The sequence below is a fragment of the Pagrus major genome, chromosome 11, assembly GCF_040436345.1.
Source record: "Pagrus major chromosome 11, Pma_NU_1.0".
NCBI classification, from domain to species: domain Eukaryota; kingdom Metazoa; phylum Chordata; class Actinopteri; order Spariformes; family Sparidae; genus Pagrus; species Pagrus major.
The window spans coordinates 24,641,941-24,770,571 of record NC_133225.1 but is presented as its reverse complement, the minus strand read 5'-3'; the positions used below and the strand labels follow the sequence as shown (position 1 = coordinate 24,770,571).

Genomic DNA, 128,631 nt, shown 5'->3' with positions numbered 1-128,631 from the left:
AATCCACCATATACAGAATTTACTGTGTTTTAAAGAACATTTAGTCTCATTGAATCTGATATTTTAACATGAAACCAAATATATTGACATTAAAAAAGGAATTTTGATTTAAATGGAACATTTTACAGGTGAGAAATAAACGTGTCAACACTTTCTTTCCCACAATTCCGTGTATTTGACTCATATTTGCTGATTTTTTTAGATGTTATGAACTATAGTGACACTCCAAAGACACAAAAAACCCACCAGCATGGCCTCAGTTAGCCATTTTGTTTATTTTCTTAATACCATTTTATAGTCTTCATTATATATTCAAATAGCTCAAATCTGGTAATAATATCTGCCATGATCATGTGTTAAAGATCAGGCTCTAATACACACGAGGGCTGTCACGATATCAGATGTTTGCAACATGATTATCGTGGCTCCAACTTTGTTTTCTGTGTGTTTTTTCTCATTGTTGGCAAATAAATTCCCCTCAGAATACAATTGTAGGGAGGTGGAGAGACAGTCTGTAGTCATAACTGTAAAAAGAAGTGCACAAAAAGAACAATTACTATCAACTACTCAATTATTAGTGAAAAAGCCACCAGATGAACAAATAAACAAATGATGCACGAGGCCTAACATCCGCGCTGAATCATTCAGATGATATCATCATATGTGTCAGCGTGACGTCAATATTCCAGTTTTTAATCTACGTGTGTATTTCCATTTTCTGCTACTTTATACTTCCACTCCTCTACATTCTGGAGGCAAATATTGTACTTTTATTATTACATTTATCTGATAACTTTAGTTACTGTGCCGTTTGCATGCTGACCATTTGTAAATTGATTTATTTTATCTGTCATCAGATAAAAAAAAAAACATACACTTGACTCCAACAAAAAAGTGCTGAGTGTTGGTTTCAATAATCGGCCAGGCTGAAGTGTGACTTTTGGGTACTTCTTACAACTCGGGCTGGTGAATCTTCGCCTTCTTCTAAAATGTAACTCAACTCAATTTATCAATTTTATCGATAAAATGTTTAAAATTATCACCTGTTTCCCCAGAAAAATCCTGTTTTATCCGAGCAGCAGTTAAACTTTAAAGATATTCTGATATGTACTAACAGATGTGACACAAAAGCAAATCCTCACATTTGAGTGGCTGAAAGCAGCAGATGTTTGTATTTGTTGCTTTGAAAATTACAAATTGACTAATTGATTCATTAACTTCTCGCCGTCTTAGCTGTGAGATCTGTTTTTGCCTCTTCATATTTTTCTGTATGAGAGTGTTGACTTATCCTAAAATATGAGTCATGTGCTCCTGATTCAGACCTGAGAGCCGCCAGCTGCTGTAGTTTCCCACCTGACTGCAGCCTGGTGTTGCATCATCCATCCATGTAATGATTAATGGGTCCTTGCCAGGTGGCAACTTATTCCTACGTGTTCAGATAACACACACACTGTTATCTACAGCCATAAATTGCTTTCCTTCTTTATGCAGAGAGCTCAACATTAAACACTTATTAACGATGTTGTGTATTATGCATTTATGCATATTGTAAGTCGTATTGTTGTTACGATACTGGAATTTTCAACTTTGATACAAAACCCTTGAAAGATATCAATGTTTGATATCGTTTGGACACAACATTGAGGGCATAACACGTCTTATTTTTATCAATACATAAATATAACAAGGGAATAACACTTTTTTAGAAACATTTGTGTTTTTCTATTCAGATTAAGCCTTTAAAAATAATGTGTATGAGTAAGACAGAGAGCGGGAAGTGGCACAGTGTATCGATACTGCAGAAAATGAGTATTGAAACCGTTTCAAATATTCAAAATCAATCAATATTTCTATATATTTTGACGACATCATTCAGTAGTCTAATTCTCACTTTATTGGTGTTTCATAAAACAAGTAAAAATAAGATTTTTGTCCGTTAACTGGCTCAGTCTTCTCAGATTTACATTCATATTAGGAGGCAATGTTTCCCTTAAATAAACATGCTGTCTTACAATTTCATGGTTTTAGTCTACTTATTTAAATCTTTTTATTTGATCAGAACATTTTATTCAATTTTATCAACATTTAACTGTTTTTAGTAACATAATTATTAGTAGTAATAGAAGTAGTAGTATATCATTTTATTGTTATTTTTATTGCTTGTTTTATCTTTTATTATTTTAACTACCCATATTTCATTGCTGTCATGGAGTGCATTAGTCTCTAAATCATTTTCTGTTTTCTTAATATATCACAGTATTTATTTTAAATCACTTGTGCAGCCCTTTGAATTGCATTTTAATTTGCTTCAAAGGTGCTGTAAAGTTTGACTGATTGATTGCTTAATTTAAAAACTGCACACTGAGTTTAGAAAGGCACACTCCTGACATGCATGCTGCTGAGTGATTTTCCATTAATTCCCACAGGAGAAACATGAGCCTGCAGTGTTTAAGAGTGGAGAAGATATCTGAATCTTAGACTAAACTTTCTGAAGTTCCTGACAAACTAAGCATTTCAACATGTAGTGATACATCTACTCAGCTTGGTCTAAAATTGGGATATGCGTGCAGAGAAAGACACAGGATGATTTAAGGAGTGAAACAGGTGAGACTCAGTGGGGTGTGAATGCATTTGTCGTAGTTTCATGTGGTTTCTCTCTGCTGCTGTCTCGCATATTTGCTGCTGTGTTGAGTAAAATGTATCAGTGGACTGAGATAGAGCAGCTACAACCATACTGGACACCAAAACTTCAACTCCAGAAGTTTGTCTGTAAATAGCCTGGAAATTTGACATTTAAACGACACTAGAAAAGAACATAAGCTAAAATAAATGTATTATGATGAATTATTTCTTAACAATGAAAAAGTTGATATTTATATATGTTTAGAGAATCAGAGTTTACTTAGTATAAAGAGCAACTGACTGGTGATACATGGACTAAACCAAAACTGTGTACATTTAGACGACTGATTATTTTATTTTATTATTGTGCACAATGTACCAACCAGAGAAACCAGAACAGCAACATATAAACTACAAATAACACTAAACAAATAAACCATCCTCACGTTTTTAACTATAGAAACAAAGTCGGCCGACTTATAAGCATCAAAATTAAACAACCATTCTGTTCTGTCATCATCCGTTCACAAGAACATTTCTGGATTTTGAACAGACATTTCATTCAATAGAGGAATTCTTAACTCATCATAATAAGGACAATACAGAAGACAATGTGATTCATTCTCAACTTCTTTTAATTTGCATAATTCAGACAACCTGTCCTCCTGGATATTTTCAAATCTGCCAACTTCAAGGGCCAGAGGAAGGATTCCTGTTCTCAGCTGTGCAACCAAAGACCTCCGATTGTTTTATAAGTTTGCTGTAATATACGCTTCAGCACCATACTTCACTACATTTGGCCATTTTTCTTAAAATCTAGCAAGTACCTTTCCTCTAATTGTGCTCATGCTAAAAATAACAGCGTGAGTCTCTGTAACACATGGAGAGTTGTGCAATTTACCCCAATGAAAAAACTTTCTTATTGAGCCCGTTTTCTGACAAATTAAGCAAACTATTCCACAGTCTCATCATTTCACATTTTTTGGCCCATTAAACCAGGAATCAAAATCAGCCAAACTTCTGACTTATGAACAGCTAAAAGCTCTTCTGTTTAGAATTATAAAACTTGAATTTGTATAGAATTTATCTAATAGCAAAGATCTTTATGTGGCCAGATGAGACCTGGTATATTGCTTCTTGGTTGAAACTGGACGATACGTCAGTTGTTCAACATGTTGTCCGTCAGATATAGAAGATGAGTTTCATTTTGTTTTCTTCTGCCTTTTTTATGGGGAACTACGCAGAACTTTTAGAAATATAAAACGAATGTTGATTTTGTACATATGGATGATGCACATTGAGTTGGCTATTCTCATATGAAACATTCATACTAGCTAGTTACATTGAAAGAGCAGGGAAGATGAGAAACAGCTCTTTATCAAGATGAACTGTAGATTTATAAAAGTTTTTTCACTGGACAGTTCATTTGAAATGTGATTTCAAATATCCTGCAAAGTTAAGTCATACTGTGGTAATCAAATGGATTTATGTATTCTTTTGCTGCTATATGTATCATCAAAAGCTGATAACTGTGTAATAAATGCAAGAGCCTTGTAACTTTGGATGCATTTATTGAATCATGGCTGACAGTGTTATAAACAGAATGATGAGGTCACATGGGTCATTTTAGAAGGCACGTCATGGTAGAACCAAAAAAAAAAAGGCTGTCTTCGGTCTTTACTCCTTGATGATGGTGGGAGTGATCATCTTATTGAAGGAATAGTATTTGCATTCGCTGGGCGGTGCAATGTCCATGGTGGTGGTGCTAATGTTCTCCTTCTTGAAGCCGGCTTGGAGCAGATGAGGCACCTGTGTTTCCTGAAAATCATTAACAGACGGAGGTCGGTGTGAGGTTATCAGGTTCCTACAAGCCTGTTCATCATTAACCTTGAAATTATCGCGGCATACCAATTCAGGTTGAACTCAAATGTGGCCTGTTCGAGGTGTCAGCTCGGTGCTTTGCTGCATGGATAAACACTAAAGTCTAAACTGTCCTGTTGAAACACATGTTGATCGGTCACAGGTACAATACCACACATCAGTGACTGAATGATTTTACTGTTATGTGGTAGGATAATGCATTAACTGTACTCTAACTGTACTGTCACTGTTATTGTACTATGACACAGGTCAATAAAACGCTCCAATGAAATCAAACAGACAGCCTTAACTTATGTCCTCCAGCTGATGAAAGTCTTTAAAACATGTACATCCTGATCATGATCTCGACAAAGAATAGTGGTTGAAATTACTTTCAGCTTACTTATTAATGACAATAGCTGCATCCTCTAACTTCACTACAATACCTTGAATAATATCGATATTCGATAACATGGGGAAAATACTGACACAATATTGAGGGCATAACATTTTAGATTTTTTATTAACAGATAAATATAACAACGCTTGTGTACTGTGTGTCAACAACAACGGCATCTAAGTTCATTTACTTCTGGAGGAGGTGGAGCTGTGTGGGCACTGCAGCGGTGCATGTGTGTTGTGTGCTCTCTTTATTGACCAACAAAATTGTCCCATAATGCACTGCACAAAAGAAATAAGGCTGCGTTCCAAATCAAAAACTTTTTTTTTTACTTTAAAGGTGCTATATACGCTATCAGTGACATCGTAACTCACGTGCACAACATGCACATAATGAAAACCCGACTACCAAACAAAGAGCAGAGAAGCTTGGATCACAACGCACTCATTGGAAGAGAGACTATCTCTAGTCAGGATGTCATTATTCCACTACATCTATTCATAGCAGGTAGTTGTTTGCTGCTAAACTGATGTTCAAAATCTCATATGTAGAAGCTTCAAGTGTGTTGCTGTCCTTACAAAGTACGTACTGTTGCATGCATACAATTGGGACATACTACTTCATCATAACATTGCATCTTGAAGTCTTTAGCAAGAAATTTTAAGTTGAAAGAAAAAGTGTGTGATTTGGAATGCAGCCATTGAGCTGTCATCTGTCTGTGCCGTCTTGGGGACTAGGTCAATGTGACTTATCTTCCGCTGTGCTGAGAATTGTGGGTCAGAATAGCCAGAAAAGCATGCTGGCTTGCAAATGATGTTTGCTTTGTATGAAGTACATACTGTATGCAATACCTACATATATACATAGATATAATTTGTATGTATTGTGGAATTGGGACACATAAAATGTTTTGGACTGTTTGAACCATCATATATGTTACACCACCTCTCCTTTCAGCAGAGCATGGATGATAACTAAGACATACCTCAAACATCTTCTCAATGTTGTTGTATTTGGTCTTGAGCAGCTCGCCCCAAGAGGTCAGGTTGCAGTAGGTGAGGACGCCGCCGGTTTTCAGCATCCTGTGAGCGTGACCCTGCAGACAGACAGAGACGCAGCTCTAAGTCAAGCTCCTGTCAGATCATAACCTAAAGAAAACAGACTGTACGACTGATGACAATTTATTTCCATTATGATGCTATTTTTCAGTATCTTTAATCCACTTTTCATGCAAACAATTCCGAGTATTCATGGATTATCCTTCTGCAGAATTTTAATCCTCTCAGGAGTTTGTGTGGTTTTTCACTACATACCTTAATGAAGTCAAACTGGTGAGTGTGCCATGTGTCCTCTGACAGAGGGTATGTGTCATACAGGATACCTGGGAGAGGAGAGACACAATAAGTCAATCATTCAGTTTTCTGCATGCGTTGTGAAATTTGATCTGAATAGATTATCCATCCTCACACTGATTTTCAGAAAGTGTGGCCAAACCAGGGGGCAGTAATGTTTTTTTTACCCTGATGACCCTTATGATGATTTGTACCAACTGTGTGCTCTGATTTTCTTTAAAACACATCAAACTGTAACCTCAAGCAAAACTGAACATCTCCACATGTAACCAACATCTGGTTTGACTTCTTACCATCAAAGTGGTTGTCTGGCAGAGTGGGGACGACGTTCTCCCAAAGGCCCTTCAGAGGGACGACCTGCAGCGACATAAACACCAACTTCACTCATCTGCATCTATGACAGTAAACTAGAGGTTCCAAGCAAACATATCTCTGATAAACTTATACAGGCAGATAATACTGGGTCGGGTCTACTGACCTTATGTGGCTGAGACTTGGCCCAGTTCTCCAGTCTGGCGAAGACGCCGTCGTTGCACTCGATGATCCAGTGCTCCTCGATGGGGAAAGACTCCATCTTAGTGGCGGCGATGGCCATACCAAAACCGATCTCCAGAACACGACCACCTACCAGACAAAACAAGAGACATGCATTTCAACAATGTTTAATAACTAATAAAATACCAAAAAGCTCATTAAAATTTGGGTTCCACTTGTAAAACCCCAACTCTGATGAAGCAAGCTGTTGGGGCTCAGTAACATAGTGATAATATAGGACTAGCATGGCCATAGATTCTCTGATTTTAACAGTTTAAGGTTAAAGTTTTGCCCCTCTTTTAAGGTGTGGCGGGAAAGCCAGTTGGCTGGAACATGTGGTGGCCCGAAAGGCCAAAGGGTTTCATTTACTTGCAGAGAAGTATATAAATAGATGAGGGGTGAAGGCTATTTATTGTTGCTTGCAGCACAGGGTAATATTCACATTTTAGTTTCATTCATTTTTTTGTATCCACAATGCAAAATGCACGGAGCTGAAATCAGTTCAGGTGAGACACAAACAGTCAACAGAGAAAAAAAGTCATGTTTCCCTCGGGAAATGTCTGATTTTAAAATATTCAGTTAGAATGTGAAAAATGACAACCATCCAAAAACCATGTGTCTTTTCATGAGTGGGGTTTGCATATTGGTTTTGTCTCAATCAATTTCAACTTGTAATTTAGGAATTAATCTAAATAAACTGTACCAGTATGTATCTTGGATATACCTGCAGAAATAATGCATCGACATCATGGCAAGAAAACACACTTTCTCCGTTTCCCAATGAAACTACAAGTGCAATAGAAATGTGTATTTGTACAGTGTTGTGTAGACACTTCCTGTGCACATTCTTGTGGATCAGTCTATTTTCACATAAAGCTAAGAGCAGATGAGCTGAGTCCCCCTGCAGACTTGTTGGCCGGCTCCCGTGAGTAGAGTAACAGCTGCCGTAGTATTCACAAAGCACCGAGCAACATGCTGCTCACACTCTCACACGTGTCCTCAAGATCATTAACCAAAAAGGCTAACGTGTCTGAAAACTCCTTATCCAACATTTTAAAATAGTTTTTAAAAAATAAATTAAAAACAGCACAAACTTTCATAAACACATTTTTAAAAAATACACATATTTTGTGATTCTTTTCAGCTTCCCTAAAAAATAGTTGGACTATTTTGTTGTGTGTTTGTGTTTGTTGTCAAAAAGTCTTACAGGATTTTCAACTTTCAATCTTTTATGAATACTATAAGAAAAAATGTTCTGGTTCCAATAAAATCCTTTAGGATTCCCATACATTTCTATAGGAATTCTTCATGACGGGGTTTAGGTTCTTAGGATTTCCACAGTCCTATTGGAAATCAGTCTTTTACTATCTGTGACAATAAAATCCCGTAGGATTCCTATGAATGTTTTTTTTAAAATCCTATAAGACTTTATATCCACTTGGTACTTGTTCTTCTTGGAAGAACTTCTTGGAAGACTTTGATTTATTTTTACAAGAATCAGAGGACTCTTATTTTTAACTCTAAATCTTAATTGACTGTGGTGGATTCTTGGAGAATCATGTTAAGGCAGGTTACTACAAATAGCTTGTTGAAAATGCCCTATAAAACATTATGCATGGTTCAGTGTCATATTCTGCGTGTGTCATTGAATGGTTTCTGTTAATCAATCAGAAATCTATTCATATTCATTGTAGTTATAGTAGTTGTTTGTAGTTGTTTTTTTACTAATAAAGTTGTATGAATACAAACGTAAGATTAAAATGTGTTTTTATTGCCCTCTCACCATTTTTAAACAACATCTTTACAAGTTTTAACACATCACTCACTATTTTAGGGCAAACTGTGTACTGAAGCAAATATTTAGCTTACTGGTAACATCTGCTAATGTTTGTGTTGACCTGACAGCAAGCTACGTTTTGAATCATATGAAGGGCATGTAACTGTTTACAAAACTCATATCAATAATTCATGAAACTCGGTGGCATTAACTTGTTCTTATACTTTTAAATCACCCAAACAAAACTGCTATTATGGGCTAGGGAATATGCTACTTCAGGAGTCCATTGTCGGACACATCATTCAACAGAGCGCTGCGTCCGATAATGGATGTCTCTCATCGGACATTTACTCGAACGACCAGTTTTACCTTTTGAGGCTGCAACGGTCGACAGAGAGTGCATGTACGGGGTCTCCCAGCGCTCCATCACGGGCTTGCCCATGATCTCCAGGTGTGTGTCGGTCTCATTGTAGCCGGCGCTAGCGTCGTGCCAGGACGACTTGCAGTCCTCTCCCTTTGAGAAGATGGGCTGAGCGGCGGAGGTCATGCTGTTGTGGTGCTGGGGAGGCAGTGGTTCTGGTGAACGGTTTGGCTGACTGTGTCTCTACACAGAAGAGGGTGAGAGGCGGCCAGCTGCGGCTTATATCGGCCTCAGAAGTGCTGACACGGCGGGAGTGTCATTCCGGGTCACTACAAGGTAACAGTCCCAGAGGAGCCGTCCGAGATCCTCTGGAGAGAAGAGGATTCACTCCACGTCAAATAACTGGCTCACTTTCCTCCCTGTGGTTGGTATGTTTTAAAGGAACATGGGTCAATCCTGTGAATCCAGATGATGTAGTCCTTATGTAGTGAATATATTCAGTTCCTCTGTGCTTCATTGTCATTGTCAACATTTTACAAGTCTTATGCCCAGTGAAGCCTGACATGAAGATTTTCAATGATCAAAACATGCAGTTTCACTGTTGTTGCTGTTATGTAGGACTATTTTTTAATACTTTTTGGACAACTGAAGTTTTAGTGGAGTAACCAATATGGGACAGGACAGGAGTCTCTTTAAAATGCTGTTTTTAAGACAAGTAAGCGCTTTATGATTAAATTGTGGGAAATTTAAAGATGTCTTATGTCGTAGAACAAATAATGTAAATTAAGCTTGTGGTAACCACAGACCTTATTTCAGACATTTAACCAAAAACCAAGTAAAAAAACTCGAAGGGACCAATGTGCAAAAAATGCTCACTGATTTCCCAGTTTAGGACTACAAACTACACCACTCTATATGGGGCATGAGGACTTATACAATAGCCAATATATCCTATATGGAATGATTATTAACACATAGATTTTTATTAGAAATAGATACTAAATGCAAAGATGCCACCTACTCAGTCCAATCAGAATTGCTCACCTGGCAAATATCCCAAAACAACCTCTAGCTTCTGGGTTAACTTCCTGGTTATGTTGCCCACTGAATATGCGCAGTAGACTTTCTTATTGTGATGATGTCACAGAATTTTAAATTGCTTTTCTGGCCTTGAGGAACGTGTTACAAATTTAAAACCTCCACGGATCAAAAATTCATAATGGAAAGAGTCATGATTGACCTTGTATGTAGTTCGAGGTGTCCCGTTTAATTACATCTCCCTGTTATAGTGCTTTATGGGGAAAATGCTTTTTGGGCCATGGGAAATGCTTTGCTTGCAATACCGTGAGGGGCAAGTGGGCAAAATTGGAAGCAAGGCTGCGTGTGCCGCCCGATTCAGGTCTAGATAGTAGATTCATGAATTGATTTCATCCAACAGCAAGTCGGCCATTTTTGGAGGATACCAAATGTAAATGTTTAGAAAATTAAGACTATAGCATGTTATATATTACACAGTGAGAGGCTACATAGTCTGATTGTTAGGCTACTCAGGATCTTTGCATAAGCTAATGGTACAAGGGTAAGAGTGCCATCCACTGGCTGTTGTGTCAAAAATCACTACTGTTTATGCTAAGCTAAAGCTCCTTTTAAAGCTCTGGAAGTTTGGATCATCTTTTCAAGGCATGTTTTCTGTTTTGAGTAAAAGTCCTGTGTGGATAACTTGTGTGGTACCGAGAATGAGCAGCAGAGTGAGTGCTCTTCTTTGTTTCTTCTCTCTGAGCCTTGGAAGATACAGCTGAAGTTAACCATTGCACCAGATCTCATTCACGTTTGCTCCTATTGCATAACATTATTAAAGCAGCTTGTGTGATTTAAGAAGAGCCTTTATTAGACAGTATGTTTTGTATTACTGCTCTAAATGTTTCTGACATGCTGTTCATAATTAACACTTCACATCTAAACTGTCTTGTAAATGCACCTGTTGAGTTCACAGCTGTTTTGACTGACATTATTTTTGCTACTGTTTTTTTTTAAAAACACGACTGGTGAAGGTGTTTTTTCTTAAAAAAAATGTAAACTACATACACTGCAGATGAATATTGCATTGGTCGAATCTTGCCACCAGTTTCTGTTTTTTGACCAACGGCGATCTTTTATGTGTAGTTGCGCCAAAAATTATAATAAAAAAAACCACTGTCCTTTTTTCAATCACCAGCAGACTAATTTGCCAAATCTTTGTGGGTGTTTAGACAGCTGTTTAAATGCAGATAATGATGGGTTGAAGGCTGAAGCTATGTTCAGCCTGCCAGCCCAAATTAGTTTTATTGTATATCCAGATTGATTTTAGGACGGCTTGAGAGCAAAAAAAACGGCATGAATTGGATTATAGTACAGACAGTCTCAGTCTGAATGCTCTGGCTGCTCTTATCGGATTTCAAAGTGTTTTTTGTGTCACTCTCAGCACAACACACAACGATGACATAGAGTCCAGGAAGTGGATCAGAGCGACTGAGGAGAACCATGCTGCTACTAGCAGAGTAGTATGGAGGACAACACATCTGCCAGAAGCTGAAATATACTGTCTGCTCTGTGACTTGACAGCTAATTGTTTTGAGAGGGAGATGATGGCTCTTCAATTATCATCCTTCTATGTTGGAGAGCTGCGTTTCAGCGTACGTAGTGACTAACGCCTATTTCGTAACTACAGCCACTCATGCACTAAAATTTGATCTGATCACTTACAAATAATGTTGCAAATACTCCGTTCGTCAGATGTGTTTTGAGAAACAAATCTGATTTTCCTGCAGTGTGAACATAGCCTTAGTTCCTTGAAAATTTGCTCCTGAGACTAAAAGTTTGAGGTACTTTGAACGGAAACTGAAGCTTTAGGATCATATTTCATTTAGCTTTTTATATAGGATGTCAAACATCTTGCTTAGGGATCTGAAAACAAGGCCCACTCTGCCCTCAAACCCCCAATGAACCATAAATTCTCTATTTTTCAATGTCATTTAGTCTTTTCCTTTCTGTTTTATGACTCACTGCACAATGAGACAGAACGACAGTCAAAAAGGGATCATCTGATCATCTTCACAGCCCCTCTGCCCTGGTTACCCATCATCCACTTCAGTCCCATTAGATGAAGCTGAGTGGGACCGGCTCCTCAGTGAGGGTCCTCGTCAAATCGCAGGTTTTCATCCACCTACCACCCTTATATGAGGCTCTTCACTCGCACTGCCTTTGAGTAATAATGATTTCCACAGACGCTCACATTCGTGCGGCAACCACAGCACTCTGACATGGGAAACAATAAACCATTACTCTTTTTTTCTGCAGTTCTCAAACGTTGTCATGTCACAGACCCCAAAAAAGCCCATCAGGAACCTTTTGATGAGATTTAGCTCTGGGAAATGTCCCACTTCTGTAATTGTTGGTATTGAATTGCAGAACTACTTGGGCAGATGAGAGTGAAAACTGGGATCATTTCCAGTGATTTCAATTACAGGACTGTCAAGGATGTCAGTTCAATGCATGATAGGACTTGCAAAACATTATGCAGTTGCTCACCCTTCACACCACTGTAAAGACACTCTGGTTCTCAAACAAGGTTAACTGGTCCAAGGTGAACATGCCTTTGCTGTGGTTTCCTTCTCTATTTGGGTTAACATTTTCCAAAGTGACATGATGGTTAAATCACTGCAGAATATTCACACAACATATTAAGACCCATATTTTCATTGTTGTACATCAATTAATGGTGTCCTGTTCTTTATTCATTGGTAAAACCATGGAAGTTGTTTTATGTTTTGGTGATTATCAGAACATACAACCCATAAACCATTGATATAAACAGCTTTGTCTAAACAGTTTGTTCATCTTGAAAAAAAACCCAATAAAAAGCAGTTTACAAACAGCATCGTAAAAAGAAAGGATTAGAATTAAAATATTCTCGACGTTTAAAGATTTACTAGCTTATATATATATATTTACTGGTTTATTTACTCCTTAACTCCTGCAAAAACTAGAAGACATCATTGAAAACACCTTCAAAGACCACTCAGAACTTCCAAACCTTACGTGCTGTAAATCTCTTCTGGTATCTCATTATTAATTTCAATGTAATAGCATTGTGATATTTCAGTAGCATTTACAGTTTCCTCCTATTATATATCGTACGAACAGTTTTTTCTGTTTGTTTGTTTTTTTAACTTTATAGATTTGACATGCAATACAAAGTTGTGCACAGGAACTTTGTATCAACCGTGCTGCTTCAGACGACAAGACCGAGAAAAAAGAAAGATGTACACTACACAGTTTATAATAACCGTCTCTAATAAAAAGTAGTGCACCTTTTAAGCAATTGTAAAGGTTTATAAACATTAATTGCAACTTTATAATGGCCATCCAAATAATCGGATGTAGATTAACTACACAGTATTTATAAACCATTTAATTTTAACTATTGTTAAAAATCAGGTACAACTTCACAAAAAACAATTGCTTATAAACCATTCCAGTGTTTTTAAACAGTGCAATAATTATTAACTAAAGTTTAACTATAAATGTACCATTTATTAGTGGTGGTTATTATAAAGTGTTATCCAGCGTACCTTTTCAGAGAGTAGCACAAATCATTATAATCACAATCGAAGTAAAGAAGATAAATAAAGTTAAGAGCAGACATTTGACATTGGAGAAAAAAATTAATGAATACCAAAAAGAAGTAAATTATAAAAAAAATCCATCCAAATGATAAAGGCTTAATGAAGCTTGTACACCAACATGAGGCCTACTGCATCTGGACCCTTAGCTATGAGGAAAGAGCGCCATTTTAGTCTGTCTAGATATGATAATAATGGTTGCCATAAGTTGTAGAACCTGTCAGTGGAGCCTCATAGAGTATGTGGAGAAACTACATAAGATCTCCTGTTAGAGGGCAGGGTTCAAATGGTATTCAGATAACTCTGTATGTCTCAAAACCAGGGGTTCAATATGTGGACAGTCTGGGACAAGTCCAGAAAGTGTGAGTAAGAGAGACTTTGTGCGATTCACATCTGTTAGAATCATGGTGTAAATCAGGAAAAATCTTGGAAAGCTTTTCATTTGAGAAGTGAAGGCGATGTGCCACTTTAAACTGCGTGAGCATGTGTCAAGAGCAAACACAGGACATAAGGACTCGCTTTAAAATAGACTCCCAGTCATCCTTCAAGTATTCAACTTCTAAGTCATTTTCTCAGTGACTGGTTTCTGTTTTTAAAATGTCCCACCAATATCACAGATCTTCAGTGCACTTTATCACACTACCGTCTTGTCTCACACATTTATCTTGTTGTTAGACTAGTTAACCTAGTTGACCTGTTTCATCACAGTTTATAATGTCTCCCCCTCCCACAGAACATGCTGCTGTCTTCAATATTCCTCCGACCATCCGACCGCTCACAGGAAAGGTAGTGTCCAGCAATCAGAGTCAAAGGGCAGAGCAAATCTTCTGCAAATCAGCCAGATAATTTTCATTATCAGACAGTTCAGAGTTCCCTCGTGTTTTCCAGTTCACATTCCAACAGATTTTAACTACAGAAATAACACAAAGAAGCAAAATCATTTCTACCAGAATATGACTTTGGGCCCAAAATGAGATGTTATCATTTAAAAATAAATCCTTTGAAGGAAAAGCTGTAAAGTTACAGAGAATTGGGGTGAAAGGTTGGGTTGTGTAAGTCTTTGATAGAGAAAAATAACTTTATTTTTGCTGAAGGAGATCACATGGACACAGTTGTACAGTTAAATATGACAGTATGTCATCATGTTATTTATGAGATTAATTTTACATCAGGTTCATGACGGTGTTTTTGGCTTTAAAAATAAATGTATGTTATATTTTACAAAAACAGACTTTTCACACATGATTAGGAACCCTGGACGGAGCCCCCTAGTGGTAGTTACTAGAAGACATGTGTGATGGTTTTCATGTTTCTCACATGGCAACTCAAATAATGAAAATGTGTCAAAGAAATGCTTTGATGGTTGCAGCAAATCCACCAAACAAAAGAATGAAAATGATCTGTTTTACAAAGTACAGAGATGGACATAAGTGTAGGTAAGTGTAATCAGTTTAAACCCTCTAGCAATTTGAGGGGATTACAGGATTTTATAATATGTATTGTTGTAATTAATATTTTAAACCAGTAGTGGTTCATAACTTAATATAGACTGAGACTGCTTGCAGAACATGTAGGTCATGTTTGTTACGATCATGTGAACTGTGAATGTTCAGATTTTAACTACATATAATGTTGAGAAGATTATAGCTGTGTTTTTCTTCTCATTATAAGGCCCACCTGCAGCAGCTACGTTGTTTTGGGCACCACTTGAGCGAAATAAATGTGGTGGGCATCAAAACTGCACCTTTTCCCAGATGTAATGATTGTAGTTGGGACCCCTCTGACTTCTTTAGAGTGTTGTTTATTTGTATCTGGTCTAGATTTTCCAATTTCTTGTACACAGATATTGAATTAACAATCGCCAAAAATGCTGTGAAATTTGTACTACTACTTACCTGTTACTAAAAGTTAAAGTGTGTGTTTGGGTAAATGGACCCTCTTTTGTGGTGGTATGGTTAGGGGTAAGGGTTAGTGACTATAGTGTTGTGACTTCACACTTGCTGTAGTAACCCATGTTCATGCTGTCAAAGACAAGTAGATATGCAGCACCCTTGCAGACCAGGTTGGTGAGCTCAGTTTGACCTATGCTGATGATGGCAAATATACATTTTACTAATTCTTATTTTGTCATCGTCCCCCAGGGGATATGGTAATGTAAACTCAGATTTGAGGGGAAATGGAGTGCTGGATAACTCCATATGGATTGCCGTGCAGCACACAACAGGAAGAGGGTGCTGTTTTTTCAAATCCTTATGCTTGAGAGATAATTTATGGCAATGTGGCTTTTTGGTTTTATGGCGGGTGTCTCAGATGATGATATGAGATTACATGTTATTACTGTCTTTCCATACAGACTGTAGTGTTGCCTGTAGGTTGAATAGGATCTGAATTGAACTGTATTATCTATCTACAGCCGAATGTAATTTTACAATATGACTCCGTGATTAGAAAACTCTGTATCTTTGTCACATGTGAGGGAAAATATCTGGCTACCTCTTCACAAAGAGTTGCAGAGTGGCTTTAAAGCCAGATTGATAATTCAAGTACACAACAACAGGAACTATGCACACAAGTGTAAAAAAAACAACAACTTCAGCATGGATATGAAGAGGAAGAGCGAAACTGTGGGTTGAACTCTACCAATATTGCAGTATCAACTATAAATTAACAGTTTGATGCTGGGTTGTGAGTTTTGCCTACTTTACACTCTTTGGATGGACAAATGTGTATTGTCTCCCATTCTGACACAATGATTGTGTCTGCAATACTTATATATTCACAGTATTGTGTTGAAAAAATTGTCAACAGTCAAAATTGCAACCTATTGTGGAACACAAAAATCCCTAGATTTTATAAAAGGAGAAGGGAAACAATTTCTATACAATTTCATACATTTGAATATACAACACGGCCTCATGAAGCCAAGTCATACTGTATTTAAACAGTATTTTGACGGAAGTGTTTTATGTTTATCACACCAGTGTTTAAATTGATGCTCTGTAAGAGATGTTCACATGATAGCTGTGTATTTTCGGTCTGGTGGAAAAAATCAGGTTTGACAAGAAGGGAACATGGTTTTTAGTGCAGTGTTTAGTGTTCGATTCTTGACAAAATTATGAACAGTTTTGTGTTGAGATTTCATAGATATTGAGCTGTAGTTTTAGGAAACAGGCTTAAACAATTGGAATAAAACTTGAAGATGCAGATAAAGATTGGCATTAAGCTAACGATACAATATATGAAATGATAACATGACATTTATGCTGAGTATTGTACATGATCTCTAACAATGCAACTGTGTGTGAATGTAGCTAAACTGCTTATAAATTGATTATAACCCAACAGCCATTCTAACATTACCAGAGTTTAAAACCCACTCACACGGGGACATGTTCCTGACAGTCCAGAGGACACGAGGTACTCACACCATCAGTACATTACCATCCTTCTCCTGCTCCTTTTTGACATATAGCGACCAGTTCAGGCGAGCCAGTTTCCTCTGAGAAACACGAACAAGACGTTTTTCCCGACATACATTGTAATTTGATGGACTCCAGTCCCAGTGGAGAGACTGTTATAAATCTTGACGTGCTGATGTGTGACCTCATTTTGTCCTCCAAAAATGACATTAAACAGATAAAGAGAAACAAGAGCATCCTTCAGACACAAACATTACACTGAATGACAGGGTGAGTCTCTTTTCTGACATTTATAGTCCCCACTGGGAGCTCTGTATAAGCTTGGGGAAAACTCCAGATGGATAGCTGTGTACTTCTATTTTTATTGTTAATTAGCTGCATTTGCATTGCATGTATTTCACTTTGCATATGCCTTAAATGAGACACTACATACACAGAGACAGAGAGATAACGTGTATGAATGTGATGTTCTAGTTTACTCAATTAAGTTATATTTCTGTGACCAGGTATCTTCTCAGAGATCTTGTAAGTAAAGCCGACTGTGTATGCCATATTGGATAAAATAGTGTGAGGAATACTCACCTACTTCTTGGTACCAGTAGAGGCTGATGTAAATGGTTTTTCCCATCTGGCAGAACATTTTTTCACTTAATGTGACATGACTTGAATGCAGGTATTGTTGAGGCTTCAGGAAGTGTTGAGGCGTTGATTCAATAAAACTTCTATGATAGGATGTTAAACTATTCAAAACCTGAAAAAATGTGCTCTCAGACTGCTCTCCCCTCAGTCTGTTCTTCTCACACAATAAGAGTTTTCTACTCTGCATCTGAAAGTGTTCCTGTTTATGTCTACATTTAAATAGTGTTTTCAGTAAAGTTTTTAAAGACAAGGCTTATTTTTGTTTGTGATCAAACTTAACTAAACTATAACTGAAAAGAAAATAAGAATATTAATAGGAGAAAGGATTAGGATAATTTGCAACAAAAATATACTCTATTTTCCAGTGGTGGAAAATGTATTTAGGAAATTTACCAAAGTAAAAGTAGAAATACCTCATCGAAATACTCCATTAGCACCATTAATGCTACAGAATATGTAGAATAAAAAGTAGAATTTTAAATCTTCTGAAATGAAAATGGAGAAACTCAAGTAAAGTACAACTACCTCAACATTTAACTTAAGTACAGTACTGGAGTAAATAAATTTAGTTACTGTTCCATTATTGGTATTTACCTCATTTCTTTTACGGTACTAAATGTGACAGGATGTGATTTTCTTCTTAATGTTCAATTTACACATAGTCACTGTCTTTGTATGTACTGTTATTCTTCAGATCTGTTATCTACATCAGGATTCTGCATCTATGGTTTGTTAACATGAGCACAGTTTAAACACTTTGTATTGTGCAGAAGACTCAAACTTCAGTTGCTCATGTTGTCACAGGCTATTTTTAAAGGTAAATGAATAGGTATTGTGCCTGAAAGGTGCTATTAATCACACTACATTATGTGTCACCTGTGTTGCTTGAATTTGCATTTCATGATTTAAATGTCACTGTTAAATGCTTGTCACTTCATTTGTGTGGTGAGTTATTAACTCAGCCAAAGGGTGGATGCTGTGTGATTATTTCAATCCTGCTTTCAGCAACAGAGAAGTAATGGCTGATTTGCATGAAATCTGTTGTGCACATGCATGAATATATAGGAGACAGTGTGATATTATTAAAACACTGATTTGGATAATCAGTAAAATGGTGAATATCTGATCTGATAATCAGTTGACTCATTGTATAGAGTGTATACATATCTGTAAATATGCATATTTATAATTTTTACACAAGTATGATTTTTGGGTACTTACAACACCACATAACATAACACAACATAACACAAAATAACAAACTTAACAAAACAACAGACATACATAACATAATAATCATAACAGAAAAACAAAGAACAACAAAGTAAGAACAACAAAAATAACAAACATCACTAAAAAACATAACAAACAGCATCACAAAAAACATAACAAACAGCATCACAAAAAACATAACAAACAACAAAACAACAGACTTAATATAACATAACAAACATAACATAATACAACAAACATAACAACAAAATAACATAATAAACACAACAAAACAAAACAAAACAACAGACATAACATCTTCTGATCTAGACTGAATGCTTCCAACAGGAAGAAAACTATTGATTTTGGTCAACACATTATCGTTCCTCTGATCCCACAGTGAGTCTAATAATCAGACCATCTCTTAGAAGGCCGTCTGCTTTTCATTGTTTTGCTGTTTTAATTGGCATTTATTTATTGTTGTGAGTGATGTTTCCTTGTAAAAGCAATTTCCTGAGCGGAACGCTTAATGAGCTAAGTTGGAAATAAAAAGACCTCCGGGTGTAAAGCATTTATCTGGCCCTGTGGGACAGATAAAAATAGTGTAGAGAGTGAGTGCGGACTAGTTGGGTGTAATGTTCCTTTAAAGGCCGCTGCCCCCTGCAGCGTCGTCATTGCGCAGAACAGTTTGAACCAAAAAGCGGAGTGACCTTCCTCCGCTCTCAGTCTGAGAGGGGCAGCACTGAAGCAATAAGCCGGTCACAGCTCCTATAGTCCCCCGCCTTAGCCTCAGAAATGAACAACAACTTAGTCGGAGATGAAGTCGGGTAAGATCCATTTAATAAAGCCTTCTACTGCAGACGCATTAAACTGTTCACTGCGTTATTACTTATAGTTAGCGTGCTGTCTTGTCAAGCTGTCATTTGACAGCTAACATTAGCTAGCAAGCTAAGCTAGCCGGAGTAACTTAGCGAGATCGCTAGCCTGAGGAAAGACGGCCAAAAAGTGAAAGTAGTCTTCAAAGTAGCCGAGTTGTCTCTGTTATCGCTTACGGGCAAACGGGCCGTGTTTGTCTGGAGGGCTGTCATTTAGCTTGTCATGGGAATGCGTGAAAGTGTAGTTACTTATTTCAGTGCTGTTTCCAGTTAGCTCGAAGCAACTGAGCTAGCTTAGCTAACGCTTGCCAGCGAAGCGAAAGTCTCCTCTTCTTGACTTCGCCGATGCGAGGACATTTAGCGGGCACTGCTGGAGGATGGAGCATCCTCGTCTCGTCTGCACTAACTAATCCTCCACTTCTGCCACAGCCGCTACATACATTCAGCCAGACAAATGTTATCTCTCAAGCTAGTTTGATATCAGTGCCGCTTGAACTGCCGTTAAACTTCCAGTTTTGTATCCAGCATCCGAGTTCACCGGTCCGCATGCAGGCAGCCGAGCAGCCGCTCTCCTGTCTTCTCCTCCGCTCCGCTCTGGCTGTAAAATACTCGGGGCTTCAGTTATGTGGGCTGGATGTGGTGGTAGACAGTGGCTGCTGCAGCATCTGGACTCAGTTTTGTCAGCTGGGTGTTTGGTTAGCTTGCTAAACGCTATGGCTCTGTCCAGGGGTAACTTACGTGGCAGGAGGTTCATAAAAAGACCATTATTGTCGAGGCCATTGCATTCAGTGTTAGAGGACCAAAGTGACATCCATGGCCAGGACTGAGCCTGAGCATGAACATGAGTCACACAAAACACAGGCATTTTTAGCTGGAGCTGTGAGTATATATCCCTAAGCTGCAGGAGCTTTGGTAGCAGCATTGCCTCATGTTGTGTAATATCTGTGTACTTGGCTGTTTAGTCAGCTGTAGCGTTGTAATGCCTCTGAAACCGTGCCTTCAATCTTCTTCACCAAGTCGGCTGTTGAGGTCTTCTAGGTCCTCCTGACAGGCAAACTATTTCCTTGGTTGTTACCATGTCTTTTGTATTTGATGCTTGTATAACAGTGTATCATTTACTATGACTCAAAGTGAATGCCAATGACTGACTTGATGGTAATTTATCTACTCTTCTCAGGAAACTTTTTGTGGGTGGATTGGACTGGAGCACCACACAAGGTAGGTCACACCGGTTAACCTGTGAAGGCTCAGTCACTTTATGCACTAAGTGGTTTTAATGAACAGTAATTTGTCTTGGTGACACTGATGTAGCTGCGTGGATTTGTTGTGGTAGCTTGTGGGGAGTCTTGTTTGGAGTTTGAATCAAAGATGAACAAACTCTATTAGGTTTGCAGTGGTATGAGTTTTTCATGGTACCATAAGCATCTCCAGAAAAATAACGGTTTCATGGTATCATGGTACACAGTATTACACAATTATTTTAATTACTATCATCAGGTACAATGACCCTTAAAGGGATGGAAATAGAGGTCTTTATTATAAGCGCTTTTATTATAATTTCACAAATTATTTCCTGACAGACATGAAACCTCATATAAACTTAAAATATTACTTTTTTCATTGCATGAGCGCATTAGAACTCAATTCCTTAGATAAGCACATGTAGAGGGTATGATAATTATCAATTTTCTTGCTATGGTATACCTTGAAAACAGCATACCACTGCAACGCTATTGTTTATAGATGATCATGTCATTTAACTATCTAATACAGAGTGGAGCTGTTCAATATTAAACTATATATCTAGAATCTGTATTTTACGGCTGCCTTGATATTGATATCACTATATGATTTTTTGCATATGATAATTGCCGTTGTCATATATTAATTAAAATTAGGGTGAGTTATATGTTCTCTGACAATTCAAATTATAACATCGTTATGATGATCCTGCAAATAGAGATGGTCTTGTTTATTTATTTATTCTTTTATCAGATGTTGCCTGATTTAAATTATTGTTTTGTTCATATAATGTGGTGTCTCATTAAGTCAAAGTGCTGTGTTAAGACTCAGTTAGACACTGATGCATATCAAGAAGCTGTGTTGATTTGTAGAATGAAAACTTTGTGGATTAACGTGTTCGTATTCACTGAAGTATTGAAAGTTTTAGTATGGGCCTGAAAACGTAGGTATTGTATAAGTAAAACTTTAATTAGTATGTTGCCCTAATGTCAAGCTGTTTTAATAGCTTTTGTGTGATATTTCTGTACTGATATGACATGGAGTGGACACTTTAACACCACTGTTACAGATAAATGTTTATAAAATATCCGCTAATAGTACTGATACAACATGGATATCTTGATTTGACATTAATGGCCCTTGTGGAACTACTGTGTTGTGCTGGAAACTGGTAAATGGTTTATGTTAACAGGCTCCATTTCTAAACTAATGCTAGCTACTGTGGCTCTTTGTTAGCTGAGCGGAGAGAGGCGCTGAGATGAGGCCCTGGAGAACGTGCATAAAGCAACGTCTTTTGGACTGTCCCCGAAAATCCAACCCGAGTCCTTTAGAAAGAAATCAACAGTCAAGCAACATTAAACAACTTAAACAAATCGTCCACAGGCTCGTACAAGCAATGCACTCACATATGGCCAATAAAAAAGTGATTAATAACAAAGTGATTAATACACGTAATTGCTACAAATTGTTACTCAGAGCCCCTTTAAGTGGACCAAATCAGAGAAATATGTTATAGTGCAGAAAACACTGAACTCAGCCGTACTGCACATTACTACTTTCTCCTTTCTCACACGTCATAATTACTGATGATCACCTGCACACTGTAAACACTGGTGGCAGAGTACATTATACACTCTACATCCACTGTGCGTACACATGGTCCTCTCACTCAGAATTGCCCAGAGATGGTCTAGTTTGTTTGAAGCACTTTACTGGCTCATGCTCGGTTGGCCATTGTGTAACTTTGCACAAGGGCTCGCCTGTATTAACAGCACTGTTAACATTAATATCTGAACCACAGCGCTTCGTAAAACTCAGCCTGTTTCCCTGGCGATGCCTCAGGGCTTCTCAGAAATTAGAAAAGCAATTACGATAACTCTCCTCATTTGTTCAAACTTGCACGCCTTGCTCCTGTGGGCGTGTGCGGGCGTTACAGTAGTTGGGTGTACATTTAATGCTGTGTAACATGGCAGTTGGTCAGTGCTTTGTTTGCTCTTTTGGAGTGTGTGACTTGAATGTGACTGCAATGTGTTTTTATTTTTCTGTGTAAAACATACACAAGTACAAATTTCAGCATTCTGCCATAAGACAAAATCAAGGTCACTGAATGACTTGTAGTGTTCCCTGTGTGATTTCATGGAGTGGTGCTTGTGTGTGTTTTTTTTTCTCCACACCTGTTTTGGTCCCAGTTACAGTTTTAGTGCAGGTTGAAGTGCTGAAGATATTTTCTTAGCATCATTTATCACCATAAAGGCGTGAGCTCTATAAATCACTTCTTTGTGTTCAGGAGGCAAACTTGGCTGAGTTTTATCTCAATTATAATTTCACATTCATAATATTGCTGTATGTTTCTGTGCTTATTGTTATGAAGCAGTGCTGTTATGTAATTTCTTTCTCTTCTCAGAGACACTGAGAAACTACTTCTCACAGTACGGGGAAGTAGTAGATTGTGTCATCATGAAGGACAAAACTACAAATCAGTCGCGAGGCTTCGGCTTTGTCAAATTCAAAGACCCCAATTGTGTACGGACAGTGCTGGAGACAAAGCCGCATAATCTTGATGGAAGAAATGTGAGTATATGAATCAAAGGAGCAGATAGTGAAATCATCTGGAGTAATCAGTCTGCGCTTTGTGTGAGCAATGTGAAAGCCTCATCCTGTATTTCATCATCTAAAGTAGTTAGAAGTTATTCAAGGAGAAGTACAGTTTTGCTTTAGGATTGTTCCTGCCTGCAGACATTAGTACAGATGATGCATTTTGCAAGACTGGCATTTGTTTGCCGAACAAGACTTACCTGTTTAAAGTCAAATAAGCCTAAGTGGCAGTTAAACTTGGATTTCTCTGAGATGGCTGAAAAGAAACTGCTGCTAATCTAATCCATGCAGTCAGCTCTCCATAAATGACATATTGCCTCCTTTGTTCTGTTGACAGAGGCGGAGAAGGGCATAACATTTTATTGGCCATATATTTAAATTAACGTGTGTCAGTAGCACATATGTTGCACTGTTGTACAAGGCGAGCCAATATACTGTAATGGATTCAGTGAAGAAGAACATTTCAAGGTGCCTTTATTTGGGGCTAATGTCAAACGTTTTCTCTCTCTCTGCTGTCAGATTGACCCGAAGCCATGCACTCCCAGAGGAATGCAACCTGAAAAGTCTCGAACCAAGGAGGGCTGGGTAAGAGGAATCTGATTTCTGCTGGGGAGGCTAGGCTAGGTGTTTCTGCTGGAATAAGACTGGACTCTAGCTTTTCAAGGGCCATAAGGGGACCTTGAGCCTCATGTATAAAAACTCTGACTTTGACCTAAATTTTATTTTCTGATTTATTCACCACCCCCCCCCCCCCCCTTCAAAATTGATCAGTATACAGTATCATACCTTCGACAATGCTAGAAATTGGTTTGGGGTTTTTCCTTAATTACAGGAGCATTAAAGAATCCATGACTTGCATCGACCTCTATTTGTGATCATCAGTATCAGCAAATATCTGGTACAGCTTACACTTGTCTGGGATTGGCACACAACAAGGTCACATTTACCCAGATGTATAAAAAATAATATACTAAGACGTCATCGGCCTAAATATTGGAATTATATTCAAAATTATTGCATGACCTTGTTTGAATGTAGAACTGTAGAAAAATTTTCATGCCATCTCAGCTGAAAGACGTTGTTCTTATAACGTCCTCCCTCATTGACTAAATCTGAGAAAATACTAGTAGACTTAGAGAGGAGAAGGCTGGTGTGGGGCAGAAAATTGCTTTCAGCAGTGATTTTCTTTTTGAAAGGCAGAAATCTCTGCACCAGCTTCGGTAATTTGTGGGTCGATCAACAATGCTATCACGCTGCTGTAGATCTATTATAGTCATTTTGTCCCTTTGGGCAGCAAAGATGTTAGCTATTGCACCTTTGCTGTCAATAAAACATTTTTATAAGTCACATATTTGGCTGCAAGCATAGATGGTAAGTCAGAAGCTTTTATAAATGAGGTTCCTTTTTCCTTCTACTGGTACTCCTTTTACGCAATGTTTTACTAACAAAGCAGAAGATGTAATTGTTAAATATCATTGTTGTCGTAAGCAGCCTCTAGCCTTTTCAGCATGAGTGCAGTGCACAGCAATGGTTGAAATGCTTAGTGGTGGAGAGTAAAGTGGAGGAAGCCGTGCTCTCTGATCTGTGGAGACTAGTGTTTGCATTGACATGACATGTTAAGAATTATACCCCAGGGCAAGAGGAGAACCTAATTTCTTCTGCACTGTCTGAATAGATGATGGCTAACTGGCCCCTTCCCAGAGTGATCCTTTAACAGACATTGAAATCCATATACACTCCCTGTTTTCTTTCAGAAGGGCAGCAAAGCTGATAGCAATAAATCAAAGAAGATATTTGTAGGTGGAATCCCCCATAACTGCGGCGAGCCTGAACTCAGGGACTATTTCAATAGATTCGGAGTGGTGAGTATTGCCATGTGCATAATGCAAGTCAGTACATGTCGTCATTAAGACTGCTTGAATGGATGTGACATTGAGCAGGGTCAATATTACAATATAAAAAAAATGAAATATAGTGGGATGGGATTGGATAATTAATTATTTGTCCAAATTGAGGCAGAATATTTAATTGGACTAAGAAGGGACCCTGTCTGGTTTTCTAAATGGAGCCACTGTTTCCCTTTGTCCCATTCAAGGTCACAGAGGTGGTAATGATCTATGATGCGGAGAAGCAGAGGCCCCGAGGTAAAAGCTGATCCCGTTTTTTCTCTCCCCTCTCCATACCTTACCATCTTAAATCTCATGACAAACTATTATGGCCCAAAGAGAAAAAACCCATTCAATCCCAGAAATTCAATTAAATTTAAACACTTGTCTCCTATGACATGAATTTTATGTGTGGTAAATTCACACAATAAAACACATAAGCATTTTGAATAAAACCTCATACCAAGTCACTGGAGCGTACATAAAATGGAAGATACTTGACATTTCTAGAGGTGGAATGAAAAGCTCAGTGTGACGTGAAATACACTTCTTTCCTGTTAAATACATTAAATACTTAAACAGACATTGAGGCGGTGCCTTCACTTTACCTGATGGTTATAAATGTGTCCTATGCTGCACATAATCCACATAATACAGCCGTAGATGGCACCTTAAAATCATGTCTGAGCCTTTGTCACAGCCTCAAAGGGTTTCAGAAATCACAGGTTCTGGTTTGGACTGATGCAGTGTCCTTCATGACATGACCTTGTGTGAAAACGTGAGTCTGTTCCACGGACAAATTTCTACTCAGCCAAAATATTGTTTTCAGAAGATAAGTGTTGTTCAGGCAGAGCGAGGAGAGAAGCTATCTTGAAAGCTTTTAGTCGAGAATATTGGTTTAAACACCGACTGGTTTTCGACCTCACAAGGTCGTCTTTGGTGTGTAAATAGTGAAAATGGTCATCCACAAGACTTGAGACTTACTACATGAGTAGTGTTCTTGTTGGGGTGATAATGTTTACTACATCAAAATTAATTAGCATAGCTAATGGCACACGGAGGGCCCTCATAAATGTTCTGAACCTCTGAGGAAGATGTGTCTGATTCAAGCGGCTCAGTGAAGCATTCAGATTTGTTTCTAGGATCTATGAAGAATTTTCCACGAGCATCTGATGTGCTAAAGGAGAAGTTCACTGTTTTTTAAGTCTTGTCTAAAAAAGCAATAGTTAGAGGTTTTTTAAAGAGTTTCTTCTGAGTATAATTATTCCTCCAGTTCATACTGGCTGTTAAGGGATCCATTTTTAACATGTTTCCAGGGTATGAGATAAGGGACAAAATCCACATTCCTCTCTCTAAGCAAAAATGTATCTGTGTTTATTTGAAGCTCATGTGAGGCTTCAACATTCTATATAAGACAAATATAATTGGGATCTTTCAAAGTAAAGGACTTGTTAGACTCTAATTAACTGATCTCTTCTAGAATAGAAATATCACACCACAGAGAGATTATTAAAGGATATTAATAGAGAAGACAATAAGAAATAAGAGTAAGTAAAAAAATATATATATACAAGTAATAGAATATGACATAACTGTAAAAAAAAAAAGAAAAAAGAAAATGTGTGCATTAAAGTATAATATGTGACAACTATAAAAAATGTATATTTACATTTAGAAATTGAATTGCTTCTTGGAACTTAATAAATGCAAGAAGTTAATGAAAATCTAATTGGCAGGTTGTTAGAAGGTGTTGTTAAAGGCGAAAGAAATCACTTACTGAAGGAGAGAAGGCAGGTTTCAGGAAAGTAGGTGCTCCAAAAAACACAGTACTTTATCACCACATGCAACTGGCACATTGAGCACAGTTTGAGTATCTAAGGGGGGATTTGTCCTTCAAAGAGGCTGGTTTCAGCCCAAAGGCTGAAGTTGAAAATTACATTGTTATCACTCGAACAATAGAAGCTTTTTACTTTGCTATTTCAGAAGTCTCTCTAACCTATATATAGGAAGAAATGACAGACCCAGAAATCTTTGGAAAGTTTTTCCATTTAATCATAAATGTATCATGAGTTTATGACATGTGCCGACACTTTTAGCACGGGTGGCCTCACTGGGAATCAGACTCCATGCCACCGGCAGTGTTGGTGTCAGACTCTGCCCGCTGAGTTACAGTCACAGCTGTTTCATCTGCATTTGTCCTACATAGTAAAGATGCAGCGGCCACTGACCCACAACATGTATTACTGCACTCCCTTCAAAACCCCCATTCATTCTCTATTGGGAGAAACCCAGAATAGTTTGTCATTGGAATTTAACATGATCTTATATACCAGTAACAACCATTACATAATTTTTGATGGTGTAAACAGTTTCTTTTACTAAAACCATTAGACTTTCAACATTGGAATAAGTTTTCTTTACCTTGATTTAGACGTAACTGATACATGTATCTTAAATGGCATAGTTTGTGTTTTCCCATATGTAGAAAGTTAAGTATTTTTGTAAGTAAGCCCTTTCTATTTTTCTTTCTTCTGTCCCCCTTCTCCTTGTGAATGGTTTGAATGTGATTAACGGTGTCTCTTAAGATTTGTCTTTTCTCCTTTAGGTTACTGTGCATTGACTGGTAGCACAGAGGTACAGGCCAAATGTAAAAGAACCCAAATTTTTAACTTGGTCAGAATGGGGTGTATACAAAGTTACATCAAACTGTGATATTTCTCTAATTAGAGAATTTTCCTCAAGGTTATTTGAGCGATTGTTAAGCAACAATTGACGTTTTATTCCTAAATCCTCTGAATGGTTATTATTATTTAAATGTATGAGGTTTAGTTAAAGGGATATAATGTCATATCATGGTAAATATCACATCAATATCTCAAAATTAGGCATGTCACAAAATCACATACCATTAAATCAAATGCTCGTTTAGTGTCTTAAAAGAAATAAATACTGTTATCAGAGAAATTTCAGATAACATAATTATATAGACAGTAAATGATTAGGCCGGAAACTAAGGAACATTTTCATCATTGATTGAGCTACAAATTCTTTCCACGCTTAATGGATAACATTTTTGGTGTAAAAAATATTAGCAAATCCGGAAAAATACTCAATGTTAATTTCTAAAAGCCCATGGTGATGTTTTCTTTTTCCAAAATGTTTTTATTGAGCATCAACATCGGAAATTGTACATTCACAAAAAAAAAAAAAAAATACAAAAAAGCAGACGTACAGTGCTCACTTTTTTTGTCAGAACCCCAACCCCCGGCTCATGTCAGCCTCAGGCAACAAACAAAACAGAGCAAAGAAAAAAAGATATAAAAAAGCTGCATAATAGGGGAAATATGGAGTTAAACAACTGAAGAAAATGTGTCTTTTTTAAAAAATAGAAAAAATAAAAATAAGAAAAAAATGATTGAAAATAAAACAAAATGTAAAAGAGGCAATAAAATAATAGAGTTCAAACAGACTCAGTCATCTGACTTATTAGACATGAGATCTCTAGTGACTTCTTTATAAGAGATAAAAACTTGATATTTTGTCAAAATTTACTCAATTATCAGAATTGTTGTCGATGAATTTTCTGTCTATTAACTAATCAATTATCAAATAGTTGTTACAGGTCTGTAAGTGATCCCAGTCTTATGTCTATCAGTCTAAGATAAAGGAAGTCCACACTAGGTTTTATTGTCATCTAACATTTAAAAATTGGTTCAATCAGTAGTTGCTATCTGATTTGGGGTAACACGTCTTGTTACCCCAAATCCGTGAAACCATGATATGTCAAACTCTTTAATGTGTCAGCTTAGTTTTAAAATTAGATTAAGGACGGGTCATTGACAGATGTTATTAATAGCAATAGATCATGAGTCCTGGGAATGGTTGGCATGATACTAGAGGTCTCTAAAATCTCAGTTGTCTCGCAGGACGTTTAATTGGATTCAGGTTAGGTCCCCAAGTAGAGTTGTGCACACAACCCAATTCTGCCACAGCGGAAAGTTAATCAAATTGAAAGTAGATCACGGCAGCGCGCTGCAGCCTGCTAACGCTCTGAAAAGTTCTGTTCCAGATAGTCAGATGAAAACGTAACTGCGCGTCCAAAACGTTGGACCAAAAAGTTGCATTCCTGTTGATGAACTTTGTTTATCTCCCATTAAAACTCTTGATCAAATCAGCAACCTGCCACTTTGGGAAACCAATTTTGGCCTATATCTTTGTGTTACCATTGTGAGCAATATTTTAATTGTCCATTTTAGGCTTATCCTGGCTGACTCAAAAGTAAAATACTGAATTTGGGAAAGCTCGGAGAAAGCTTTAGGCATTCTACAGTTTGTGTTTCTCCATATTTTTGTGATGCATTAACAATGGCTGCTGCGAGTGTGTGCTCCACAGCAATATACCAAGGGACAGATCAAGGTGGGGTTTGGATGAAACGGCATGAAGTAACAAAATGTAGTATTGGTTCAATTGGCATTTATCAGTGTTGGAAGGTGGACTTAATTGACCTTTTTCATGTGACAGTTCACATTAAATCAAATGCTTCACTCATCAGTCTTTATGTTTAGCGGTTAAGCAGTCTTTTGTTGTTATCTTCACAACATTTTTCACTGCACAGTAAAGAGAAAAGTTCCCTTCGATCCCCCAGGCTTTAGTCTTGGATTTGTGTTGTTCTGCAAGTCTGCGACATCATCCGAACCCCAGGAGCCTCTTGCTCAGTCTTGACGGATCCTCACTCTGCTGAAGCCCAATACTGTTCTTCATCTTGTGTTGTCACAACCCCCCCTGCTACCTTGATTCACTCTTGGTCGTTGGCTAGGTTTTGGATTTATTACTTTCGAGGCCGAACAATCAGTGGACCAGGCTGTCAACATGCATTTTCACGACATCATGGGCAAAAAAGTGTGTAGTTGTAGTTTTATTTTACCCTTAAGATCAAACAGAGGCTTGGGCGACAGAGTCAGAATTATAATATGATGCTGTTTTATACTTACGACTCATTTTACATTGGTTTGCCATTAGTGACTTTAGCATCATATAGCACAAAGTTAGCTTTTAACATCATAAAATGATCAGGCCACTAAATTAATTTACTCATCTTTATTATTTGCTCTAAACACGTACTATCCTTACACTTGCTTTGGCTGATCCTTCACAAATGCTGTTATATTTACATTTTATTGTCGCCCAAGGCTTTGTTTAAACTGACCACTCCTTTAGGATGTATTAGATTGCACCTAAAATATTAAAGTTACATTATTTTCTGATTTTTGAGAAGCAAAAGAAAAGATGAAGTTAAGACTTCAAAGCTCAAAGAATTCACTGAATATAAAGCACCTAAAGGACTGGTCCAATCAGTTCTGTTTCTTTTGTTTTCTGATATTTTGTTGGCAGGTCACTTACACGTCAACATGTTTTCTTTTTTCTTTTTGAAAAGTTAAAGAAAAAGCTCAACTCAGTGACCTCAGTTGATGAATCTCCATACTGTGTCTGTCAGTTCTCTAAATGACAAATGGCAGCTCTCTCAAAAATGCTGCTCAGGATAAGACATGAGTCTAACAATAATACTTGCATGTCACTTCTTAGTGTTTGTTTTATCTCAGTGTGTGTACCAGATGGATGGGGTTTACTGCACAAAGACAATTCAGATAGTGTCAGGTAAGCTGTCCATCCGGGAGAAAACAATAAATTCACTGTGGTGTTATATTTTCAAGCGCACCTCCTAACCTTCTGGCATTCCTTCTATTGTTTTGTTGCATGTGGCAAACACCACCCACCTGGCATCTCAGCTGAGTAAAACAAACCATTAAAACATTTTTAGTAAAATAAAGTACCACTTGGTACATATCTGGCGAGGTTTGCTCCTGACTCTTGGGCTTTAAATGCACTTTTAAAGCTCTCATTCATTAAACAACCCCCCTTTTCCCCAGTAGACATTTTGTAATTAGCAGCTTTTAAACCACTCTATAGAGATACCAGAAGAGAGAAGGTCTCCTTTCTGCCCCTTCGTGCTGACACTAATGATTTGTGGGCATAAGAGAATGATCAAAGTCAGACACTCGGTCATATCATATCATCACATGTATCTTGTTACTAGCCTTGATTTTTACATGGCTGCTGAAGTGTTTTAAATATTTGAACATCAGTCTGAGACACTTGACACTAAGAAGACCTTTTGTGTGTATTGTGACTTTGATTAAGCGTCCAGTTTTGCTGAAAAGTGGTAGTTGTTGTGGTGATTCTTGTTGTTCAGTCAAGAATGTTTTAAGGCAATTTTGTGCTTTAAAAACACATTACGCATTATGGCTTGTGTTCAGCACCTTAAACCGCCCAAGTCCCAGGGAGCCTCTCATTTGTTTATTCTAATCAAACCATTAATTAAAACATGTTATTTTCTTGTGTGCCAATAAATATTTTCCCTGAAGAGAACTTTGGGTAAAAACCTTTCATGACCCAGATTTAAGCTGATCATGCAAATCAATAATATAGAGTACCAACACAAGACGTTTCTATTAAAATCTCACTGATTATTAAATTAAAAAGATTATCTGAATCCCATTTCCTTGGTAAATGATTCAGCCCTACCTGTGTACTCTCCAGAGGTGCGCACCCCCCTTGACTTTGCCCTGGTTTCCAGCAGGAATCAAGGCTCGACTTAATCCATTGTTCTTGACTTGACATTACCTTACCGTGGGACTTGAGGGAGGCTGGGAGATATGAGTTACAAAATTAGAAATTGGAGCACATCAAACTGTGGAACAAATCCCAGTTCTGCTGTTGGGGACTGTACAGAAGTCATGGTATCCATCACTCGTAGCTGTGATGCCCACGGGAGAAAGTGCTCAGGTAGCTGCCGCCGGCGGCGGGGCCACTGCCGGAAACATGTGCATGTAATTAGGTCGACAGAGAAGGAAGAGGGGAGGCTGGGGAAGGTGGCAACACCTTAAGGCTGGGAGGAATTTGTGATTCGTTTTCCTCCTGCAAGGTGACCCCAATAACTCAACCCCTCAGTCTATTTCTGGTTGGCTCCCCCTTAGTCTCAGCCTGTTTCTTTGCTCTGGTTAACTGCTGGTAGCTTTGCCCAGTTACAGGAAGGAAAGTTCTGTTATTGGGGCAATTTGGCCCAAGGCATTGAGCTATTACTGGGCTGGATGTTAACTATATATGAAAGTCAAATTTAAGCACTGTAATGGATGGATAGAGTCCATTTCTGAGTGGTTAAAAATCGTCAGTGTAAGGCAGAAATTCATTCAATTAGTGTACTTCATTATTATAATTTAATTATCAAAAAGAAACTCGAGGTCAGCATTTTTAGATATGAGGTTTTGTTGTAGAAAGACGATGTCCTCCAGCAGCGACTTGACATTATCGTGGGGTCAAAGTGTATCAGCCACTTGTACTCCATAGAAATATTTTGTTTCACCTTTGACACAGTATGAAGATTCAATTATAGATTGACTGAAAAAGACTGTTTATTTGTATTATCTGCATGTTTACCTTTTATATATTCTGTTAGAACTCAGATACAAATTTCTCTCTATATCCGTTTACCCCCTAAAACTTATTCCAAATACAATATAAATGAGATTCTTTATAAGCGTTAGCTGGAGAAAGGTAAGTCATGACCTTCCATTAGATGTCTCTATCATACATTATATAGGGCAGTTCATTCGAGGAAAGAAAGAAATCTATGTCTCTCAGGTACATTTGAAGAGGCTGTTATCTGGAGATGGTTTCAGAAGCTTTTCTACCATTTACATTCCACTGTGAAATTCCCGCTTGATGATTAGTACCTGAGACACATAGCTGTACAGCTCTCCTGGCTACACAGTAATATTAATTTACATAGTCGCCCCTTATTATTCTAATAAACATAAAGTGAAAGACTCCAAACTGGCCCAATCAGTACATACATAATCAGTGGTAGGACAGGTCTGTCTAGGTGAGGGACTTCATGGACCTTATACTGGTGTTGCCAAATCTGCCCTCCTTGTCCCTTTGTCCAGGTGGAAGTGAAGAAGGCTGAACCTCGTGACAGCAAAGCTCCTGGTCAGCTTGGCCCTGGCCAGTGGGCACCCAGGGGCATCTTGAGTGCAGCTAATGGTTGGACAACACAGCCTGCCCAGGGCTGGCAACAGCCTTACGGGCCACAGGGTGAGTGGGAACAAGTCCCAGAGCTCAGCGAGGGAGGCTCACTGTTCAGAGGAAAACGTAGTAGTAACTGTTTAAATGTGTTAAACCCTCTGCTTTGACATTAACCTTTTGCATGTTGGTCACTGCTTGTGCTGCCGTTGAATGTTACACTGGATTCTGTGAACATATAACATTTTTAGGCAACAGTCTAAAGTTTTTTTTTTCTCTTCCTGAAGGAGTGTGGGTGTCGACTACCGGCCAACCCATAGGTAGGTGTTCGACCTCCACTTGACAACACACAGAAAAGATCCTGTCTTTCCATTTTAGTGAATTAGTTTTTTTTTGTATGTTGTTGCATAACTGTGAGTTGATCAAATTGCAGATAGATTTTGTGTCTTTGCCATGTGATCATGTGCTTATCTTGAAGTGCTTGTGTCACAGAAATGGGCTTGCAGTCTGTGTGGCCAATAAGCTGATGACAGTTAACAGCACGTGTTATCACTGATTCATAATGGCTGAGGCTGCTGATAATTTGCTGCTTGAGACAGATGGCAGCCTTGAATAGATTCCAGCCTCCCTCTGCTATTGGTCAGGCTCGGTTTCATAGCACCACCTCCGGGTCGACCTGCAACTCTCACTGCAGTGTCGGCTATGTGCTGCTCACTCAGTTTCATTCAGCTTCAGATTGTGTTCTGCAAAATCTGTTTTCTACCTTATGTCAGATGTTTAGCTGTTCAATAAGACAATGACATTCAAATAATGCAGATCAGATGTTTTCATCATTATTATTATTTATTATAATAATTATTACTATTGGTAACACTTTATGTTAGGGCACACATATTAACCATTAACTATTTGCTCAAAAGCATGCATATTGGTTGCAATAGGCTATTTATTAGTAATTACTGTGGTACTACCACATAAGGCTAACTCAGCAAATCATATTGAGATCATAATTCATGTACAAAAACCTGACTTACTATCAATAAGCAGTGATTAGGAGGTTATGGGGGAAAATTCTTATGCCCCTTTTATTTCACACTCAATAAAAAACCCACTAACACTCGCTAACATCTGGCTTTTGTAACATGACGTGTGTTGGAGTCATGGTTGAAGTTAAGGCCGCTGGCTTGTTAATCTTAAATACGTCTCTGTTGCACTACAGTACTTCATTATAAAGCTGTTCTGTCACACATTTGACCTTTTTATTAAAAGATTGCAGCTTCACTTAGCCATACTGCGATTTCAATTATATTTTGATTAATTTTACAGCCGTAGTTCTCTTATATAAAGTGTTATTATTATGGGTATTATTTCAGAAAATACGTGCAGATATTTATGTCACAACATTTCTATAAAATAGATCTGTTCTGTGTTGGAGCAGGCGGGTATGGGCCTCCGTTGTCAGCAGGTCGTGGAACCCCCACACAACCTCCATCACCTTTCAACGCATTCCTGGTCACGACCCCGGCAGGCGGCTTCGCTGCACCTCAGGGCTACCCTCAGCAGGGCTACAGCACAGCACCTCAATTTGGTCAGTAATACTGATACGCTCACTCATTATGAGACTGGAGTTGTTATGACATCACTACAATGTGCTTACAGGTAATGTAGCATAATATGTAAAGGATTACACTCTGAATTAGGTGAAGATGAGGAGTTTCTGAAAACTGATATTGATCTTTGACAAATGTCACAAATAATCTGCTGTGTTGAAATTATATTTTTTTGCCAAAAAGTGTTTTTATCCCTAGAAGGTTCCTTTAGTAGTTTATTAAATCAATATTTCTTTTAAGCTCCTAACTCCTGAAGGAAGCATTTTTTAAACTAAAATGTGTTTGTAATTGAATCTATGTCAGGTTTTCCAGGCAGCTTTGCTGTGGTCAGGGAGGAACCTCCACCTTATCAGAGATGGACAGCGTGACTCAGAGACAGCCAGCATTTCATGAAATGTTGCTTAAAAGAGCCTGCGAGGAGATTATTAGCCTCCAGCTATTAAACCTGTCAACTGATAGAAAAATACTAGAAAAACCACTGGAATGAAGCCCAAAATCATCTGTGACAAGTGTGTTGGCAGAGTGGTCCCAATCTGATCTGGCAGCTGATATTTCAAAGACATGTGGATGTACAGCTTGTAGTCTTATGGCCCAAAATGAGGAGAAGAAATAGATTAATACCTTGACTAGTAGTGTTTTTTTATGAAATGGTACTGTATTAAAATACGACTGAAGACTGAAGTCAAAGACTTTTGTGTTTTACTCAGGGACTGGTGTAAGGCGTTTGTACTCATGCATAGTAAACCATATGTGATACTGCTCCACTAGCAAATGATCTTTGGGGAAAATCCTATAAATTACTGTATTACTTTCCAACAGGTTACAGTTTCGGCACACCCCAAGCAGACCAGTATGCTCCACAGGTTCCTCCTCCGCCCACCACTCCAGGAACTGCACCTCTGGGCTTTGCCCCCGCCACCACACCAACTCAGGACTTGAGCAAAGCTCCCACTGGGCAGCCTGACTTCCCTTATAGCCAGTATGGTAAGAAAAGCATTGTGCATTAAGCAGTTTGCTGCCCTTTTCTCTCCCATTTACTATTTTATTCACCCCTCAGCCCTGACCATCTCCCTGGATATTTTATTGGATGCAACTACACCTATATAAGTGCATATCTACAACCCTTAGACAAGCAGGAGCTTGCTCTTGGTACCATTTAGCTTGAACAGCTCCACATGCATACATGCTTCTTGCATACATGAACCCCTCTGGCTCTGCCGTGAAGATGCTGCTGAAGTTTCACCATATCCAGGAGTCTTCAGCAGTCATTTCTGACAAGTTTTTCCAGCTGGGCTGTGGATTGGGAAAAAGATTGGTAGGTCTTGGTAGGTTTGAATTAGATCATCCTGCCTTGCAATGTTTTTTTTTCTTGTTTTGCATTTTTATTTTATTTTGATTTTCAAGGGAGTGCAACCTTCACCTGACGGACTGTACTAGACATTTGGTTCAGATATTCCTACCTTTTGATTGCTCCCTCCTCCTCTTCCTCCCTGTTGATGACTGTGCTGGCTTCTTTTCCTGGTCTTGGCACGATCGCAGTAGAAGAGCACCAGCATGACAGTATTATGCCCATGAAACCCTATTTCTGGAATTAGGCATGTTCAACCTGCCAAGCTACCTATCAAAAAGTATTCGACATGTCCATCAATTTATTACTCCGGAGCTTTGCATGCTTGTCTGCAAAATGTGAACTTTGCCCCTCTGCCTTGTAAAAACATGCAGGTATAAGTGAGAGTTTTTGGATAATGTGTCTGTAGGTTTTTCTTTCTGGTGGGTGTTTTTGTGGTCTTTGAGCTGGACTGTTGGTCTAGTTTAACATTATCTTTGGACTTTGCTCAACTAGATTTTTGTTAAAATGTACGGATTTTTAAAAAAATAAGACATTTCATTAAGCCGCTCTAGTGTCAGTTTAGAAAATGATGTCTCTCATAAGGTTCTGTGATTTAAAACATTTAGGATGTAGATTCTATGTGACATACTGTATACTCCTGCAGGATTAAGGCTTCAGCTCTGAACCAAAATGAAGACGGATACTGTGAAAACTAACCAGCATCCATGAAAAAGGAACAAGCTCAGTCTTTATTCAACACTCTGCCTTTCAGTCACATAAGCACACTATCAGATAAGAGTCAGATGTTCATTTAGAAGCTACATTCAGTTTTGTTGGCTGGCTGGTTATTTTTCTTCTGACTTGGCTTACAACTGCATCACACTGCTGGATCCACATTTAAATTCAGTCCTGTGATCGCTGTCAGTCAAGACAGGTGCTCATCTTGTTCAGTGTTTCCTGCTTGTGCTTATCTTCCATCCAGCTTTTGCATTTAGTGTCCGCTGCCTGTTCAGGCACTGAGTCCAGTAGTCCAAGTCAGTAGTAACGACACAGTCTTGGAATGTTTTTGTGAAATGAGCAGAAGATCAGAAATGCTGATGATGTGGACACAAATCACACACCTCTACTGTGACAGTAGCAGGAACTAGACATTTTAAACCGTGTAAGGTTAGTAAATGGTTGAGGTTAGACAAAGCAAATTTAGTGTCAGTTAAAGTTTAGCTGGGCTTATGTGGAGTTTGAAAATAGTTTTGCTTAAGGTCAAACCAGTGGTCTACATGTTTAATTCAATGCCAAACATTTTGACACTGAGACATCTGAAATGTGAGAATTAAATTAAAGAGCAACATATTTTCATGAACGAAACTGAGTTTTGCCCATGTTGGATTTTTGGATTTGATTTCTTTTAAACAATATAGCTCATAGGAGCTTTTTGGCAACTTATGGATGTTTTAAACATCTTTGAATGACCCAGCAAGCAAAGTCCCCTTAGCACTCGTTCTGATATCAAGTTACTCTGACCTGCAGTTACTCAAGTAAGTTTTTAAAAAAAATACATAATCAATGCATACATTGCATTGTATAACTAGAGTACACAAAACAATAATGTATTATGACATAAAGATGAAACGAGTTTCAAGTTAATTACAAGTTAATTTCAAGTTGATTGTCACATTAAGCTAAAAGTAATGGAGCCCAGTGGCGGCTTGGAAGATGGGAAATCAGTCCAGAAATGTATAGCCATTTTTGGAAAATGATTGGCAACAATGTACCAGATATAAGTCGTATTTTACAACCTGTGCAAAGCCACTGGTCAGGGCTCGATGAAAAGGATTGCCCGCCTGACCGGGGCAAGCAAAATGCAGCATTATGCTAGTATATCTAGCATCTCACTTGCCCAAACTAGCAAGAGGGAATAAAGAATTGAACACACTGGGTTTTTTTTTTTCTAGTGCTGGTGATAGAAGTAGCAAAAGAGTGAGCCATCTTGCTTCCTTCTCACCTCTGTTGAGAGTTGCACATGTACAAAATCGATCAGGCACCCGCAAGTAAAAGTGTTTATGAGCTGAAGCGCACACAAACATATGAGTTATCCTGAAAAAAGGAGTTTAGTTGGGTGGCGTTAAAGGATTTTTAAGAAAGGACTATTGAGAGCGAGGCAGATAAAATTAACTTAAGTCTTTGTTGTTGTTTTTACGGCTAATAAATAAAACAATTTGTTTAGGCTCAGGTAAAAATTGACTTCAGGCAGGTAGATTTCCAACCCAATAAAAACCTGCTGTATGGTTGTTCTAGTTCCTGTTTCTAGTTGCTTCGTTCTGCTAATATTTTCTTGGCTGGAAAACATAATTCCTTCATCTTAGCAGATCATGCACATTTCACAAAATTTCATGAGACCAGGCTGGCATGATTTAAAAGTCAGGCGTGCTAGCAGATAGCTCACACTCTCACACTCCATTTTGTTTTGACTTCCAGATGAAGCTGAGCAGTGTCGCCTCTCCAAGCATAGTGCAGACACAGTAAATGAGTGTAAATGTACAGCTCTGTTAGCTCAGTAAGGGGGGAAGTATGTAAAGTAGTTGGCCAGCAGTATCTGGGTTCAGTCAACCTGGTCTCCTCATCTCCCTGATAGGCTTGGGTAACTACCCTCAGGACCCCTCTGCCTACGGACCAACGCGTCCTTCTCACAGTTATGGTCAGGATGAGCAGGGAGGATATAGTGCAGGTAGGTGCCAGCATTGTCTTCTCCAACCACAAAAAGTAGCATTTGTTCAGTACTGTAGTGTTTATAGAGCTGCAACCTGGTTCTTTTCCTCTTTTTGCTTTTCGTTTTGTATTTTGCATGTACATTCTGCATGTACATACAAACTACTGTGTGTACTCTTGTATAGTAAAAGACAGCCGCCAACTATCTCACAGCTGAGTGGATTTGAAAGACATTAAAATTGCATTACATTAAAATGTGACATTCAGAGCTCAAAGCATGTCCTCTCCCTCCGCGGCTGTAGCTTTACTATACCAAGACCAACCATGTCCTCCTTTTTTGTCCACTCTCTCTGTCTGCATTGCTTTGCTGATAATAAAAGGATGATCTAATTGTCAGAAAATGTGTTCATGGTTCAGTTGTCTCTATGCATCAGCAGTCCATTCACCCGTTGTTTTTTTCCCCATGTACCGTCTCCACATTATAGCTAAAGGGGTGAGAAAGGAAAGAAGATTTAAAGGAGGACACGATGCCAGTACATGTCCAATTCCTCTCTGGTTCTTCTGTCTGGTGGTCCTGTTGGGACCGCTCCCTGTTATTGCACTTTGAGCACCCCAAAAGAAATGTGTATTTTCTAACTTTTCCCCCTATTTTCTTTCTTTCTGTCTATCTATTGTATTTCCATTCCAGTTATTTATCACGTTCCCCACTCCAGTACTTACTGGAGACATTTCGAAATCGAACTGGATGTTACCAAGGCAGGAAAATAACCATTAACCAGCAGAATGCTGGAAAGATTTGGCTGCAACTGGTTTTTGTATTCTACCAGCCATTTGGTAGCAAACCACTCATTTGTTTTTCAAGCTTAAAAGCCCTTTGGCTTTGACAGTGACTGCTAAATTTTGGGCTGCAGCAGCCATTTTTTCAGGCAGATTAGCTTCCTCCCCTGGCTGTCACTTTGGTTCCCTTGTCTGTTAGCAGGGAGATGGTGCCATCCAGTGTCTGTATAGAAGAACATTGTGCGTGTTGCACTGGTCATCAAGAGAATCTGGAGATTGTTTTCCTTAATGAAGCCCATTTAAAAATGATTATTACATTCACCTTTAATTGAACATTTTCTCTCTAAATTTTTTGACAATAAAGGGCTCATTGAAGGAAAATAGTATTTAAATCTTGAGTAAAAATCCACCATGAAACCTTTTAAACTCTTAAGAAATGCACAATGCATGTCTTAGTCCATTTAGTTTAGTGTGTCACAGTTCTTTTATATCTTAAGCTCCTATCATAAACACACCTCAGAGCCCTTCATAGACAGACAATTAATACAAATACATAAATATTTGTAATCGTTCTAGATCCCAATGTATCTGAAAACATCAATTCAAGGTTTAATAACAAAGTTAAATTAAAGCTGCAAGCAGCGATGAACGGGCCCTCGCAGGCCACGCGGGTCGGGCCGTGCTGCTGTCGGGGCGTGCTCCTTACCCGGACCCATTGCCCCGTTATTGTGCGCGCATGTCTTAACTGATAGCCAAAAAGCAGTTTTGTGTTGATAATAGCGCCACCTGCTGGTGATTTTTGGTGTGTGAGTTACAGATGCCAGTCTATACCGGCCCAATCAGTTTCATATCCATAAGTGTTATGGTGTGGGCACAGTGGCAATTATAAAATGAAACTGCCACCAGAGCGCCACCTAGTGTGAGATCGGTAACACCTTCGTCAGCTGTCCTCAGGAGGCCATTGGCAATCAGTGTACCAAGTTTCGTGTTAATCCGACCAACTGACGTCGAGATATAAAATACTTCAATTTAAATAGCGCCACCTAGTGGTCATGGGCCAAGATTTTGCACAGAGCCTTAGGGGCTCATGGGGAAGTAGTGTCCTCAGTTTCACGTCATTTGGACACACCAATGTGGAGATATGCAACACTTCCTGTTTTGACCCGAATCCACAGGAAGTTGTTATTTAATAACTTGAGTATTCTTTGGCCTATCAAAATTCTTTTAATAACTTTTTGTCAGAAGGCTCCACTGATGCTGTGTGCAAAGTTTGGTGAAAATCGGTGAAATTGCCTGGGAGGAGTTCGAAAAAGTAGGTTTGCGACATTTCGCGAGCTAGAGAAAAACAACGCTAGGCGCAAATGGGCGTGGCCTATATCAGGAGATTCAGCAAGATTCACTGAACGCGTGGATATAAGGTTTTTGAATGTGCGACAAAGTATGTGGGAGTTATTAGGCAAAAACGGTTTGTGTTGATGATAGCGCCACCTGCTGGTCATTTTTGGTGTGTGAGTTACAGGGGCCAGTCTATACCGCCCCTATGAATTTCATATCCATAAGTGTTATGGTGTGGGCACAGTGCCAAATATAAAATGAAACTGCCACCAGAACGCCACCTAGTGTCAGATCACTAACCCCTTTGTCAGCTGTCATCAGGAGGGCATTGGCAATGAGTGTAACAAGTTTTGTGTTCATCCGACCAACCAATGTCGAGATATAAAATACTTCAATTTAAATAGCGCCACCTAGTTGTCATCGGCCACAATTTCGCACAGAGCCTTTGGGCCTCATGAGCAAGTAGTATCCTGAGTTTCACGTCATTTGGACAAACCAATGTGGAGATATGCAACACTTCCTGGTTGGAACGAAATCTGCAGGAAGTTGTTATTTAATAACTTGAGTATTTTTTGGAATATAAAAATTCTTTTGATAACTTTTTGTCAGGAGGGTCCACAGATGCTGTGTGCAAAGTTTGGTGCAAATTGGTGAAATTGCCTGGGAGGAGTTCGAAAAAGTAGGTTTGCGACATTGCGCGAGCTAGTGAAAAAAACGCAAAGCAGAAATGGGCGTGGCCTATATCAAGAGATTCAGCACAATTCACTGAATGCGTGGATATAAGGTTTTCGAAGGTGCGACAAAGTATGTGGGAGTTATTAGCCAAAACGCACTTTCCTTGATAATAGCGCCACCTACTGGTGCACATTCACTACAACAACAGATTATAAAATTTTTCGCCAAGCCTAATGACTTTGCCAAATAAAATCGACTTTTCATTCACATTCAGGCAGTGAAAAATGCGATCATTTTGGACGAAGGAATAAAATAATAATAATAATAATAATAATAATAATAATAATAATAATAATCATTCGAAAAACAATAGGGACCTCGCAGGTTCCCTGCTCGGGCCCTAAATAAGCAGCTGACAAGACAAAACATCAGTTCATTCATTCATTCATGAGTCTGGTTGTAAAGTTGATGCTGGGACAAGAGTCAAATGATGACCATTTTGATGTGATTTAACAATACTTACAGCTACAGTAGTTTGACAGCACAGTTGTTGACCAAATCAACCAAAAATAACAATTAGGATACTGAAAAGGGTAAGGGTGGATTTTTCCTTAACATTAAAATTATGAAAATGGTAAACGATTTAAAGCAGTAAGGCATCCCCCTGAACACAATGTGATGAGTCGACATTAAAATCCTTGTGTCTCTCTCCTGCTCTCTCCCCTCTGTCCTCCTCAGGGTACGGGCAGGACCTGGCAGCCTTCGGTCACAGCTTCGCAGACCCCAGCCAGCCAACGGCCTCGTACGGGGCCCCGACAGCACAGCCCACCGCTGCCCCCCAACCAGCCGCCAGTGCGTTCGGCAGAGGGCAGAACCACAACGTACAGGGCTTCCACCCGTATCGACGCTGAGCGCCACGTCTGGGCAGGGCTGCTGTGTAAAGTTCAAAAACAAAAAAAGAAGTCAGGGAAATGTGTGATTTCGCTAAAAAGCAAAACTGGAGTTCTGGATTGTTTGTTCTAAAGGGAATGTTGAATGCACACAGTTTGTGAAACAGAAACCTCTGTGAAAGCAGGTATTCCAGTAAATTCGAATGGGGTGTAAAGAAACCCAGGGTTTTTCTTTTGCATTACTTAATAAGGAACGTTCAGCAGAAAGAAGCTTTTATCCCCGACCCCCCCACCCCATGTTTTATAGTAGAACTTAACTACTTTGCAATAATTTTGATTGTCTGGTCAAACACTAGCACAGAGACTATATGTAAAGAGACTTGCATATAAATATGTATATTTATGGTGGACACAAATGAAAACAGGGTCTCAAGTTTCCTCAGCTTTAAATTCTAGGAAAAAAATGTTTTTATTTTTCATTTGGTGACTTTTGTTTACTTTCTGAGCCTTTAAAGTTTGTTTAAAATGGAGATTATGAATATATATATTATACACAAACTGTGCAATTTTTTAAAAAGAGAATTTTGTACTATAAATGTACACTTTGCTTGTTTTTTTATTTAAAGATGTAGACTTCCCTCAGGTGGCTCTTTTGGGTGCATTTTTTGCACTTACGCAAAAAGAAAAAAAGGACAAATTATTACAAAAATAAATGTTTTAAGGATACAGTGCTTGTCCCAGTTGTTTGTATTTGGTTGTGGGTGAGTTTGTTTTTCTTGTTTGGTGGAAGACTGACATCATTTAGCTGAAACAAATAGTCAATTAATACATAGATAGAAAAACTGATTGATTAAATCAGACACATTTGTTGTTCTAGCATCTGCAAGGTGAAATATGCTGCTTTTCTCTGTTTATTGCTTTTGTAAATTGAATATCGTTGAGTTCTGGACTGTGGATTAGATAAAATAAGACATGTTTAGATCTCAGTGGATTTTCAAACACAGTGATAGACAATTTCAACACAGAATGTTTTATTAATAGAGAAAATAATCAAAAGATTGACCGATATTGAAATTTAAAGCAAAGAAGAGGGATCATTGGTACCTTTTCTGAGATTAAACTAACTGAATTCCCATCTGTATTCAGGGCATTTTAAGACATTTAAAGAGAAGACCAGGAATTCCCCAGTTTCTATTATCATGGTTTTATACAGCCACAAAATAGCAGGAGGAATACTTCCGCTGTAAACAAAAACGTGCCAAACTCCGTTAAGAAATGAAAGCTGTTGATGCCATGGATGTATTGATGCCTGCTGAAGTTCACAGCTGATAGATCACATCCGGGTTAAAGGTTGTAATCTTGGAACGTTTGATTCCTCAAGCTATTTCCGCGTTGTTAGCATATTAGCATCAAGCTACCTGCTCTCTGGAAAGTAGTTGACTTCTGCATTTTATTCCGATCCTGACCGTCGTTTTCAACACAGGCGTTTCTTCGCCAACAGGAGAAAAGCTTTCGAGGTCTCCTGGGCAGAAAGTGTAAGCTAAAAATTAACGAGTGTTCACTGTTGATGTGTTTCTATGGAGAAGTAACGTACAGTTTTGGTACGTTAGCTAACGAGTCGCTAGTTCCTGCCTAATAGGCGGCTAACCAGCTAGCTCCAGGTAAAGTGCAGTATACACAGAGGGATTTCACTGTTATTTAATAAGGGCTGGTCAGGTTTGGAGAGGAGAGTCTTAGCCAGATGTTGTCTGTCTGGTGTGAAGCTGTCGGTCCATTTGTGGACTTCTGAGCTCGATGAGCTGATGAGTCAAAAAGGAAACTGAAACTATTTGCTGTCAGAGCATTATGACAGAGATGTGTGTTAAAATAGTGTCGAAAATACCACAACGAGGTATTCTCAGCTTCTTATTTAAATGTGGTCACTTATTTTATATGTTCATGATATAATATGACAAATTAAGGCTTCAGGAGAAGTTATTGAAGTCACACAACAGTAGACCAACTTTCACTTCGTGTACAGTGAGTCTGTAAATGAGAACAGACAGTAAACAGCACCACAGACGCAAATAAGGGACTTTTCAATAGTTAATCTGCTTGTATCCAGTTTAACTATTTGTTTCTTACAATAAATCACTTTGTTCACTTCAAAAATCTTCACAGTAGTGCAAATAAAATATTTGAGAATGATTATTGCTGTATCACACAAGTTATTCTCAGATAATATCCTTATAGTATGAGTAGAGTATAGAGTATATTGAATCATAATTTAGTCCCACAAATGGTAACAGTTATGCTTTGATCAAAAATAATATCTCAATATTTTTAGGCTTCATCACGATACACAACATATATCTTGGTATTTGGAAATCACCTCAAAAGCAGACTGGGCACCTAATTAATTATCACAATATTTATTACCAAATACTAATACTAATACTAATAGTTGATGATTGGTAGTTTCTGTTTTTAATGCCTCATATAAACTACTCGATATAAGCCTAAATTTAAAAAAAATCCCTCCGGATCAATAAAGTATCTATCTATCTGTCTGTCTGTCTGTCTATGACAAGAAATTTTTCAATACTGGTTCAGCCTGTATCTAGTCTATTTCGCTGAGAAACATCTCCACAGTATTGTAAACAAAAAGAAATCCAAATTTTTCATTAATAAAATATTTGAGAACAATTATTTCTGCATCACACTAGTTATTCTCATAGTATATTGTGTACTGAATCATCATTTAGTCCATGAAATGTCAAAAATAATAACTTAATATAACTATAACTATAAATAATAACTATTTATCTTAATTTGACCAACATCTACACGGTACAAAGTAGGGCTCTGTGATATGGCCTTAAAATACCATGTCAGTAGTTTTAAGGCAATATCATGAAACACAGTTTATATCTCAATATTTTGAAATCTTCAACCTTAATGTTTACGACAACATTGTAGGGATGACTCATTTGTACTTTTTCTCAAAGTATTAACACGGTAAGATTTTCATCATTAACATGGACGTAATGACTAAGTGGATAGAGGGGTATTATAACAGTCTGATAAGTTCAGAAAATTCCATCACTTTACTGTGATGCAGCCTTTAAAATGAGGAAAGGACAACACTAATTCCATGTCATGATGTAATGATATTCAAAATCCAGGACTACATGTAGTCTTGTTTTATGATAATCATATAATATCAATATATTGCCAGCCCTAGTACAAAGGTCAACCTAAGGATACAAGGTGAATTTTAAGAAATCATGTTTGCACACATGTGTGTTGCACTTAGCATAATGTTAGTCCAAAGTCCTTTTGTTACAGCTTTTAGACCAGGGCTGGTCAAAGCTGCCGCACAGTTGGGTATGATTTGGCCCAGTAGAAAAATGGTGATATAGATCATTTTGGGGTTTTTTGTAAGGTAAAGTTCTTCTTTAAATACATGTTGGATCCTTAATTATTGACTATTTTTCATGACCCTGTGCAGGAACTCAGTCAGCTAAAGGAACTCACGATCCTTGTGCCATTTTACATCTTAACAATACAACAGATTTTCCCCTCCAAGGGGGAGAAAATGGCTACCCCTATTTCAGAAGCATCAAAACATAATTTATAAGATTGTATATATCTGAAAGAAAGTAAATATGACGGCAGCGAAGTACAATTAAATAAAGGGCATCAGTCAGACGAAGGAATAGTGACGTTTCAATGCAGTGACAATGAAGTGATAGAGTTCTGTTAATTAAAAATCTGAGGCAAACAGATCCTTCAGTTGATTGGTGAAATAAAAAAGAAAACTCAAGGTCCACTCATCAGATATTTTAGGAGACTTTTTAAACATCATCTCATAGCGTTCATTAGCAGATGGAGCTCACGTGACCTGGAACTTCAGTCTCAAATGAATGAATGAATTTAAAAAGAAATACTTTCGGACTCAGTTTTAGTCATGTTGGCCTGTATCATCATTCACTCTCATGAAGTCAAATCTCCAAGTATGAGATTTGTTCCTCAGTGAAGGGAGCTGCTGTACTGTTTTCTGGGAATGAACTTCTGTAGAAATTGCTCTTCATTTCGGCCCCAGGCAACAGAACAGCCTACACTAAAATGTGGAGTAACTGTGTAACATTTGCCACAGTTACGACACAGACGTTGAAGCTTCATGCAGCTGAGTCACACTCAGTGAGACTCCATATCAGGAACAGGCAGCTGGAAGGAGTGTGGCGGTGTGGCAGCAGCTCCTCGATGAAGCAGCACCGAGATGTCTGCCCTGAACGGGGCCGTCACCTCAGTAACAATTTTACTGTTGATAGCATGTGAGCTTAGCATAGGGCTGGTCTAGGTTTTTATGTATCTGTTAAAATTATTTGATTGTTAGTTAGACCAGGTGCTGCCATGTTAACCATGTTAAACCTCTCCAGTGCTCATGTGTTTACCTGGTTTCCCACAGGGTGTCAGGTCTGGTGCAGGGTTGTTGAACGGTTAATGCACAGAGTAAAGAGGCTGAAAATTGAAGACAAATCAGAAGACGTCAAGGAAAGGTATGGGTGTGCTGACTGAATCTGTGACTTCAGAATCAGCATTCAGAATTCAGTGCACACCAGGATGGTATCCTGGTGTGCGCTGGAATATTGATTTTTTTTTTATTCATCCGTACTGTATTTGTCAGTTTGTTAGTGTTACTTTCATTGTGATGCATCGCAGCTGATCAGTCTGTTTGTCCACAGCGTCACAGAGACACTGGCAGGCATGACGGGGGTGGACGAGCTCTCGGACAGCACAGAGGTGGTGGAGATGGAGGACGTGAATCCCACTCAGTTCCAGGTGGAGAAGCATACATGGGACGGCCTGCGGAAGATCATCCACAACAGCCGCAAGCACACAGGCGTAGTCATCAACAAGGCGCCACACGACTTCCATTTCATCCAGAAGGATGAGACCAGTCCGCACTCCCACCGCATCTACTACCTTGGTGAGCTCGGGATCTGACAGCTGGGAATTTTCAGGGTCAAAATTAAAACAAGCTGAGTGACAAATAATGTCATTTTCTACAATAAATGTAGAAAAATGAATAAAACCCGAGTCAGATGAGGTGCTTTTAGCAGGCGCTATCTCGTTGGCCTGCACATTCAGTTGCTCCCTTTCAGTCACTTTGAGCAGCAGCGTGCTTCTGTGAATAATCTGTGGATACAGCTGGTGAGTCAGAGTTGCCAGCCTGCAACTGTTTTTAAGCTCATTTGATATCCAAAGAGCTGCAGTGGATTTAGTCAGTGTGTGCTGGAGAAAACATGAAATTAAACCAGGAACACCATTTTGTTCTGTTGCCATCTTTCTGTAGTGCAGAGAATTTATGCTAAATGGTTGCTGTTCTTCATAGCCGTGTCTCAACCAGCTTGTTCTGGTGTGTGATATCATTTCCAGAGCTGTGCTAAGTGATGTAATGTGCACTAGTCTGTAAGATCTGTGCCCATGGTAGCTCAGATGTTGACTATACAAACAGTCATGTCAGGACGGCAACAATTGTTGCTGGCTCCACAGTGCAAGTCTCAAAATCTTCCCAAGTATATTATTATAATTTCTACTTATAATATCTCATTACATTAATTTACGACACAATCACTAGAGCCCAACTGAAACTAGAGTTGTGTGACCAGTACTGATATTAGGAGCCAAAACTTCCAATATTGATATATCAGCTTTTTTCAGTGATAATGTTTTCAAACATTATGACAAAGATATATAACGGAAGCAGGATATTTTACAGTTTAACAATAAAATAATAGAAAACTTCACAAAGGATTTAATAATTATAAATTACCTATTTTTTTTTCTTTATTCCAATCTTAAATAGTCATTATATTGGACAACACATTCGCTGATACCAGTTTATCTGTGAGAGACCAATATCATCCAGCTGATCTATCAGTCAGGCTCTAATCGGTCTCAAAGAAAGCAGCATTTCAGGGACTTGTTTTTGGACAGTTTCACTGGTTTCACTGGTGGGTTTTTATTCTTTACTTATAAACAAGAAACACCTTGTAGTATTATTCTTATTTTTATCCAGTGTAGATGTTCCTCTAACGTTTAGACCTTTGAACAGTTGTTGCCTGCAGCAGTATCTGGCATTACAGCATTGATTTCATACTGTGTAGCTTTTGAAGAAGAAATAACACAATCTTTACAAACGCAAGGTTGAATTCATGAGCAATGAAACACACTCTGGGATTTTACTGTTCCAGCCTCGCTTGGTTTAGAATAACCGGTAGCACGTTAGCTAATGTTAGCTAACTTTGGATAGATATCGCTTTAAAAATGACATTACTAAATCAGTTCACTGACTTTATGCCTGCTGTTTTTATGCTACGTCAAAGAATTTACCATGATCCCATAATCACAGCCAGTGGTGAAATGTAACATATATGTATATATGTATATATATATATATGTATATTTAATCAAGTACTCTTCTGAATTGCAGTGGAGCTATGCTGCCACATAGTATTTCATTTTTAAATTAATTGGTATACAGTATTTACATACATGTAAATATTTGTATAATAAACTTGTACTTGTACTTTTGATATGTAAGTACATTTATTGCCAGACTTTTCCATAAGTGCTATTCGAGTATAACTTTTAGGTATTTTATACAACACTGATCGCAGTTCAGTGAAATTTATATAGTCTTGCTTTAAAGCTTTTCCCCCCAAATACTGTGATTGTATAGATTTGTTGTTGATTTATTGAATCTCATGATAACTACCCCAGTTTAAGTCATCCAGCTTAAACCACCTTAACACTTTTAAACTGGCTATTTACTGGAGTGTTAAGTGGTTTTGGTGTCAGTGGTGCCGGAAACAAACAAAAAAACCTTTTTTTTTTCTGAACCTGCCATTTTGCACCAGCGTTCAACCATCAAACAGGAAGTGGAAGAAGCAAAACCAGTTTTTTTTAATAAGAACTGTAGCACATGACGGAGCAGGTTGAGCATGTTGTTACTCATGGTACATGCAGCTGAACAATAATCAGGAAACTCATGAAAACATGACAGGTTAGCTTGACTTGTCCTGTGCTCGCTTTTCTTACAGGAATGCCTTACGCCAGCAGGGAAAATGCTTTACTCTACTCAGACATTCCCAAGAAGATCCGCAAAGATGCTCTGCTGGTTTTGTCGTGGAAACAGCTGCTGGATCACTTCCAGGTGAGGAGAGTTTTTAGTCCTCTTCCTTCTGTCTCTGACAATTTGATGAGATTGATCCTGGTGAAGCGTTCCTTTCATAAAACTACTCAAGTCTAATTAGGCCACAAGAAAATATTAAAGCAGAAGATGGGATTGATGTTCACTGCTGTCTAACTGTTAGACTGAACTGCGTTGATTTCATAAACACAGAATTTGTTCCTGCTGGAGACACAGAAGAAAAAAGGTTGTGTTCATTGGTAAATGGCGGTTCTCTCTTTAGTTTACATGTTTTCTTACCGTTTGTTTGTTTTACATGCCCTGAACAAACTCTCTTTGACTTTGACCTCGCTCGGCCAGCATTGTCACCTTGCGTGTCTTCCTGTCACCCCTGACCTCAGGCCAGCCCACACCATGGGGGCCTCTCCCGGGAGGAGGAGCTGCTGAGAGAGAGGAAACGTTTGGGGGTGTCTGGCATCACCTCCTACGACTACCACCGACCCAGCGGCCTCTTCCTGTTCCAGGCCAACAGCAGTCTGTACTTCTGCCGTGATGGTGGAAACAACAGCTTCATTGTGAGTTTAAGGACGGTTAAGTAAGACTTTCGTTGCAGATGACTGTTGCACACCTGCAGGTATTGATAAGGTTGAGATTTTTGGCTTTTTTAAGTCACTTTTGTGCCTCCATTGAGTTTCCCAGTGAGAATATGAATAGTTACGTTTTAACTTAAAAATTGGCTGCACTCTGCTTCTCAGCCAGCATATCCCAAACATATCCATAACTTGCTTATTCCAAGACACAGGAAGTGGGCTTGTTTCTTGAGGAGTTCTAGCATTTATTCACCGACAGTTAGCCTAAGCTGTACACACACTGTGCTGCAACGTTCACAGTGATCACTGCTAACTTTATGCTGAGTATTGCACACTCGCTAAAGTATCGAATACAACCTACACACTGAATTATTCTTTAAAGGAGTGTGCTGCCTGTATGACACATAGTTGAGTTTAAAAAACACCTCAAATACATTCTGAAACATTTCCCTGATGCTTGGGTCAGGCCGGCTGCTGGATTGTAATACACTGGCTGAAACCCTGGAATTGATATTCATGTATTTAATGTCTTCACTTATTGTTAAAGTGTGAGGCTGCAGCTGTGACCCAACATGTCCTCCATCCTCTCTGTGTTTGTGCAGACTTCTCCTATGGAGCCTTTCGAGATTAAGAGCCAGAGTTCAGGCACACGCATGGACCCAAAAATATGCCCCGGAGACCCCAACTTTATCGGCTTCATCAACAACAACGACATTTGGGTGACCAGCATTCAGACGAATGAAGAGAGGAGGCTCACTTTCTGCCATAAAGGTCAGAGTCGAGATGGTCACATCTGTTCTTACTGGTACCTTGGAATGGTGTTTTATCTTTCTCTTTATCAATCTCAGGTATTGATAACCCAAAGGAGGACACCAAATCTGCCGGTGTAGCTACTTTTGTCACACAGGAGGAGTTTGACCGCTTCACAGGATACTGGTGGTCACCTGCTGCTCGTGACGGTGAGTCAGTTAGAGACATAAATTGTTGTCAAAGTTGTCTAAGCAAGGCTTGTCAATAATTATCATAATATTAGAAGTTTTCAAATGAAGATTGATTATTATCATTCCCTTAAATAACAAGAATCTATTCATGTAAGACTTTTTAAAAAGTGGTTTAAAGCAAATACAAAATGGATCAGTCATAATAATAGCAATGAGGTTACCTGTGTGGTTTGTTGCTACCTACTTGTGGTGTTCTCCTTCTCTGACTGGTTTTACTGGTCTCTCTTTCTGGTTCAGAATCGGATGGCGGAAAGACTCTGCAGATTCTGTACGAGGAGGTGGACGAGTCCGAGGTGGAGATCATTCATGTTCCATCTCCAGCTTTGGAAGAGCGCAAGACCGACATCTACAGATACCCACGCGCAGGTACAAAGAAACACAGAAAACAAGTTGGAACTGAATAAACTTTATCGTCCAGCCAATGTAGGGAAATTATCTTTGGTCTCACCAGGAAAATAAAAACACAAACATATCCATAAGATACAAAAAAAGTTTATCATTTATATAATGAATGATGTGATGTCTACTGGTTTTGATGTGCTTTTGTAATTAAAGCAACACTTCACATGCAGGCTGTTTTCTTGTAATCAAGCAAAGGTTTTATTAACATTCTGTGTTGCTGACAAAAATGCTGATGAAAATGAATTCATTTCCTTCCTCTTAATAAAAAAAATGAACATTTTGAAACCTATATTGTTGCAACCAAACAAAATTAGGACCCACTTTTGCACCCACAAAAAAATAACCTGCTCCTGAGTGCTCCAAGGGAAACTCTTTACATATTTCTTGTGAAGCTCAGTCAGATATTTGTAATGGCTCACAGTGTTTATGCAGACCTCTGTTAATATCATAAAGGTTTCATGTGTTGTTTATATTTTTGTATGTAACTCAGTTTTGTTTGTGTCCAGGCAGCAAGAATCCTGATATCACTCTCAAAATAGCAGAAATAAGGACAGACAATCTCGGCAAAGTGAGTGCTTGTTCAGTGCCACAAAACTTTTTATTTTACCATAAAGTTCCTCAGAGAGATGTTCAAATGTCAACCTGGTTTTTCTCCATCAGATTGTCAGCACACAGGACAAGGAGTTGCCTTTTCCTTTCAGCAGCCTGTTCCCTGAAGCCGAATATATCACCAGAGCCGGTTGGACAAAAGACGGCAAATAGTAAGTATTTTCTGTCAAATGTAGAAAAGTCCTGTGATTTTAAAATAGCCTTTAAATTTTTGAAAAACTCCAGATGCTTCAAAACCCAAAACACATTCAGCTCTTGCTCTCTGTTTGTGTCAGTGCATGGGCGGTCATGATGGACAGACGGCAGCAGCACCTCCAGTTGGTCCTGCTGCCTCCAGAGCTCTTCATTCCGGTACCTAAGGACAAGGCCAGCAGGCAGGAGAGCCTGGAGGCCCTCGGAGACACCGTCCAGCCCTTCATCATCTACCAGGAAACCAGCGACATCTGGATCAATGTAAGGCCAAACACCACAGCTCTCTGTTCTGTTGTTATTCATGCTGATAAGACCCGTCGTGATCGTCTCTTTGTCTCTCAGGTCCACGACATCTTCCATCCATTCATCCAAACCACAGATGATGAGATCACCTTCATCACAGTGAATGAATCAAAAACAGGTTTCTGTCACCTGTATAAGATCACCTCGGTGTTACAGCGGGGCAGCTACAACTGGGCCAAAGGATACAATCACTCTAATGGTAACAAGCTCAGCCGTCGTAGCTAGTGTGTACCAATTTAAAAAAGAAACATGGAAAGAAAATAAAAAAATGTTAAATGAAAAAAATAAGAGTATGTAAAAATATCTGCATAGTATGACAATATGTAACTACATGTAGATTATTTCGAAATAAAAAATAATGTAGAATATAAATGCAGTATTAACGCCAGAGTATACAGAGTATTGCACAGTTGAATAATTACACAAAACTATTGTGCTGATCGTTTTTCAATTAATCCACTCACCTTGTCTCCTCTCTCAGATGATTTCAAGTGTCCAGTCAAAGAGGAGGTGACAGTAACCAGTGGGGATTGGGAGGTGCTGGCCAATCATGGAGCAAAGGTAAAGCCCAGAGCAGCACTAATAAACCACCACAACCACTCATCAGTGCTACCTCGTGTTACTCTGAGTTGTGCTGCATGCTGGCCACATACAGAACATGTGTATTATCAAGGATTCGTCAAAATAATGTAAAAAAAATTGTAGGTTCTTAATTATAAATATAAAAACAAAAACAACGAGATATTGATTCTTTATCTCTTGCATGTGTCTTTACAAGTCTTTTTTTTTTTTTTTCTTGCTTTGTGGTGTTCAGCGTTCATCCAGTCCTCAGATTTGGGTGGACGAGGCGACAAAGCAGGTTTACTTCCAGGGAACCAAAGACTCTCCTCTGGAGCATCACCTCTATGTAGTAAGCTACGACTCGCCGGGTGAAATCGTTCGACTCACCAAACCCGGCTTCTCCCACAGCTGCTCTGTGAGCCAGGTAAAGCAACGCACACACACACACACACACACACACACACATACATGAAGCTGTTTTTTTGTGCAGTTCCTCCACAGCTATCAGCAGAAATATAAATAGTTGTAAATGTTGTTTAACCCTGTCATGTTTTTTTTTGTTTTCTTCCACGCAGACCTTTGACATGTTCGTCAGCCATTACAGCAGTTTGACCACAGCTCCCTGTGTTCACATCTACAAGCTGAACAGCTCGGAAGATGACCCGCTGCACAAAGAGCCTCAGTTCTGGGCGAGCATGATGGAGTCTTCTGGTACCAAGAACAAACTGATTTAACTGTTTATCACAGATGAAATGTGAACTTTCCTTTCTTCTGCTTTGCTTTATCACCTGTTTAAGATGACACTTATATCCATGATTGACCCTTCGTGGATTTTGAACAGATCACATGAAGTTAGCATAAACAAATCAACCAACTGATTGCTGAATGTCATACAGCTCTATACTTGACAGCTCTTTATTTATTTGATTTCTATATTAAGCTAACATTGTTTGCATGCTAGCTGTGTAACATATAGAGTGCATGCATAATTTACTGGTTCATAGTCTCAGACAAAATACAGCACCTCCACAATGCTGGATAAACACCTGGCAGGTCAACCTCCTCTGTCATTTGTCCCCATTCATTATTGTTCCTGTCTTTTTTTCAATGATGCTGCATAAACATGTTAAAGCAGAGAAAAATTAGCTTCTCTCATGTTAGCGATGGCATAAATAAATGTATTTTCTTGCATAGAAAAATAGAGGCATACGACCTAAAACAAACCTGTGTGGGAAGAAGGCATTAAACTGAATCTAATTACTTGAGACTTGTGTCTCTAAAAGTATATTCTTACTATATTATTACATCAGTATATTTTTCCCCCAGGTTTTCCCTTTGACTCCAGTCCTCCAGAGATCTTTAGCTTCACAGGGAAGTCGGGTTTCGATCTGTATGGCATGTTGTACAAACCACAGCACCTCGTCCCCGGCAGGAAGCATCCCACCGTCGTCTTTGTCTATGGTGGTCCGCAGGTTTGTTCTTCCCCACGCTGTTACACTAGATGCATCTAAAACAGTGTAGGATTTGTCTTTTTGTCTTTTTTTTTTTTTTGTCAACTGAATGCATCTGAGCAGAATGTGATAAGCAGAAAATATGGATTTTGCTTGTCTGCATTACAGTTCTTCTAAATCTTAATGAACCACCCTGTGCTCTAGCTGCTGATTTTTCGCTATCTTGCTTAGTGGAGGCAAAAAGATAATGACTTTCTTTTAATTACTCATTTTTCTTTTTTGTAAGCAACTCCTGTTTTTATAAAACCAAAAATGTTCTGCTTTACATCTATAATAATAATACATCAGCTTAGATTTAAGGCAGATTTTAGAGCAATTAGCTGATCATGAAGAAAAGCGGCAGTCAGGGTTTTGTTTTATTTGACTAAAGGACATTTCTGTTAACACATTTTCTTTCCGTCCAGGTCCAGTTAGTGAATAACTCTTATAAAGGAGTGAAGTACCTACGGCTGAGCACACTGGCGTCCCTGGGCTACGTTGTGCTGGTCATCGATGGGCGGGGCTCCTGTCAGCGAGGTCTCAAGTTTGAAGGAGCTGTGAAGGACAAAATGGTAAATTAAAACATAAATTATGTTACATAATTTGTTAGTGAAAGTGTGCCCATGCCAGGTGAGTTCACCTCTCTGTTCTCCTCCAATCAGGGTCAGGTGGAGATTGACGACCAGGTGGAGGGTTTGCACTACGTAGCTGACAAGTACAAGTTCGTGGACCTGAGTCGTGTTGCAATCCATGGCTGGTCGTACGGAGGCTTCCTGTCTCTTATGGGCCTCATCCACAAACCCGACATCTTCAAGGTCAGAACCATGAACGTTTACTCTTATAATGCTTTAGTCAACACTTCAACTACATTATAAATGAAGGGAGCTCTGGTGTTTTTGTACCGTGTTGTTATCTATTACAGTTAATTTTGTGCAGCTCTTTCTTACTGTTACAGTCTCAATTGGTGTGACTACCTGCTACCTTTTTAAAACAAAGCCCATTTGAGCTTGAGCAAAGATAATTGAAGTCATTAATTGCAGCAGGCATTTTGCATCCGTATAACTTGTGCTATGACGTCCCAAGAAATCTAGCTCCAAACAATAGATTTAATCCTGCATAATCTTAAATAACACATTTTATGCATTTCTAAGTGGTGCAAATGAATCTATATGATTACCAGATCATGTACATACTTTGTTTGACTGGACTAACCTTTAAAGGAACATGCTTACACCAAGGCTAACAAAATAGCCTAACTTAAAATGTAATCATGACGCACATGTTTCTGTTCGTTTCAACTCCCAGTTGATTCAGCCCAGCTTCTGTTTGACTTCCTGTTGTTTTTATTTGTTTGTGTTTTCAGGTTGCTATCGCAGGAGCTCCGGTGACGTTGTGGATGGCCTACGACACAGGCTACACAGAGCGATACTTAGACACGCCTGAGAAAAACCAGAAGGGATACGAGGCTTGTTCTGTCGCGCTGCATGTCGACAAACTCCCCAACGAGTGAGTCCTTTGTTGCCATGTCCACCAGTCGCCCGCTATGTAATGCAACATTATACTGTACCTTTTGTCATCTACCTCTTTTCATCTAACAACAAGGCTGGTTTCTAGAGTTAATTTCACAAAATTACACAGATTGTAGGTAATTTGTAGGTACAGATTAGAAGGAGGTAGAAAAAGATGTCAGCTGTAGTATCAGTTGCATTTGTTTCTGTGTGTTTGTATGTGAACATGAGTAGAGAAACTAAGAGCTCTATCCTTTTGTTAAATGCAGGCCCAACAGGTTGCTCATCCTGCACGGGTTTCTAGATGAGAATGTGCACTTTTTCCACACCAACTTCCTCGTGTCTCAACTCATCCGGGCAGGGAAGCCGTACAGCCTGCAGGTAAGAGGATTCACCCGTCTATAATCACTTTAGTGTAGACTGTCATAAAGATGTAAAACGGTGTCCGGATGTTTATCTTTTTCATACTAAAGCAAGTCTGAAGAGGTCTAAGCTCCAGCAGCATTTTCATTATAAAGAACGACTTTATCCAGAGACCATCAGTGTTATCATACAGCACATTAAAAAGCACATTTTAATATTGGTATGAAACAAAAATGACCTGTTATGTTACAGTATTTCAATCCAAGACAGGGTTTCTGAGTCCTTTGAAAAAGTTTCAAGTTGAAAGTCTAAAATGAATTTGAATATCTTAAATACAATTTTGACAGGTCTTAAAAATATACTGGATTATAAAGTTAACGTTGCTTTAACTTCAGTCTTGCTTTTAATTTTTGAGAAATATTTGTATTGATCACGCTGTAACTAAATTACAAAAGGAAACAAACATGGAACCAATAAAATGTGATCCAGCTAATGTGGCTTCTCTACTACTACTTCTATAAATATGGACTTCTATTTATGTAAATGTTACTTTCATCTAATATGTGTAAGTTCAACAAGATCTGGCTCGGGCACAGCGCATTTGGTGTTTGACTGAAGCCTGTTAAAAGTAACTTATAATAATAACACATTTGAAGACAGCTGCACCTTGTGCAAAAAATGTTTAAATTAGGAACCTTGGAGGGCCTGTCATCACGTAGTATGAGTCTGTATTCACATTGCGAGCATCAGCAAAGTCTCTAATGTTAATTCCTGCAGCTCTGATAAGAAACCTCCAGACAGTGGGTTAGGTATGTACGTGAAAAAGCTCTTGAATGGTATTAAAAAATGATCTTAAAAGTCTTAGATTTTACTCTTTAAAACCTGCAGAAACTCTGCTAGACAGTCTTTGGAAGAGTTTATAAATTTTATTTGATAATTTCCCACCAATCAAGTGAAGTAAATGTACAAACTATAAGATAATTGCCCGTGAAAACAATCCTCCTCACCAGCCGTACATCATGCATCATATTGTTTGATCAAAAGATAAATGTAAATGATTGGAATTAAAAAATGAGGGAGGGCAGAGTAGAATCCAGCTAATTCTGCCATGATTGAACGTGTTTCTTTGGCTTTTCTGTTTTTCAAGGTTTATCCCAACGAGCGACACAGCATCCGGTGTCCCGAGTCCGGAGAGCATTACGAGATTACGCTGCTGCACTTCCTCCAGCAGAACCTCTGATAAGCCTTTCTACACACTGACCTTCCCTTTCCTCGCTTCCTTCCCTCGTCTCCCTGCCTCATCCATTTATTTAAACCTGCAACTCTTTCTCTTTCACTTGATTTTATAATGTGTGAAACTCAAGCTATGCCAAACCTTATCACACCTCAAGAGTTGTTGTCAGTTTTAAAGGTGCGAAAGCATTTTGGCATCAATAAATCGTCACAAGATTCAGACTTAAGTAGAATCACTGAATTAGACCATCAATGAACAAAGTCTGTGTTCTGCAGTGGAGGGAAATCTGCTGATTTCTTTATGCCTGTAACAGCAGAGATCGTGAGATTGTGATGATGGTAGACAAAATCATGATTTGACGATGGTGATGTTTAAAAGCTGCTCGTTGCACCGTTAACACAGGTCAGCAATGCAAAAAATACCCAAGTGGACCTGCTGCGCCCAGGAGATTTCTCTTTTTGTTGTTGTGCCATTTCCTGTTTTTATTGAACTCTCACTTTGTTGTTCTGGGACCCGACTGATAAAGTTTTGTTTCTGTTTCTGTGTCTGTGAATAAACACTGGAGTGAACTCAGTGAAGCTCTATGAGAGCAGACGAGAAAGCTCTTAACCCCCTTTGTTGTACACTTGTGCTCTCGTGCTGTCATAGATAACTTTATGTGGTGTGTCACACTTCTATCTACAAGAAAAAAAAAAGTCACATACCACATTTTATGTGTATTGAAAAAAAATATTTTTATGATTCTTATGCATTCATAAATGGTGGAAATATGTAGCGACCTGTTGCTGTTTCACTCGCTTGCTTTAATTTTCTGGGGAGCTTCTTTTTCTTCTGCTGCTGAGGACTTTTGCACATATTACATGTTTGCCTTGGTGCCAACAAACTGACCAATAAGATGATGTTTGACACAACTGTTGGCGGTCTGAGGTGCCTTGTAAGAGTTTAAGAGTGCCTGCTCATATAGTGAATATCAGGGAATCTGTCTGAGGACCTACAACAGTAAAATGCCTTGTTACATGTTTGTCTGATGACCATCTGTATCATGACCTGTACATGGTGAAATGTATTCTCAGATATTGAAGAAATAAACGGAAGTGAACAATCTTTTTCAAAGTCTTGTTACCAAATGAATTATTTTTAAAAAGCAGTTTAGATGTAATTTTTTAAATAAACTAACCAGCCCAGTCGCCAGAAAAAAATGTTGGCGTTTCTGCGACCCACTGATCCATCACATTTGTATGTGTCATAGAATATGTACCATATTGATATTTGTGAAAGCAGATGGAGACTGCTTTCAACATTTCAAAGGAGGCTTCTGCACATCTCCAGCCATGTTTGTTGCGACAAAAACTGGTATTTTAAGCCAAAATACGTTCTTTTTCTAACCCTGACCAAGTTGTTTTTTGTGGTTAAATCTAATCTGAGGATGAGCACAGCGTTAACATAAAATAGAAAATTGAAGCTAAAGAAATGTAAAGTTTCAGCATATCTGTAGTCTGGAGTAGGCCTGCTTTGCCAACATTTATTCTGGTGATTGGGCCTTTTTTTTTTTATAAAGTTAGGTTATGAGCCGATTTAAGCAACCTCAATGAAAACGACATATTCTACGGATGCCCTGAAAGGCACGTGAGAGGATTTTTTCCTGTGATCCATTTTTATTTTTGGAAGATTTATTTTTTCATCTGTTTAGTATGGGGTCCTTTAGGGGACATAGGAGACGAAAAAACATGGTAGGATGCAGTCTCTCGCAAAACTTTGTTTTCTGTATTTGCTTGTTTTCTCACTGATGCAGCCCAGAGCTCTTATTTACACCAATTACCCTTATTTATGAGAAAACAACAAATACAGAAAACAAAGTTTTGCAAGAAAATGCTAACATTTTGAGAGAGAGAAGACAAAAGTTTGTATTTCCCTCCCATACTTTTTTTTCTCCTCCCCCATGTCCCTTATGGGACTCCATAGTTTCACACAAAACTGTTAAACAGCTATTTTTGCTGTGCTTGCTCACAAGGGAAATGTTGGGTCTCTGTAAATGAATTAATCAAGGAGTATGGTCCCGACCTGCTCAATTTGGATAGTTTCATGAGATGACCGTAGTTGTGAATCGGCGCTATACAAATAAAGATTGATCGATTGAACTGTCACAAATTAAAAAAAGAAAATAAAACCAAGAAAAATAATACTGGAAAAATCTGGAGAAAAAAAATCCCACCTGTTGTCACAAATAGAATAAATTTGAAAATGGATTCCTCACTTTCCTCTCAGGGTTTCCATAAGATTGAGAAACAAAATGCAGATGTTTTGTCAGGAGGAGTGAGACGAGCTTCAGGGGGCTCACGAGGACAGCTTCTCTCAACATAGACATAACAAAAGTCAAGTTAGTTTTATTCACCCAAAAATATACATTTACCTTAAAGAGCTTTAAAATCTGAACTGCAGAAGATTCACAACAAACAAAAAATGATGAATTCTCTAAATACAGCTGTTATTCATGTGGTGTAAAGTTACAGGTGGAAGCAAGTTAGCAAGAATGAGCAGTGAGAATGTTTTAAGTTGTGAATGTAAGACTTAAGAGTTTTATCCCCTTCATATATTTCTTGTGACGTTTTAATCCAGAAAAAAGCAGACACATCTGTATTTTTAATACCACTTTCTCCAGCAGGGAGCAGTAGCTCCAAACAAACCGTGGTCAACCCTTCAAAAACTCAGGATGTGTTAAAACAAAATTAAAGCACGTGAGGAGAACATGTTGGAAGCCGCTGAGGGGCATTCGTTGAAAATCTGATTGATTATAAAGTTTCCCATAGCAACCCTATACCTTCATAAATATGTAGCCAGTCAGCTCAGGGGCAGCAATCACTGATAACACAAATTACTTTTCAAATAACTTTTCTATTTATTGACTCAACAGCAGTGATGTAGGATGTGAGATGTTAGTTCACATTGCCAGATGTTTTAGGAGAGATTTTTTTATCGTAGTATTTTGGGACAAATGATTCTCCAGTCAGAGAAAATTAGCTTGAAAGATAAAGTATTACATAAAGTAAACAATTTGTGATTTATTTTGAGACTCATAATCATTTAACATTTGTGAAAGGAGTCCTCTTTTCAGGCCCCCTTCAGGCCTAAAACAGTTATTTTCTGATCTTGTCTTTTTAAACAATGTGGCTATTAAGTTGTCAACATTTTATAGAATATTAATAATAATTATTATTATTTACGCACTTATTCATATCCAGGATAATGATATAAACATGATATATACAGATACTGTACATGTTGATGAAAACAAACTTTAAAATTACTACAAATAATAATTAAATAGATTTTATTTTCTTAAAGTAGAAAAATCTGTTTCTTTATGGTTTTTGTTGTATGTGTTGTGTTTGTGCACTGTTGCACCTTCGAGCATGAACAAAGAGCCAGGATTCATTCAACCTTTTAAAAACTTTATTTCCATCTACTTCATAAAAAATGAAATAAAAAGTGTTTAAATGTTGACAATAAAACACAACATTATCAAAGTATTTAAAACACATACGGCCTGTATTACAAAATAAGGTTAAGAAGTGAAACCCTTATAAAGGGAATAAACTTACAGCGATCAATATGACTGAAACATGAGTTATCATATAGCATAGCATAGAAATATGGTGACTGATCAGGAGATCATTAATGTGCAGATTGGAATGAAATCAGTCTTTTGTCGACATTTAAGCGCATAATGTCGTCTTTGGTCCCGTTTGAGACTGATCTGCTTATTGTTTTATTGTGGCGGGTTTGATCTTCAGCAGAGTTGTCTTCAAAGAGACGTTTTGTCCTTTTGAGGACGTCCAAAACATCCCTCGTCTTCTGGACTGCTGCGGTCTGAGCACGCTCGGCCTTCTGGGATATCTGCCGTTGAGGTTCAAGTCACCACAGCTGCTGAACCACCAACCACCTGCAACAGAAGAGGGGATTTTCATAAAACAATGCACTGACCTTTACTTTTCACATGTTTGTTTGCTGGTGTTGAGGTTTAAGGTTTTGTTTTTTTGTTGTTTTGAGGATTTTTTTTCTTTATTTCTTTATAAGAATCTACAAACGACCAGGGACAGTGAAGCTGTCTCACCTGAGAGCAGCTCAGCACAGTTGACGTCTGCAGCGAGGTCGTTGTCTCTGTCAGCCGTGGAAAAAGGAAGACCAGACGCTGCGGTCGACATTATTTCCTCCTGACTGCCAGATGAAGCCTCCTCCTCCAGGTGGAGACTGAACTTCTTCTGCTCTCCCTCAAGCTGGAAGTGATAACGAGCTGCCTGCTGCTGCTGTCCCGCCCAATCAGAGAGCTCCACCTGCAGGACGTACTGGCCTTGTTGCGAGAGGGAGTGGATGTTCTCCAAGCCCAACCAGAACTCACCTGAAGGACGAGAACAATCATTAATTTTGAGGTCTAGTGATGCAGATTTTTAAAGAACTTTTTCAGCTTTTTGCTCGTTCTCACCGTTCAGGCTGCCGAAGCCTCTTTTGTAGCTCTCCCACAGCTGGTTGAAGTTCTGGGATCCATCGAGACGTTTCTGGATGACGGTCCAGCCACCTTCTGCAGAGAGAGCAGAGGGAAACAGTTGAGCTAAAGAGGCTTAAAACACCTCACAAGTTTTCTTTTATTGATGCTATATTGGAAAACTTTCTCTTTGTCTACTGAAATGGAAAAATGTGAGATTCTTGGATTTTTTAGGGCAGAGCTGATATCCTTTAAGTAAACTTTAAGTGCTATCCTTTAAATGTTCTCCTCTTAGCTAGAGCTGCAACGATTAATTGCTCCCTCGAAAAATAATCGCCAACTATTTTGATACTTTCAGTCAAGTTTCTGGATTCTGGACTGTTGGTTGGTTAAAGAAACAAACTAAAGACTCTGGAAGACTGTGATGAGCCCTTTCCACAATATTTTTGACATTTTGTCGACTAAACAATCGATTAATCATGAAAATAATCAGCGGATTAATTGGTAACGAGAATAAACTTTAATTGTAGCCCTGTGTGTTTTTACTGACGCCACACAAGGGTGGATACTGAACACCAGAGTGGAGACTTTGCTCTGAGATCGGTGATGTAAGCCTGTTCGACTCACCTGAAGTCATTTCACAGAGGACGTTGAAGGGCTGCGAGCCCTCTGGTTGGATCGTGTAGACGCCGCTGGCTCGCTGCCCTTGTTCAAACAGATCGTGACAGTCTCGGGCCAAACCTGAGGAGAAACCAGAACACAGAAAATTCAGTAACAGGGTCACTGAGTATTCTTTATTCATTTTTTTTGTTCAGACTGAAACAGCAGAGCCGAACAGTCGGTTTCAAGTATGATTCATTACCTTACTTGTGATCAAAGAGCAAAGCTTAGTGTGTCATACAAACGTACAGTTCAGTACAGAACAGTAGGTGTGTTTTAACAGCTGATCTTTGGACTGTGTGAGCTGCTCTGCCAGCGAGTCAAGTATTATAAATTCAGGTGCAAAGGTGAACTCGTTTTCACAACTTTCTTATTTAATCATGTCTGTCGACGTGCACGCTGTCAGGGAATCATTTTCCACCTCAAAATACGTTAAAAAAATGATTAGAGGAGATGTTTTTCTTTACTTATGATCATAAAAAGAGGAAGTTTACTTGCTCCTGAGATAAGGTTCAACAGTTGAGGTCAAATCTCTCTCTTTTTTGTGCAATGTCCATCTTCCATCACTTTTAAACATATTTTTTCAAACACTTTGTTTTCTCACCTGTTATGCTGTGCTCCGCCTCTCCTCTCAGCACCGTCTCTTCGTCTCTCCGTCTGTGTGATTTGACTCTCTTGTGTCCAACCTGGTGGGTCAAGAAAATAAGATTATCACTTTTGTCACCTAACAGAAAATGTATCCTGTTAAAGCTGCAAAAACTCAAAATCTTTGCCGGTGTATTTGTCTAATTTCTAGTCAAAATATCACACTACAGTTAGAATAAGACACGATATCCTAGAAAGGATATTGTGTCTTATATTTGAAGATTTTTTTTCTCATGATGGCAGTAATTTGGTTGACTGTAGCTCTCAGATTTTCTCTCTTTCACCTCCAGCTGGTTCTTCTACTGGTAAACGTGGGCTGAGTCGTGTGAGGTGTCCTGTGACTAATATTAAATGCGGCGTGGCTCACCTTGCTCTGCAGTGTTTGCAGGTGCAGACTCTGCTTTTCCAGTTTGTCTTGTTGCTGCTTGATTTTCTCCACCAGCTGATCGATGCGTCTGTTCTGTGTCAGCAGCAGTCTCTGGAAACAGAAAGAAAACAATATTACTTTCGGGAAAATAGTTGTTTTTTGTCATATTTGGTTTTAGAAAACTGCAATTTTCTAGTTTTGATTTATTTTTTTTGCCTCCAGATCATCTTTCTAAAAGTTTAAATAATCTCTGATGGACGTGGACACTTTTTTATATCATTTACTGATCTGTGTGTTTGAAATTATTAATTATCTCATTGTTTAATCTTAACATGATGACAGAGAACTAATATTTAAGTGAAAAGACAACATAAAAGAGGTATTTTTCTCTCACCTGGATAAAAGAGACTCCTGAGTGATCACTTATGTTGCTGTCCACAACTGGCACCTCATCCACCTTCTCCTCCAGCCTCTTCACCCTGGTCTGGACGTCCTCGCTCTGCCTCTTCACCTCCTCCGCCTTCACCCTCACCTCCTCCGCCAGCTCTGCCACCAGCCTCTCCCTCTCCTCCACCTCTTTGCTCCTCGTCTTCAGAGCCTCGTCTTGCTCCTGCTGCCTCCTCTCCAGGTCGGCCACCGTGCCGTTGAAGGCTTTCAGTTTGGTGTTGATGTCTCTCATCTGGGCTTTGGTCCTGTCCACGTGCTCCTTCAGACCCTGGCCCAGCTGCAGAAGGCCGTGAGCCACCACGTTCACGTCGTCCCAGGAGGCGTGCTTGTCCCGGCCCGGCAGAGCTCTCCTGTCTGTGGGGAAACCGGCTGCTGCGTGCACCAGGATGGTCAGCAGGAGGATGATGAGTTGTGGCATCTTCATCTTGAGTGTGTTTCAGTTTGAAAGCTGGATCTGATGTCTCTCTCTGTCTCTGTTGTCTGCAGCTGAATGGCATTGTGAGGGTTTTTATAGCTCAGTGCTGCAGCAGAGGGCGGCTCTGATTGGCTGTCAGAGCTTGGAGGTGGAGATGAAGAGAGGTCGGGGGTGTGGAAAGTCTTTCATAGAGATCTCCCTCCTGAGGACTTGTACCATGATGCAATCAATGCTCTGAATTACTGATTAAACACTCGCTGCAACAAGTACTGTGCTCTTGTTTTACAACTGATTCACATGTTTCTGACAGTGATTGTGTCTTTTATGCCTCAGTTAGTCTGGATTTTCTTGAATTGAGTAAAATCAATAAGATAGGGTGAAGCCAGATATCATTTTTTTCATTAAAGTTTCAAGTTACAGCATAAGCATGTTCCACTAGTATTAAGTAATTTTCCAACTAAATTTGTGATATCTTCTTGTTCCTTGGCCTTTATTTTAAGAACTATTTGCTGATATTCAGTGTGTTTCATTTATTACTGTGCAATAGCAAGTCTGAACTCAAGTAATTTAATCTAAAAAACAGAATTTTCCAGTTATTTTAACACTTATCACAGCCTACTTGTGTTGGAAACCAGTCGTTACTTTGTGTGAGCAGACTCCATTTCTAAACTAATGTTAGCTACTGTTGCTCTCTGCTAAAATCATCCACAGGCTTGTATAGGCAACCGAGAGAGACGGGGAAGGTCTCATTTTTCACATCATGTTACAATCTGCTCACATAAAAAAGTGATTAATGCATGTAAAATGTATAAATAGTTACAAAGTATGAGGGGCGAAGTTACAAAAATGAAATGTTAAAAATAGAGGGCCAAAAAGAAATGTGAAATGAAAAATTAAGTGATTTGATTAATTTAAAGCCGATTTGATGCAATGTTTTATCATTTAAAGAATGTGTTCCTCAAGGGTGAAAGTAACAAAAAATAACTGACAAAAATGGAAATGATGAAAACGCTTACGAATTAATAATGTGAATGGAAAAGTAGAGTGATAAACTGTCAATTGATGTAATAAACCTGATTGACTTTCTGTTTCTGTTTTGCAGTGCGCTGATGCAGGGATGTGAAATGGTTTCTGTTTTATTTTTTGTCACTTGAAGAACTTTACAAGTCTGTGTCAGAAATTTGTCCAGTGACAGTTTGTAGTTTTTTGTTGGTGAAAAAATTTAAACATCCATCTTTTATCAAGCTCTGCTCCATATATTTGCTATGTAGAATTGAAAAACTAAGCGTATTTTCATTATCAATTAACCTGCTGATTAGTTTCTTTAATTATACATTTAGAATTAAGTCTTCTTTTTTCTTTCCAACAGTCCAAAACCCTCAAGATTTAGAGTTTACTACAAATTAAGACCTAGAAAATCTGTGAATTTTCACATTAGTGAACCTGGAACCAGTAAATGTTTGAGAATTTTGCTTGAAAGATTAGTAAAACAAATCTGTGTTTTGTGCGTATTTAGCATGGTACACCTTCAAATAATGGCCCCGGTTGTCAGATTTAGTATCTTTGTCCTCCACAAATAAAACCCAGACAGCTGAATTGTGTTGTTCATCTCAGTGGGTGAAGCCTCCACTTGCTGTGTGTCTTCAGCATGAATCAGGAATGCTGGAAAAAAATTCAAAGATGGAGGAGTCAGTGTGAGAAGTAGGGGAAAGTTCACCCCTCAGGCCTTTTACACACTCATTCCTGACAACAAAATCCAACAATCACACACGCATGCACACACCCAGACACAAGGCACGTGGTGTACTGATGAGGTGCAGATGCCAAACAGTCAGACACACACATGCAGGACATTGTGGCAAAGCACTTTACTCAGAAAAGGGAAACACATGACTAGGATAAGGATACTTTTCAGCAAAGAAAGCCCCAAATTACTCATTTCTAGTTTCTAAATTGTGAGAATTTACTGCTTTTCTTTGTCTAGTGATAGTTGACTGAATATTTTGGGGTTTTGGATAAAAACAAGCAATTTATAGATGTAATATATAAGAATTCTGCATTAACATGACTAAAACGACCTCAAAGACCTTTTGTTACCTTGTTGTTGTCCTAAATGTTTCCAACAATGTTCAAACCTTGAGAAATCCACAAGTTTACTGAAGGTAACTGTGCGTTTCATTTGGTCCCCTTTCACTAATTCCTCGACAGGACACTTGGTGAATGAGACTAAACTTGCAGATGTGCAGCCAGGTTGATAAACAGGAGTGTAGCTAAATCAACTCTTTAATCCCTAAAGTTAAAAAGTAACGTCTGAGCTCTGGATCAGAGCAGAATCTGATGTGACTCTGGTTGTTTATTCCTCCAGTACTTGATAGATTTAGTTGATAGTAACAATAATTGTAAGTTGCAACCCCAATCTTGTGTATAAAAAATCTTGTGCTTAGGCACAGCTGTGCTATAAGATGAATGCTTAAGTCAACATGCTAACATGCTAATATTAAGATATAACGTTCACCATGTTCACTATCTTAGTTTAGTGTGTTATCATGTCAACATTTGCTCATCTCGGCCTCGTGGTTGGTGCTAGTTGAAAAATCAGCGGATCACCAACAACCCAGTCACCAGAATAAATGTTGGCAATCTATGTTTCAGCATTTGTTGCAACTTTACGTTTCTTTGCGTTCAGTTTTCTATTTCATGTTGTGACAGTGCTGTGCTTATGCTCTGGTTAGGTTTGGGCACAAAAACTACTTGGTTAAGTTGAGGAAAAGATCATGTTTTGGCCTAAAATACTTGTTTTGGTCGCTACAAACACAGCTGGAAATTGTCCCCAGGTGTCCTTAAAAATACCCAGTAATGTCAAACTGCGGTCACTGGCTTGGCAGCCTTCTCACCTGTAACTCACTCCCCCACCATCCGCTCCACCTCCCGAAATCAAGTCAGTTTATAAACAAGTAATGTGAACGTGATAAGGTACTCATTGTAGAAATGTCAATATAGTAAGTATGACAGGTACAAATGTGAATGTCAAATGTTAGTAGTATTTGTCCTCTGTGAACCATGAATGGTTGTACCAAATTTCACAGCAATCCATCCGATATTTATTGGGATATTTCAGCCTGGACCAAAGTCGAGGACAGAGCCACGAGGCCAGCAGAGCTAAGAAACAATAAAATGTCAACAAAAGGTAAAATGTCAGAGTGGTTAAAGTTTGACTGTAGTCACTGAGTATCACACTGCTGTAAGACCAAACAACAATGGCTCCATTTAAAAACTAAAACTGAAAGAAACATATAATCCCTCTGCAGTCATTAATTTTCTGCACTCTCACTCAGCACACAGACTAAAAAAGCGAGAAATTCGAGAGTTGATGGCTTGGAGGCGTTTTAAAACAACCAAATTTGTTTAATTTGTAAAAAAGATAAAACATAGTGGCTCAAAATGAAACCAGTCAAAGAGAAACTATATCGTATATTTGCATGACATTTTGCACAGTTACAAAGTGCATTGAGATAAAACTAAGACAAACATTGACAAATATGAACCAGGATACCTTATTTGTGTTCTAAATATAGCTTCAGGACATGTAGCTACTGTTACGACATTATTTTCTGTCAAAGTTCAGACAGCCCTGAAACATGACGTTTAAAATACAATGACACTCTACTGCACATGATGGATCCTGATCCCTCGTGATTCAGTGCACGTTTCTGCAGGCTGCTGTTCTGCACGTATCCTCGATCCTCCTGCTCCCAGCTGACGTGAGGCCGAGCATTGTGAGTAATGCTGCTGTCTCCAGAATCAGCTGGACGGGGCATTTTCCACGTTACTCAGCTGCATCGGGACAAAGTGTTCGACTTGTAGACGAGGTTGTGTTTGGACTTGGCAGCTCCTATGTTCACGCCTCGGCCGGGTTACAATAACAGCTGCTTTCCTGCAAGTTAGAATAAACATTCAGGGGTTCAGAAACCGGAAGATCGGAGTGTTTGTGTTAAAATCTCTCATTTATATTTGTGGTGGTCATCACAAAATCTTGTAACTAAATCTTCAGAGTCAGGATGTTCTGAAACCAGTTCAGAAAATGAGGGCGCTTTGATTCAAGAGTTTATTGACAGCTGCCAGCAAATTATGAGCCCAAACCAAAACAAAACTTCCACATCCTTATTTTCTTTGATTTATGTGACTCTTTTAAGTGATAATCAGTCGTTGCGTTGATGTTTTACTTTTGTTAATGCTGCAAAAATACTGTCAAGTCTCCAAATAAAGACTGCAGCTCATAAGCAATACCTTTCAGCTAAAAAGAGCCAAGAGCTACAATTGCATTGCACATCATCATCTCCTCTCATGCTGGTTTCACTCTAATTTCAGTTCAGAAACATTTTTACACTGAAGGATCATAATTAAGTGGTATTTGCTCAGATCATTTATAGGTGGCAGATTTGGCTTAGCAACACAGTCACCAGAATAAATGTTGGCAATGTGCGTTTCTGCAAACCATCGATATGTTGAAACTTTACATTTCTTTATGTTGCAGCTTTTCTTTAGGTTCAATTTTTCTATTTTATGTTTTGACAACACTGTCCTGTTCTGCTCTGGTTAGATTCAGACACAAAACTTGTTTAAGGTTAGGAAAAGATCATGTTTTGGCTCATGTTACCTGTTTTGGTTGCTATAAAAATGGCTGAAGATGTTCTGACCTTGAGTCAAAAACATCTGTTTTTGTCGACACAATTGCGGCTGGAAATTTTCCCGAGGTCTCCTTAAAAACTTGCCAGTGGTGTCACCCTTACTAATATTGAAACACAGTCTGGAACTGTGGTCACTGGCTTGGCAGCTTTCTCACCTGAAACTTCCCCACCATCCCCTCCACCTCTCGCTATGACATGCACAAATCTGAACATATCACTTGTTTGCAGAAACTTTAACTACCAACATTTTATCATGGCGACTTTTTAACAATCATGGCTGTCACCAGCGTTACCGACCGAGAAACATCAAGAGAATAAGTTCCAAATTACATTTCTACAAACAAGGCTTGATATTTCCTACACTAACCAAACTTTTACTGTCCACATCCAGTGGACATAGTAAATCCCATGTAATGGTACGTTCAGGTGAGGTCATGTTCAGTGTTCATCGAAGAAATCCATTCACTGAAACACTGATGTTGATGATTTTTGGTTTCTTAAAGCTCCAACTACACAAACTGTGATGTATGTTGATGTGTTGATGCTGTCAGACCCACAACTTAATATTTTACTCTTAAAGCTCTCACAGTGTTTTCGGCCACCGTAGGCAGCTGCTTTCAGAGAAAAAGCTCAGAAAACCGACTCTATCAATCTGAATTAGCTACTAGCTGGTGAACAGAACAGAACATTTAGCAGCTGAAGAGCCTTATTTTTTTCCTCAGGAGTTTGTGGAGATCAAAAAGAGATCTTTAAGAGAGTAAATATTGGACTTGCATTCACCAGGTAGCCAGAAACACAACTCCAAATTCAAGATAATGTTGCGCTTTAACTGTTTTATGTTTAAATAAGTAACTGTTTGCTAACAAGTTAACCATATCCACTTTATAAGGTGATTGATTATATGTCAGTGTGTTCACAGCTCGTTATACTTCACATAAGTCGCCCAAAAAAATCACTTAACACAGGTTTAAAGTGATGCTCCACCATAAAAAATCTTTTTGGTATGAAATATTTGCCATCGCTAGACTTAAAAGTTTGTAGCTGCATTCACTTGATCAATTAAAACATTTGAAAATCAAACTTAAACACTGGACCATCCTTTTTAATAGACAGGAAATTAAGGAATGGAAGGATTTTTATGCTGTTGAGGTCGGTCACACTTGGGCTAAATATGAGATGAAAGCCTTAAAGAAAGCAATGCTGCTGTTTATGGACCTTTAAACTTCCCTTCGCATACTAAAACTTTGACCTAATACACTCCAGTTCAAATTAGCCTTAATTTTAACATGTCAGTGTGGCAAAGTTCAGTTGTAGATGCTGAGTGCCGTCATCTCCCTGCATGTTTTTTAGGATAAGTTTTACCCATCCATCTCTGTATCTGTGATTTGAGAGTGGTGGATGACACTGACAGGCAGATAAATGATAAAATGAGAGCACTGTCCCTAAACTTCAGATTAAGTTTTCATCTTCTACGCATCCTCAAACATTTCCCTGATTTGTTTGTGGAGCTCGAGGGTAGATAACAGCAAAACATGATGTCCATCAGGTCTGCACATGTACAGTACATGAGCTTCCACAGAAGGGCGGGGAGTTGCTGGTGGGGGGAGACTGTGTTTTCAGGCATCAGTGGGTTAGTGTGTGAAAGGTGAGGGTGTTGTCACGTGTCTGGTATGTTGCATCAGCCTCTCGGGCAGAAAATACCTCTGGACTCTGTTTAGGATCAGACATGCACAGCTGGAGGGCAACTCGCTGGGAGACTGAACCCCAAGTGACAAAAACATCCAGAAGTGCTGCATTTGGAGTCAGAAATTATTTTAAGATTTAGTTGGGATTTTTGTATCAGTTACTTCAAATGACACAGTCTGTTCACTTAAACACAATAAAGCCATTAACAGAAAACCTCAAGGTAGTGAAACAGAGACTTTAGCCAACATCAAGCTTATTGACTGATGTTGTAAGGCGATAAATACACCGAGTAGAATTCTTTCTACGCTTCCACATTACCTCAGCGTTGGCATTAACAATTAATGTGGATTAAAGAAATAGTTTGATATTTTTGGAATTTCACTTATTTGTGTTCTTGCCAAGAGTTTGGAAAACGATCATACGAAGACACGTCGCCATGCCCCCAGGAAGAGCGCCATGCATTGACAGTTGAGCATCACAACCCCCGCGAAATGAGTACCCAAAAGTCAGTCAATCTTCAGTGCAAGTCATGAAGTTGTACTTACTTTTCCTTATATTACATTTGATTGCTCCGTTGTACACGCAACACCGCTCGACAGACGCAACACGCTGTTTCACCCAATGCGCTTTTCTAAAGCAGCCTCACCTGAAGCAACAGGTCCAGCTTGATCGGGGCCTTCGGTAAGAAGATTAAACTCCATGCCCGTTTTTTTTATCTCACTGATTTACATGTTATGTCTCATTTATTAAGGTTGTACAAAAAACAGAACAGTTTTTGGTTTTCAGGGGAGTTACTTGCCAAACTATTTCTTGGCAGTACCAGTAACTTACCAGAACCTAGCTGAGCAAAGGTCCAGAACAACGCCTCATTATTATGCTAAATTGTTAGTTAGTGAACTTTAGAAGTGCTGGTAGGTGGATTTTGTTAACTTCTTTAACAGAGCAAGGCTAGCTGTTTACCTCTGTTTCCAGTCATTATGCTAAGCTAAGCTAACCAGCTGCGAGTTTCATATTTGTTGGACGTGTATGAGGGAGGTATCAATTCTCTTATCTGACTCTCAATTAGAGAGTAAACAAGCGTATTTTCCAAAATGTCAAACTATTTCTTAAACCAAATTTTGCTTTGCAGTTTTTCATAATTTAAACAGCAAGTTATATCTATTTCCAGTCTGCTTTTAAATTATCTAATTACAAACAAATAGACACAAATCACCAGATATTCTGTTAAAAATACCATCATTTTACCTGAATGTTTTATTCTTCTTTTTGTTCATGAACTTGTTTCCGAGAGTAAATCAAAGTTTTGCAAAGCAGTCTTCAGTTCTGTCTTCTGTTTTCTAGCAGCACCTTCAGCACATTTGGAACAAAAGAAAAGTGTGTGAAAGGTAGCGCTCGTATACAGTTTCATATGTTGATGTCATGGGGGACTCCTTAAAAGCAGCTGTTATTTACAATTCAAAGGTTGATTCTCTGTTCATTCACTTGCATCACACTGACCTTTTACCCAGATTCCACGCCCACACATCATCTGTATCCCTGTGTTCCCGCACGCTTTGGGACCTGCTGCCTTTTTTTTCTTTTTTTGCAATGTGATTCTCCAGCTCGAACTTTAACCTAGAAAGCAGCATCGTTTCCATCAAGGCATCGTCTCCCTGATCAAAGAGTGTAACAGAGGCAGAGGCTGTGGCCGCAACTTTACTTTTCCTGTTTTCATCAGGGTGTTAATGAGGCCACATGGCAACAACTGTTAAACACTGTCTCTGTAGTTTTAGGCTATTAAATTAGCACCTAAAGCAGAAAGTTCATTGTCCTTGAAGTGTTAGTGTGTTTAGTTTTTTCTGCTATGCTTTCAAAAGTCTGCTTATCATTATTATCAAGCAGAATCATCAAGTCAAACTAATTTATTCAATACTTCTAACCACTCAATTTTTTTCTTTTACTTACGTTTACTTTGTTTTTGACTTCTATGGATCAAAAACAAACTTTCAGTCTCAACTTGTAACCATCCTTACAGTGAACTAAAGTGGCTGTAGACTGGCGTGCTTCAAATAAACTCTTTCGCACAGCATTTTGGCATTTTGACATCTTGTTGTTGTGGACAACCACAGTTGAAGACGGGGTAAACAGCTGGCCATACCTGGAAGATACAGTAGCTGTAAGCCTCAAAATTAGCAGTATACAAAATACAGTCACTGATTTCCTGTTAAAAAATACACTCAGTTACCTAACCCAAGTAAAATATTACAGTAATGTAACCTGATTACTTTATGTTACATTTGGATTACCTCAATATCAAACATATGCAAATAAGGACATGAGAAAAGAAATGTCAATTCTATTTTATCTTCACTCGGGTAATGTTGTGTGAGACTCGTAAAGTGTTGTCACTTATGTATAATTCTTTATTATAAAATTGTAGTCCTGTTTGTAATGCGCTTTTTTACTTAATGTATCTGTAATCTAATGTATCCTTAATAGCATACAATTACCAGTATTAGTAGTAACCACATGATTAATACTTCGACCAATAGTAGTTACTGGATGTAACTCCAGTTCTGTGATACATGTGGCTGTTGCAGTTATTGTCAGTTCAGTAACCTATTCTATTGTTTTGGTGTGAGGATGTTCTGAAAATTGCTGCTTTCAGACTGAGAGAAAGTGCACGAGACAGATCGCACTATGTGAACTGTCTCCCCTCTGCACAGTTGGCTAATCAGGATGTAAACTTGTGTGATGTCCAATCTTCAGTTTTGAAAAGTTACAGAAATTGACAGATGCTGAGCCTCCAGTTTGGACATTGTAAAAGTATTTGTATGGCTTCTGCTGAAGCACGTTGAGTCTTGTTCAGACTAACTTGAGGAGGCTTTGTTGGTGCTCAATAGGCAGCTGGATTTTGTGCTTTTCTTCAAGTATGAAATGAACTAATGGCTGTTTTGGCCCAGAGGTTGTGTTTGCATCAAGAAAATCAATTAATCTTTTACGTGAGAGCTCACTGTTTACTGTCTTTCTCTTAAATCCTTTAAGTCTCTACAGGAAGTACATTAATGGTTATAGGCCCATGTTGCTGTGAAGAGACTCACCTAAACTCAACTAAAACTTTATGTGACTTTCGACTCCGACCTTTGTCCACCACATCAATAAATCAAACGAGTTTCATCACTGAAATGGCATGTCCACTGTTTAAAAGAATGAAACTGGCTCCTAGTTTCATCTTAACAAAAATGAATAACATCACATATCATCTTTAAACTCGCTATTTCTCAGTCTTCTTACATAAAAAATAAATAACTCATCGACCTCTGCTCCATTTTTGAAAATAAAACCCCAGCTGACCTCTCTTTGTCAGGGTTTTAACCTCTGTCTCAGTCCAGATATTTACTCTAATGGGGCGGCATCACTGGTTCACAGCACCCTCCCATCACGCTTAAAGCTCTGCTTGGCCGTGAACTCGCTGTGATACAGGTCAAATCGCTCTCTTACAGAGTTCACCTTTCACCCAGAAAGCAGGAGGAAAGCCTGACGAGTGTGAGAGGGAAGGGAAAGCGTTAACATGTCCAGCCCAGATGACTGCGTTTCTAACCAAATGTGTGGTGTTTATAGTTTTTAGGATGTTTTGAGATTAATATAAAAATCCAAAGAAAATAATCAAAACTCTTGTTACCACGTCTGTTGTTTTATTCACATGGACCAAACCTTTTTTCATACAGTAGTGCAAGTCGTAATCAGAAGATTAGAAATGTCATCAAGAGACAAATTCATTTTAAATACTGCCTTTTTTTAACTGAAGTTGCTGCTACTTTGTCCTGATATTCAATATAATGTGTAGGAGGAATATTTAGATGATAACAGGACCCTAAAATTCATTATTCATTATATGAACATAAATTTTTATTCAACGTTCCAACATTAACTTCAGCCCATTACAGTTATATCAAAGGGGAAAAGAGTTAAGCTGGATATTGTTAAATTATGCATATTAACAGGGATTTGTAGATCTTGTTTAAGAAATTAATTGACATTTGTTTCTGACCCGTCTTACAGTCCTGTTGATGAATTCTTTTGTAGCTTTATTCCAATGTCGCCATTTGAGTCTTGCATAATGTACATTTTTTCCTTTTTTTCATCCAGTTGAGCTCCTTTAGTCTCAAGATATGGGTCAGTTTTTCCATTAAGAAGATTTCGTCAATGATTATTAGCCGCTGGTTCTTTGTCAGCGGAGCCACCTTTCCAGTTTCTTGTAATAGCTTTTTTACTTGCTACTTACACTAATTTAATCAAATATGTGTCACTTCCCCTGAGAGAAATGTCACAAATAAAGTACCAAAAGAGTGGGCCGAGTAGTTTTAGCTGTTTGAGTTTGACGTGTGCCATCACATCCTCCAGTCAGCGTCTTCTGCACCTCCAGCTGCAGGCCAACAAATGTGACTGTGTGTGGATGCCTTAATCTACTCTTGAATGTTTTTTCAGATGGAGCTCTTTCAACTGTAGTTTTCTGTTGTACCTGATGCTCATTGATGAGTAATTAACCGGATCATAGATAACTGCCAGGACATTTCTGATATATGTAAATGAACAGTAGTTTTAACACAATTTGCACTGTCAGGTTGATAAACAGGAGTGAAGATAAATCCACTTTTTAATCCCAAAAATATAGAAGTAGCCTCTGAGCTCTCCTCCCGTCAGTAAATGGCTCCGGATCAGAGCAGAATTTAATGTGACTCCTGGATGTTTATTCCTCCATAAAGTCTGGCTCACTCTCCTCATTTGATTGAGTTTATCTAATGAGGAACTTGAAGTTTACATATGAATTTAAAACTAATAACTTTGTGTTGTGGAACAAAAACAATTACAATTCAAAGCGTCACCTTGCGATACTTATAAACACTACAGTAAATGATTAGTAGGTTCATAAAAACATCAATCGTTAATGAAAGTCGTCATTAGATGCATTTAATGACTACTTAAACTTGTTTTTCTGAAGCCACACCAGGAGCATGTTTCCCTCCTCATAGACCTTGAAACTGATTCAAATGTGTTTATGACTTCTTCCTGTTTGGTCAAGCCTGCACTCTCCTTGAGGCCCAGTGAAAAGAAAACATGTTTTGCTGCCAGCACCTCTGGACTTTGATTCATACTCACTCAGAGCTGTCGGACAGGTATCCTCCTATCTCCATCCTGTCAGTACCACTCGCTGCTCAGTGGGGAAATTACTTTATGGGTTTTTGTTATGATAAAGAGCTGCTGGCCTCTAAATCTGTTTGTCCGTGCTCGGTCATTCACAGTGTACAAAGGTTTATATAAGGTTACAATGAAGAGCGGTTCAGCTAATGTTCACAGTGAAAACAACAGTAGAAGTGACCTGACGTGAACTTGAGATCACGGCTGAGGTTAAAAGTAAAAAGTAACCTGTGAGCAGATAGAACTGTAAATATTAGAGGGGCACGGACCGTGTTCTTTCCAAAACAACAACAAAGAACTGTTTGTCTTGGTTTAGTCTAAAGATCAGGGTGCGTTACTTTCACCTGTGTTGTATGAGTAATATAAAAACTAACACCCAAAATGATCAAACCATGGAGGAATCACTACTTTATGAGTTTTTTTGACTGCAGAAGTAATAAAACATGATTTGATAAAATACAAGATGGAGTAGATAGATACAGGAATTGTTATGCTCTTGAGGACAGAATGATCCAACCTGCCATTATTTGTGATTGTACGATGTAAGTATGCTTGATTTCTTGGTAACTTGATATAATATAATATAAACTGTAGCAACAACAGCTAAAAAAAGAAGTAGTATAAGCTATTAAGTTCTCTTGCTGCAGAGGAAGCTGCATGTAATCTAATGAATTGCCTCCAGCGATGTCACTCAGTGGCTAAGTTGCATTGTGGGTAATGTAAGCACCAGATTGTGAGCAGTCCACTGGTCTAAAAACACTTTTCGACTCATTGTGCCTACATTACCCACAATGCAACCAAGCTACTGAGTGACATAACTGGAGGCAATTCATCAGATTACATGCAGCTTCCTCTGGAGCCTACACTACTTTTTCCACTATGCAGCTGTGAAAAGCTGTGAACGTACTACAAATGTAGTGGGGGGAAAAAGTACAAAGTATGTTATGTATAACACGGTAAGACTCAAATTGAGTACAAGTACCTAAAATGACTGAAATATACTTGAGTAAATGTACTTTTTTACATTCCACCACTACTTACATACATGTGGAGTGAGCACGAATGATTATTTCCTGGCTTTGTCAGTGTTTCACTCATGAATAAAAACCATCTTGCTCATGGAAATAATGACTCAGTCTGAGCGATACATTCTCCAACATGGCACCCTATTTTCTTTGGGTGTTCGGGTTCGCTCTCTCGGTGCATTCAGAGGAGAAATGATGATGTTTATTGCCACCAACGTTTATAATGTGATAAGAGGAGTCAGTACACGGTGTCGGTCTTATAGGACTGACAACAGCTGATTAATGTTTGTGTCTGAGCTGTGATGCAACAGTGAAGAACAATAACTTTAGGTCAGGGTCAGGGTCATGTCAAAAGGACTTTGAGTGAGATACATTTTCTTTCCTAAATGATAAGTAGAAAAGATAAAAATTCATTATGCAATACAAGATTTGCACGACAAAGGCAGTTGTTGCCCCCTAATTCTTCACAAAAATAGGTGAAACTACTAAATGAAGGGACACTTTACCTTTATATCACCTAAGTTCTTCTGAACTTTGTTCAGTAAATTATTCTTGATTAATAAAAACCTATATTTGTTCTTAGAGAATAATTAAAAAAAATAAAAATCAGTTGCAGTGGAGTTTAGCTGACAGCAGTCAAACAGGGTTGGGAGGATGAGGGTGTGTTCATGTCTCTTGGGTCTGATCTACTTCACTGAGTGAGTGTGACACAGTGGACGAGAGGTCAGACCGACCTGGAGGAAAGAGAAGCTATAAAATGTCTCAACGCATCCGTCTTCCTCCATCTGTACGCTCCATCAGGAAACTGTCCGTATATAAACTGACTGCTCCACCTACATCAGGGTCAGGCTATTTTTAGTGGGAGGGAAACAGCTATTCATGGGTTGATCATTAAAATTCAGTTATATAATATACATTATGCATAATGAGAACTTTTAGTTTTTATACTAGGTACTTTTTCTCCCAGTTATAAAGTGGAAGTAGTAGCATAAAATGGAAATACTCAAGTAATGCTAATGTAAAGTACTAATACTACAAAATGTCTTCTTTGAGTAAAAAGATGACACTACATCTTGATTAAAAGTAAAGATATTGTGTCACCCGTATGAATTGTACTTCAGTTAAACTCTTAAAGCATCTGATGTTAAATGCAGTGATTTAATGTAACTAAGTATATTTACTCAAGTACTGTGCTTAAGTAGAATTTTGAGGTACATGTACTTTGCTTGAGTATTTTCATTGTCTTCTACTTTATACTTCCATCGCACTACATTTTGGAGGCAAATATTGTACTTTTTACTCCATTACATTTATTTGATTACTTTGTTACCTTGCAGATTACATGCTGCATCAGAGCCAAAGTAGTTGTTTTTTAAATATATTTGTTTCTTTGTCAATCGCATAAAATGAAAAATAAAACACTGACTGCAATAATTAGAAAAATTATGAATGTTGACCCAAAGTTTACAGTATAAACATACGTGTAAATATATGTATGATTTACTCAAACTTGCCATTTTGATACTTAAGTTCTGTAATATGAGATACTTTAAAACTTTTCCCTGAGGTACTGGGTGACTTTCACTTTTACCAAAGTAATATTTTAACACGATATCTTTACTTTTGCTCAAGTATGACTTTTGGATACTTTTCACAACACTGGTTAAATGTATTTAAGTATCAAAAGTACAAGTAATAGTAAATTACACATATATTTACATATATAGTCTTTACTACAGGTCGACTGTTTATGCTATAATTATATATAATATTATATATCAGAGTCAATATTGTGCATTTTTCTGATTATTATATTTGTGTTTTCTTAATCTGATTGTCGATTAAATAAATAAATAAATATAATTATCACATAGATGTACTGGTGTAAATATACAATATTTTCCTCCAAAATGTAGTGGGATGAAAGTAGCAGACAATGGAAATACTCAAGTAAAGTACCTCAAAATTGTACATAAGGACAGTACTTGAGTAAATGTACTTAGTTACATTCCACCCTTTGAAAGGAATTGCTAAGGGAGTCAATTTTAAGGTCTTTCCAAACGACCACAGAGGTCACATATTTGGTATTGATAAGTATCTGTTTCTCCAGGGTGACCCCAGAGAGGTTTAAACTGTTGACCTCATCCTCTTCTGGCCTGTGCTGCGGTCCGTTCGCAGTGTTTTGACAGTGTCATGTTGACCATTTTAATCCATTTCTAAGGTGTTCTTGTTGTTTCTGTCGGTCACGGCGACCTGCCAATCCCTGCATTGTTCCCTCTGGTCACCAGAGAGCCGAGCTTTCCTTCCTGACAGAGTAAAACGCCTGCACACTTGAGTATCACATTTCTTTCTTTGTAGCAGCAAGATAGAAATAAAGTTGTTGTAAGTTGTAAGCACTGCTGCTGTTTTCATTAGTTAGATTCACATTGTTTCCTTCAGGTGCTGCAAGGATTTCATTTCATGTTTTTATTTACTTTTTTTTAAACTTAAATCTGTAAAAATCCACAGAAATCCAGCTCATGAGTTTAAGAAATTTTACTTTTGTGGCAGTGAAAACAAACTTTAACCAGGGGAAGAACAGAGACACGGTTGAAACAAGATCCATCTTTGTTCAACAAAAAACCTTAACTCGAGGTTCACTTACTGGCTTTTTCTGAAGCTTTCAATCTTAAAACAGCATACAGTTTGCTTCAGTCATATGATAACAGGTGGTGATATAACACCTTTATACCTGTTTGAGGGGAAGAAACTGTAACTCAAGGTCTGCTTACTAGCTTTTTTGCCAGCTTTCAACCACATCTCATGGGGTTCCTTACTAGATGGAGTTTCAGTTGATGGAGTTCGCTCTAGTCATGTGGTATAATCCCTTAGTAAGTTAGTTTGTTTGACACCCACATACAAAAACAAATCTCAAGGGTGACTTACTAGCTAGAGTTTAATTTTGCCATATGATAACAGGTCAAAATGCTCAAAACACGCCAAGCAGAGGTATACATGTTAAAAATAGGCTATAAAAATATTAACAACATTCTTCAAAAAGAAAAAAATAAGATATATTTTTTTCTTTCTTGAAAATCATGTTCTCCCAACCCCATCTTATAGAAAACACAAGACAAATACAGACCAAATAAATCCTGCATGTGAGTCTTCAGCTGGAGGAAATGGAAACTAATACTACATAAAATAAAAATGTCCCTGTTTCTCTGATAGTTTATGTTGTTTCCCCGAGCAACAGATACAAACCAGATGATCAGCACCGCGGCCGTGACACAGTTAGTGTTTAGTCATTGTTTTGAGATCAGACTACGCATACAACATCTGAAAAGAAAGTGAGGGAAGACAGAAAGACCAACTGAATGACCAGAAAGTGATAATGTGATTTATAATTGGTTGAATGACACTGTGACTGTTGAGTTGGAGTAATGAACATCTGTCCACACCTGTGAGGAGATCTCTTTATCATATTTTTCATCAACATTTTCTTTGTTTTGGTTTAAAATGTTGCATTCCTTTCTATGTCGGGGATGTTTCTTTACAAATACTACTACTTAGAAGAAGAGGAAGAAGAAGAAGAAAGAGAGGAAGGAGAAGAAGAAGAAAGAGAGGAAGAAGAAGGAGGAGGAGAAGAAGAAGAAGAAGGAGAGGAAGAAGGAGAAGAAGAAAGAGAGGAAGAAGAAGGAGGGGGAGAAGAAGAAGAAGAAGAAGAAGAAGAAGAAGAAGGAGAGGAAGAAGGAGAAGAAGAAGAAGGAAGGGGAGAAGAAGAAGAAGAAGAAGGAGAGGAAGAAGAAGAAGAAGGAGAGGAAGAAGGAGAAGAAGAAAGAGAGGAAGAAGAAGGAGGGGGAGAAGAAGAAGAAGAAGGAGAGGAAGAAGGAGAAGAAGAAGAAGGAAGGGGAGAAGAAGAAGAAGAAGAAAGAGAGGAAGAAGAAGGAGGGGGAGAAGAAGAAGAAGAAGAAGAAGGAGAGGAAGAAGAAGGAAGGGGAGAAGAAGAAGAAGAAGAAGGAGAGGAAGAAGAAGAAGAAGAAGAAGAAGAAGAAGAAGAAGGAGAGGAAGAAGGAGAAGAAGAAAGAGAGGAAGAAGAAGGAGGAGGAGGAGAAGGAGAAGGAGGAAGAGGGGGACGTCTTCCACAACCTGAAATAAACTCATGTCACGGTCTTCAACCTGAAAGACAACAGCGTCCTCAGCTGCTGGGTGGCTGGTAATGCAGTTTATGAGGCTCTCTCAAGGCGTTCATCTCCATATTAACACGTATATGTTTTGTCTTCAGGTGGGAGCGACCTGCCATTAAATATAAAACACAGCCAAAGGTTTCTTCTCGTTGCTGTGCTTTGACAACAGGCTGGTGTTCAGACTCTGAACTACGAGCTGAAACGGAAGAGAACATGGCCTCTGCTTCAGGCAGATAGATGTGCTGAAGAGTCAGTGAGTTATTCTGACATTACTTGCGGACAAACGCTGTAATGTTTGGTGGGTCCTGAACATAACGACGCCTCTTGTTGCCACTTTGGCGCCACTTGAGCAAACTGACAAACAAACCACGCCCCTCTGTCGTCACTGCCCAGAGGCTTGGGATCTCGCTCCTCATTGGAGGATCCAGCTGTCTGTCATTGATTCCTTCTAGCAGCGATCGACGCAAGCTGCGTCAAAAACACAGGAAGTGACAGGAAGAGACATTGTTATGCCTTCAAAATAAAAGTACACAATGGCTTTGCTGAAAGATCAGCCTTGAGGAAGAACTCATATTTTTTACTGAAAGGTCATATTGAAAACATTTTTATGTAGACAAATAATAATTAAAATACATCAACAGAGCTTGCAGAATAAAATTGGCTCTTTTCCTTTAAAACCTTAGCATGATTGTAAATCAATAATTTTGAGTAAAAGTAGCAATACCACAGTGTAGCGAAAAACATGCATTTAAATGTAATATTACTTTAAAGTAACTAAAAGTACATTTTTAACAACGTAAAGCACCAAAAGTAAAAGTATTCATTAAGAGCAATGGCACATTTCAGATTAATGATTTAATTATTAAAAATGTGATGATTACCACGCTCATTAGGATGCTTTCATGTGTACATTGTACTTTAATGTTGTGAATGGTATAGGTGGCGCTAATTTGAACTACTTTATGTACTGAAAATGTACTTCAAATTATGTACATCCTAATTCATTTTGTGATTAGGCTTTATTTTCTATTAGTCAACAAGTTTAATATATGTAAAAGGTGTGCACCAGAATAATATAATATGATTAAGTAATGATGTTTAGTGTGTATGTGTGTATTTATATATAGATAAATATAATAGAAATATAATATAATAGATAGTATATAATAGAAACATATTAACATACATAATTTAGCATGTGACATAAAATACGACACACAGTAAAATGTTGTACTGCTTTATCCATAGCATAGTATGAGTATTGGACAATATATAATAAACATAGTATAACATATGACAAAATATATTGGTCCAAGAAATGCTAAAACGCAGCCTGTTATGATGTTTTTTTTTTAACATATATTTCTTTATTCAGATTTATTTATATTTTTATATTTTATTATTTTATTTACCTCTATTTTTGCATTACTTTTCATCTCTTTTTCTTTATCTGTGATTTTGCCTGTTTTATGGCTTTTATTCCTTTTACTTGTAATGACTCATATTGTCTGTTTGTGTTGTTACATTTTCTGTTCTGTCTTCTTGTTTTAATTCACCTTAGACGAGGCTTCCTTGTGTCTGGCTTGACTGCAGAGTGTTTATTCTGTAATATTGTCTTCCAGAGTTTCCTGCTTTTGCTTGTTTGTCAAAGCACTTTGTAAATTCTGTTTTTAAAGGTTATAAAATAAATTTATTATTATTATTATTATTATTATTATTATTATTATTATTATTACTATTATATTTATTTAAATACATGCATGCATTACACAAGAAATTTGAAAGAATATTTAAAAGAATAATGGAAGAAACAAACAAACACAAAATGAAACAAAAAACATCGCTACCTGTCCTGACCTTTTGTTTTGAAATCCAAAACCGGAAACCTTCCATTAAACGGTATGTAACTTGACAGCCGTCAGAGGATAGGAGGTTTTTTTTTTTCTTCTCCTCCCAAACTTTTCCTACCTTCTCCGAAAGTCATGACAAGTCCCAGTGTGACTGGACGGACAGAAGCCAGAAGGTAAGAAACAGCATGAGGGATCGATTAACACACATGATGCTGATATTGATGAGCTGATTAATGCCTGACTTTTCGACTCTGTGAACAAACGACAAAACGATTCACACTGCATGTGCTTCAGCTGTGTCAAGGTGTTGTGGTGAATTATTGATCACAACTGATGTTATTGTCTCTGCAAAAAACACATTTACTTTTCAATTATTGTGTTTTTGATGCAGAGGTGAACAGATTTTGTAATATTTGCAGGACTGTTTGTGTCTTACACTGTGTTGTCCGGTGCTTTATAGTGTTTTAAACTTTGATGAATGTTGCAAAAATCTATTAACACCTCAATTAAGACTTAAAATGTCTATTTTTAAAATAAATCAGGATGTAAACCTCGTCTATTAAGGCTTTTTATAGACCTATAAAGTGACTCCAAGACTTTGTCACTTCTATAACTGATAATGCAACCTCTTTTTGATCACGTGTCACATTACAGTTTCTATTTTTGAGACTTTAATTCACTCAAAGATATTACATATAATATTTTCACTATTCTTTTCACACTCACCTAACTAAAGATTATTTTATACTTTTTAAAATCGAACTTAAAACTGGTGTTTTGGTCGTGATTGTCTGATCAGAAACATCTTTTGTGATCTATAATCTCAGATATTGATCTTTCCAGCAGATGTGTTGTGTTTCTGTGATTGTGCTTGTTGCTCCTCAACATTGAAAAAGCCTCAGAATCAATGAAGATTTTTTAAAAGTCACTTTGTTTCTTGGCTTTCTCGTGTACTCATTTTGTCTTTTGGGTTCCTTCCTTTCTTTTTCCAATAAAGCACCTTTTTGTTTTGAAAATTGCTCCATTAATACAGTTTATTTACTTAAAGAATAGAGATCTAGAGCAGATCCAGAAGAAAACTCTTTTTTCCCTCTGACAGTTTTGTGGGTGAGGCTGTTACATGGGATGGAAATCCCCCCACTCTACGACCTCCTCTATTGTCAGAAGTGTTGAACCCCTCCCCTGGCTGGTCTCTTGTCTGTTATTACTGTGCATCATCTCACAGTTTTAATCTGTGGTATTGGTTGTTCGGATGTTGAGTCAGTCACAGTGAGGCTGAACTCGGCAGACGTGTCTCTGCAGCTGATCGTGTTTCATTCCTGCAGAAAATGTCACCTCCAGATCAGCTGTTTCTGGGCCGCAGTGAAGCCTGAGAGCAGGACATTATGAAGTGATTCATACTATAAACAGTGAACATTGTAAAAGCAATAATACAGGGAGAAATCCGCCGTAAAAGGGACAAAAACATCTGAGTAAAACGTGGTCACTTCCCCTCCCTGGAGGTTGCTGAATTGGATTCTGGGAAATGCAGGAAATCACAGCCTTAACTTGAGACTCCTCGAGAACATTTAACCTGACAGATTGAGGAGCTTTGACTCTGTTAAAGGATCTGACGTTGGCTTGTTTCTTATGTAGCTGGAATTGTTATAACTGGGGTTTTCCCCTAACCTTAACCTAGTGTTTAGTTGGCTAAACTTAAAGCAGCTAATCTATAATTTGTACAACAACAATGTGAAAGAGGACACTTGTAGTGATGAAACTAGAGAGAATTATCCGATGAACCTGCAGCCCGGCTCAGGAGCTTTATAGCTTTTAGCTTTATAGCTTTTATTTTAATATTTTGTTTCACTCTTGTTGTTTGGCCTGTTTTGGCTGTAGCAGGCAGCTCTTTTCAGTGGAAATAAGTTCTAAAAACTTACTGTGCGTTAGCTGAAAGGCACCAAACAACAGAGGGACACAGTTAGCGACTGCATGATCTGATATTGTCGTGTTGGTGATGCTCCACAACTGAAACTGAACAATCACATTTTGGTAATATCATAACCTAGTGACTCGGGCAAAAAGACAGAGAGAAGTTATCAAATCGTGTTTTCCTTCACCTAACCAAGTGTTTTATTTCCCTCGACCTAAACAAACAGCCACAGAAAACTGAAAAGAAATGTGAAATAATAATCATTATATTATTCTATCCTATACTAGGCTAGGACTAGCTGGTGAACACAGCGGAGCATTTAGCAGCTAAAGGGCTAAATCTTTCCCTAAGGAAGTTGGTGGAGGCCAAAAACGGAGCTAAAAGAGTGTTAATGTTGGAAGGTTTTGTCAAAATGAAGCTGTGCATGTAGGGCTGAACAATCAATCGAAATATTAGCGAATTTGCAATTTGGCCATATCACAATCACAATGTTTTGATAATGATAGTTGGCTTGTTTGGTTCAGACAACAGCAAGTTGTGATTCTGAAGAGGCAGCTGAGTCATGCAACCCAGTCCTCACCTTTGGTCATGAACTCTGGGTAGTGACTGAAACAATAAGAGTGCAGATAGTGAAAATGATAAACTTTTGTTTAGTTTGGGTTCAATCTTCCAGGAGCAGGAGCTCACAAACATAGAGCCACTAGTCCTTTTCACACAGAGACTCGGCATTATCGTCGCAGCGAAGGGTCATCATTTCTCCGCCTTTGTTTGTTCACACAGAACCAAGCAGCTCCGGTGTAAAGCCGCACCAGTGTGTCAGTTCATACAGCACGCCGGCACTGCGGATCCAAAAGAGGCGTGATGGTACACATGATGACGTTGACACAAGTGTGTTTTTTTTTCAACGTGTTTCCCCCGGTGTCCACCTGTTAATCTAAACATGTACTCGCTGACTGTTTATCATCATATGGATGCTGTTATAATGTGTTTGATTGAGATCCTGACCCACCATACATCCTGGAAAGTGACAAAGTTACGTTTTTCGCTCTAAATTACATAATTACATAATCGCCATCAGTAAACAGCTGACGCTGTCTGACTCTCTGACTCGCGGGGAGGGAGGCTGTTTTCTGGGGGAAAGATCACTGAAGTCGCGACGATTTTTTTTCCAGAGACCGTAACTACAACACAATAGTGTAAGGCGACAAACACATGGTGAGTTAAAGTTTTTTGCTCTGAATCACGTCACATAATCACCGGCATTCAACTGCGGGAGCCGCCTGGCACTGCTGCCGGGGACAGACACTGTTTTTCGGGCAGAAATGTGACGAAGAGTCGGTAGGACAGACAGGATGACAGACAGGATGACAGACAGGATGACAGAGGCTTTTCCACGTATAACTGCAGTATTTTTTCCTCATAAGTTGCCAAAGACACTACCAGTTACTACGTTACTGTTGTTTGGTCCTGTAATGTTGCTTTGTGGCTTGAAGTGTGGGACATTTCTCTTTTTATTTGATGAGTGAAGGATCTGTTTAGTTGTCAGACTGTGAACACCATCAGATCGACGATGCAAAACTGTCCCCCCTCTAAGTATCTGTAACTTTCACACAGACAGCACTGAGAGGACAGTGTGAATGGGGCTACTGCTGCTCCTTCACGTTCAGTGTGTTCCCACATCTGGGCGTGAGAAAATAAATGATTTGATAGTGGCACAGGGAAGGGGTGAGATCTATTGACTGGTTTGGGAATAATCATGGGAAGGGAGTGAGTCAGGATGTAGAGCCTTTTTGTTGAACTTCCACTTTAGCGCCTTCTTGTAAAATTAAACAGAAATTAAAACTGTCTTAACTGTAATTCGCCGTTTTTTAGACAGGTTGTTTATTGTTTTGGGAAATAAGTCAAAGAAAACATACCAAATTTTTGTGCTATAAAAGGAGGAGATGTCGGATACACTTGTGCTGGATTCGTCCTTTAAATGAGTGTTAATCCTTTAATAACTTTTTAAGCTCTCTCAGGGGAAACTGTCTTCCTGCAACAGGAGCCTGAGGCTTGACTTACTGCTGTCCCCTCAAAAATAGACTCTGTAAATTTAGTTAGAGGTGTCGGCGGGTCAGTGGCACACTCTGATACCTGTCCCGATATTTCTTCTTTCATATAAACTTCTAATTTATGCCTCCTCGCCTTGTGTACACCTTGGAACAGGAGGACAGTTTATCAAATTAACACTGAATTAAATTTCAGTCTACTTGTGCTCATGAGTGCTGCTGCTTGATAAAATACATGCCGTCATATTTTTAGCTCTATTACGAGTGGGTTTAATTTTAGCGCCTGAAGACTGAGTTACTCAGTTCACTGCAGTGACTTAATGCAGGAAAGAGAAAGCTGGACCCACCAGTGTATACCACAGTGAAAAACAAAGTCTGCATGTTCTCACAGGTAGTATCGTGGGTTTATTAGGATTGAATCACTGCTGTGTGCACAAGCCTCCACCCTGAACTCATTCACCATCTTCCTCTTTTACATTTACCAGCCTGTGTTGTCTTTGTTTTGGACTTCGTCATGTTTATTTCAGGCGTCGTCTCTTGAACTGGTGTACTGAACACAGCCTCTGAGACCAACAGAGGCCAGTTTGACCACAGGAAATACTGTACAAGCTGGTGTTCATGCTGGGTTTGACTTCCCCGCCGTAGAATCCTACTCAGGCCTCCAGAGGCAGGCGTCGACTTGACTGATGCCCGACCTCCCTGTAGCTCCTCTCCTGTCCCGGCCTGAACCCGCTGGGTCTTCACCGGAGTCAGAGGCGCTGTATTTCCTGTTGTCAAACGAGCCATCGTCGGTCTTAGAGGCTACATTTTTGGTCCCGGCCCTGTCGTGTTCTCTGGGGCTGTAAAGACCAACACACCCCTGTTGCTCTGAGCTCCAAGTCTGCGTAGCATCGGCTAACTGGGACACTAGCTGCACGGCCAACTGAGCTTAGTAGCTAATGGCAGCTACAGTTAGTGGTTACTTTAGCAACAAGAAACGCTATCTGTCCATTAGGAAACTGTAAATCACTGAGTGTTGAGGCAGAGCAGCCAGAGGAGGAAGAAGAAAACAGGGAAAACCAGAAAAAATATTTTCTCCATAAAATATGATCCAGTTTCACCTAAATCAGTGAAATAAAGTTGTATATTTGTCCATCTTTCTTGGTTTATTTGTGGTTTTGAATCATCAAATTCAGTCAGTTTGATGAGCAAGCACGGGCGAGTTAGTGTCGAGCAGTTTTACGAATTTATGGAGGCTTGATCTCGAGTCGAAATGCTCTCTCGTGAGGACATTTTCTGTCCACAGATACTGTTTTGTGTGCTCGTATAACGTGCACTCACCTGGTTTTCACAGGCTAATTAAAGGTGCCAGGTTTAAAAGCGTCCTCGTCTCAAAAAGAAACACTGCTGCCACAAATTTAACCGAGTGTCTTGGGTTCACCTAACTGAGATGGTTTAATAAGAAAATAATAAAGGGGACATGGGGACGTAATGTTAGCGCACTGAGCAGCAACACACTTCTTTTCATTTCTTCTCCCCACATATCACAAACAACAACAACTCTTGCCTTATGGCAACTCTGAGGGGACACGCCTCTTAATTGTGCTCTCTGGTGGGGAGCCTTTTAAGTCACGATGTTACGATGGTCAGGGATTAGTAGTCGACGGTGGACGATGGCATCGTTCATCGGCCCAACCCTAGTTGGCAGTGTGTGTTTCTGCAAACCAATGGTAAGCTCACATATTGACATTTTTTACAGTACGTGTCACATCATGTTCATAATACTTGTTTATGACCTGACTTTTATATCAGGAGGTGGAGAGGATGGTGGTGGAGTTTCAGGTTAGAAAAGCTGCTAGACCAGTGACCACAGCTTGAGACTGAGCTTCAACATTTGTAAACGTGACACCACTGGATATTTTTAAGGCGACATTGGGACGATTTCCAAACGTTTTTGTTTTGACAAAAAACAGATATTTTTGAGAGGAAGTTGGGACGTCTCCAGCAGTGTGTGTAGTATCTCAGGGCAAGAGTTGATGTTTTCTAACCAAGTGCTTTTTTTTGTTTTTTGCCTAAACCTAACCAGAGCATCAGCACAGCGTTGTAAAATAGAAAATTGAACCTAAAGAAATGTAAAGTTTCAACATATCTAATATTTTTTCAGTGCACTGGTTGCTGGAGTGTCCTCATTCACATTAGATGGAGGGCTGCGTAAATCCGCCTGAGAGCACACTTAAAGGTCAGAGCCATTAGTTTATTATTTCAAGGAGGAATCTTGAGTTTGTCGTCTATTTGTTTTTAAAGCACTAAAACTGATATTCAGTGATGGCAACAATAATCCCAGGAGAGTTTAAACATGTTAATTCTCTGTGGTTTGTTGAAGATTTTAAAGCTCGAGCTCTTCATTTGTCTGAGGCAACAATTAGTTTTAAGTGTCAGGGCTGCATTGAACCTGATAGCAGGAGGCCTTCATCATAATTTGCAGGCATCCAGGCTTTGAACATGGAAATTGCCACTTTCAGCTTCATACCAGATTCTCTGATTGGAGTGGCTCTCCAAATTGCCCTTGAAAGGAGGAGAAGCTCCTCAGAAGTTCAGTGTGTTTGAGAGCTGCATGTTTTCTATGTGTACTTCTAGTTTTTACAAGGAAGGAAAAATCTGTCTTTATGTGATTTCCCTCAGTTTACTGTTTGAGCTCTAGAGTTGGCTTCAAGCTGGAAGTACACTGCACACAGCAGAATGTAATAAACAGGAATTAAACAAATATTTAATAGTGAAACAAAGTCAGTCGTGGGTGAGATCACTGTTCTGTAGTCTCAGGCAAAAGTTTCTCTGTCCTCTTGGTAAAGCTGGAGGATGCTTTGATATTTACAGGGATCAAGAGCGGCTCTGTTGCTCATAATTTTATTTCCCTTGTTAGTCTCAAGATCACGACTGATCCAACTCAAGTAAACAATTTACGTGTTTTTGCTGTTACAGTTTTTGCAGATCGAGTTTGAGTTTAATTGTTGTCTCGAGACACAACCTGTTTTAATTCATCTCAAGATGACGGATTCATGTTTCTGGAGAAATCTGACTCAAAAAATGTAATTTAATAATGTTAAATTTGATTGTCTGAAGTCCTTCCTCTTGACCTCTTGAAATAATTCAAGCAATTGTGATCGCTTATCTTTAAAAAACAATGCGGTATTTCAATTGCAGTTATCACCACCACAAAAACTAACATGAGCATCTCAGACTCATTTTATGTAAGTTAATGAGATAAGTGGTGATTAGAGGGAAGCAGAGGTTGATTTCATAATGAAACACTTGACAGACCACCCATACGTTCTGTACTTTTATGTACTGATTGCTGGACTGGAAAAGGAGCCAAAGGTCGTTTTTCTGAGTGGATCTACAGTCAGCTCTCGCCTGAGGCCCGGGACTTCTTATCTCAAGGTCGGACTGTTAACACATAGTCTTTAAGTGGGGCGTGCAGCAGTTGAGTGAGAATTAAAAGGTTTTTAAAGGATTAGGCTAGAAGTTGTCTTAGTTGTTGTCAAAACCTGCAATGTGCTAGTCTGTCTGTGAATACTTTTTGACTTGTACCCACTGTTTCCTGCTGGGAAAATCTAGTTATACCAGTTCTTTGGCTGTTGAAATGGTTCTAGAGTCAGCACTGGCTCCGAACCAGCACTGGAACCGCTTTGGTCGAAAAAGTACCAGTGCAACAGTGTGGTTCATTTAGTTAGCACTAAAGAAAATAAGACATATCGGGCTTTTGCTACACAAATAATACTTTAGAGTTAGTCAGATCAATTTATTGCTGGTTTTGGTCTTTACACAGGATCTGTTGCATTAGTAAAAATACAGAATATCACCAGATTTATCCTTTAAAACAAGCAAATCATGATACCTAATGTTACAACAATGACCGTCTCCTTCCTCATCTGTGGTCTGTTGGCTGTGAAGTACAGCCCGACCAGTACTGGATTTTTGAGACCGATACCAACATGAGGGAGTAAAAACTTATGAGTTTGATAATGGAGCACTTGCCCCAAAGGCTACAGTAGCTGGGGACTGATTTTTGTCCCTCTGCTGTTGTACTAAAGGCAAAAGCCAATAAAAGTAATGTTGTTTAGTAAAAAACAATAAATAATTTATTGACCTTAATAAGGCATTGTTCTTGGTTTAGATCTGGTAGCAGTGAAAAACAGATTAACCGTCAGTAAATGCATACATGTAAAAAAGTATGTTTCAATCTTTATAGAGCAACAAAAAAAGCTTATTAATGGTCTAACAATGATATAATGACTGGGTTAAACTCTGTAAATGTGTAGTGATTTTGTAAACAATTGTCAATAATTGTAATAATTTTGCTTTTATTAACACTTATAATATTACCTATTAACTAAAGCTTCTTCTTATAAAGTGTTACCAATCAATTTATGCTTTTGACTGCGAGCTGACACGTGCTGACAGTTTACTGTCAATGTGACGATGAGACCAAACTGACAGCAGAGTTTCTTCTCTCATTTTATCGACTGAATGCTGTGAAACCCCGGAAAAAAAAAAAGTGTCGTAGAGTCTTTGTGCTAAATCTAGTTTTACGAACAACTATTTTGTTCTTTGGAGAGTTGTCTTTGCACTGGATTTGATGGGAATTTGGAGGTTACAAGGTTCATGTACAGATACTTTGCAGAAGTTGACTGTTAGAGGTTTTGCTTATTTTTGTTTTTTTATCTATTTGTTTTAGTTTTATGTATTTTTGCAGATATTAGTTGTGAGCGGGCAGACCACCTTCTGTCTGCTCAGCTCGTTGGCATTCATGGCTTCAGCTCTTTGAAGCTCATTCTTAAGCTCTTGGATTTCTAAGAGCATGGCCTGCTGGTTCTTCCTCTCAGCTGAGATCAGAGCTTTCTGCTTGTGGTTCTTCAGCTGAAGGGCCTTATTTTCTCTGGAGAGAGCCTTGATCTCCCCCTGATAGATGCTACAGAGGTCAATCTTGAAATTTTGTGCTCTAAGCTTCTCCATCTCTGATATCTTGAAGGCGGCTGATAAAAATGCTGCCGACTGACATCCTTATGAACTGTGATGAAAGTGTTTCTCCTACAAGGGCAACAAGTGAACATTGGGCCTATATCCAACTTTTTTGGAATATCTAGACATTACATCATAGAACATCAACGCACATCATGACCTCACAGACTTGCACACACACAGACACACACACACACACACACACACACACACACACACACACACACGACCTAGGTTAAATATTGTTGCATGCAGACAAACAATAACACTTAAAGTATCAAAATAAAAGTACTCATTCGGCTGCAGAATGGCCTGTAGTTGTAACCCCATCATGTCATATAACATATTATTCGATTATTTTTACTGTAACATTACAAGTAATGTTGTAGCTGGTTGAGGTGGATCACTTTGGATGTGTTACTGTTTGGTAGGCTGACCCTTAAAGGTCCAGTTTGTGGTGCTGCTGTAGAAACATGGCAACCAAACTTAGATGGAGGATGGGTCTCAGCCCAGAGTAGGCCCCAGTTAGTTTTGGTGCAGATCTAAATAAAGGGAGAGTTACAGGAATTTTTCCTTTACCATACCCGTTTTTTAACATTTTCATTAATTTCTCAGGGAATAAAGCTTGGATCTTGATGAATAAAATCTATTGTATTTCGGTGCCAAACCAAGCAGTTTTGTGTCTAAAAGAAGTATGATAGCCGTCTATATGTGAACCTGACGTCTAGGCTTAAACACAGCTCAGTCAGCGCAGATTTAGAAGATGTCTGTTTGAATACGTTGATTAAGCGTTCACATTCAGACCGTATTTCACTGGATTTGGATGGAGGCAGGATATTTTACAGTTAAACAATGAATTTTGTTGTCTTAATTGACACCAATGCACTGAAATCGTAAACTTCACTGGTCATTTATTTTTTAAGTTTTTCATATTGCTGCATATTGGCAACAAAAATGCCTGATGCCTCAAGGTTTTTTTTTTCTTATCTCTCATTTGCCGATAAACAACAGTCATGCCCTCTGTGAAACAAATGGCACAAAAAAACAGGGGCCTCATTTCTAAAAATGTTTTTTGATTTATAATTGAGCTTAGTATTAAGATGATTTCAGACACTCTGCTTCTGTTTGATTATTAAAAGACACTGAGGCGTTTCTTAGAATCCCATTTGTGACTTCAGCTCCTATAATCTATAAATCTCAAATCAAGTTACATTGACGTCACCTGTCTTGTGATTTCCTCTCTTATATTGCCAGCAAAAAGAGGATTTAGTCAGGAGCTGCCATGGATCAAAAGAGGAAAATAGAATATTTTTAATGGTAGAGGAGATGGAAGCAAGGCAACAGGTATTATTCAGTGGACTAAATAGCGGGTTGACGAACAAAGTCAAACAAGCAGCTTCAGATGTGTCGCCGCTGCACATTGTTCATAAAGCTCATGCAAAGTTCACCACAGACATGAATGTGTACACAATCACAAAGAGTCTAGATTTGCTTTGAGAAAAGATCATTTCCACACAAATGTAAGGTTTTAACCTCTGTGTGGTTTTCTGCTCAAGTCATACTTAATATCAAACTTGATCATTGGTCTGTTTTATAAATGAGGCACCAGGACCACAGTATGAATGTCCAGACTTGTCAGTGGGGGGTCTACCAATGTGGTCCAATCAGACGTTCCTCTTACTTCTATCTCCACTGCCTGAGAAACTCTGAATAAAAAACACAGGGCTAAAAATACTCACGTCAGCTCAAGTACTGGCAGATCTTGGGAAAGAGGCACTTATCAAACTGTGCACTAACATCACGGTGGGAAAACACCAAACTAAGCAAACATCTGGTGATTTTTTTGTAGCATCTGGTTAATTTATTCACTCTATCAGACCCTGGCCATGATTTTTGGCTGGTATGTGGTGAAAGTGGCAGACTGGTTTGAAGACAGACCACAGTCTTGTGGTTTGAGCACCAGAAAGGTCAGATTCTGCAAAAACTGACCGCTTCTCTCTGGAAGGACCAAACCGCGACTGCTTTTGGAAACTGCGGGTCACTGCGATGCAGCAAACCCTTTGAACCTAATTTTAATTTTTGGACCGAACAATGAACAAGTTTAGTTTTGTGTGACACAACAGAGAAAGAGAACTTCTAGTTTGTGGTTGTACTCAAACTTTCCCTGAAGGCGTCTCGAGATTTTGTCGTCACTTCTTCTGCTCTTGAATCTGACGCTTGAGAAAATGTCTCTGAGGGCAAAGTGAGACCTTGAACTCCAGTTTCAAACTGGTTTCCCAAACCCTTTGGAGCACAGAGATCACCTCTGTTTACTGGCTCATAATGGAACAAATGCTGTGTTTAGCACTGAGGTGCTGCTGGAAAAGCGCCCTGCCCTATGAAGTCATATAAAAAGGCTCCAACACTGCAGCCAAACAAGAACACAACCCTTTATATCGTAGTTTATTCCTTCTTTCACTTATTTTGTTTCCATCAATATTTCATGTTGTTACCTTTTAATCTCTTCCCTCTTGTTTTGTTAACTCGTCTGTATCTTTTATGTATACGAGTCATTTTGTAAAGCACTGTAACTTTTATAGGAAAATTTATAAAATTAAATAAAAAATAAAAACACTGGTTCCACTTTCTAATAGAGAGCTCTTTATAAAGCATTTGGCAGTTGTATCTTGTGGCCTTATCCACGGTTAATAAATCATTTATTACTCAAGTAATAAAAATAATGTTTGGGTGGCCATTTTGTTAAAAATCTCTGTAGCTGGGTTTTCATTAAAAATGTCGTTAATAAAGGGGTGAGAGTTTATCTTTAATTGACCAAAAGTAAATGTTAGTTAGTTGTCTGTAGTTATAAAGTCATTTGTAAAGGGTTATTACAACTGTTATAAAGTTATTTATAAATGGTTTCCTGTTGGAGCCAGAGGTACTTTACACAACTAAACGTTGGTTTTTTTTGCTTTAAACTCTTCTATAAATCTAAATTATGCACATTTTTAATGTGTGCACCAAAAAAGTGGCAATGCTGAAAATTAGAAAACCACAGAAAAGCTTTTACACATGGAAAAGGTAGAAAAGTTGGTGTATTAATGAAAAGAAAATGTGACAACGTGCAATGAAAACAGATACAGCAGATCAATCATGACGTTCAGTTCGTAGCTTGTTTCATTAATGCTTGAAACAAACAGACCTGCCATATTCCAGCATGTTTTTCTAGTTATTTCCACCATTTGAGGTTTGGCCTTTGTTACGCCTGCTTATTCTGCAGTGGTATAAGCGTACGTGACTGGAGCATCAGTGCCACCTACTGTTAAGCTATCTCAATTAATTAGTATTCATGGTTATTGATGAAAACGTGCATTTACCTGCATTTTCGTTCAATTTTACAGAAGGGTCCTGTTGCAGCCTCGCAAACTGCACAAACCACATTTCCTCCAGAGCACACCCACTTTTACACGATGCTATGATGGCTGAGGAAGACCATAACAGATCAAAAATATATGCAATAATTTGAAAAATATGTAATAAATAAGGGCATTTCAGCAACTATTAAGAACCGATAATGAGGAAAAACTATGAATTATATTAACTTAAGTGAAAAAACCTTTTATGCATAACTGTGGATATTGTAAGCTATTTCATTGAGTGGCCTGTTCTGAAAATGATCAGATGAGCAGCTGGCCTTGTATACTTTTTAGGGCTTTTATTGCAAAAGTTACAGAAACAGATTCTGAATATGTGCTGCAGTTATCGGTCACAATATTTAGGAACGTTTTTTGGTTTCTTCTGTGACCAAATTAGCCTACAAACCCTGCACAAGCCGTATTTGACAGTTCAACTTCTTTCATGTTCGTACTGTGGCTGGATATACATACCAGTTTCTTTTAAGCTTTGCATTACATTTGGATGGAAACCTGGCTAGTGAAGCATTGATACATTATTTCATCATTTTAAAAAGTCATTAGGTGAAACTTATAAACCATTTGCAAAAGGTTTCTTATCAGAACATGGCACCAAAACACTGAAAAAGGATTCATAAAACTAATCTACTGAAAGTAGAACAGTTGCATAATAAATCATATGGACAGAATAAATTCAATAAAGCAACAGACGAGGCAACTGAAGAAAAAAACAAACTTTAGGAAGGGAGTCTCCTTTGCAATTTGGATGAAATCACTCAGCAGATTATCTCGACGACGATATGTTCGATTAAGTTTAGTAATGCCTGGCAGACATCACATTGGCTCTGAGTTCGACTGCAGGAGTAATGACCGGCCCAAATCTGAGGAGCTAACGGAATCAGTGCATGATGGAAAACTGAATTAGAGCCCACAAACATGTATTTTCCACGCGAGCAGCTCCATGGCGATGGAGGTGTGTTCTCAGGAGCTTTAGGAGACGTTTCAAAGCATTTCAAAGACCTACGTACATCCAGTGCCTTGTCATTACCCCGAGCCTCTCAATGAAAGAGATGCTGAACTGGTATAATTTCCAGCAGTGGAGGAAATAACATGATAATGGACACATTTTTCAGTCGTTTCTGTGCAGAAAGCAGCGGCGGCTGACATCTGGTCTTGTTCTGTAGTTATGAGAATCAAACATCTGGAGACTCGTTGCTACTGTTGTGAAAGAGACAAATGGGTCACAGTCTTACTGTAAACACAAATCTGTGGACCTGATATGTAGGTCAACTTAGAGAGACTCAAGATGGTTTATTTTTTGTTTGGTTAGAAAATACAAAGAGCTGAAGTGATTAGAGAAAAAGGAAATGAGGGGAAAGAAAGACATTTATTCAGTTTAGAGAGAAAAAGGGCTCATATGTATTTAAAAAGCAGCTTCGACAAAGGTTCCGCTTGTGTGGGGAGAGTTTGTGTCTCACCATGGAGGGAAAACAAGGTCTGCTTGGTCCAAAATGCAATGTGACATCTGAGCTGGAAACTGGCTAATTGGGGAAAACTCGATTTCTGAGCCCTGCTTTGTTTCAGGGAGGGGCAGCCAGCCGTCAGGCATGGGACTGCCTCGGTCTCAGCTGACTCTGTGCTGCTGGGATACAAACTGTGAGCAGTTTGGGAAGCTTAATACGGCAAACACCATTGTTTCCAAAAAAGGAACATATAATGTTGTTTTTCAAAGAATCAGTTCATGTCCAGTCAGGCCTTTGGTTCTGTAGTTTGAATTCTTACTGGATAACATGACGTTTTCCCAAACAGATGCAGAAGTTACTACTCAAGAGAGAATCTCTGACAAAATAATTTTACATTTGTGAGTGATTTTTATAAAGTTACTGTGTTGTTAGTGTGAAATTCCAATATTTTGGGCAAAGTTTTTTGTTTTGGGTTCCCACCATTTTTTTTTACTGGGAATATCTGTTGAAATTGTAAAAGTTGAAATTGTGAAATGTACCTTTTTTAAGAGATAATGTGATGCATAGATACGAGAGAAGCAAATCGATACTCAACTCATGTCCGTGCAGGAAACCTGAGAGAAAGACGTTTTTAAAAGTGCGTGTGTTCAGTTCTCACTGAATCGCTTTACTTTCTCTCATCCTGTTTGTACTTTCAGACATCTGCTGTGTTTTACTGTTTCATCGTGTTCACTTTCAGCGGTTTCAGGAGTCATGTTTGGTTACTGCTGCTGAAAACACAACGTTTCCTGTAATGCTGCTTCATAATAAGAGCTTTAAAATGACTAAATAATGGGGGGCTTTTATTGTGAAGAAATTATGGAAAATGAAACGTGTTTGTTGCTGAATTAGCGGAGCCACTTTGTTAGCTGTGATTCTTCGTTAGTACTGTACGGACTGAGACAAGCGCGTCATTGGTTTCAGATACGTCTTCAAGCAGGTAGCCCAGTTGTGGTGGAAATGCAAATCCCTCCTGCGCCGGGCTGACACGCCGAGTTAAACCGATAGAGCCAGACCAGCAGATGTGATAGAGAAAGGGCGTAGGGCAGCTACCAACAGTTATTGTCATTGTTGATTAAACTTCCTTGAATAATCAGTTATTCGGTCTATAAAATGTTAGAAAACGGTGAAAAAATGTTTTTCACTAGTCTTCTTTTACGCTCTCCAAGCTACATCAACCAAGAGACCCGGACCAAACAAAGTCCAACATATCTAAATCACTCCCGTCATAATGTCTGTGAAAATAATTCCCCCCAAGCACAAGCAAGTTGTATTAAAGGTGGAGAGATTCTGGAGAAAGATGGTTGGTGAGTCTCATTCCCAGGTCATCAAATATGGACCATCAGCAGTCTCTGTGAATTGTTTTTAAGTTCAATAAACACATAATAAATCGATCTGAATTTCCTTTTTGTGTGGGACATTGAAATCTTCCGGACCTGCAGAATGAAAACCCTGTTTTTGGGAAACAGAACAGATCAAAGCTCTGAATCACTGCCCAGGTCTCACATCTGTTTCAGTGAGTTAGAGCAACAATCACGAGAACACATCGCTTTGATGTTTCGATGGTCTTCTGATTGTCAGTCACAAATGGTAGACTGAAATAACTTTGGCAGGCATTGATCTGTCACGACTAATTGATTAGGGCAAACCAAAACAAAATAACAGGAAATTGGCAACATGCACACATCAGACTGAATAAATTAAAGTGAAATGATAATTCAGTTTGATAACTTAGACAAGAAAAGGTCAGACAGGCAAATGAAAGTGTTTCATTAGAGAGCAAGGAGATGTTATAGTTGGTTCTGGATGTTGGCCTCCACTCACAGGGGCCTCCTTTTATCCTTCATGAGAAGCTTTATGTCAGACTTTAAATCAGCTGGTTCTCAGCATCTTCAGCTCCACTGTGTGGGAGCCTTTAGCACTCGGCGGCCAGACTCTTCACCGTGTGACGGACTTCCCCGGCGACTTTATTGAATTCACTTAGTGACATTTTGAACCTGGACACAGTCTGGAAAAGGCAGAGAGCATGGGGCTGGTGGGGGGGCTGGTGTGGAGAAAACAACGAGGCCTCACAAAACTTTTCGAAAACAGCGTCTCCACCAAACAGGCATAATGCCTCATTGTGGGGGCTGAATGTGGCTGATTGTGTTTGCTGGAGGATCTGGAAGGAAGAGGGAGGGGAGGCATGTGATGTTTGAAGTCGACCTGATTGTGATAAAAAAAAAATTGATTTGTGTTCTGGATAGAGCAGGACATACAAGATGTTAGTGATGTGACGTCAGTGTGTGATTTATGTTGAAGGGATGGGAGACGGGAAGTGGCGCCTGGTGGCCGAGAGGTGACCGAGTGTTACTGTGTGTGTGAGCTTTAACACGCACAAACACTTAAACACTTGAGTCCTCAGCCAGAACTGATAACATGTTATCTAACCTCAGTGTGATGCATCATGTGATGTCAGCCTCGACGCTGTTGGCTGCAGGATGCCGCAGTGTGTATGTGTGTGTGTGTGTGTGTGTGTGTGTGTGTGTGTGTGTGTGTGTATCACTGGCTCTATTTGTTCAGCTCTCAGTTTCTGCTTGTCTTCTCTCTGGTGTTTTCCTGCTGCCTTCAGGAAGCAGCTTTCAGGACGGCCTGATGGGTTTCCTGGCAGGACCCCCCCCCCCTACAGTTCCTACTGGGAGACAATGGGAGGTCTCCCACAGGGGCATGAAGGGGTTGTGTGTTTGAGTCTGTGTGTGTTGATGGGGGGGATTTATTGGGGGAGTAGTAGGCTTCCCTTCAGGAAACTGCAGATTTATCCCAGCAGCAGAGGCCCTCCTCTGTGTGTGTTGTGTTTTTATGTCTGTTGGGCCAAAATGTCCTCACAAGGATAAAGACATGAAAGAAATCGTCTCCACGTTTCTACAAGAGCTTAAGTTCAGGATTAGCAGCTGGTTTAAGATTAACTGGGATGGGAGTTAAAGTCTGTAAAAATGGACGTTTACATTGAGATACAGTTTCCTGTTTCAGAAACAACAAATCAGTCAAGGTTCAAAGTTCATGCTTGACGTTGGGAACAGAAGTTACACAACAGTCTCACCTCAAGGTCCATGAAGGAGCTCTTCTGGAGCTTGTGATCACATCACATGATTTTGCCCAGATGTTAAGGAAATCGCAGATTAACACGTTTCCTTTTTTCTGAACACTTCTTGTGAGGGCTGTCCTGAATAACGCTTTTGGGGTGTCAAAGCTTCAGTGACTGAATATTTAAAGCTTCAACGGGTGCAATGCCGTCAAGTTGCAGTGAAAACACACCTAAAACTGATGTGTACTGTGTTTCACTCTGAAGCACAATCATTGGGATGACAGACTGATTGTAGAGCCATCACTTTCGCCTCCATTGAGTGAAATCCTGCTGGCTATGACATTGGGCATTTTTCCTAGTGTAACTGGGAAACTTGTCATGCTTGTCATCACAGAAATGGATCATAAAATTGTGATTTTTATGGCAACACCTGTTGCACAGTTGCCATCAGTTTTGATGGGTATAACCAACTGTTTGGTTACATGTCATGTGTAAACCATGTCCATTTCTTTGTTGGTTTGTCAGCAGGATTACACAAAATCTACTAAACTGATCTCCACGAAACTTGGATGGAGGATGGGTCTCGGTATGCGCTCTACTGAGTGCCATTCTAGATCGAATCACAGTGACGTTGCGTTAACAACAACAGTTACTCGCAGCATTGTGGAGACGTGAAATCAGCAAACTTGTTTATTTCAGTTGCCATTTTTAGCCGCAACTGTAACATTTAAAGATGTAGAGGTAAACACGGTGGTCCGACCTCTCAGACGTTTCTACTGTGATTATTTTATGTACTGTGTTGCTTTGTTAGCATCTTTGATATCTACTTTGCTGTCATTTTCTGTAGTCTGTGGCCCAACCTAATGTAATGAAAGTTGTGTAATTAATAAGCTATGATGGCATCAAACACGCATTTTAGATGAATTATACACTTTGAAAAAGCATCATTAAAGAAGACAATTAAATTATATATAAGCGAATGAGTGATGCAGGGGTTTTCTACACAGACGTAATTGTAAACAAACATTGTGATTCAGTCTACAGTTTAGACTTTGATTACCATGGCACAGGTAGAAGCTCTGAAGCTTTGAATCATTTGGGTCAGCCCTGCCAAGTTGAGAAAATGGTCTTGACCTGAGGTTCATTTAGAAGCCATTCTTCTGAAAATGAAGGTCATGCAATGTGATCAAAATCTCCAGAACAGCTAATAAATGGCTCTTGAGGTGAGATGTAGTTTGTTAGGAACAAAGACCTTTACAGTTAAAGGTCCACTTGAAGTTGATTGATCAACTGGTCAAATACTGATGCTTTGGGATGGCGACCGACCCAACCTGCAATCCCAAAGCGTCAGTATTCGACGAGTTGGGAATGAGACTCAAAACTTACAAACTGGATCTTTTTGAACTAAAGAAATCAAATATTGTTAGAATCAGTAAATTGTTTATGGCTGCGAATGACAATTATATTCATTGTTGATCAGTCTGATACATTTCTTTTCCTTTATTTGATGAGTTTAGTTTATGTCTCTTGCCTGAACAGCGGTTCAAATCCAGCACATTTTTATTTAACTGTGATTCAAAACTGAAAAGTTGCAAATCCTCAAAATTTGAGAAGCTGGAATGAGCAAATTTTTACCTTTAACCACAATTATCTAATTTATTTATTTTTTTCATCTATAAAACTATTAGAGGAGGATAAAATTAGACTGAAAGTGAAGTAAGTGAATGTCCTCACTAGTATAGTAATCATAGTGTGCATGTGGCTATGTGTGGTGTTTATCAGGGGTGGAGGCCTGTGTTTGTATCTCTGTTTCTTTGTGTGTGTGTGTGTGTGTGTGTGTGTGTGTGTGTGTGTGCGTGCAGATTTCTGAATGGGTTTTTTCTCATGTAAAGCAGCCGGAGAGTAAAAGTTTCTGTCCGTGAGTTGATGTCAGGATGTTGGCTTTCACCCCCCCTCCCCTGCCCGTCAGTCTTTTTTTGCAATCTGGCTACTCTTCTCGGGAAAAGGGTGGCGATGGGGATGAGGTCACTGTTTGAAAACATGGCCCGAACCTCGAACCAGCACAACATTTCCTCTTCCACGAAGCGGACTGAACGCAGGACAATCCAATGTCCTCGTCTTCATTAATACCATGTCCATGACTCTGCTCTGGGACAACGAGGTATTTCTCCACTCGTCACATGTTCCTACAGAACCAGAGGGCAAAAAACTGAACCAATACCAAGTTTTTCCTCTTTGTTGTCACTGAAGTATTAATCAGGTATTTTTATAGCGATACATGTGTGTGTTACTCCTAAATCTGCTCCAAACGTTTCAAATCAAATTCATTACATCTTAGAGAACACTGTGTTTTTAATGAGAAGTGAGCCGCTTATTTAGTCTCATTACTAAAGCAGTCAGTAAGCCTAAATGATTCCCTCCAGTCCAGTTTATTACATCCTGGGTCTTATTTTAGCAGGTTTGGGAATAATAAAACTGTACCAACAACATTAATTGTTGAGATCTGCGAACACAATAATGGGAAAAGGGGAAAAAAATAATGAGCAGTCACAAACTAACTGGTTTATTCAGGTTTTAATCAAAGCCACAGGTAAAACAAACTTGTCCTGTTTGCTGTAAACATCCATCGCAGTTTACGGATTCAAAATTCCAAATTTACTAGACTGTTGTAGTCTCAGTTTTCCTGTGTTTGTCTCTTGTGTTACCAGCTAGGGCTGTGTAATATTTTGTTTCAGCATCGACGTCGCCGTATACACATGCGCAATGTCAAGTAAGAAAAATGAACTCAAACACGTCAATGCTACAACTTTTTTGCTGCTTGCTGCAAAAGAAAAACATGCACGGTTCTCCTTTTACATGACTAAGATATGAGAGAAGTCTGATATTACATCATCTAGTCTGATTGGGTTCTAGCAAACCACCAATCACACTCCTTCTTGATCAATTTATTAAACAAAGCAGGGTCTACTGTGGTTGGTCGATCACATAAACTCCTACAAAATCACCCCAGTCAATCTAGAATGATTAATTCTTTCCAAACAGAGCTTTTCAAACTATCTGGTGAAATATGTATTGCAGACAACCACAATATGGCAACATCTTTACCATTATCGTGCAGCTCTCTTACCAACATGTCTGTTTGCTCCTTTTGTGTTATACAACAGAGTATTAGTTAGTGGAGTAATGCTCTGAGAAAAAAATAGAGAAAGAGAGACATGTACAAGTAGAAAACTCCAGAACTTTTTTTTTTTGTTCGTCTGTTTTTTTGCTTGACTTTGCAAGGTTTTAACTCACAATGGCCCCAATATGCAGTTGTGATTTAGATCTTTTAGATGAACTGTTGGCTTGTTTACAACCTAATCATCTGACTGCTGGCATCTCTTTCCCCACTGGACATTGTTGTAATGATGTTACCATGTTCCCAGATTTCATAAATTACATTTGTGAGTACAATGTCATTTCAGAAATGTTAAGAATTTGTATTTTCCATTTTTGTTGATTTGTTTGCATGCCTGCAGACAAATTTCACATATTTGCAAGTTCAGCTGCCTTAGTGTGCACCAGTTAAAAGACTCCAGAAAAATTAATTGGAATGAATGAATTAGCTGGAAGTACACCAATTGAACTTATTGGAAAGTTTGGAGGCATAAACAAAACATTTATCCGATAAACAATATATATGTGTGATGCAGAGCATTCCTGAAACACAATGAGGAAACTACAAATGTTAACTTCCCTCTTCTCTGTTAACTTCTTCTCAGTTATGTACTGTACGAGCATTCATTCAATCTTGTTTCGAGCTCTGGCTTTATTTTACACTTTTGGAAGTGAGCTGCTGCAGTTATGATTGCCGTTTAGTCGGTCTGAGGAACAACTAAGTTCATCTCTTCACAATAGAACCTCTTGAGGGATTTACTTAATTAAGTTGGTACGACCACAATGTTTTGTAGTGGTGAACATTGTCTTTGTCTGCCTGCAGGATCCTGTGACTCAGTGTGTGTGTGTGCGTATTTTTGGATGTTTTCGTGAACATATTCTCATATGTTTGTGTTTATGCAGGTTTCGCAACTTTGCACTGTTTCTGTTGTGTGTGTGTGTGCATTTATGGGCATTTTTGCAGTTTTGTTTTTGGCTTGTGTGAGTGTCATTATAATCATTGTCACTCAGTGGTGTGTGTGTGTGTGTGAGAGAGACTCGACAGCGTGGCTCTCAGCTGGTCAGGACTCGGGTGTAGAGGGAAGGAATGCAGCTTCTCTGTAATTTGCTGTCTGTCATCAAATCAGAGAGAAAAACAGCAACACTTGAGAGGAGCTAGGGGGAGAGAGAGAGTGTGTGTGTGTGTGGTGGGTGAATGGAGAAATGAGTCATGTGAGGAGGGTAGAGAAGAAGAGTAGAAAGGAAGAGGTAAGAATGAAAGAGGGGAAAAGAAATAAGATATAGAGTAAACGAGAAATTCATGTTGGATTCATCTTAGCATTTCATAAGTTACTGGTCGTAAACGCTGTCCCCTCCACCGTGGTGGTCCTTGCAGCAATCATCTTTCTGGTTGTGTTTTTAAAATTGTTTATCATCTATGCTGCTGTGGATGACAGATAGTAAAATTAAAGTGGATAATTGTGTCTTTCAACAGTGTTAGAAAAGTTTCTGATGCTATTTCATGGAGATAACAGTGTAAATGCCGTCAGTCTGGTGCTGTTAAACCAATAATTCATCCTTATAAATAAAAAAAAACATTAATACCCACTATCATCTGGGTTTTGTCTTCATTGGTGAAGGGTAGAATCATTCACTCTTCAGTAGTCACAGCTATTTATCGGTTCCAGTTCTGATTTGCAGTGATGGAAACATGATATACAGGTAGACACGCTAATTTTCGCCCCTTTTCCACTGTGATACTATGTCGCACGTTGAAGCGAACGTAAATGTCTGTCCATCTCTGTTCAAGCAGCACTGAAATATAAAAGAGACTGAAGTAAAAGTTGTAAATGGGTGACCCCCATAACATTGTCACTGGCCTCCATGCTGCTTTCTACTGTTTTCTGGCGCATTCATGACACCGAGCTGACTCGCCGGAAAAAAGAGACAACCTCACCTATTGGCAGTGGGAGTGGAGTCAAAAAATCCTGAATATACACACTAATTTTGGTGTAAAATGGTAAGACTCTGCATATTAATAGACCCTAGTGCTTCCCAAAACCTTCTCAAAGCTTTTCGTTTTAGTTGTGGGCTTGTGTTTCCACTGTTTTTGCTTTCTTGATACTGTGTTTGTATTTAGTACCACCTCATGGCGGAAATTTTGTTTTAGAAACGACAGAAAATGGACAGCAGTGACACTAAAGCATAATCCGCGACTATGAAAGCATGTTAAGTTTTTTGTTAATTTCCTGCAGTGGAAGAGGTCTAAAACTAGAACTGGTTCATCCATATTGTGGTTTCACTTTCACTGCTTGGTAGATGTTCAAGGGGTCTTTGTGTACCGTGTTGATCTCATTGGAACACGTTTATGCTGATTCAAAGGATTTTACCTGAGCTCTGGCAGGAAAAATTCACTTTAGTCTGAAAGTCCCTGACTATGATTGTTCCCAAACCTAATTTCTGATCTGATTTTATGCGTGTTACAGCTCTGATGATCTGCAGCATGTCTGGGTAAAAAATCTCATCACATGTACTTGGCATTCCTTGTAATATTAAATTTGGTGTCTATGTCAAAATATAAATGACGTAGTGTCTACAATAAGTGCCTGCATACAGTCATAGGTGTAGATGTGAGGAAAACATGGTGTCCTGTGTTTCTAAGCCAGTTTTGATGATGTCACACATCAAAACTGGGGAATGTGAAACGAATGTGCTTGGTTTTTTTTTTAAGACACATACTTTGTTGTCACTGACACGAACCATATCACAGCTCTATTGGAACCGTACTCAGCAGCCCAGTCGCCCGGAAAAAAATGTTGGCACTTAGTATTGATGCAAACCACTGATACTTTTACATTTGTACGTGTCAACGAGCCATATTGATATTTCTACAAAACCTGTCACATCACGTCCACATAACATGTTTATGATCTTTCATATTGAGAGGTGGAGGGGTTGCCAGTGACTGCAGTTCAAGTCTGCGTTTTAAAATTTGTAAGAGTGAAACCACTTGATGTTTTAAAGGAAACTAATGCTGCCTTCAGAACAAACTCGAAGAAAATATTCGCTTTGTGTAACTCACGTGAGTTTGATCGTGGGGTTATACATTTTTAATCGCGTCTATTTGTGTGAGTAACAAGAATAAAAATTACCGCAAACCACATCTTTATGAACCCAAAATGAAGACATTTCTCTGTGATCTGACTGCAATAAATGGATCAAAAGGACGCCGAAATAACAACATCATAATGCCGCCTTGCCGATAGGCTTTTGCGTCATGAAAATTTTGCATGAGTTCAATATTTTCAACTCATGTGATTGTCGCATGATGCGATTTTTCGCAAACAGGTATTTTAAGCATAAGCACAGTGTGGTCACAACATAAAGAATGTTAAGTGTCAGCATATCTGTGGTTTGCAATAATGTACATTGCCAACATTTATTCTGGCAATTGGGTTGTATTAAGACCACACGGGTAAATTTGGATACGGTACTATGCAGCTTTTAGTAAGAAAAAAGGAAAGGGGTAAATTATGACATTGCCAAACTGTACATGAGTTTTTAAATGTAATCCATCCTACCTATTGCAGAAGACAGTTACACAAACTGAAGCCAGATTTGTTTCAATTTTAAAATCTCCTTTCGCTCCAGCCAGTCAGAATTACATGTTACTAAAATTGCCCAATAAACAAACCACCACTGAGTCATATGACCTCGTTTATAAGCTCTGGTTAGCTTGGTTTCATCCTAAACAAACTCTTTACAAAAACCCAAAATGCAGGAAACTACTTCTCTCTGGTTTGGACCAAAGTAAACCATCGAGGTGAGGTCACATCCTTGACAACCTCTTTAGCATTTGTATAACTCGTGTGTGATTGGCTCGGACGCTGCAGCATCATGTTTGCTGTGAGTTGACAGGAACACTGAGGAGAAACAGAGCCGTCACTGATAAGAAGAGCAGAAACATCGTTATCAGTTAAAAGGTCTCTCTTTTTTCTTTCCATTGCATATTTCAATTAATCTGTTATCCATAATGACCCATAATATGATTTGTGATAACTCTGTCTGAATATTGTGGTCTTTACTCTGACAACAAAGTGCCTGCTGCTGTCTGAGCTGACAGATGATGAGTGTGTGTTTATAGGTTATCAGTAGTCAGTCAGCTAGAAGGACAGCCTGCGTGTTGCAACAGCATGTGAGGAATGTGCCCGAGGCAGCTGGAAAACACATCTGTGTGTGTTGTTACAAGAGTGTATGTTTCAAACAAATTGAATAACTGCGGGTACCTGAGGTTTTGTGTGTGTGTGTGGTACAAATTACTGTATTTTCATATTTCAAAGAGTGTGTCTGTGTTTTTGTCTTGCACAAATCTTTCTCTTTGTTTCAAGGAAGAAACTGAGATTGGCACTCAAAGTATTTTTATGTCTGAAACACACTAATTTTATGTGACCCACATAGACAGCAACCCCTGTAATTTTCTTTGTAAACACACACACCTGTGATGGTGAGTCTCGTGGCAGTGCAGGTGGATACATACCACGTCTCAGTGACCTGTTGTCCACTGTTGTCAAGATGTTTTCATATTTGCACATCCTTCTGTTACGTGACTTCTCTTGTCATGGGATGGCACATCTTCTCTGGGCTGTTTCTCTCCTTCCAGTTTTGAGGAAGAAAAATGCTCAGATTTCTACAATAGATTATTCCAGCAGTGTAAAAATAACTAAAACAGTTGAAAAGGTTGATGCTTTCTGTAACAAATAAAGTGACTCCCGAGGGCACTACAGAGTCACTCAGTAAGGTATCTACACATATGTGATGAATTGTGACAAATATATGCACATTGTTGGGTCACCGAGAGCCTCCAGGACAGCTTCAGTGCTGCTTTGTAAAGACTCTGCAAGCATGTGATTGGAGGGATTAACCACCCAATCGCCAGAATAAATGTTGGCAATAGTGTAAAACCTGGATATGGTGCAACTTTACGTTTATTTATATTAGGTTTGGCCACAAAAACCACTTAGTTAGGCTTAGAAAAGGATAGTGTTTTGGCTTAAAATACCTGTTTTGGTTGCCAAAATACACGTCTGGAAATTTCCTCGAGGTCTCTTTAAAAATATTATGTGGTTTCACACGTACAAATGTTGAAACACCAGCTTGAACTGTGGTCACTGACTCGGCAGCTGGCAGCCTTCCCGCCTGTAACTCCACTGCCACCCCCTCAGCCTCCTGATATGAAAGTCAGCTCATACACGTGTAATGTGAACGTGATATGACACTTTTTATAGAAATGTCAATATAGTATGTAGCCTATGAAACGTATCAGGGCATTGCAAGCAGCCATCATTTTATCCATGCGACTGGGCCGGGGATCAGATATCATTCTCACACAAAATATTGACTCATTTAGTGATTTGATGAAATTTGTAAAGCGCATTTGCAAGTCAGTCCCAAATCTTAATTTTGAAAACATTCAGTGAGCCTGTGTCACATTTATGGAAATATCTAAATCAATTGTGCTTGTTATCGGTCTGTATTATAAGGTCAGTGGTTTCTCTTCTGTCATTATGCTTTGACGCAGCACCCGAGCCATTTTGGGCAACACCACAGCCAAATTTAGAAGCCTAATTTAAAATCAATGTTGACAGCATCAAAACTAACTAAATGACTTCTTTAGCAGGTTTTGTCTTTAAGCTTTTTGGGAGTTGCTTATTATCTGCTCTCGCTTTTCCAACTTTATTTACACATGTAAAGTAAAAATAATGATCCAAAATGATGTGAAATTCCATATTTTTTATTGAATAATGTTCTTTGGATGACGCCCCAAACTCAACCCACCCTTCCAGTCTTCCACATCCTACAGGGATGTAGAGAAAACGCTGGTTGTGATGTGTTTTTGACTGTTAGAACAGATCTGAAGCTTTACTGTATGTCTCTCTTTCAGGGCTGTGTGGAGCAGGGAGGAGGAAACCAGCCTGAACTCCAGCTGCATGAATCGCTCACTGAGCGGCTGAGAGAGGTAAACTTCATTTTAAACACAAGATCGCAGCATCTGTGTACCGTTTTCAAAGTTTAATCTGTCATTTTAAAAAAAAAATTGTAGTTTTCAAGGTGTTGTTAGGAACTCTTGCTGACTGGTAGGTCTTTTCCTGAAGCACAGGAAGTGTTTTATATTTCCTGTCTTCTTTGGAACAAACAGATGCAGAACCAGGTTGTTAATACTGTATCATCAGCCATAGCTACTAAGCCTTAAATTTTAGACAAGACTGCTGTCAGACTTTTACAACTCGATTCCTAAAGTATATTTAAAAAACTGTAAGATTACCTTTTACTGTTCAATATTTTCCATTTCGATTCTGTGTCATTACTTTAACACTTAGATATTTAACAATTTAGTCAGCCCCCTGAAAGTTTCTTTGTCAAAATATCTGAATAAATAAAGGAAGTAATGGATTTCCCAGTGAAGTAAGTTTGAGCGGTCTTGTGGTGAGAAGAATCCTGTGGTTTTTCAGTAGAGGTTGATGGTTTGATGCTGTTGTTAATGGAGCAACTGTCTTGTGGTTTTTGGACACTGTTCAGCTCTTAGTTGTTGACTTTGTTCAGAGGTGTTTCCCCTGACTGCTTTCTTCACCGTGTGCCAAAAGATTCTATATAAACACACAGGCGTACATTTAAATTTTAGGAATGAATTCTTAGTGCCTCATGACTATTACTGTGAAGAAAGTCTAAGCTCGATCCCCTGACAGCTCAAGAAGCCACGAGTAATGAGGTTGAGAGCAGAATACAAAAGTAAACATGATGTCAGGCTCAACGTCCTTCAACACCTCTAAAGAGTAAAAGAAAACAGGAGACCTATGTAACAAAACCTGTGAAAGACGGGAATTCACCTTCTTTTGAATTCAGTCACAGACTGTCACACGTGCTAACAAGCCATAAGACAACATAAACGTCTTCAGGCGTTTCCGCACTTTGTAGTAAGTTTACAACCCCTATAAAGAAGCATCTATGTCCGCCCTTTAAGTGAGAGTGAGGAGCCACTCGGGTTGTCGAGAAGTTATATTGTTTTTGAAGTTTTATGTGTAAAGCTGTCCGAGTTGGAGCGTGTGCTTTTGATGCTTATAGAAAAATCTGTCGATATAAAATCAACTCACTTGTTGACAGTCAGTAGGTAACAAATGAGGGACTTGTGTCGGTGTTTTCACCAAACTACAGTGCAGTGTTTTAAAAATGACATCCTCTTCCTTCCTCTTGGTCCTGACAGATGCACTCGTATCATTATGTTTTCTTTAGCCAGGTGTTGATTTGAAGCTGCGTGTGTGCTGAAAGGTCCAAGTCCTGAAAAATGACTCAGTCGGTGCAAGTGAACCCAAAGCTGCCTGGTAAGAAACAGCATGAATATGCCATTGTTTTAATATTTCCACATCAATGTCTGAATTCCTTTTTTGACTATTATATGAAAATGTAACTGTTTACAGGCTTCCTTCTCTCTTCTCTCAGTATGCTTAGTTTTTCAGAATAATTGATGTAATAAATCAATTATTTGTTTCAACTTGCCATGAGAAGGTTTGTGGAGTTTACCAAACGTAACCAAAATGTGTTTGAAATCATTTGATGTGTCTTTGTGATGTTTGTACCATAAACACCACCGATCAGATACCTAAACCAGCTCCAAAATATGACACACTGCAGCTATTCTTTTTATTGTACTGACTGTAATAGGTACTGTGTCAACTTCCCAAATTTGTATACTGGTTTAAATTACAACATGAGTATTATTATTCTGGTATTATGTGAAGAAGTTATATTATGATTTGAGATTTGTCTGTTTCTAAAGCTGTTGGAGTTTTTGACCATTAGTTGTGCTATGGAAGAATGTTTCACAAGTAGGTCCCCATTTTGATTGTAGTCTCATTTATGCCCCCTTTCTTACAAAAATAGATCAGCCCATCTCAAACGATGTAACTGTAACTTCCCACATACTTTAAGCAATACATCCACAAGAGGACAGTTCAGAGTCAAGAGGTACTGACAACAACAAACATGGCAACGGTGGAAGTTGTGATAATGTACCTGTTAGGAAAGAGGCAAAAGCAGAGGCAGCGTGACAGTGGTGGTCTGTGAGGCCATTAAATACATTGTGAAATACATGTTTCAAGGAACGTCATTTCCACTTTAGGATGCGCATTATTATTCAAAATTCATAGTCTTGTTCAATGGTTGTCTCAAGTGAACTATTGGCTCTCCCCACAATTTCCAGTGGTACTGCTCCATTTCGTCTAAATCCATTAGCTTTCAGAAAACATGCATGGGTTAAAATACAGGCAAAATGAACATAGTTTAGTATGGACAGAGGGCCCCGTCTCTAACGTTGACCATAAATTAGCCACTGCAAGCTAGGAAACATGGATGCTACCATGCAGGATTTAAAATATTTAAAATGAGCTGTTTTTTTTAGATAGGAAATAAGTTAACAAGTGTTTGGTTCAAAACAATGAATGTAAACATACGTTTTGTTTGTTTACAATTAAACTTCATGGAACATCTACAACAAGTATGTTTCCATAATGTTCAATTACTTATTGTCTTTCTCCCTTCAGATCTGGGCTCCCCCTTCATCTACTCCAGTCAGGAGGAGGCTGACCAGCCTGGTTCCTACTCCGTCCAGACTCCATATGGTTTTCAGCTGGATCTGGACTTCCTCAAATATGTAGAAGAGATAGAAAGTGGGCACAATATCCGTCGGGCACCAGTCAGCTCCCGGCGCCGAGGGGTCAAACTTTCCCAGAGAAGTCCAAGTGTGGGGGGACGTACCAGTGGCTGGACATCTACAGAGTCTCTGGCATCTCCAGCCAGCGAGGATGGCAGGGCTCCTCCACCGCCGCCACCACGCCACCGCCTTGGGTCAGCACCCTGTGAAGGGCTCTCTCTTTCGCCTGTGACCCTCCTAACTGTTCCTCCTCTGTCTGCTGGAGCCAAGGTGCCTCCTCCTCCACCGCAACGCAACCCCAGAGTTGAGCGGACTCTTCTGGAAACCAGCCGCCGGCTACAACAGGAACAAACCCATCAGCATCAGAATGGTGGGCGATTCCAGCTCGCAGATCCTCCAAAACTGCTCTTACCCTCTGCATCTACTCTGCAGAGTAGCTGGACTAAACCCAGTCCTCAGACCTCTGGGCTCAGCACTCCAGCTGCTGGCAGCACAGTAACCCCAGTCCCACCCAGCCAGCTGCAGACGGTTAGAGAGCAGATGGCTACAGCCTTGAAACAGCTGAAGGAGATGGAAGAGAGGGTAAAGGGTGTTCCTGCACTTGAGAAAGAAGTTGCCAAGCTTCGTGCAGAGAAAGACATGCTACTGTTAGCACTGCAGGAGAAGAAAGTAGCCGTAGAGATGGCCCAGCAGAAGCAACCGTCCACAGAGTCTTCTACCCAGACCACAGAGACTCTTCCAGCTGAGCACAGTGTCCAAAGTCGATTGACTGCACCAACCTCACCTGGACATAAAGGCCTCGTGAAATCTGGTGAGCTGAAAAAGCTGACTATGAAATTTGAAGGGAAGGAAGAGAAAGCTACAGAGCCTTCTTCAAAAGTTTTAGTAAAAACTCCAGAGAAAGTGTCTGTCGTTGAGAAGAAATCAGTGGCTGTTGGGGACGACGTGCCAATGGACTCTGTTGTTTTCTACTACAGCCAGGGTGTGAAAGATGCTTCTGAGGGCACCACGGTAAATGTTTGTGAGAAAGGCACTGGGACAGAGGCCCCTCTGGTTCATGAGGAGGGAATACAGACCAGAGTGGAGACAGAAGAGGCTGCAGTTTGGGTGATGGAGTCACTGCTTGGGCTGACAAGCGAGGCACAGCGGGAGATCGACACCTTACAGGACACCATTAAATTCCAGCAGGAGTCCATTGTGGGTCTAGAGGACCGGTTGAGTGTGGCCAGCAAAGACCTGGTGATTCTTAAAACCCAGATGGAAGAGAAAACCTCCAAAGTCACGTTTGAGAAAGGTGTTCTTGCAAAACCAGACATGACGGATGCCCAGGTAGAGACACTGACTCCCACGTTAAAGCATGCTGCAGTTTTGTGCTGCCCTGAGCTGAGCGATGCATGTGTAGGTGAGAGTTTAACAGCTGATCAGATCGAACAAGGCACCCAGACGGATGCTATAGCTGAAACGGCAGAACCAGTTCCTGTTACAGTGGTCAGCACTGGGTGCCAATGGGAGGACTTGCTTGTGGAGAAGATGGAGGAGCAGAAAGTGCTAAAGAAGAGACAGATGACAATCGCTGATTACAAGGTTTCACCAGAAGAAGAAGTGGTTAGTATGGCTGAGAACAAAGAGGAAGACGACGGAGAGAAGACTACACCCAGCAACATCAAGACAGGTGAGAACTTTGAGTAATTTGTCTTGATTGTAGGGTTTAACAACACGATAAGAGTCAGGACATTATGGCCCAACCCCAATACAAACCCTTGCCCCTACCGCTTCGTTGTGTATGTTCATGCCTAGGGGTAATGAGTTCTCATTGGGATAGAGGGGTGTGTGACGTTTTAATTAAAGGCTTCCACGTCATTCATTAATTCCTGATAATGGACACCTCATCTGGCATTATCCCTCACATATTTAAATGTTGCATTCCCCGCCCTTGATGGCATTTGCTGCCGAAATTACACTGAAGTCCAGCAGGAAAGTTGCTGCACTTAGCACCACTCCTCTAATATCAGTGCAGACTGGCAGGGTAGGACACGGGTCGCCAAATCTTGATGAGTTGATGATCGCATGAAGTTGAGATTGCGAGCATCCATGCTTTTCTATCTCCATCAAATAAATGGCATTGTGATAATACCAGAACTGCCACAGTAACGCAAGAGAGATCACAACAGCTGAAGACTGCATATTGGAAATGTCCAGTTAGCATCTTTTAACATCAACGCCATAGAAGTAACTCAGTTCTGAGGGGCAGGGGGGCACTCAAAAACGAGGGGTAGAGGTAAAAAGTTGTTTAGAGACTACATGTGGTTCCTTCAAATGTTTTACGTCATAAAATACATCAAATGTAGAATTCTTTGTCCTTATAACATTGGTGTAAAAACATAGGAACACATCATTAGTAAATGCATTCTGGGATGTGGTAGAGAGTTCAACAAGTACAGCTTAATGGAGGGACTATACACAAGGTACATAATTTACAAATAATTTCAAAGAAGTTCCTTTGAAAGTCATTTTCTTTTGTTTGTGGATACTTATGCTAAATTATATGCATGGCCAGGCACTGGTAATTAATTATGAGTGTACCAATTAACAATTGTCTCTATTAAATATAATTAGTTACAAACTACATTGTTATTTCCATGCAGCTTCTTTGAAATTGTTCAGAAATTACAAAGAACCATCAGACATGAAATATTTTCCACTGAAAAATGATTGGCACAAATCTTTTTTTTTCTTGCTTTTTTCTCTTTTTTTCTTAAAGCAGTCACAAAGAAAATACAAAAATTAGATATTGATGGCACAATCTTACAGCGATAGAGACATCATGTGTCGTGTGAGTGATGCGTTTCTCTGGTGTACTGTTTATGCCATTGTTTGATCCATCTGCTTCCTTTATGGCGACAGGTATGCTGAAATCAATCATGAAGAGGAAGGACGGGAGTAACTCAGGCGAGAATCGCACTGCTGGCAAGAAGAGTCTGCAGTTTGTTGGAATTCTGAATGGAGGGTGGGTAACATGAAACCTAATCTTATTTTTCACCCCCCAAAAAATAAAATAAAGGTGGCTGAAAGTCTAGGCGTTTGACCAGGTCACAGTTTTGACAAGTAGCAAACAAAAGCCTTTTTTCTAGTGCCTGAAATGTGAACAGCACAAGTTTCTTTGTATTTGATTAAATATTTGTGTCTCCCAGGTATGAATCTACATCCAGCGAAGAAGAAGAGGAGGAGGAAGAAGAGGAGGAAGATGGGAGTTCTTCTGAAAGTGGGGAAGGCGAGTGCTTGGACAGCACAGAGGAGGATGAGGCAGCTCTGGAGGAAGAGACATCTGAAGAGGAGAGAAACGTCAACCTGGATGAGAGTGACACTGATGAGGAAACCCTGAGAGCCACAAATTATTCATCTGATGCTGTGAAAGAGAAGTATGTCGTTACGCAACAATGATTATTAATTTCAGGAGCCCACAAAAAACAGGTTAATACATTTTCGTGATTAAAGTGTAGTGCTACCAAATCATGTTGCATAACAAAGTCTTATCATGTAAAGCTTCATATGCAACACATATATACAGAAACATTGAACACAAATGATTTTGTTTATTACAGGTTTGAGCTGAGCTCAAAGATGCGTGAAGCATGTCTCATCATGAAGAACCACCTGAACGATGACATCAAAACACTGAAGAGTAAGGAAGTGGTGCGTTCCTGCATGCTTCTTCAAACCATTTTATCATATATCTTCAACACTTCATTATTGGAATAACAAAAAAATCCTAATTACTTTAGGTTGATGAAAGCTGTGGGACTGTTTTTTTATTGTTTAGGGATATTTACAGCACCTGCAAACATTAATCACAAACAATAGGAGCTTCGTGTAACAATAACAGAGGAGTCTAGACCGAGAGAAGGCTCAGGAAATGAATCATTGTTGGCTCAAGTAACAGATGCCAAAAAGGACTTCCCTTGACATTCAGTGGAATGTCAGGCTGCGATTAGCTATTAACTTGCCAAAATACACTGTATATGTTTTAACTTCTCTGAATTAAGGAAAGTTGTGGGTAAGTTGCAATAGTAAGATACAACTTTACTATTATCTCTCTGCTGACACAGATGCTGTTTTGCTTATTTGTTAACACTTAAATATGATAGAGCTGCAACTGATTAGTTGTCAACTATTAATCTCCCAACTATTTTGATAATCAATTAATTGGTTTCATAAATTCAAGATTCTTCAATTCCAGCTTTAATTCCAGCTTCTTTTAACCATTTGCTGACATTTTATAGACCAAACAACTAATCAAGAAAATAAAAACATATGCCCTCACCTTCAGCTCTCCAGCAGCCACACTGTTCAGCTCGAGTGGTTTCGCATCTCCAGCGCCAAGATGGCTCAGCCGGCACGGGTCTCAGACTACCTGATGGCATTTTCTGAGGTGTCGTCAGTGCTGCTGGAGCATGTAGTCAACATGACCGACGGCAATGGCAACACGGCTCTCCACTACAGCGTCTCCCACTCCAACTTCGGTGTGGTGGGGCTGCTGCTGGACACAGGTCAGTGATCAAATAAATCACACTACACTACTGAATGAAACCATACAAGCAGAAATCCAGTTTGTAATCCTGTCGTATTAGACTACATTAGTTTTGGTAAGGTGTACCCAATAAACTGGTAACTGAGTGTATGTTCATATGCGTTTCTATTTTAATAGCAATGTGTCCTGTATATTTCCAGGTGTGTGCAGTGTGGATAAGCAGAACAAGGCAGGCTACACTGCCATCATGCTGGCTGCTCTCTCTACTGTGAAGGAGGAGGACGACATGGCTGTCGTCAAGAAGCTCTTCGGTCAGGGCAATGTCAATGCCAAGGCCAGCCAGGCAAGTCTAAATCAGTTCATCACACTTCACAGAGCTGTTTTACAAGACACAAACACTTGTGTGTGTGTTGTTTACTCCTCAAGTAGTGCTTGTAGTACTGCTCTCTTACTTCCTCCGTGTTCCCGGAGTAATTTTACTGCGCTCATTCCTGTCATATGAGTGTTATTTTTGGTATGTAGGTCCTACCTGTCAAAGAAAAGAAAGGTAAACCCTGACAGAGATTACATATTAGTACTAGCATGTACTCAGTAAACAGCTTTGTTCATGTTGTTGTTCGGAACAGCACATAACAGGTTGAACGTTACATTGGGACAATTTATTCTCTTGCAATAAAATGTGAAAATGCTTGTGCCACAAAAACTGACTTATTTTGATATGCAAAGATACAGATATCTGTTTAATAGTCCAGTGTGTCAGATTTAGGAGGATCTATAGAGTGGCTCAAGAACAAATCCTAAAACTCAGAAATAGGTTACGTCATCTCAAAGTCAATGGGGTTTTATTTTAAAGGGGGGTTTGGTTAAATGTCTAAATAAGGACTGTGGTTGACACGTGTTTTGTTACATGACACAAAACACATCAGTAAAACACTCCACTTGGGAATTTTAAAGCGTTTATGTCTTTAAAAAGGCGGTTGTCCGGGACATTAAACATTAATACGCCAAACACGTAGTCTTGTACGTCTTTACAGGTGGACTTGAGCTGCAGACTATTCTAAGTTAAGTGTGTATAGTATAGTGTAGTAAGAAGCTTTGTGGTGGTGATGTAAAATTAGAGCGCAGTGTAGTTTGTTCATAGCCTAACATTAGCTTTAGAACTTTAGCTTTATAAATATGTTCATCAGTGAAGATCATCTTGCTGAACATAACGTAAGTATCATAAAGTTGTGATTGCCACAGAGCTTATTTTCTGCAATAATCCAACTGAAAAATCCCATAGCATTTTTGAGGGAACCAAGGCGATGTGAACTTCTGGGTCAGCCTCCAAAAATGTCATCCCTGTCTGACTCTATTGGCAGAAAAGAAATCTAACACTCAAAATGAATGTTTTCATTAGTGTATAATGACCTGAAACTAAGAGTAATTGTGTTTTTGTTACCTTGAATGAGAATTTTATATCTACAGAAGGAATGGGTCCTTTTCAACGGAGTCTGCCGTTTCTACACTAGCCCAGTACTGATAAACCAAACACCGGCTTTATAGAGGGACTTTCACATTTTTAGCAGCTACCATGGGGCAGGGTAAGGGGTGGTGTGTTCACACATAGATGCTACTAAATCTTATACACTGATCCTTTTAAAAAATAAAATAAATCTCTGAAGAAATGTCAATGTCCGAAAGAGCTTCTGTGAATGAGTTGTGGGCTCCATCAACCAGAAGCATTTTATTACTTAAAAGAATCGATCCTGGCTCAGCTGACTTTCTTTAATGAATTGAATCTGATTTAGACACATTATACTGTTAACGCAGAAGCAGCAATATAGAACCAAACATAGGATCAATTCTACGTACGACGGCCAAATTGAGTGACTGAGTTACTAATCTGATCTGTTAATATAACTTTATTGGATATAATGAGTTTTTGCAGCATTCCTTTACTGAATCTAAACTTTATCTAAACTGACCTTTTCCCTGCTGATTTAATGTGTTGTTGTTGCAAATGCTTTTGTGTTTGAATGTCAGAAACACTGAAAGACATTTAACTTGTAACTAGTTCTGATTGAATGTCTATTTGATTCCTACAGCTAGTTCCAGTGACGGTAAAGAAGAGAGGATGTCGTTCTTTGTTCTCTGTTTAATTCAAACAGGGAAGGTTATGTTGGGGGCATTTCCTGTGTTGTAATGAATTGCTGCATTCAGAACCAGATGAATAATTGGTAATGGGTTAGATTGGGTTAGTGAAATGTGTAGCCTAAAATGACACTCAAGTCATTTGTGAGAATCTGTTGAGTTGAGTGGTTTTATCTCTTGGCGTGATCTAATCAGGCTGTGTAGTGTATGTGTTCGGACACGGCGCCTGACAGGCTCTCACACTGCCAAGTCACAGGACTCAGAATTTATAGAATCACTGGCTATAAATCCAATTACTGGCGCTTGTTATTGTTGCTGCGGGGAACAACACAAGGCACGCAATGCAATGTTAGAGACAGGAATTTAAGATGTACTCCTTTCTGCTGTGTTTTGAGTTTAGCTTTTGGACTGTGGAGTTGTACTTTTATTTTTTTAATAAGTGACTCCCGTTTTGAAGCAAATCCAGTATCATTAAACTTATAGAAACTCTAGAGAATTAACTTTTTTATGGCCTTAAGTTTGTTTTTTGGCACAGTGCATCATTTTCCATATCTATACGGTTCTCAGAACTGTTTTAAGACCATATTTACACTTGGCACTGACATGCAGTCTGTACCTGGATATCCTGTCTGGATAAAGAAATAACACATGTTAATACAAGGTGTAGATACACTCATAACGCTTTGGGGTAACACTTGATCATAACCATCATTAATAAATGGGAAATTTAGAGTTAATTAAACTTTGTTAACAGTGAAATAACAATTAACTAAGGAATGAAATGCTTTATAAACTATTGTCAAGCAATTTATTATGTTTTGTAAAGTTGCAACTTAAGATTATAAAACTTTGCAAATGGTTAATAAATAATGTGTACTACTATAAACATTATTTGGATGTCCATCTTAAAGTTGCAACTGATATTTATAAACCTTCACAATTTCCTAATAAATGGTTTATGAAGCATTTAATTGTTTAACAGTCAAATAACTATTAACTAAAGTTTAATTTACTATACATTTACCATGTATTACTGATGTTATAATGTGTTACCAAGCATTGTGATCAGAATACAAGCAGACTGGATTGATAAATTCCACTCTTAAGTAAAAAAAAAATATTGAGTTGATTCTGAACCAAACCATGGATTTGGATAGTTGTACACCCCTAACAATCATGTCTCACAAAGTGTTGAACCTGGACTCATCCCTGCTTGTGAACCACTGAGCCTTTGGAGGATGCCCCTTTCATACCCTTGGTTTCCGTGTGAATCAAAACAAGTGTGATTGCCTCTCACTTGTTGTCACTTGCATTGCATCAGAGCACATTTGTACAAAGTTGGGGCTTTGTAAACTTTCCCCTGTAGTGCTGCTGGGTGCCTTTCAAGTCTCTGTAGCTCAGCGGGTGGCCTGGGGCTGCAACGGCAGGTCCCATTTATAATGAATAGCAGCCTAATGCTGCCCCAGCTTTTGAGTCTGTATATGTGAATGGGCTATAGGAGTGGGCACTATTTAGGGGAAATAGTAGCCTACAGGGCTCGAGAAGCAGGTTTGATGTGGGAAGGTCACTCATTACTGACAAGAAAAATCAGGGTTGGGTAAATACATTTTTGCTGCATAATAAATAAATGCTCCTAAGCAAAGCATTTAAGATACAAAGTTTCAGAGGAGAGACTGATTACACTGCATTGGAAAATGAGGTGCTGCTAAAAAACAGAAAAAATGTGTGCTTAGCAAACATCACCCATATAAATAAAAGTAAAGGGGAAAAAAAAGCTTCACCTGTAGTTAATCTTTGAAGTCAACAACTGACTCATTCACACTGCTTCAGATAGTGGAACAAAAGGATTGATATCAGTAAGTCAGTGTTGTTAGGAGGTGTTCATTTTTATTTTTACCTCTGCCAAGGAGGTTTTGTTTTCGCCTGTGTCCGTTTGTTGGTTGGTTAGCCAGCAGAATGACACAAGTCGGCCCAGAATAGAGCCCATTAACTTTTGGTGTGGATCCAGGACTTTTTTTTTCACTTTCTTTAACATTTTTGTTAATTTCTTAGAAGATAATGCATTGATCTTGATGACAAAAATCAGGCATATTCATGTGGCTGGTATCTTTGAGTGAGAATAATTTGATGTAGATAGAGCGGACTGTTGGGGGTATGCGCTCTACTGATTGACATTCTAGTTTAGATGTAGATTTTCTCATCACTGAACAAAGAACTATTATGAAAAGCTCTCAAAAACTATTTCCTTAGGAGAAATTACGTAATTCTTTTTCTTTACAGGCGGGCCAGACAGCGTTGATGCTAGCTGTTAGCCACGGGCGGCAGGAGATGGTGCGGGCCCTGCTGGAGTGCGGTGCAGACGTTAACGTACAGGATGATGAGGGATCCACGGCTCTGATGTGTGCTAGTGAACATGGCCGTGCTGAGATTGTCAAACTGCTCCTGGAACAGCCTGGCTGCGACATATCCATTGTTGATAATGTAAGGCATTTTTTCAGCTGATGCAGTCATTAAGGGACACTTTCAGGAACTTATCCCTGAGCTTAAAGATGAAGCCAGCTGTTCTCTGACTGCTGAAAACATCTGAGCGCTTTCTTGTCTGGGGTTTAGCTTAATCTGTGCTCAGGAAACGGCTCCTCATGGGAAATAGGTCCATGCAGTTTCCTCTTCATGTCACCTCTTTTTTCTCCTTCTCTTCTTTCGTGTTTTCCTTCATTAGCAAGAAAGGCTGAGAGCTAAAGAGCCATGATCAGATTCGTTTCATCTGCCTTCTCTTGAAATCAGTGCTGTTTACAGGAAACACAATCACAGGGCTACTCACAAGCCCCCAGGGGATGAATTAAAGAGCCACAACTCCTCTGTTCACAACCGCAGACTTGTAGATTTCAGACACAATGCACTGCAGGCTCTTGCACTAGACTCTGAAAGATCCAGACTGTAAAAGACTGATGATTTTGTCAACCACTTAACTTATATCATCTACCAAATTTCAGTGGGAACATTTACTTTTCTCAGTAAGCATAAATCTTACCCTGAAACAAAACTCTTTTCATTGCAGCTTGTGACATTTCTCGCACTGGTTAATCTGCACAGCCGTGTGTTTTAAAGTGATTTCACAGAGGATTGGTCTGGATGCTTGAAGACAGGCCAGGCAGACAGATATTTGAGCATTCACATCTGTGCCAGAATGAGTTGGCCATTCAGTGCCGGCAGACCCAGGATTGTGTTTCAGTGCAGCACAGCTGGACCGAGAGATGGACTTTGAGGGGGTGGAAAACATTTTGAAAGGCCCCCGCCTCCCCTGCAAGACACAGCAAAAATGCTTGGTTGGGTTTAGGAAAACATAGTTTGGGTTAAAATAGACCCTTTCACAACATTTAATATGCGTTACAAAGGATAACTTGTCCCATGTGCCTATTTTTCTGTGCCCCCAAAACAGGGATACTCAGTTGCAATTATGGTCCTGGAGCAACATTAATTATAAGGGAACAACACCAACGCGGCAAAATCAGATTGTGTGAAGGGGAGTACAAGCTGCAGTCATCCCGGAGAATAATTCTTGGATGTACTCTCACTACGGACATCAATCGAGACATTGAGAAACCTATATTACTCCCTATTATATGTTTTATATGATCCAAATTAGCGCATCATTATGTTATGTCCCGCTTGACATGTTTGATGGAATAGCAGGGAAAGTATAATTATAAAAACAAAGAAATGCTGAAGAGGCAGGACGGATGAACGTTCTGCTTGTTTAGCAGCCAATCAAGGATGCATGACAGTGACTTGATTGATGGGAATGGAAGCACTGCCCCAACATCCATCACATGAGATGTAACACATTAGGGCAGTAATAGTTCTGTAGTACAGAGCGTGCTGAAATGGCTGGAAGAACATCAAGCGTGTATAATGTTGATCACCTGGCCCATGCTAAACAGTTCAGCGCTCTGTTCTAGTTTGAAACTTCTCGTGTTTTAAGGCTCAATGAACTCAATCTAACTGTTACTCTCTCTCTTCTGTCTGTAGGATGGCAGCAATGCTCTGTCCATCGCACTGGAGGCGTCTCACAACGACACAGCTGTGCTGCTCTACGCCCATATGAACTATGCTAAAACCCAGACTGCTGTGGTGAGTCCACCCTCACACCCTCTCCTCCTTTGAGTAGACGGGGTTGTCACATGTGAATTTGACAGACATGATGACTACAATGTTTTATTAAGAAAAATTAACCTTTTTTTATACTGTAACTTTTAAAGGTCATGTAAAAGAAGAATCCCAACATTTGACCTACCTTATAGCCACATCTCCCCAAGTTTAAATTTAGACTTGTCCAGCTCTGTCTTTATCACGTTTAACAGCCTGAAAAGAAAGAATAAAAATCAACATTTGGAGTTTTCTTTGTAGATTACAGAGCTGTCTTTGGGTCACAAGGCTGAAAGGCTATAAATCTGCTGCGACATGGCATTCAAGCTGGCTGAAGTCTGTGCAGGTCACAGTCACAACATAGCTGTACAGTGAGCAATGTCTCTTGTATTTAAAGTGGGTAGGATCAGTTCCACGGCAGCGGTCCAAGCTCCAGTTTGGGTGTGGGCAGCACTGACTGAAGGTACTCTGCTGCCCCCTAGAGGTCCTACCAAGCTCCAGTGAATTGTGTTTTCTGTCAGAGGGTAGACAATTGAGTATTTTAATTGCTATATACAAACATTTACATTAAATTGATCCAATTCCTATTATGTGAAATGTCAATTTCGGTACATTTTTAAACTAATATATCAATAACGGTAATAAAGTGTTGTGTCCCCTTTCCCTCAAGAATGAATGCCTCTTAAGCCCTCAAACTATTTAAAAAAATGGAATAATTTGCAGAATAATGAGTTCTTTTAATACAATTTAAAAGCCAACCGTGTTCTTCACATTGTGTCTTTCAGGGGAGTCCAAAGGCCCAGCAGAGGAGCCCCACCAGCCCCCACAAGCCCTGGCCTTCAGACTGACAGGATCATGGCTGCTTGGCAAACATAACTGGATCTGAGCTGTGAAAAGCTCCACTGGAATTTACTTAAATATATATGTATTTATATATTGCAATATGTCCTGCATTTATAAGTATTGTTAATATGAGAATATTATTTTTCCATAAAAGTGGTTATGTTATATACTTGACTAATATGAGCTCCTAGCATGTCTGTATGAGGTCTCCAGTGTGTGTTTTTTCTGTGACAGGAGATGAGACCTTACCATTTATTATTTGCACTCCACTAATATTTTACTGTAAAGGGCAACACACACTGGTGGTTTATGATGCACGTCCGAAAACCTGCACCCATTATTTTCCAGCATAAGCACACACACTGACACAACAATGTGTGTCAAGATACTTCACTCTGTTACAGTAAAGTGTCGACGCTGCAGAAAATGTACTATATTAGCTCCCTGGATTGGCACATCCTGGCCACTTTACCTTGACTACTTCTATGTGCATGCCCGCTGTGTACTGTGGACATCAAATGACACGACACAGCAGAACAGTGTGTGTTGCCCTCTAGTTTTTCCTCTCTGTCCTGCCTTGGTTAACTGACCTGTGAACCTTTTCACCTTCATAGTCTGCACTAACTGTCTGTGCATTGTATGTTCATATAAATATATACGTATAAATATATTCAAGTCTGAAATAAACATATTTACATAAAAGTTGATCGAAACAAATTGTTTCTTCATTAATGTTTTTTTTAATGCTAAACAACTGTTGTGTGGAGTTCATATAGACCATCTCTTACAACCAAGATGTTCTTATGCACTGGATACATTAGTTGGTACACACACTGTGGGTTACCTACACTTTCCTACTACCTAGCCTGTGGTGAAGCACTAGCAATATAAACTCACCGTTTTAGTAAGTGACCATTAAAGCAATTAAATGAATGAATTAATCTTAACATTACATTCCTAGATGGGCTGAACTGACGGACACACAACTATTCACATGAATTATAAAAAACACTTGGAGAAGGTAATTAAGACAAAAAAAATACATTTTAAAAATGACGTATTAAGATGAACAAAAAGATGAGTCAACATTCTCCTTAACAACAGAAGTAGATGGGGAAAAAAAAAACATCAGAAAAAATGGCTCCATACAGCAAGTCTCTGGAAGCCCAGAGATCCCAAATTGATTTGAAAATATGTTATTTACACCATTTTTTAAAGCCAAGATCTTCACTGTAGCTGCTAGGTTAAAAGCATTAGCATGCACCCTGTCTGAAGTGGGTGCACAAGCTCGACAAAGTGTCCAGGGTGTGAATAAAGTATTTCTATCCATTTGATCTGATCTTATGTTTCCCAAAATCACAATGCTGCTTAGTAAGTAAGTTATTGCTGGAAACCTGAACCATATTTATAAACAGGTGAACACTGGGTGCAAGTGAACCAAATCCACTTTAGTGTCCTCTTAACAACAGGCGTCAATGGAAATCTGACCTTTTGCATAAAATGAGTTAAAGGATAAGTTCACCCAGCAATGAAAATGTAGTCATTATCTACTCACCCTCATGCAGATGGAAAGTCGGCTGAAGTTTTGAAGTCCACAACAGCGTTGCAGCATTCTCCTGAAGATCTGAAGTAGATGGGGACTTGTTTTAAAATCTAAAAAGACAAATGAAAGACAAGAAAAACATAAAATTGCTCTATATAGATCACTGGGCATAATCCAAGTGACAGAAGCCTAACTCTAAGCTAAAAGCATCAGTACACACCCTGTCTGACATGGGTGACTCCACCATGCATCGAGGGTATAAATGTCTTCATATAAATTTGGGATCTCTGGGCTTCAAGAGACTTGGATTATGCCGACGAGCTGTATGAGCCCATTTTATGTTTTTCTTTGGTTGCTTAAAGCTGAAACTCTGTTTTTTTTGTGAAACTCCAGGAAATTAAATTTTAAATCAGTAAAATTTTTCTTTTATGGGAATTTTTTTAATGTTGTTGAAGTCATCGTTTGTTCCTAAACTGTATGTGAAACTTTTAATGCTGCTGTCTTGGCCAGTACTCCCCTGTAAAAGAGATTCTTAAGCTCAATTGGAATATTCCAGGTAAAATAAAAAATACATTGAAATCATTAAATCAAACGTATTTAATTAAAATATTTTTTTGTGGATTATCCAACTTCAACTGACTTTCAAAATGCATGGAGGTGAGAAGGTAAAAACTGAATTTTCATTTTTAGGTGAATTTATCCTTTAAATTGGTTAAACCACAAATCTGCTTCCCCAAATTATTCAATCCCAGAGTGATCGTCACACCACTGTGCAAAATCACTGACTGCAGGGCATGTGATGAGTTGTATCTGTGAAGCAGACTGACAACAACTGTGTAATCTGCAGATTTAGGAATATACCTGTCTTTATACACATGTATAACAGTCAGTGTGGAGGATGACCATGAGACTGAAAAGGTCACAGCCCTGTCTGGTGACATCACAATTACATGGCCTCCTGGTTTACGACTGAGTGCAGCTGATTTCTTAACAATGTCCTTTTAATTCATTCTTTTAAATTCCCTGTTTCTAGGAATACATGGGGAATTAACTTAAGCATCATTAGTCAAGCCAGCATTGTGACAGTCAGCTAACAGAACCTGAGGTGTGACTACACAGGCATGCCTTTTAAGATCATCCCATTAAATTATTTCAAAGGAGACTAATAAATAAAACTTTGTTTTATATACTGTATGTTAGACACAATACTCCTCATTAACTCTTTATATTAGTGTTATCACTGAAATCACCAAGTCTATCACAAAAAGTCTTGTGGTACCAGGATAAATCCTTCATAATAATTTTTGAATGATCCATATGACAAATTTACTTATGACATAAGGTGACACATTTCCTAAAATGCGTTTCATTATTTAAAAACAGAGGTATAGAGGAACATGCAGGACAAATAGAAACCACAAATCCTAAAGTAACCAGTGAGTTCATTCATGATTAATAAAAATGGTTATGGCTCCGAGTTCATCTTGATGTATTACAAGTGAGTAGATAGCAGCATTCTTCCAAAGCACAAGACAGTCAGCAGGGTGAAGGTCGGTCTCGTGTTGAATAAGATTCTCAAGTGTGACGTGATACGTGGACCAAGGGCTCTGGAGTCAAACTCTATACTTTGTCCATCCGTCCACCAGACTGACCTCCACACCCCAATATCATACTACTCCTGCACTGGAACTAAATGTTGGTATTAACCGTAAATTATAGAGATCCGGCGATGTGGAATTTTAGGGCTGATAGCTAATTTTCTCCTTTTGTTGTAGCCAATACCGATACAATAACCGATAATAACAATTCTACAAATGTAAAAGTGTGAAGAAGAGGACAACATCTATACATTTTTAGATGAATTTATTGTAAACTTGCCCCAATTTCTCAGATTACTGGAGGGAAAAGAGGTAAAGTTCTACGTCTTTGAAACCAAAACTCATGTCATACACAAACCATGTAATTATATAAAACAAATGTGCAAATTTGATTATCTTTTTGGTAACAACACAAAGACACGACTCAACCCAGACCTTCTGAGTTGACTGAGCTTTCGCTACAAATGCTATTATGCAGGCAGAAGATGTTTCTTCAACCGTTTTTTTTGTGTGTCAAAGATTTCTAATTGTTTCACATTAAAAGTTTCCCTTAAACTGTGTATTATGCAAACTGCTCACACTTTTAATGTGATCTATAATCTGTCAGGCAGGGCTAAGAATGTACCTGAAAGTGTAAGTCCCAATTTAGACTGTGTTTATTCCAACGAGGCGACTAGTCCATCCATGTCACAGGCGTTTATACTGATCAAGGTTGACCTACTGTCTGAATTTGGTAAACAATAAAGCATAAAAATGGTTAATTCCTTGTCTAAAGGATCCACACTTTAAGAATGAGACAATTTTAGGGGAATTCCAGTATTTTTCAGACGTGGGCCCCATGTTAACATATTCTAGTGTGTAAATGAATTATACTTATCAAAAGCAACTCAGGCCATCAACACTATGTCCACTACAACTGCTTGTTTTTGCCACTGACAGACTGAGATCGTTATTCTAGGTGTCCCACAAGATAACTGAATTGCCTCTAAGGATTAAGTTGCAGCCATTGCAGTTGTGTTACGACTGTCAGCAGAGGTCGATCTACTGGACCAATTAAAAAACCTGGCCCGGTTTAAAAATACAGGAATTCCTCTGTAATGTATTTTCTATGTTGGCTGATAGCCATTTCTGACGGTTGTTACCAGAGTGCAAGATTTACTTTATTGTCCACCGGCCAAATGGATAGTGAATGTTCAAATTTCATCTGTTCT

At 39.0% G+C, this 128,631-nt stretch overlaps 5 protein-coding genes across 9 annotated transcripts; 3 read left to right on the top strand and 2 right to left on the bottom strand.

The window, feature by feature from the left end:
- Positions 1-4,173: 4,173 nt before the first annotated feature.
- Positions 4,174-9,172, bottom strand: gamt (guanidinoacetate N-methyltransferase). The gene is made up of 6 exons (XM_073476901.1): positions 8,915-9,172; positions 6,713-6,858; positions 6,528-6,591; positions 6,196-6,263; positions 5,868-5,978; positions 4,174-4,440 (listed from the first exon to the last, which is right to left on the bottom strand). Exons 1-6 carry the CDS (start codon positions 9,090-9,092, stop codon positions 4,300-4,302), a joined length of 708 nt encoding a protein of 235 aa, XP_073333002.1. The 5' UTR covers positions 9,093-9,172; the 3' UTR covers positions 4,174-4,299.
- A 10,384-nt stretch (positions 9,173-19,556) lies between these two features.
- Positions 19,557-43,563, top strand: dazap1 (DAZ associated protein 1). Of its 5 annotated transcripts, XM_073476924.1 has the most exons (13): positions 19,557-19,664; positions 20,890-20,930; positions 23,359-23,525; positions 24,069-24,134; positions 25,304-25,411; positions 25,645-25,693; positions 30,252-30,334; positions 33,439-33,586; positions 33,802-33,834; positions 34,953-35,102; positions 35,944-36,108; positions 39,087-39,179; positions 42,686-42,909. In XM_073476924.1, exons 1-13 carry the CDS (start codon positions 19,633-19,635, stop codon positions 42,856-42,858), a joined length of 1,308 nt encoding a protein of 435 aa, XP_073333025.1. In that variant the 5' UTR covers positions 19,557-19,632; the 3' UTR covers positions 42,859-42,909. The 5 variants fall into 5 exon arrangements, with proteins under 5 accessions (XP_073333025.1, XP_073333023.1, XP_073333020.1 ...); XM_073476922.1 differs by lacking the exon at positions 39,087-39,179 and having other exon boundaries at positions 42,686-43,563; XM_073476919.1 differs by lacking the exon at positions 39,087-39,179 and having other exon boundaries at positions 34,932-35,102; positions 42,686-43,563.
- A 660-nt stretch (positions 43,564-44,223) lies between these two features.
- LOC141005454 (dipeptidyl peptidase 9-like) lies at positions 44,224-59,380 on the top strand. The gene is made up of 21 exons (XM_073477316.1): positions 44,224-44,372; positions 47,288-47,378; positions 47,565-47,809; positions 49,926-50,038; positions 50,416-50,589; positions 51,207-51,375; positions 51,453-51,563; positions 51,843-51,971; positions 52,514-52,575; positions 52,668-52,768; positions 52,892-53,069; positions 53,151-53,310; positions 53,593-53,672; positions 53,926-54,096; positions 54,248-54,383; positions 54,999-55,144; positions 55,588-55,734; positions 55,825-55,977; positions 56,526-56,668; positions 56,940-57,051; positions 58,181-59,380. The coding sequence occupies exons 2-21, from the start codon at positions 47,323-47,325 to the stop codon at positions 58,271-58,273; spliced, it is 2,679 nt and encodes an 892-aa protein (XP_073333417.1). The 5' UTR covers positions 44,224-44,372; positions 47,288-47,322; the 3' UTR covers positions 58,274-59,380.
- Positions 59,381-61,699: 2,319 nt separating this feature from the next.
- Positions 61,700-65,349, bottom strand: LOC141005455 (angiopoietin-related protein 4-like). Its single transcript, XM_073477317.1, has 7 exons — positions 64,814-65,349; positions 64,420-64,530; positions 64,012-64,093; positions 63,375-63,488; positions 62,748-62,843; positions 62,379-62,663; positions 61,700-62,207 (listed from the first exon to the last, which is right to left on the bottom strand). Exons 1-7 carry the CDS (start codon positions 65,288-65,290, stop codon positions 62,026-62,028), a joined length of 1,347 nt encoding a protein of 448 aa, XP_073333418.1. The 5' UTR covers positions 65,291-65,349; the 3' UTR covers positions 61,700-62,025.
- Positions 65,350-84,021: 18,672 nt separating this feature from the next.
- Positions 84,022-124,984, top strand: kank3 (KN motif and ankyrin repeat domains 3). The gene is made up of 12 exons (XM_073477033.1): positions 84,022-84,047; positions 109,867-109,941; positions 111,213-111,301; positions 112,520-114,301; positions 115,534-115,636; positions 115,821-116,048; positions 116,232-116,322; positions 116,957-117,176; positions 117,358-117,500; positions 121,571-121,771; positions 123,320-123,421; positions 124,222-124,984. Exons 3-12 carry the CDS (start codon positions 111,265-111,267, stop codon positions 124,282-124,284), a joined length of 2,970 nt encoding a protein of 989 aa, XP_073333134.1. The 5' UTR covers positions 84,022-84,047; positions 109,867-109,941; positions 111,213-111,264; the 3' UTR covers positions 124,285-124,984.
- Positions 124,985-128,631: the final 3,647 nt, after the last annotated feature.

Coding starts and splice junctions, on each gene's coding strand:
- LOC141005455 (XM_073477317.1), bottom strand. CDS start 65,290: ATGAAGATGCCACAACTCATCATCCTCCTGCTGACCATCCTGGTGCAC. Junction 64,531..64,813: donor CAGGAGTCTCTTTTATCCAG/GTGAGAGAAAAA, acceptor TTCTGTTTCCAG/AGACTGCTGCTGACACAGAA. Junction 62,208..62,378: donor CTGTGCTGAGCTGCTCTCAG/GTGAGACAGCTT, acceptor CTTCTGTTGCAG/GTGGTTGGTGGTTCAGCAGC.
- gamt (XM_073476901.1), bottom strand. CDS start 9,092: ATGACCTCCGCCGCTCAGCCCATCTTCTCAAAGGGAGAGGACTGCAAG. Junction 5,979..6,195: donor ACCAGTTTGACTTCATTAAG/GTATGTAGTGAA, acceptor GTCTGTCTGCAG/GGTCACGCTCACAGGATGCT. Junction 4,441..5,867: donor ACATTGAGAAGATGTTTGAG/GTATGTCTTAGT, acceptor AATGATTTTCAG/GAAACACAGGTGCCTCATCT.
- dazap1 (XM_073476924.1), top strand. CDS start 19,633: ATGAACAACAACTTAGTCGGAGATGAAGTCGG. Junction 23,526..24,068: donor ATAATCTTGATGGAAGAAAT/GTGAGTATATGA, acceptor CTCTGCTGTCAG/ATTGACCCGAAGCCATGCAC. Junction 25,694..30,251: donor GGAGAAGCAGAGGCCCCGAG/GTAAAAGCTGAT, acceptor GTCGTTGGCTAG/GTTTTGGATTTATTACTTTC.
- LOC141005454 (XM_073477316.1), top strand. CDS start 47,323: ATGCACAGAGTAAAGAGGCTGAAAATTGAAGACAAATCAGAAGACGTC. Junction 51,972..52,513: donor CTACAGATACCCACGCGCAG/GTACAAAGAAAC, acceptor GTTTGTGTCCAG/GCAGCAAGAATCCTGATATC. Junction 54,097..54,247: donor ACAGCTGCTCTGTGAGCCAG/GTAAAGCAACGC, acceptor TCTTCCACGCAG/ACCTTTGACATGTTCGTCAG.
- kank3 (XM_073477033.1), top strand. CDS start 111,265: ATGACTCAGTCGGTGCAAGTGAACCCAAAGCTGCCTG. Junction 111,302..112,519: donor AGTGAACCCAAAGCTGCCTG/GTAAGAAACAGC, acceptor TTCTCCCTTCAG/ATCTGGGCTCCCCCTTCATC. Junction 116,049..116,231: donor TCTGATGCTGTGAAAGAGAA/GTATGTCGTTAC, acceptor TGTTTATTACAG/GTTTGAGCTGAGCTCAAAGA.